The sequence below is a fragment of the Myodes glareolus genome, chromosome 22 (assembly GCF_982192425.1).
Source record: "Myodes glareolus chromosome 22, mMyoGla1.1, whole genome shotgun sequence".
NCBI classification, from domain to species: Eukaryota; Metazoa; Chordata; class Mammalia; order Rodentia; family Cricetidae; genus Myodes; species Myodes glareolus.
This window is the reverse complement of record NC_142047.1, coordinates 33553898-33694387: the sequence shown is the minus strand read 5'-3', so window position 1 is coordinate 33694387 and position 140490 is coordinate 33553898. Positions and strand designations below refer to the sequence as shown.

The window sequence follows — 140490 nt, the reverse complement described above, 5'->3', positions numbered from 1 at the left end:
GACCCTGACTGCCCTTGGGGACAAAGAGGGAGGAGAAGAGGGAGGGGGGAGTGGGAGGGCGTTGGGAGGAGGGGCGTAAATGGAAACTCTTTATAATTTAATAAAATTACTTTAAAAAAAAAAAAAAAGAAATGACTTGGCCAAGCCATGAGAGGAAAGTAACTATGACTATCTAGTCTTCAACCCCATCAAAGACCTAAGAAGGGAAATAATCTTACTTGAGTAAACAGGAAGTGCAATCGAGCAACTTTCAAAATGTGCATTAAATGACAAAGTCAACTAGCTTCCTGGGCAATCACCTAAAGTCTTATTTAAAACATTGGAGAAATCAAATTTTGCTAAGGCCTAGAGTAACTGACAAACCATTTTCAGAGGCAGAAAATTTTTCAAAACCATCTTACCCTGTCTCAGTAAAATTTCACAGACTTTTTACTTGTATCCTGCATGTTCAGTCTGAATACCGTGCGTTTTGTCAGTGGTCGAGGCATGGGCAGTTCTTGCCCAAAGGCCAGTTTTGACCAAAAGAAAACAAACTCCAAACGGATTGTCTTAAGTGCTCAAATTCTCTCAGGAACAGATCAGTGCTGCCAGAATCAATCGTGTCTCATATCAACAGAGCCCTGAGTTATTTAAATGCTATATTCAAAAGTTCTTTGAAGTGGTTGAAGATTACCTATCTATACAGAATACAATCACTATGTATCTAAAGTATCTGATTAGCCTAACTATAACAAACATGAATGACTATTGACCTATAATTCATAATGTTTATATAGCTTAAAGACTAAGATTTTATGTTAGAATATTAAACAATCTTTAAACAACTGTGCAGCAAATGAGAACAATGACCTCAAAATTTAAACAAGGTATAAGTATCTTGATCAAAGGTAAAAATGTATAGTGCAAAATGATAAATGTGACCTAAAATTGTATCAATATGCAAAATGTCTTAAAGGGAGGTAGAAGCATGCATGCATACAATATGACAAAGTAACTTTGTCTAGGTGTCCAAATATTGTAAACAGAAATAGGAGCAAATTCAATATAGTTTGAATTGCATCAATATATAAGAATCTATAACGATGCAAATTACCTATAAATAAGAGCTCATGAGTATTCTATTACTCACTATTATTATTAGTGTGAGTAAGCTTGCACTAAACTACCTATTATCCCACCCAATTTTCCTTTTTTTCCAAAGAAATCCCTGAGCCCCTAAATGATGTCCCTAACCCTGAGAACAAACTCTGTTGGGAGAGGGGAAGTAGTCTGCTAAAATTACTTCCAGCAGTCATGGGGGTGATGTTCTTTCAATGGAATCCTGATAAAGTAAAATGATGGTTAAGTTTTAAGATTACTGTCTGGTATAGACTTGCCACGAATTTGGGGAGCCTCAAGTCCTGTTGCATTTCTCTGTTATAAACTTTTTTGCCTTTTCTCGTCAATAGCATTTCCATAGTAGTTGTGGCCTATCTTCCAGTACTTCTAAAACTAACTGAAGCTAATCATGTAGGGTAGTCTTATTGCTAGACGCCCATGTCTTTAACATCTCCCTAACAAATGATGAATGAAAGCCATAAGATACTACTGCTTGCTTACTTTCTGTTAGATCACTCATACCTATGGGTATCCATCTATATTCTTTGGATCCTTTGGGGGCATTTAGAACTTGATACTTTTTCAGAGTTGTACAGTCTAGGAAGCTAAAACCCTGGGTAAGTCATCTCTGACTCTGACAGGCACTCGCGATGTTAAAGCCTGTCCTTGTACCTTCTTTCCCTGATCCTCAACTCTGATAATTTCTTCAATCATTTCAAATCTTTTTACTACTGTTCTTTGTAATGCCTGAATCTCTTACCCTGTATATTCCTGTGATTTCTTTGGTGCACCCAGCCTCTGGTCCTCATTCTGCACATGTTATTCCAAGGTATGAAGTTTTCCTTTAAAGAGAACATCTCATCCTCATCATTGGAAACCATGTAGATTGTCTTCCTGGAGAGATACTCTATTTGCTAACCTATCATAAATTTTTAGCAAATTTTGATTGTCAAATTCAATAGTATTAATTCTTTCAGATAATTTCTTAGTATCCTTTCACATGGATTGAATTTTGTCTGTCAAATTGTTATCCTTTCCAATAGTATTAATTTTTTCAGCTAACTTTTCATTTTCCATGGTATTAATCCTGTCGGCTAGCTGTTCATTATCAGTCTGTAAAGACTATCATTTCCAAAAGTGCCTGATTCTTGGATCTGTTATCAAATCATTTTCTTAAGGATATAATATGAAAAATAAAACTAAGTCCCAATATTCAATGAAAGGATGTATCAGAAAAACCATATAAGCCTTAAAGAATGCCATCCATAGCATAAACAAAAGGTTATTAAATTGCTGGATGGTAATATAGTCTGCATTATATAACTTTCAAGTTTATTATTTTATTTATTAACCAAAAAGTTAATTTTGTCATGAGATTTTGGTAAATTGTTGAAAGTGTAATAATTTTTATTGGTCATCAGCTGTTGCAGTTGCAGCCATGTAGCGGTGAGACTCGATTGGTGGTGGCACGGACAGTCCCATGTCACTTTGGTTCTGAACATTGGTGCCTGGTTAAATGCTGAAAAATATGCTTTGCTTAAGAGCAATTAAATTAAGTTCATAAATGGCAGGGAAAGCAATGGGGTGAGGTGTTTACGAGCCTGGGAAATTTCTAAGTCACCACGCACTTAGTTCCACTGTGGCAGGGGTTTTGCAAAAAAAAAAAAAAAATGCTTAGTATGTGAAATTGAACCAGAAGGGGAGGGGTGGAAGGTGGAAGACCTTCTGTGTCGTGAAACTTTTGTGCCTTTTAGGCTACCCCACCCTGTAGGAGTTGGGATCCACGGGGGAGCCAGATGAAGATGGACTCTAAAAAGAAATCTCACACTACCTCAAGGTTACTTATTAGAAGTAGACTCACAAATCACAGCCCTTTGTGTGTTCACGGTACAAGAACCAAATTCAGCAGCTGGAAGAGAGACTAAGCGTGCTCATTACACCATCATTTATAGTATAAGAGGCCGTGCCCAAGTGGTCTGGCATCTTAAAGGCTACTGGCTTAAGGAATTCCTACAGCAACTGGGTCTTGAGGTAGGTTGTTTCTTAATTTTCTGAGAAATTGCCATATTTATTTCCAAAGTGACTATACCAGTTTGCACTCCCACCAGCAATGGAGGAGTGTTCTCTTTATCCCACATCCTCTCCATCATAAACTGTCACTAGTGGTTTTGATCCTGGCAATTCTGACAGGTGTAAGATGAAATCTCAGAAATGTTTTGATTTGCATTTCTCTGTTGGCCTAGTATGTTGAGCATTTCCTTAAGTGTTTTTCAGCCATTTTAGATTCACATATTGAGAGTTCTCTGTTTAAGACTGTACCCCATTTTTATTGGATTATTTGTTCTATTGATAACCAGTTTCCTGAGTTCTTTGTACATTTTGGAGATCAGCCTTCTGTCCAACATGGAGTTGGTGAGGATGCTTTCCCATTCTGTAGGTTGCCATTTTGTCTTGCTGACCATGTCTTTTGCTTTACATAAACTTCTCCATTTCAGGAGGTCCCATTTATTAATTGTTTCTATCAGCATCTCTACTACCGGGATTATATTTAGGAAGTGGTCTCCTGTACCAATGCATTCAAGTATATTTCCCACTTTCTCTTCTATGAGGTTCAGTGTGGTTGATTTTATGTTGAGGTCTTTGATCCATTTGGACTTGAGTTTTGTAAATGGCAATACATATGGGTCTATTTTCATTCTTCTACATGTTGATATCCAGTTATGCCAGCACCAGTTGTTGAATATGCTTTCTTTTTTTATTTTATATTTTTTGCTTCTTTGTCAAAAATCAGATGTTCTTAGGTGTGTGGACTGATATCTCAGTCTTTGATTCAGATTCATTGGTCTTTCTGTCTGTTTTTATTCCAATAACAGGCTTTTTTTCAGTACTGTATCTCTGTAATAGAGTTAGAAGTCAGGGATTATGATGTCTCCAGAAGATTCTTTATTGTATAGGATTGTTTTGGCTATCCTGGGTTTTTAGCTTTTCCATATGAAATTGAGTATTGTTCTTTTGAGGTCCGTGAAGAATTTTACTGGTATTTTGATGGGAATTGCATTGAATCTGAAAATCACTTTTGGTAAGATTGTAATTTTTACTATGCTAATTCTACCTACCTAAGAGCATGGGAGCTCTTTCCATTTTCTGGTGTCTTCTTCAATTTCTTTCTTCAAAGATTTAAAGTTCTTGTCATGCAGGCCGTCCACTTGTTTGGTTAGAGCTATTCAAAGATATTTTATGTTATCTGTGGCTATTGTAAAGGGTGATGCTTCTCTAATTTTGTTTTCAGCACATTTATCATCTATATAAAGGAGGGATACTAATTTTTTTAGTTGATCTTGTTTCCTACTACATTACTCTAAGGTGTTTATAAGTTGTAGAAGTTCCTTGGCAGAATTTTTGGGGTCACTTAAGTAAACTATATAGCACCAGCAAATAGAGAGAGTTTGACTTCTTCTTTTATGATTTGTATCTCCTTGATCTCCTTTTGTTATCTTATTGCTCTAGCTAGGAGAACTTCAAGAACTATATTGAATAGGTATGGAGAGACTGGACAAGTTTTGACTTGTTCATGATTTAATTGGGATCACTTTGAGTTTCTCTCCATTTAGTTTGATGTTGGCTTGCTGTATATTGCTTCTATTATGTTTAGGCATGTTCCTTGTATCCCTACTCTTTCCGTGACTTTTATCATGAAGGGATGTTATATTTAGTCAAAGGCTTTTCAGCAACTAATGAGATGATCATGTGGTTTCTTTTTTCAGTTTGTTTATATGCTGGAATGTATTGACAAATTTTTGTATGTTTTACCATCCCTGCACCTCTGGGATGAAGCCTACTTGGTCATGGTGGATGATTTTTCTGATGTGTTCTTGGATTCAGTTTGCCAGTATTTTACTGAGTATTTTTGCATCAATATTCATGAGTGAGATTGGTCTGTATTTCTCTTTCATAGTATTGTCTTTGTGTGGTTTGGGTATCAGGGTAATTGTAGTCTTGTAAAAAGAATTTGGTAGTGTTCTGTCAGTTTCTATTGCGTGAAACAATTTGAAGAGCATTGGTATAAATTCTTCTTAGAAAATCTTGTAGAATTCTACACTGAAACCCTCTGGTCCTAGACTCTTTTTGGTTGGGAGATTTTTGATGACTGTTTTTATTTCTTTAGAAGTTATAGGTCTATTTAATTTGCTTATCTCTTCTTAATTTAATTTTGGTAAGTTATATTTATTCAGAAATTGTCTATTTCCTTTAAGTTTTCTAATTTTGTGGAGTTCGGTTTTCAAAATATGACTTGATAATTCTCTGGATTTCCTCCATGTCTTTTGTTATGTCCCCCTTTTCATTTCTGAACTTGCACAGCCTAGGTTTATTAATAACATTAGATGAAAATGGTGATTCTAGCATGTTCTACCCTGGACATCAAGGGATAGACAAGCACACAGCACAGTCTGACTTAGGTGCTGGGAGAGGGAAGAAAAATTCCTCTGAGTACAAGAGAGTGGCTGCCTGAAACTTCTGCTATAGTATGAAGGTATTATTGAGCTCCTCCTGAAAACACCTCTCCGTACACTTGGGGGCTCACAGGACACTTTAGAATTTCAATAGCTTTATTGTCTCTGAAACGATCTATTATTAAATGATCCTATATGATCAAATTCATCCATTTATCTACATGTCTTTGTTATTTTGAGCAAATGTGTGAGACATTGTTATCATGCTCACCTCAAGTGTGAGGCTGTTTCTGTGATTCTGAACAGTTCCATCTCATCCCTTTACATTGACTAGTGTCTTGAGCAGTTTCCTGACTGCTTTCTGGTGCTGAGGCTTGGAAGGAGATTATAATTTAGAAACTTAAAATCTCTGTAAATACTCAAGTGAAAATGGAATTATTTCCTGTGGCATAAGGGCGCTTGACCTAGCTCATGGACTCTTCCTTTGTGACATCAAGTAGAGCAGGGAGATTCTGAGGCCCATTCCCAGCTCCATCTTTCCTGGGATTGACTGCAGAGTGAATGCCCTTTCACCCTGTGCAGACCCGCTGACTCTCTGCTCATCTTGTGAGCTCCTGGCTCTGCCTGCAGTGTGAGAATAAGAAGGACCATAGAGGAGCTTGGGGAAGTGCCATGTTCCAGGGAACTGCTGAGGGTCTCAGTGAGAATAAGAAGGAACATGGAAGAGCCTGGAGAAGTGCCATGTTCCAGGGAATTGCTGGGACACAATCCATACCCTTCAGCCTCACACAGATGGAGTGTTCTCTTTGGTGAGCACAGTTGTACCTAAGGGGCCCCATTGTCTTTAGAATCGTGAGGAGGTGAGATGGCATGTATGGCTGTCATTTTTCAGTATGAAGAAGTAGGAACAGTTTCATACTGGCCACAATACACACAGTGTACACTATGGTATCTGCAGAGCACATGCACTTAGTTAAGAATTGTTGTTGGAGGCCACTTGTTTGTTCCCAGGTGCCCAGACTACAAAATAATCACTAAGAAACTATGTTAATTACATCACTACTTGATCTATTAGCTCTAGTTTCTAATTGGCTAACTCTTACATCTAGAATTAGCCCATCTCCATTATTTTATATTTTACAATGAGGTTCATGGTCTATCGGCAAGGTTCCAGCTGACAGCTCGCGTCTTTCCCCTCTGGTGGCTCCATGGTGTCTCCTTGACTCTGCCTTTTTTCTCCCAGCATTCAGTTTAGTTCCCCCCCCAGCTCTGTTCTACCCTGCTATAGACCCAAAGCAGCTTCTTTATTAATCAATGGTAATTACAGCATATATAGGGGAATCCCACATCGGAGGTGCTGAAATTTTTCTTCTCTTTCTGGAAGAATACACCAGCCCCCCTCCCCCGCCACCTAATTCTTGTCCAGTTGATGTCCAGTATGTCTTGATGTTGCAACTGAAAAATCTACTGCAGGGTCAGAACTCAAGCTCCTCCCACCCCAGCCTGTGCTCCCTCCTCCTGTACCCACTCCATGTGAGCACAGTAACAAGCATCCAGGCAGAAGGACATGCTTTATGTTATGTATGTATGTATGTATGTATGTATGTATGTATGTATGTATTTGTTTATTTTCTTACTTTGAGAAAGTACCATACTATATTATACTGCTTGTCTTAAAATTCACTTCACAACCAGCATGGCCTGAAACCCAATACATTCTTTCTGTCTAGGGAGCTGAGATTAAAGAAATGTACAACTACTCGCTGACCTGGGGAAAACAGGCACCCAGTCCTTTCGTTGCTGTTTTAAACCAATAATCATCAGTAATGATTCTTGCAGTACCCTCTCTAAACACCAGGGGGTAGGAGAGAAATGAGACTATTTAGCCAGGCTCTTAGCTTGGTAGAGAGAAAAGTCCTTTTAAGTAAAGGTGATATGTGACTGATACTTCCAGGAGAGCAGGAAGGCATTGCTGAGCTCCTGCTGTGAATACACCTCTGTGAGGTCCACATTTCTGAGGATGCATCGCTGGGGGGTTCTTACAAGCTTAGTAGCTCTTTTACCATTGGAAAGCTTTGTTGGAAAATGATTTCTTTGCAATCAAATTTATATTTTACCAGCACAACTTCTTAAAATTACATAAGAATATGTACATAAGCAACAACCCACACTTCAAGTATGAGAATAATTCTTTCATCGGAAAATTCAGCTCATGACCCTTTATGTCTTTGGTCTCTGCTCCCTGCAACCACTTGACTGCTTTCTGATGGAACAGTTTGGAAACTCCATAGAATTTAAAAGCATCAGGGTCCTGGCTATCCTATCATAGAAAGGGTCTGAGGCATGGGGATGAGGAGAAGATGATAGAGGGAGAAAGGAAGGAGAGAGTCTAAAAGAGTGAAGTATTAAAGATGAGCAGAGCAAGCATTCATATGGTTTTGAGACCATTTATTGATTCTACCAAAATGTATCCAGAAGGATAAATATCACACAGAGAGTTTCTCACACAAACGTGAAAGAGCAAATATTGAGGTTAGAAATGCTTGTGAGAGTTTGGAATGAATAAAAATAAATAAATGGATTTTGTAACCTCAAGATGATCACATCTGCCCTCAACCCCATGTATCTTTCCTGTGATGGGCACTAGAGCTCTCCATGCTTAACCTGAGTCCCCTTTAGCTCCTGGATCTTCTGGGGCAGAGTCTTCATCCAGAACTGCAGCTTCCTGGCCTTCAGGCCTCGTCCCACAGCAGGCTGGATGTCCAGCTTCAGGTACTGCTCATCATGAATCAACTCGGGCCAGTAGGGGAGACCCTCACTGTTGGGGTTCCTGTGGATATGATACCAGCAGGGAAGGGTGAGGTCACTCTCATCCAAGACCTGACGCCTTGATTGGGGTCAGAGCAGTGGATGAGTAGGCCAAGGGCCTAAGGGGACAGATGAGCTGGTGTGCTGATAGAGAATACAAGTGTCGCTCACTAGTGTCTGATATGAAACAAAGGAAGCTGTCTAGGTTTGTGTCTCCCTCTCAGAGGGAAAATCTAGAGAACAGTACCAGAACACTGTGACTCACACACAAGGACTCTGTGGAATTAGCAGTAACTGAAAGCTAGAAGGTGTCTGCCTAAATGTGCTCTGGGATGGAGAAGACTAGAGTGTGATTAAAGACCCATGCATGCTAATGAGGCACACCTACATTGGTGCCCTGGATGGAGACCCAACCATAAGGAGATTGAGGGAGGGGCGTGTTCTCACCCATGTCTTGCAAAGTTGGCCCAGTACTTCATCATCCTCCTGTTCAGCAGCTTCTCCTCCTCAGTGAGGTCAACTGCAGACAAAAGGAGAAAGGGGTCAAAGTCCTAGCTACCGTATGTAGGTGCCAATTCATTCTCTACTCTAGCAACCACAGCCTGGTCCTGCATCCTAGACCTCAACCGTAGCCTGACCCCGAATCCTAGACCTGGTGTATGCTCTCTTTACTCGGCATTCAGAACCCAGTATTCATCCAAATCTCTACTCAGGTTCACTCCTACCTCCGTTTGTGCTCATTCCTGCTAACACAAGCTGGACTAGGAAAGGTTCATATTCTAACCTTGCTAAAGTTTTCTTTTCTTTTCTCTTAGTTCAGAAATGGTTCTCACTCGACTACATTCTCTCCCAGAGCCTCAGTTTCCTCAACTGTCCTAAGAGCTCAGTAATTCCACAGGAAGCCATCAGGGGCTCTACTCAGCTCAAGGAAAACAAGGAAGACTCACGTCTCAAGCCCCATAAGTCAGAGCCAAAGACGAAGGCAGCGTGGTCACCATGGTCAGCCCTCACGTGGGACGGCCTGGCATGTTTAATGAAGCTGGGCTGGTGCTGGAACTCATAGAAGTAGACAGGAGCGTGGGACCCTGGGAATGAGGACACATGATGACATAATGCTTCCTCACATGGAGTTTTCCCACCTAACTTCGGTGACAAGAAACCTTGCTCTAAAGTTCCCTGGAATCACAGCTGAGTGGTGAGCTCCAGGCTGGGGCATCGGTTATGGGAAACCTTTTGTTAAACAGTAACCCTGATTCTAGCCATAATTAAAGGACATTGAGCCTATAATTCGTGATCCTAGAGGAGCTAAATAAGAAGGTGAACCCAAAGAAAATCATACAGTTATCCTCCTGGATATTGGAAATAGACAAGATTGCCAGGCAAAACTTGAGTGCTGGGGGTGGGGGGTGGATGTAAGGGGAGATGGGTAGAGAGAAGGGAGAAGGGGAGGATTCAGGAGAGCTTGGGGGAATAAGATGGGTGGGATGGAGGAAGGGTAGATATGGGAGCAGGGGAGTAAATATCTTAATTAAGGGAGCCATTTTAGGGTTTGCAAAAGACTTGATTCTAGAGGGGTTCCCAGGTCCAAAGAGAGGTCCCCAGATTGTTCCCTGGGCAGCAGAGGAGAGGGTGCCTGAACTGGCCTTGTCCCATAGCCACACTGATGAATATCTTGCATATCACCATAGAACCTTCATCTGGCGATGGATGGAGATAGAGACAGAGACCCACATTGGAGCACTGGACTGAGCTTCCAAAGTCCAAATGAGGAGCAAAAGGAGGGAGAACATGAGCAAGGAAGTCAGGATCGTGAGGGGTGCGCCTACCCACTGAGATGGTGGGACTGAACTAATGGGAGATCACCAAGGCCAGCTGGACTTGGAGTGATGGAGCTTGTGATCAAACTGGACCCTCTGATTGTGGCTGTCAATGAGCGCTGACTGAGAAGCCAAGAACAATGGCACTGGGTTTTGATTCTACTGCATGGACTGACTTTGTGGGAGCCTGGTTTGTTTAGATGCTCACCTTTATATACCTGGATGGAGTGGGGCGGACCCTGAACTTCCCACGGGGCAGGGAACCCTGACTGCTCTTAGGACTAGTGAGGGAGGGGGAGGTGTGGAGGGGGAGGGAAAAGGGAGGCGGGGAGGAGGTCGAAATTCTTAATAAATAAATAAATAAAATTTTTTTAAAAATACAAAAAAAATGAAAAAATAAAATTAAAAAAAAACAGTAACCCTGACACTTCCAGATGGGGAGTTTTTGCAAGATACTGAGTGTAACTGACATGATTCCCCCTCTAGACATGGACATGGATAAGACATGGATAAGACATTCTCCCTCTAGCCATAAGGATTTACCGAGATAAGTGTCTCCAGGTGCCTGGTATCAGAGATATGATCAACATGTATCATATGTGAACACTTCAGTGCTCACCTGGGACCCACAGCTCTGAGTTTCCTCCCTCAACCTTGTTGCAGATGTACTCACGCTGAAAATGTGCTACTTGGAGTGCAGGGATCACAAACATGAAGTCCTCCATCAATTCTCTGAACTGTGCTTGCAGGGTCTGTGGGTCCTCAACGTCCCCCATGTACTCTTCCATCAGCAGGTCACCACACTCAGGAGGCAGCAGCTACAGCAGGAGGAATCAGGGAGGATGATGTAGGGGAAGCATTTGGATAGGTAGGCAGCAACCTCTTAGTAATGAACGTTGCCAGGAGAGAGACAGGGTATAGGATGAAATGTACAAGCTTTGGGTGAGTCCACACAGAAACACACACAAAGTTGCCTTTATTTCTGGGTATGGTATCTGAGAAGAGTATATCAGAATAATTATAGTAATTTTTATTAATAATTTTTCTTAGAGTAATATTAATAGATACTAATAATTCTATCGGGACAGGAGCCAAGGTCTCTCACCATGTGTGCGGCTCTGCTCTTCAGAACAGTTGGCAGGGTCTGTCTGGTTATGTTCTTTATGACAGGATCAAGGCCCATGAACTGGGAAGCAGAGGAGAGTCTTAAGTATAGAATGGGTTGTCTCTAGATCAAAGTATCTCTGAGTTCCCACCACCCACCATTTGATTTTAGGCTTTCAGGGGCTTAGAACCAGGTCTCACCAAGGGGATTCCCCAGCCACACTCATCACTGTCAACACCAATGATACTGGGGACAGGACGAAAATCCACAGAGGCCAACAGCTCCCGAGGGTGCCTTGGTAAGAACGTCCCATCCACCACACCAGGGATCATAGTGAAGACCTATGGGGCATTAAGAGTCAGTGCTAAAGATCAATCACCTAAATCTTCTGATGCCCACTGAATACCCACCATTTCCCCCATTTCCTATCTCATTTCAGGATGATATGCTCACTCTAGAAGAAACTGGACATCAAAATTATCTTATCTTGATATTTCTTTTTTATCAATTTTTATTGAGCTCTACATTTTTCTCTGCTCCCCTCCCTGCCTCTCCCCTCCCCTCAACCCTCTCCCAAAATCCCCATGCTCCCAATTTACTCAGAAGATTTTGTCTTTTTTTCTCTTTTGATATTTCTACACACCATACTAACAGGGCAGCTAACCACGGAGACAAGTAAATTATCTGGTTTGAGTAGTAAGAACTGGCAGTCCCATATCCTGGTGACTAGCACCTCCAAGCCACACAATTCTCCCAACCTGGTTAATAGCCAAAATCTCTGCTTCACTCTTGCCTCGGAGACAGCGCACCAGGGCCTCTGAGTCCTTGGGCTCACATCCAGATAGGTTGGTCACCGTCTGTAAATGGAACAGGCAGTAGTTGGCTCATTCATCCTAGCAGGAGGTAGAGTTTTCTTGAATCCAAGTAGGTGTCATTTACCCCTAATTACCACAACCTATTGTTTGTTGTGTATGAAAAGACTTAAGTGAAATTGTTCGCATTTTCTGTTTCTCAGAGTTGTCAACTTGGAAAGGGAATTCTGTCTGCATATTCATGTTTTGTAGTTTTGTTTGTTTTGTGTGTGGTGTTCATATGTGGCAATAGGTATGACGTGTCATATTTTGCCTATGAATGTCAGAGAACACCCTCGGGTGTCACTTGTCATCTTACCCCATGTTTCCTTTCATCTACACCACTTTAGCTGGGCCAGGGCCTTCCAGGGATTCTTCTGTCTCTGTTTCCTATCTCTTCGTAGAAACACTGGTTTACTGACTCATAGTACTTCCTCTAGCCTTATGTGGGCTCTGGATATTTGCACGTGGGGACTCACTCTTGCACAGTGAGTATTTTTACCAGCTGACCCTTTCCCTCAATCCTTGTGTCCTTAGGTATTTATTTGTCACCTTGACATAAGCCAGGGTAACCTTGAAAAAGGAACTTCAACTGAGAAAATGCCTCCCTCAGGTTGGCTCATAATTGTGTCCGGGAATTTTGCTATTAAATGACTGATGCAGAAGGGCCCATCTCACTATGGGCAGTACCACCCATGGGCAAGTTTCCAGACTATATAAGAAAGTAAACTATCATTAGCTTTACAGAAGCTTCTCAGTTTCAGGTCCCATTTATTAATTGTTGCTCTTAGTGTCTGTGCTACTTGGGTTATATTTAGGAAGATGTCTCCAGTGCCAGTGCATTCAAGTGTACTTCCCACTTTCTCTTTTATGAGATTCAGTGTGGTTGGTTTTATGTTGAGATCTCTGATCCATTTGGACCTGAGTTTTGTGCAAGGTGATAGATCTATTTTGCATTCGTCTACAATCAACAAGACACAACTGCAACCTACAGAATGGGGAAAGTCTTCACCAATCCCACATCAAAAAGAGGACTGATCTCCAAAATATTCAAAGAACTCAAGAAACTTGAAATCAAAAGAACAAATAATTCGCTAAAAATGGGGTACAGACCTAAACAGAGAACTCTCAACAAACAAATATCAAATGCCTGAAAGACACTTAAGTAAATGCTCAACATCATGAACCATGGGAAAAATGCAATTCTGAACAACTCTGATATTCCATCTTACACCTGTCAGAATGTCCAAGATCACAAACACTGATGATAACTTATGCTGGAGAGAATGTGAGGTAAGAGGAACACCCATCCATTGCTGGTGGAAGTGCAAACTTGTACAGCCACTTTGAAAATGAGTATGGTGATTTCTCAAAAAATTAGGAAACAATCTACCTCAAGATCCAGCAATACCACTTTTGTGTATATAGCCAAAGGATGCTCAATCATACCAACTCAACTATGTTCATAGCAGCATTGAGTGTCATAGCTAGAACCTAGAAACAACCTAAATGCTCCGCAACCAAAGAATGGATAAGGAAAATGTGGTACATTTTCACAATGCAGTACTAGTCAGTGGTAAAAAATAATGACATCTTGAAATTTGCAGGCAAATGGATGGATCTAGAAAAAAAACATATTGAGTGAGGTAAACCAGATAAAGAAAAACAAATGTCATATATACTCACTCATAAATGGCTTTTAGACATGAAGCAAAGAAAAACCAGCCTACAGTGCACAACCCCAGGGAACCTAGACAGCAAAGAGGACCCTAAGAGAGATATATATGAGTCTACATAGGAAAGAAAAAAAGACAAGTTCTCCTGAGTAAAGAGGGTCATAGGAGAGGGTAGAAAAGAAAAGGGGATGAAGGGTGGAGAACAGAGAAAAATGTATAGCACAATAAAAAGAATAAAAAAGGAAAGCAAACTAAGGAAGCCATAGGTAACAAAGCAGTAAGCAGTGTTCCTCCTAAGCTTCATTGTGGCTCCAGGTCCCTGCCCGTATGCCCACTCTGACTTCCCTTCAAGTTGGATTATAAACCATAAGATGAAATAAACCCTTTTTTCCACAAACGGCTTTTGGCCATGGTCTTTATCACAGCAATAAGAAGAAAACTAGGAAACCATGCATAAGTGTTTTGTCAATGGTTGAAGCCACTGGGCACAGCCTTCCTTGTCATATATCACACTCAGCATACATAAAGCAGAGGGGAATATTGTAAATTTTATGCCTCTCGGAAATTACTGAAAAGAAACTATTTCCCATAATCCTAGCTTTTCCCACTTAACAGAATGCCAGAGTACCAAAGCCAAGAACTGAAGCAGCAAAGTATGGGCTAGCATTTATGAGGGCACTCACCGTGTAGACCCTCTCGTGGGTGTCAGAGATAAGGTCAGGCAGCAGGGCCACTCCACTCTCCATGATGGCTCTGTGGAAGAGTCCTTTGGACATGGGGGACAGAACAAGTGAAGACACACTTGTTCCTCCTGCTGAAACGCCAAAAATAGTGACCTGGCCAGGGTTGCCTCCAAAGTAGGCAATATTCTGCTGGACCCAGCGTAGGGCAGCCACTTGGTCCAGGTAGCCCCAGTTGCCTGTGGCGTGTTTGTCTCCAGTGCTGTGAAGTGGCAGGAACAGGAATTACAGGTCTGTCCATGTTCTATTCAGACCCCATTGTCCAGCCCAGTTCCAGGCTTACCTGAAGAAGCCGAGGATACCCAAGCGATACTGGATCGAGACAATTACTATATTCTCAGTAGCAGCCAGTATGGATCCATCATTCATGGAAGCCATTCCCAGAACAAGTGCACCACCATGAATCCATACCATCACCTGGAGACAACACAGATCTCAGGAGGACCACACCCAGTCCAAGGTCAACTGTAGTGCCTCCTATTATCAACTGCTTTGCCTCTGTGCAGGTTGACATGCATACCAATCTTTGCAGGATTTCAGGACATGACCCTCTGATTGGGTACTCTAGGCCTCGAAACATATTTCCTTCCCATGTTCCCACCAGGAAATCTCAGCATAGATTAATACCCTACAGCACAGGTCATGTCATCGTCACTCTCAGACCCATCAAAGTGGAGCAAACAGGAGTGTCTCCACATGTGTCTTTCCTGATAGCAAATCAGAAGGGACATCAGATCCCATTGGCACAACACATACTCTGCAGCTAGAAATTTTGGTGATGTCAACATGCAGCCCTCAAGTACCCTCCAGAGTGGGTCTGCCAGGTTCAAGTTGATAGAAGAATTTCTGGTTTAATTAAAGACCTAGATCCTCTTAACTCTAGAGTCCCAGAGCTCTGAGTCACACACCCAGGTTTAAGCAGCTCACCATGGCTGGGATGACCTTCTTCACCTCAATAAGGTAAGACTACTAAACAGAAACTAAACTACAGGGGAGCTCAGAATTCCTTTGTCCCTTCCAATCTTCCAGAGGAAGAAACAACCTCCCCAGCTGACCATAGCCTGGCACTCACAGGTAAGTTAGAATCTTCCTTGGCATGAACCGGTGTGTAGATGTTGAGATACAGGCAGTCCTCAGACATAGACAGGAGAGGCACGCTCATCTTCCTCTCTTTTGAAAACTGTGAAGTCATGATATCAGTCTGCAGACACCTGTTGAAAATGGAAGACAGAGAGCCCAAGATATGTGGTGGTCAAACCTAAATCATAGTGTGAATTTTTCTCTCAGTCATCTTCAGATACTACTTTCCAGGATGGCATGATAATGTTTGACCCCTCTCTAAAGTCCTTTCCTGCCAAGGTAAAGGCCACCAGCTCTATAGATATGAAAATGGATCAATACTTTTAGGGAGGCATCTGGTTGAAAAGTAACGTCCTGAATCAGGCTAGTATATGGAGGCTGTTGGCGGCCTCTGTGAAAACGATTGTCTTCCTGTGCAAGGTAATCCTGGTGTGGTGGTTAGTTTGATTGCTGACGGACACAAGGTGGAATATGCTGGGAAGGGATATGAATGAGGGAATGTCTAGATCAGCGGTTCTCAATTTTCCTAATGCTTTAACACTTTAATACAGCCCCACATGTCGTGGAGATCCCCAACCAAATAATTACTTTGTTGCTACTTCTTTACTGCAGTTTTGCTACTGTTATGAAATGTAATGCAAATATAAGATAAGCAAGATATCTGATATTCAACACCTGTGGGAATAGCAACACCCAAGTTGAGAACCACTGACCTAGATCCCGCGGGCCTCTGGGCAGACATGTAGAAAATTGTCTTAATTATGTTTATTGAGACAGGAACACTTGCCTATTTTTTTCTTGGCTTTTATATCTGTGCATTTATCTCATATAAACAATTATGTAAAAGTATTTGAGGGGTAGGGAACAGAAAGGGGGCTGGTTTGATGATTAACAATGTGTGCTGCTCTTGCAGAGGACCTACGTTCAGTTTGCACCCCCACGGGGTGCCTCACAACCTTTTATAGCTACAGCTCTCGGGGAGCCGATTTTCTCTTCTGGCCTCTTTGGGTACCTGTACACCCATGGAACACATACAGACAAGTAAGATCATATTAAATAAAAAAATAAATTTTTAAAAGTAAAATAAAAAAAAAGGAACAGCCCCAGAACACAGGGAATGGGAGGACAAATTCTTACTGTCTCCCAGCTGTGCCCAAAGCCAGCCCTGGGATCAGCTCTGTCTCAGAGGAAATCTTTTATAAACAGAGCCACATTCCGAAAGTTCATGTGCATGTTTACTTCTTGAAGTATGGAGTTCGTTTTTTCTTAAAAGATAATATTTTAATGGGTGAATTTGGTTCGCCAAGATCCTCTCACAAAAGCCCGTGTAACTGATGGGGACTTCAAAGGTGAGCGTTCATGGGGATCCTCCAATCAGGCACACCCAGTGCTTCTCATGCCATTGTTTCTCTGACCTGATAATACACAGAGAGTTTTGCATCAGGCTGGGAGAAGTGTGTCACCTGTCCAGGGAAAGATAATTATGCTTGAACAGATTCTGGAAGTGGGGACAGGGTAACAATCTAATAAATAGAAAAATAAATGAAGAGATTAGGACTGAAATTAAAAAAAATCTTAAGTTACAAATATATGTAATACAGACTACTTGTTGACCAACATAACTGAACCTCACCAACTTGAAAGGTACCCTGAACGCTGCATCAATCGTCACTAGTGCACACCACTAGTCAACACTGTACTGCATACTGCTGGCTCAAAAAAAAGAAAACCTTCAAAATTTGAAGTATGGTTTCTATTTAATGTGTACCCCTTTCAGAATACCATAAAGCCAAAGGCGGTTCCCTGAAAGTTGGGAACTGTGTGTGTGTCTGTGTGTGTGTCTGTGGGGGGGGGGGGTGAGAAAGAGGGAGAGAGAGAGAGAGAGAGAGAGACTTAGAAAAGGTTTATTTTAACTGACTCACACATTTCTGGGACTAGAAAGTCTGTGGAGCAGACCAGGATAGAGGCCCGGGGAAGGGCTGATGGTATAGATTAAATATGGAGGCAGAATTCCATCCTGCTTGGGGGAAATTTAGTTTTTCTTCTTTTGAGGCTTCTAATGAATTGGACAAGGCCCACCCAGCCATGTTACCCATTTACTCAAATTTTACTGATTTAAATATTAAGCAGAGTTTTAAAATACGTTTATAATAATATCTGTTCTAATACTTTCCCAGCTGTCAGTGCTGTGGTGGACCCAAGCTGACATACACAGCAAAGTATCACAGGGGCTGTGATATACTAGGTCACCCAGGCCGTGCCAGCAGCTAGCGGGCCCTCTGCACAGATTAGCTTACTGGATTACTAGTGTAACCATCAGTCCTAGTGAGACCTGAACATAGCAGTGAGTGGCCATGTCCAGAACACCCTCTCAACTGTCCCTCAAAGCATCTAGGGAGCAACTGAGCCACACACGGCTTATTTTATGTCAATACACAGTTTATCGACTTTTTGTTCAGACCTTGGCGTCTAGTGCTCACCCAGTCCTTATAATCCCATGAAATAGGTGGGGCCGTATTATCCCTACTGTTCTTACCTCAGAGCTGAACACTAAAGAGAACACCTCCTCTCTCCCATGGCCCTCCCAGTTGCTACCCTGTCAGCACTTGCCTATTATAGGAGGTACCGTCCCCTAGGAAGATTTTCTGAACTGTGTAAGAATGGAGAAAGTAAGTGAAGCATTAGCAGGCATGCATGTGACATTCAGGTTCTATTCCAGATTATGGGCATGATATCAACAGCTGCCTTAAACTTCTGCCCCGTGGTTTCCACCTATGGTTGATTATAACCTGGACTTGTGACCCATAGTAAAATATTTCCTCACTGCATTGTTTATGTCAGGGTCCTCTAGCACAGCATAAGGAAATAAACTAAGATACTTGGGTATTGGGGCTGTGCCCACATAGGATCTATAGGAATGAATGGACAATAACAGGGTAGTGAGACATTCTCCATCTCACTCCAAACTCTCACGGTACCTCCTTCTTCCACATTGTCTCCAGTGGAAAACATGTGCCCCTGTTCTTTAGTCAATGGCACCTGGACAGTGGATGGTCACAGTGACCGGGAAGAATGGCCTTAGTCTCTGCTCCTCACTGCAGAACCTGCAGTTAAGTCCCTGCAGGTGCCAAGCTCTGACCCAGGAGCCTGGCACCCTTGTTCCTCTCTAATCCTTAGCACATTCATTGAAAAAATGCACGAGAGAGGCCCTTGTACAGACAGAACACTGCAATAGAGCTGAGATAGAGGAAATGTGGCCTAGAGCTCAGGCCTGAAGTCCCCTGGGCCCCAAAACTTACATAGCTGGCTCAGAGGTTGCATCTCTCACACCACTCCATGGTTCAGGTGGCTCAGGGGGAGCAAAGCGCAGTTGTCCAACAGGTGGCTTGGCAAAGGGAATCCCCAGGAAGGTATGGACACCAAGTTCACCGTCTTTCACATGGACGAGGCTTCCTCTCACCTGCCCTGTGTGTGTGTTCCTGATGGGGCTGGCTGAGTCCTGGCCTGTAGGTGGAGAGAAACCATCGGTTGTCACCACACTTGGGAATTCCTACCTCGTTGTCACTGTGGTACATGGGGAAGGTAAGCTGAGTCCTCTCAGTTCAGCTGCGGCATGTGAGGATGAGGCTTTCTGAATTATCTAGGGCCAGAAACCTTGTCCATTGGCCCTCTTGAAAATTGATAGAGCACTTCTCTAGTCAGGAAGGTGACAGGTTCAGAGCCACTTGGTATTATGAAAGAATTATTATCATTATCCACACAATCACTAGGAGCTCTATGTACAACGACACACAGAGAAGGGACATGTCCCTCCCGCTCTTCTGTCCCTGCTGGCTCCTCAGTACATGGTAACCCTACACATCTCTGACCCTCCTCCACAGGGCCCATCCTGTGAACTTCAGTGGGGGCACTAAGGGGTGCACATATCCACTTTCATCTGTCATCTCTACCATCTCCTCCCTCCCTGGTGTTTCCCTCCCACAAGCTCAGCCTCTGACTCTGCAGAACTGGGCAGCTCTGACCCTGGTCCCTCTGCTCACTTAGACAGTCTCACCATGCACGTGGAGGAGAAGAAGCAGGAGCCCACAGGCCACAGCATACAGCCAGCCAGGAAGCCTATTGAGCAGCATGTTGAATGCCAGGGCTAAGTCTGTGCTGCTACAAGATGACAGTCTTACAACAACAGGAAGCAGAACAGGTAGGCTTTGCCCGGGCAGGAATTTATACCTCTCGGGGTGTGGGTGTGGAAATTTGATTGAGTGGGACAAAGTTCTTATTGCGGCACAACTGATAAGGCAGAAGCCAACAGGGAACCAATAGCCAGCAGGCAGGGCAAAAGCAACTGTGCGGTTTCTCCTCCTTCCATGGCCTCTTGGATAGACATGGCACGGCATCTGGAGTCCTTCTGGAATCAGGATCCCTGACCTCAACATGGAGTCACCATAATCCCTGGCCCTTTTACTTGCCAACCCAACGTGGTGTGGGAGTAAAAACATAGGGAGCAGAAAGCTGTAACAGGAGAAGCCACGGGGCTTCTGTGGGTAGGAACACACTCAAGATGCCACAGTTGGAGAGAAGTGAGATGGCAGGAGCTCTAAGTGTGACCTCATCCTCATGACACCTCTATGTTGTCAAGACTCATAGAGCAGTGAGTCCACCCTCAGGCTCCCTTACTCGTATGGTGATCTTAGGATCACTTCCTGATATACTTCCTGTTAGTTCATGGCAGGTTCTTTGAAAGACAATGAAATTCTGGCTCTTCTGCCTCTCTCTCTCTCTCTCTCTCTCTCTCTCTCTCTCTCTCTCTCTCTCTCTCTGTGTGTGTGTGTGTGTGTGTGTGTGTGTGTGTGTACATGCCCAGCAGAAGTTCAATACAATGGTCTCCAACATCCCAAATGCTACAACCCTTTAATACAGTTCTTCATGTTATAGGGATCCCCAAACATAAAATTGGTTTTGGTGTTACTGTGTAACTGTAATTTTGCTATTATTATGAACTGCAATGTAAGTATTTAATATGAAGAATAGCTGATATGCGACCACAAGTGGTCATGACCCCCAGGTTGAGAACCACTGCCCTAGTGGCTATTTCGGGTGTCACCCCTCTGGCACTCAAAGGAAGGGCCTTTCTCCCTGCCCAGCTCCTGAGCCCAGCTGAAGCTCATCTTCAACTCTCTCTGCTTCCTGGTGTTGAAGACTGGCATTGCAAGAATCATCATTTTGGTGATATCCTATGGTTGGCTTACAAGACAATGAATGAAACCTGAAGAAATCCTAGGATGGCACGGGTTTGTCATGTGCAGGAGTCTTGTGAGCATCGGGATCTAGAAAGTGGGGGGAAAGAGCCCTTTAATGGCAGAGAGAAAATGCTTTAGGTGAACACAGAGATAGACTGAGCACCATTTTGTCACCTTTGTACAATGTACACCTCTTATGTTATAAGAGGAAGTTTTAATATAGGGCCTAAAAAAGTTTAGGGACAACAATGAAGTCAGAATATAAATTGATAATATGGGAGCTGATGAGAATAATTGTGTCACAAGGAACCAAAGAGTTCTTAGGGATAAGTGAAAGTTAGAAATAGCCTTCCATACATGGACAGGTACTCAGGGTGACAGGGATAGGATGCTCTTTCCTGGACATTTCTGGGCCTTCTAATGCTCCCATCCCACTTCCAGGGCACATCTCATGGTCAAACATATTTACAGATGTCCTGAGTCTGTGAACATGAACCTCATAGTATCTCCAGACCCTGTAGGGGTGGGGAGAAACATAAGCTAATCCCAACAACACACAATCACACACGCGCACACACACACACACACACACACACACACACACACACACACAATGACACAGCATTGTCTGTGCAGCACTGACATGAGAGAGAAGCACAACTGTGAACTACACACAAAATTCCAGCCTGCTCTGGTGTGGATCTGAAAATAAGGGGATGACAGAAAGTCACCTAAGGACTGAAAAATTCTGCATGGGCTAAGTCGAGATATTAGGTGGAAGATAAATGTTTGGACACCATGAGTTTGCTGACTCTTCTTTACCTCAGAAAATGTCCTGCTTTGGATGCTGTGCAGTCTTAAGCAGTCCTGATCCTCTCTGCCTGGGAGTGCAGGGAGGGGTCCAGGGAGACCCTCCTCCTGCTGTGTGCCATCTCTACAGCTCCACCTCCCTGGCACCTCCCCCCACCACAGCACCACATTCAACCCTGCAGAGTCTGGCAGACCTGATGAGTTGTAACAAGAAAAGTTAAAATCCCCAAACCAGCCAAGTGAATCTTCTGCTGCAGCCCCTCCCCCATCTGACCCACAGGAATCAGCATCTTTGGTGTCACCTTTGTGGATGAGGCCAGGGCAGCAGCCACTCACAGCCACCAAAGCCACCAAACATCTTTCTCAGTCAAGTGCTCACCCTGTCCTGTGACTTGCTGCCTGCACACAATGGCTGTCCAGACAGCCTCCTTGTCCATGCATCCCACTGAGGGCTCCGAACTGTGATGACTGACAGTTATTGCAACAAACAAGACCTATGGAGACGGTCCTGCTTAGAGCCTGCCCACACCTACAGTGCTTTATCTTTAAAGAAAATCTTCATGAAACCCTGTGTAATTGACTGAAATGTCCTTCTGGCTGGAAGCTGAAAAGCCATATCCAGAGCAGGAGTCGTTGGTGAAAATCAAATTAGGTGAACAACTTCCTTTTCATATTGCTCTTTGGATTCCTTCTGATTTTTGAGACAGAATTGTATGTAGTCCATACTGATTTGCTATCTCAGCTTCTGGGTTTAAAGGTCTGTCACAAAACATGCAGCTAATACATCCCTTCCAAGTAACTCTGGGCATCGTCTGTAAGACCCTGCTATTTTAATGTTCCCATGGATGGCACGGACCAGGATGACAGAGAAGAGGACAGGCACACTCCGTCCATCTTACAGTTGTCACTGACTCTGAGACCAGCAATCCATACAAAGAAGAAGACTCCAAACAGCAGCCATGAGTGAGTCAGGCAGACATTCCTACATGGAGAACTCTGGTGACCTCCCAGAGCCTGGTGAACCACAGCAGGGGTCACAGGTGAGGTGACTTTAGTGGATCTGACTAGGGGAAGCTCAGGAAGAGATCAATAAAGTGTACACTATCAGAGTGCAGAGGCCCAGGAGGAGGTCAAAGGGTCCACCCTAGGAGAGTGTGTGGGCTGCACACATGCACCCTGGGGAACAATCCATTCTGGCTTAAGTTCTGATAAGACCCTGAAATTTGCTGATAGGCCCAGAGCACATACGCCCTATGCTCTGGAACCCAACTTGCCCTGCACCAAGGAAGGTGCACAGTGATGAAAACCCAGGGACCACTAAGGTCAACTGAGGCCTGTGGGGCACCAGGAAAGTCTCTATGCCTGATAACTCTGTTCCTTTCAAAGGTTTCCAGGCCACTGTTCTGTCCTACGGGGTGACACACTCACAGATATCCGTCAGCATAAATGTATATTATTATTACCCAGAAGTCCAGGAGCTGCTACAAAAGAACTGAGGGGAAAGACCCGTCTGCTGCATTATCCGCTGACTTGCAGGTCCAGCACAACTCAGATCCCCTACTACCGAGCTGGCTCCTCAGTATGGGTGACCTCCTCCTGTATTAGTGATGCTTACGAGGAAGAAGGCTGCTCTGTGGGCTTTGGGAGGGGCACTGGGAGTCAGTTCTCTCCTTCCACAATGTGGGCTCTGTGGTTGAACTCTGGCCCGGCTTAGATACCTTTCCCTGCTGAGTCATTTCACAGGCCCTGGTAAGGGAATTGGGAGACACATTTCCTACAAATTTTTCTGACCCATCTGAGAGTTCCTACCTCTCTGTAGTCTCAGTCTCTAACTCTGCAGAACTTACCAGTTTAAGTAAGGTTCCACTTAGGAGTCTCCCCTGAATGAGAAGAAGAAGCAGAATCCTATAGACCACAGCATTTAAGCAGTTAGGAAGTTAGTCCATTGGTGTAATGAATTTCCAGGCCCAAGTCTGTCTACAACGGTGTACACTGTGTGTCATTGACAAGAAACAGAATATGGGGACCTTGCTCAGACAGGAATTTGGATCCAAAGTGGAGTAGGTGGAGAGGTTCCTGGGACAGGGAAAGGTCATTGAACTGAACTGAGGAGAAAAAGGTTATAAGAGTCAGTAGGCAGCAGATAGGGCCAAGCCGGGTCCACCATTCCTGCTTCACCCTTAGCCTCTGTGGAAGGCACAGCAGGGCTCCCAAGGCCCTTCTAGGACACCAACACCCCTCCCTTTAACCTGGAGTCACCACATTCACAATCCTTCCAGCAACAAGGCCAGGGCAGGCGTTGGGGTGAAGGGGAGGCTGCAGAAAGCTGTAACTGGAAGTATCAGGATGACGTCCCTTGTAGACGATGCTGAGGACGTCACAGGCAGAGGATGGGATGAGGCTCTGGGAAAGGTGACAGAGGTCAAAGAGAATTGCATGAGCATGCCCGCCATCCCAAAAACTGCTCCCTGCTTCCAGGACTTACAGTTTCCCGAGTCCACATTCAGGGTCCCTCATCCCTTGCAGTCGTGATTTTAAGTTGACACATCACCCTCCCTGTTCCAACATAGCTGTTCCATTGAAACACACTGCAAACCTGGCACCACTGAAGGACCTACCCCTACCCACTCCACCTCCATACTGTATTACTCTCATGGCCAGTTCCTACAGAGATCAAGTTCATGGTCCTTTACCTGTTCAGCAAATGTTTAATGTGGAAATTCTGATTCTAATGTCTAGGACTAGGTAGGATTTCAGACCTTATAATACAGGTTTATGAGTAGGAACTTCAGAATCATTAAGAACCCTGAGTTTACATCCAATAGTAGAGGATCAGGAGCTTCTCCCACCAAACTCAGCCTGACTTTGTGGAGGGTGTGGTGTGGGGCTCAGTGTCAGACAACCTGGAGTGCAATCTGAGGATTGGTTTTGCCTCCATCTTCTCATTCCCCAATAGTCTTGGGCACCCATGGCCTGGCACAGCAGAACTTCCTCCTTGGTCCTAGCACGGCACAGCAATGGCCTCTCTTGCCCCCTACAATCAGCAAGGTTGCTGTCATTTCACTGTGGCTCCTCCAATCTGTGGCCTCAGGCCTTGCCGGTAGAAGTTCCCTTTATTTGATTTCTTTCTGCCACATATAGATATGAGAAATAGGAAACTTCCTGAGAAGTTGACAGGGAACTTTGACACACACCCACTTTTGGTGTTGTCAGTATTCTCTGAAGCTTCTGATTCGTGTGAAGAGGGTTGGGACTTGAAGGAAACAGAAAGAGGATGGGGTGAAAATGAGTTAAAGAAGGGGGCTGGAGAGATGGCTCAGAGGTTAAAAACATTGTCTGCTCTTCCAGAGGTACTGAGTTCAATTCCCAACAACCACATGGTAGCTCATAAGCATCTATAATGAAATATGATGCTCTTCTCTTCTGGTATATAGTCTCTATGTGCAGATAGAGCACCATGTGCATAAAATAAATGAGAAGCAGAAGGGGGGAAAGCGTGAGCAAGATAGGCAGGACCAGAGGGAACCTACATCCGACAATGGATGGCGATACAGACGGAGACCCACATTGGAGCACCGGACTGAGCCCCCCAAGGTCCAAATGAGGAGCAGAAGGAGGGAGAACATGAAAAAGGAAATCAGGACCGCGAGGGGTGCGTTCACCCACTGATACAAGGGGACTGATCTAATGAGAGTTCACTAAGGCCAGTTGGACTGGGACTGAATGAGCACGTGATCCAACCAGATTCTCTGAATGTGGCTGACATGAGGACTGACTGAGAAGCCATTGACAAAGCCACTGGGTCTTGTTTTGTCTGCATGTACTGGCTGTTTGGGATCCTAGTCTGTTTGGATGCTCACCTTCCTAGGCCTGGAGAGAGGGGGGAGGAACTTGAACTTCCCACAGGGCAGGAAACCATGACTGCTCTTAGGACTGGAGAGGGAGGAGGAGAGGGAGTAGGGGGGAGGAGACGGAGGGGGGAATGGGAGGGTAGGGGGAGGAGGGGAGGAGGTTGAAATTTTTATAAACAAACAAATAAAAAAAAACCTTTTTAAAAAAAATTAGGTAAAGAAGGGAGGAAGAGATGCAGGTATGGTGGGGTATGAAGGAAGCTTGGTATCTGTTGGTGCTCACATGAATACATTGTTATGAGGGAGTTCATTGAAAAGAGACAGGACCCAGACATTCTTGGGAACAAATGGCATCCATTGGTGTTGGCTAAACAGATAGATGAGGAATGGATACATGGATACATGAAAGATACAGTTGGCCTTATGTCTTCAAAACATGGGCAAATCAGGATGAACTCATTTGTGCTCATGATACTGGAAAACCTTCCCTAGCATGCTATTGACCATTTGTTTCTCCTCAGTTCTGTCCAGCTCATATCTATTCTGGGACCATCCTTCCAACCTTCAAGACATATCCCATGGCAAACTGGATATGGACCTCTTCAATCTTGGGATTCCTTTTCATGAGTTTACCCAAAGCCTTGTCTTCACTCCCATGATGGAGGTTACTCTGAAGCCTGCTGTGTACAGGCCTCTAGTAGGATTTTTCTTTGTGCCAACATCTCCCAAATAATGACAGAGAGACTTATTTCTAATTATGGAAGCTCAACCTTAGCTTTGGATTCTCACAGTAGCTCTTATAACTTAAAGAAACCCATGTATTTATTAATCTATGTCCTTCCATATGACTTTTAACTCTCTCCCATTCTGAGTGTCTGACCAATTCTCCTGCTCCATGTCATCTGTGTGTCTTGATAATCCTCTGCCTCTCTCTTCCTGGTTGTCCTGCCTATTTCTCCTGTCTAGTTATTAACCATTCAGCTTTTTATTACACCAATCACAGCAGTATGTCTTCACAGTGCACAAGGAGATTACAACACTGACAAGATCCCTGACTTAAGGCAATATGATAGAGGAAGAAGCCCAAATACCTGGAGACAAATTGGGTTGTGGAGGAAGATAAGGTCTACAAGGTCAAGAAAACACTGAGAGAAACAATTAATAAATGGGACCTCCTGAAACTGAAAAGCTTCTGTAAAGAAGGGCATGGTCAACAAGAAAAATGACAGCCTACAGAATGGGAAAAGATCTTACCATTCCCACATCAGACAGAGGTCTGATCTCTAAAATATACAAAGAACTCAAGAAATTTGTCATCAAAAGAACAAATAAGCCAATAAAAAAATGGAAGACTATTGGAGGAGAGTAACTTCTTGTTCTTCCTGGCTGCCTGGATAACTTAGACTCAAAATAATTGCACAGAAACCGTATTTATTAAATCACTGCTTGACCCATTAGCTCTATCTTCTTATTGGCTAACTCTTACATATTAATTTAACCCATTTTCTATTAATCTGTATATCACCAAGAGGCAGTGGCCTACCAGGAAAGTTTCAGCATGTCTATCTCCGGCGGTAGCTCCATGGTGTCTCTCTGACCCTGCCCTTCTTACTCCAGTATTCAGCCTAGCTTTCTCTACCTAGTTCTGTTCTTCCCTGCCAGAGGTTCAAAGCAGTTCTTTATTCATTAACCAGCAAAAAGCAATACATAGACAGAAGGACCTCCCACACCACTTCCCCTTTTCTGTTTAAATAAAGGAAGGTTTTAATTTTTAACATAGTAAAATTACATATAATGAAACAGTTATCAAGCAAGAATTACAGTTACAATATTTATATTTGCTTTATCTTTTATCATAACTAAGGAAAGCTGTAACATCTATTCTTCAACTCCATCAAAGACTCCAGAAGAATATAATATTACCTAAGTAAACAGGAAGTATATTGTAAGCAACTTCCAAAACTCTGTAAATGACAGAGACATCTCACTGCCTGGAAGTCATCCAATGTTCTTTTGTACCATTTGGGGTATCCATCTTCAGCCTACAGGCACATAGTATCTAGCAGACTTTTCAAAAAGCAGGAAATTTCAAAGACAGTTCAGCCTCTATTGGCAGGTTTTCAGTCCCTTTTTTCTTCTGTTTTCTGCAGAACGTCTAGCAGATTCTTTCATGAAGCAGGAACCCCAAAGGACCATCTCACCTTTAGGCAAGTTCAGCAGTCGTTTCTCTGTGGGTCCTGCAAATCTAGTTAAGCAGTTCAGGCAAGACCAATTTCTTGTCCAAATGGCTAACCAACTCCATAAAAAGCCTCTTCAATGCCATCATCCTCTTGGAGTAGATTGGTGCTGCCAGGAGAAAATGTATCTCACTGTCGTGAAAGTTCTAATTCCTTAAAACATTTCGCTGCCATATTCTGAAGGTCTCTGAAAGATTTGAAGAATACCTATCTATCTGAAATACATCTCTGTATATTTGGAAAGTCTATCTAACATGACTACAAGGTTGACTATTATAGGTGATTATCTATTAACCTATATTTCTTAATTATACATTATATTTTAAATGAACTGCACAAACACAATATTTTAATCAAGAGCAGAAATATATATATATAACAGAATTGACCTTAAATTTGTATCAATAAACCAAGATCCATACCAATGCAAAGTATCCATCTCTATAGCATATGCTGGAGAGGTTGTGGGGTAAAGGGAACACTCCTTCATTGCTGGTGTGAGTGCAAGCTGGTACAGCCCCTTGGGATGTCAGTGTGGTGATTTCTCAGAAAATTAGGAAACAACCTTTCTCAAGACATAGTAACACCAATTTGGGGTATATATCCAAAGAATGTTCTATTGTACCAAAAGGACATGTGCTCAACTATGTTCATAGTAGCATTGTTTGTCATCGCTAGAACCTGGAAACAACCTAAATGCCCCTCAACCAAAGGATAGATAAGGAAAATGTGGTATATTTATACAATGCAGTACTATACAGCAGAAAGAAATAAAGATATCTTGAAATTTGTGGGAAAATGGTTGTGTTTAGGAAACATCATCCTGAGTGAGGTAACTCAGACCCAGAAAGACAAATATAATATGTATTCACTCATAGTGGCTTTTAGACATAAAGCAAAAAAAAAAAACAGCCTACAGTTCACAATCCCAGAGAACCTAGACAACAATGAGGACCCTAAGATCTAATCTACATGAAAAGTAGAAAAAGATAAGATCTCCTGAAAAACTGGAAGCATGGGTACCATGGAATAGGGTAGAAGTGGAGGGGAGAGGAAGGAAGGTGAACAGAGAGAAAAATATATAACTCATTAAAAACAATTTTAAAAAAGAAATTCTTTAATGATATTGTAGTAGGATGAGCAGCGGGCTGCATTCCTGATGCCCCTCCACCCAGCTAGCTTAGCCCCCCAAATAATTACATGGAAACTGTATTCATTTAAACACTGCCTGGCCCATTAGTTCTAGCCTCTTATTGGCTAACTCTCATATCTTGATTCAACCCATTTCTAATAATCTGTATCGCCACTTGACTGTGGCTTACCAGCATGAGTCTAACTAGCATCCATCTTGGAGAAGAAAGCCATGGCGTCTTCCACACTGCCTTCTTCCTCCCAGAATTCTGTTCTGTCTTCCCCGCCTATCTAAGTTCTGCCCTATCAAAAGGCCTAGGCAGTTTCTTTATTTGACCAATGAAAGCAACACATAGAAAGAAGATCCTCCTACACCATGATATTTTGGTTCTAATGAGATATTATTAAGACTGAGGCTTAGTGAAGGTCTGGATCCTGAGAACTATTAAATATCCCATTTACTCATCAACTTTGGGTCAGAGAGCTAGTCATCACAATACAGCAAACAGATTCGTATCCTAATGTTGAACTTCATGATCTCCAAAATGAACCTAATGAGATAAGGCATGTGATTTTGACAGACCTCACCAATATGATATGGGGTCTTTGAAGAACTTACATCATTGTTTTTCAAACTTTTGTTTTATTTTAAAGAGCACTTTAGTCTTGGAGAAGATGACAGTGAAGATAACAATTTAAAGAGGAAGGATAGAAGGGGCCTAGTACCAGAGGAGTCTGAAAGGAAATGAGCCTGTCTTGGGTGGCTCACAAAATCCGCATGGTTATGGAAGCATTTATTGAGTGAATCTAACAAAGATGACCCAGCGGGATAGAGTCACCTGCAGAAAATTCGTGATAAATGTAGAAGAACAGACAAGCACAGAGGTTATGTGAGTGTTAGGATCAACCCAGGTCACTCAGTATATTTTGGGAAATTTAAGGTGACCCCACAAGTAACCAATGTTACACACCATTCCTCACACAGGGCACTATAGCTCCTTGTGCATGTTCTGAGATTTCTTTAGCTCCTGGATCTTCTGAGGCAGAGTCTGGGTCCAGAACTGCAGCCTTCTGGCCTTCAGGGCTCGGCCCACAGCAGGCTGGATGTTCAGCTGCAGGTATTGCTCTTCATGGTCCAACACAGGCCAATAGGGTAGACCCTCGCTGTTGGGGTTCCTATGGATATGACACCCAACAAAGAAGAGTGAAGTCATTATGATTCAAATCTGATCCCCTGATTTTGGTCATGGCTATGGTATAATTAGGCCAGTGGTTAATGGGGCTGATGGGACAGGTGTCCTGATAAAGAAATACATGTGTCACCCACTAGTTTCTGCTCCATGTGGGGGAAGACTACTTGACTGCATCTAAGAGGAAAGATATAAAGAACAGAACCAGAGCATCATGACTCAGGAACCAGGTCACTGTAGATGACAAGTAACTGACACCTACAAAGTATCTATATAAATGTGCTATGCAATAGAGAAGAATATATCTTGTGATGGAAGAGTCAGAAATGCTAAAGAGACCACCACCTAAAAGAGAGACCTATTTAGAGACCCACATACCCCTATAACCCATATAGGGAGGGTTGAGAGAAAGATGTGTTCTCACCCATGTCTTGCAAAGTTGGCCCAGTACTTCATCATCCTCCTGTTCAGTAGCTTCTCCTCCTCAGTGAGGTTGACTAAAGTCATGAGAAAAATAAATGTTGAAGTCCATGACACCTCACACAACTGCCAATTTATGCTTCACCCTCACAATTCCAGCTGTTGTCAGACCCTAAACTACTGATTTTATTATCTCCCTTCTTCGCTATACAATATTCAACATCCTTGCAATCCTTGAAAGGAATTCCTGCCCCAGTGTGCTGTCACCTCCATCACAGGCTAGACAGGGACAGGTTCAGATTCTAATCTTGGTATTATTTTTTAGGCTATTACACGGCACAGAGTTGATTTTATTTTCTCCCAGAGTCTAGTTTTCACCAAATGAACTGAGATCTCAGGAGTCCCTAGGGTGTCATCTGGGACCTCAGTCAGCTCAAGGAGAATAAGGAAGACTCACATTTCATGTCAAAGAATAAATATCCAAAGACAAAAGTAATCTCATCACCATGGTCAGCCTTCACATGGGATGGCCTGAAACTCTTGAAGAAGCTGGGCTGGTGCTGGAATTCATAGAAGTAGACAGGGGCATGGGGACCTGGAGGTAAGGACAAATAAGACTTAGTAATCTATCAAGTGGATTTCTTCTGATACATATTTGCTGACAAGGTACCTTGATATAAATTTACTTGGAATTATAAATGTTAAAGGGAGAGAAAATTCCAGGCTGGAGCTCTAGCTGTGGAAAAGCTCAGGGCAAAGCAGTGCTCATGGCCTTCCCAACCGGATGGTTAAGCCAAGTTAATAGATTATCAGCAGCTCATTTTCTCCTCTGTACCTGGAAGTCACTCTACTAAACTGGATATCACTGCTGGATATCACACTGCTCCACAGTGCTCACCCGTGACCCACATCTCTGAGCTGCTCCCCTAATCCTTGTTACAGATATACTCACGTTGAAAATGTGCTACTTGGAGTGCAGGGACCACAAACATGAAGTCTGCCATCATCTCTGTAAGCTGTAATTGGAGGGTTTGGGGATCCTCAGTGTCCCCCATGTACTCTTCCATTAGCAGGTCACTACACTCGAGAGGCAGCATCTACACCAAGAGATCAGGATGAATGTAGTTAGGCATGATCTCGGTTAGTTGGGCAGCAACTTTGGTATGGGGAGAGTGAGGCCTGGGCAGAGATACAGCATAGGTAAAAAGATCCGTGCTCTGAGGTCACCCCACACAGATTCACACATGTATTCTGACTTTTGTTAATAGGGATGCTGTCTGAGAGGAGATATGAGGGACGTCTCCATTTGGATAGAACCAGAGGTATCTCACCATCTGTACTGCTGTATTCTTCATAACAGCCTGCAGGTTCTCTCTTGTTATTTCCTTTATTGTCTGAGCAGAGCCTAGGATCTGGAAAATAGAAGACCTAGTTAAGTGTGGAATCTGATGAACTTGGATTAAATATGTATTTAGTTCTCACTGTTTAACATATGAGTCTCCAATCTCCCAAATGATTGGAACTGAGACTCACCATGGGGAGAATCCAGCCATACTCATCATTGGTGACACCAATGATGCTGGGGACAGGGTGAAAATCCACAGAAGTCAACAACTCTTGGGGATGTTTGGGTAGGAAAACCCCATCTACCACAGCAGGGATGACCTTGAAGACCTGAGGGGCATTAAAAGTCAATGTTGAAGGTCAATGAAATATGTATGTTGATGTCCACTGAGTTATCTTCACTGTTTTCACATTTCCTACTATCCTTGGGGTTCTCAGCTCACTCCAAAAGAGAATCTATACTTAGATTAGCCTATCTTAGTGTTCATAGTGTACACAGAACTAAAGAACACAAAGTCTGACTAAATGTCCCAAAGCACACAATTTTACTTACCTTGTTAATGACCAGAATCTCTGCTTCACTCTTGCCTCTCAGACAGTGCACCAGGGCCTCTGAGTCCATGGTCTCACATCCAGACAGGTTGGCCACTGTCTGTGAAGGGGAACCAGTGAGGAGAAAAATTTTTACAACCCCAACTTGATGATATTATCCTAAATATCACACTATAGTGTATGTTTGGTGTGGATTGTTATAAATATAACAGGACCTTTTCCTCAAAGGTGACAGGCATCAAGCAGTATCCTCTCTACCGCCACACATTTTCCCTTAGTGCAGTTTTGCTAACCGCAGCCATCATCCTTCTGTATATCATATGTGAGAGAAAGGAGTAAGTGTGCCAGTGTTTATATGTAAACGTTAGAGGACCAGGTCTCCTTTCTTCACAGATGCCCCTTATATGAGACAGGGTGTCCTCTTGTTTTCTGCTCCTACACTAGCTGAGCTGCCCTGTGAACATCCAGGGATTCCCTTGTCTTTGCCGCCCACCTCACCACAGGAACATTGGAATGACAGACACATGCTACCATCTCCAGCCTTCTGTGGGTTTTGGGGGTTTGAACGTAAGTCCCCAGGCTTACACTTCAAACACTTTTTTAAAAAAAAAAATGCACTGAGCTATCTCCCAAAGCATGTGTATTTATTTCTGTCAACGGTGGAAACTACTAGGAGAAGTTAGATGGTCCGATAGCATACTCGCCCCATATGGAGTAGAGATGAATAGAAGCCAACCCCAGAGTTTCTCAACAATTGCTGGAAAGAAACTATTTTCCATGGTCATTATTTTCCCCTCTTAACAAAAGACCAGAGTACCAGAGATGAAGGCTGAAGGGGCAGAGAAGGACTATGGTGGTTGAGGGCACTCACAGTGTAGACCTTCTCGTGGGTGTCAGAGATAAGGTCAGGCAGCAGGGCCACCCCACTCTCCATGATGGCTCTGTGGAAGAGTCCTTTGGACATTGGGGACACAACAAGTGAAGACACACTTGTGCCACCTGCTGACCCGCCAAAGATGGTGACACAGTCAGGGTTGCCTCCAAAGTAGGCAACATTTTGTCGGACCCAGCGTAGGGCGGCCACTTGGTCCAGGTAGCCCCAGTTGCCTCTGGCGTGCTGGTCTCCAGTGCTATGAAGTGGAAGGGACAAGGATCAAAGGGCTGTCTCGGTTCTTCTCAGTTACCATTGCCCCAACCAGCCCTAGTCTCACCTGAAGAAGCCCAGGACACCCAGACGGTACTGGATAGCGACCACCACCACATCCTCAATGGCTGCCAGCATGGAACCATCAGTTCCAGAAGCCATGCCTCCAACCAGACCACCACCATGGATCCACACCATCACCTGGAGGAGCAAAGAGAGATGCCAGGCGACCCCTACTCAGTCCAACCTCTGCAGGACTACTTACTAGAGTGTCAGCTTCTGGGTTTCTGTGCAGCAATACAAATACATACAGATCCTCAGGGCTTCAGGGTCTTGGTCACAATCAGGGTCCTCTAATAGCCCCCATCTGTGCAATTCTCATCCCCATACCCAGCAAGTATCTGCATTTTAGTTAATGGCTCTATGTATACAGTAATGTTAACATCACTCAGACTCTTCATAGTAGAACAAGGAGGCTGTCTCCATGGATATCTCCCCAGTTTGAAAAATGGAGTCATCAACTCTCATTTGCAAAACAGATAATTCAAAAGTAGACATAGGTAACCTCAGTGTTGAGACTTGAGAACCTAAGTGGTTCTACAGAACTGAGGTTATAGAATACATCCTTGTTTTATCAAAGAGCTAGAGTTTTTAATAACTCAGTGCTCTAGTGATAGTTTCAGATACTTAGTGTAGCTGAAAAACCCTTCTTTGACCTAAATTAGGAAGACATTTCAGCAGGGCCCACATTGCAATGGAGCTCAGGTTGCTTCTGTCCCTTCTAATCATCTTGAAAGGCATGCCCAGTCTCCAAGTTGACCATATCCTGACACTCACAGGCAGATTAGAGCCCTCACGGGCATGAGCTGGTGTGTAGATGTTGAGATGCAGGCAGTCCTCAGACATAGAGATAGGAGGCATGGTCACTTCCATATCCGTCAGGCCCTCTGGATTCATGGTTTCAAGGTTTTGTAGACACCTGATGGAAACAGAAGACAAATATTCCAAGAAATACATGGTGGTCCAAACCAAATGTGCTTCTGAATCTTTTCCTGGCCACCTCTAGCTTCTACTCCTTATGATGTCCTGTTAACACATGTTCCCCCTCTGAAGTTCTTTCCCACCAAGGTGATGGCCACAGGCTCCATGAAAGCTGGGGTGGAGTCCTCCGGTTTGGTTGGGTCTGTGTGTTGTTTTATTTTTGAGTCTGGTATACAGAGGCATCTTGGTGTCTCTATGGAAATGATTGGCTGTATGTGGTGACACTCACTGAAGTGCATAAGAATAGAAAAGTGACCTAGACCTTAGCAATGCAAGGCATGCAAGCGTTTTCTCCTCTCTGTTCCTGGTTGTGGATGTGATGTGACCAGCTCCTGTAATTTTCTTTCAGCGTAACTTCCCCAACATGATGGATTATAATTTAGAGGTTTAGTAGTATCTTTCTCCCCTAAGTTGCTTTTGTTGGTACTTTATTGCAGCAACAGAAAACAAACTTAGATGCAATGTTGGAGTGTTGTGCTCCACAGGTACTAGAGGAATCAATGAGCAGTGAGTCCATTGTCCCTAAAGGGCAGTGAGAAATCCTTCACCCATGTACAGACTCTCAGGGAACTTCTTTCTTTTTTTAGAATTCCAATAAAATTATATTTATAAAGTGAAATGACATGGGTGGGAAGTGCATGTTCACCAGTTCCTGGTCTGTGTGATTTGTTATGTAAGATCAGAAAACAATGTTTTCTGGTGATGTGGATTCCCCTCTGTATCCCACTGGTTAAGAAGTTACTTTGGGCCTCTAGCAGGGTAGAATAGAGCTAGGCAGGGAAACTAAACTGAATGCTGGGAGAAAGAAGATGGAGCAACAGAGATGCCAAGGAAACAGACACCAGAACCTTGCTGGTAAGCCACAACCTCGTAGTGATACACAGAATAATAGAAATGAATTAATTTAAGATATAAGCACTACTTAGCAATACATTTAAGTGATTGACCAAGCAGTGTTTTAATCAATACAGTTTCTGTGTGGTTGTTTGGGGTCTGGATGGCCAGGAACAAAAGAGCAGCCTTCAGCAACATTCTGGAACAACTAAAAAAGCATAATGTATAAATGCTGACAAATATCTCTTCTCCCTTTTCTTCTGGGCTTTCAGCTATGCACAGGGTGGCTGGGGAGTCATATGTATGTGTGACTTCTGAATTGGAAAGGCATCCTTCATCCCATGTACAGACTCCCAGGAAACATCTTTTTCCTATGCTGTTTTCAGAGTGAATTAGTTACTTATAGTTCCTCGGTCAATGATGCTCGGCCCTATACGCTCTCACAGTGACTGTGATGGTGGGGTTAGCCAGTATCCATCCTGCTGCACACCTCAGAACCTGACGTGTATTCTATTGGATTCAGGGGTGCTCTCTGCTTAATAGGTCACACAACTCATGCCTAGAGATCCCTCCCATTGTGACAGAGAACACTGGGGTTAATTTGAAGTTGTGATCAGTTTTATTTTTGTTCCTCTCTACAGTACCTGCAATCTAACTCCCTATGGATGCCAAAGTATGACCCAGGAGCTAGTACAATTGTTCTACTCAACCTTAGCACATGCATCAGAAAAATGCATGGTGGTCTCCTCACAATGGGAAAAAAAACTGCTATGGAGCTGAGACGGAGGAAAGACTTCAGAATGATTCAGGGCTTAGAGCAAATGTTCACCCCAGGGTCAAACATCCTCTCAGTCCAGAACTTACATGGATGGATGTGAGGTTCCATCTCTCACACCACTCCATGGTTCAGGGGCTTCAGGAGGTGCAAAGCGCAGTGGTCCTACAGGCGGTTTGGCAAAGGGAATTCCCAGGAAGCTGTGGACACCAAGTTTGGCATCAGTGACTTGAACAAGGCTGCCTCGGACCTGGCCTGCGTGTGTGTTTCTGATGGGGCTGGCGTCTGAGGAGTCCTGACCTGGGTGGAGAGATGACATCTTAGTTAGTTTCATGTAATCAGCTACAGAAGATTGTGGAAGATCCCATCTCACTTTTACCAGGGCACAAAAGAAGAGAACCCAGGGCCTCCTAGTTCAGCTGTGGGGTGTGAGTGTGGGAACTTCCCTATCCCTTAGAGCCAGGAACCTTTCCTATTGCCCTTTGAAGGGAGTCAGAACATTTCTCTGGCCAAAGAGTTCACACACTCTGAGCTATCTGGCCACATGAAATCATGATTATTGTCATTCTTATCCAAAAGTTCAGCAGTGGCTACAGTAAGAGCCATACATTGAGGAGGGAAAAATTTCTTCAGCTTGCTCTTCCTTGAATTGTCTAGATCTTTCCAGAGCTCCTTACACTGAACTATCTCCTCACTATGGAGTGATCTTAAAAACCTCTGCCCCTCTGTGTGCTAAGCTCCCACAAAATCTGTGTGCTTTGGCCAGAGGATTGGGAGACACATGTTTCCCACACTTTAGTCTTTCTTTTCCATCGCCCCAACCACACCCTCGTTCCCTGGCTTTCCCTCCCACAAACTGAGCCTCTGATTGTGCAGAATTTGGAAGCTCTGATTCTAGTCATTTCCCATTGGCAGCTATAGAGCCTCACCCTGCACATGGAGGAGGAGAAGCAGGAGCCCAAAGACCACAGCATTAAGCCAGCTATGAAGTTGATTCAGCAGCATGATCAGCTCTCAGGCCTGAGTCGGTGCTGCTATGTAGAACGACCGTGTTTGACAAACAGGAAGCAGAATGTGTGGGTCTTCCCTAGGTAAGAATTTAAATCAAAAGGATGTAGGAGGGAACTTTGTGTGGTGGGGCAAAGTTCTCATTGTTGGAGAACTGATTAGTCAGAAGCAAAAGGAGCCAATGTCCAGGAGGCAGGGCAAAGTCACCTCTGCTGTTTCCATTTTCTCTCTGATCTAGAAAGGCACAGTATGGATTCTGAAGCTCTTCTGGGACATCAGGAGCCCTGTCCTCACACATGGACAGAAAGCTGTAACAGGAGAGACAGAGGGCTTCTGTGAGTAGGGACACACTCAAGATGTCACAGGAGAGACAGGGGGCTTCTGTGGGTGAGTACACATTCAAGATGTTGCAGGAGAGACAAGCAGACACAGGAGCTCTATATGCGACCTTAATCCTCAAGACTCCTCTGTTCTTTGAAGTCTCAGTTTACTGAGCCTCGTTCCAGGGTTCCTGTTCTCTACAATATTCTTAGGGTCTACTTGGACACCCCCCCATTAGGTAATGGATGTTTAACCAAAACACAGTACAGTTCGGGTGCTTTTAAAGTCCCCAGCCCCTATTCACTCTACCCTCAAGATGTGTCTCTCCTCTAGTGGTTTGCTCCTGCCAAGATCAACCTCACAGTCATTTATCCACTTAACAAATATTTTTAAGTTACTTATTTATTTACTTATTGTGGTCATGTACATATGTGTATGTGTATGTGTGGATCCTCCCAGGCCCTGGCTCACATATGGAGGTGAAGGGACAATTTGTAGAAGTCATACTCTAATTCCACAATATGAAGCCCAAAGTGGGGCTTAGGTCATCAGGATTGGAGTGAAGTTCTCTTACTACCTCCTGATCAATATCATATGTAACCATGTGACAAGCAGTTGATTGGGCCTTGCAGGCTCCAACACTGTGGTCAATCTGAGGTCTCATGAACTATGATGAACCTGAGATAAAGGTGTATAAGTAGGAGTTTTAGAGTCACCATAAAACCCTGACATGATATATCAAAGGATGCAGGATCAGGAGCCCATACACAGTCCAGACTGAATTCCTAGAGGAAGTGGCATGGAGGTCAGGGTCAGAAAACCCTTAGTGCCACTGAGAATTGGCTTTGGCTCTAAATTATCTTCGCTATCATCTAAATAGTCTAGAGCCCCACAGCGCGGCACTGTGGGACTTCTTCCCTGGTATCTTCGTCTGTTTTCCTGTCACAGGAGGCAGGCTCAGCCCCTGCCTCCTCTAATCAACAGGGCTCCTTTGATTCAGTGTGACCCCTCCAATGCACTTCTGTCCTGATGTGATCCTAGCCTTTCTTAGCAGGTGTTCTCTCCAATCCAAATTCCCAACCTAAGGACCTGCTGTACCACGAGGACTGAGAAGTCCCGAGTTCTGCTAATCTCAGGATGAAGGAACTGGAATCCCAATGAATTTCTGGCATCCCTGCGCTTCCTAATCCCAGACAATCTTTGCCCCTCCGTTCTGGAAACTCCTGCATGTGCTGCTACTCACTGCACCATCATCAGAGGCCCCATGTGGATGATGGCCATGGCCTTAGTGAAGATGGGAAATGAAGGAGATGCTCAGGTTCTGTTTTGTGAAGGGAGGCAGAGAATGAGTAGGGAGAGGATGAGAGATGGAAGAAATGAGATAGATGGACAGACAGACAGACGGACAGACTGATAGAGAAGGAGAGAAGAATGTAGAGACTCAAGTCCATAAAATTCCTTCAACGAGATACTACTATATTCCTATTCACGATAACCCATAAAGCCAAGTGTCAGCAAAGACATGGAGCCACTGGCACTCTCCTAGACCACTGGGGGAGACACATGATGATGTAGTCATTATAGACGACAGACGGTTCCTTTAAAATTTAAACATTTTTATCCTGTGATTGAGTAATTTTCATACCAGGTCTTTAGTTCAAGGAACTGAAAACACTAATCACAAAAGCTCATACTTACAAAGTTCACAAGAGCATGTTTAAAAGTAGTCAAAATCAGGTCGTTCAGGTTGGTCAGCTAGGGATTGGGCAAAATGAGATGTTTGCACATATGGAGAGACACTGTTATCTAAAGGCAGGACACATGAATCTTTTTTCCCCTTTTCAATTTCCTTCTTTCTCTTTTTATATTTTATTTTATTTAAATAATTTCTTTCCGTTTATTTTACATACTGACTGCAGTTTCCCCTTCCTCCTCTCCTTCTGCCCCACCCTCACACACTTCACATCTGCACCCTTGCCTATCCACTCCTCCTCCATCTCTGCTCAGAAAGGGGCAGGCCTCCTGTGGACTTATACAAAGCATGGCACATCAAGTTCAGGCAGGACTGAGCTCCTCCCCTTGTGTCAAGGCTGGGCAAGGTAATCCAGCATGAGGAACAGGTACCCAAAAGCCAGTTAAATGCCAGAGATGGATCCTGATCTCACTGCTAGGAACTTTACAAAGCTGCACAACTGTCACGCACAGGCAGAGGGCCTAAGTCAGTCTCTTGGAGGCTCCCTACCTGTTGGTCCAGAGTCCTTGAGCTCCTATGAGCTCAGCTCAGCTGTCTCTGTGTCCCACCCCTGTCAGGATCTCCTGGGTACTATAATTCTTCCTCTCTTTCTTCAGCAAGACTCCCCGAGCTCAGCTCTGTACTTGGAAGTAGCACGCTTGAACATAACGGTAACGGCATTTTATTTAGTAATGGGCCCAGTCACATAGGAATCTTTTCAGAGACAGGATAACTAGGATTCTGATGTTTCTAAATCATTTGCAGTTTCCAAACTGTAGCATTAGAAAGCGGTTGCCCTGGAGCAGAGACTAGGCAATGATTGGCTGAGAGGAGCTCAGGGGGACTTCCTCCAATGAAAGAAGGAGACTCAAATTTCCCTGAATGTAATTACATAGCTCATACTTTCATGCAAAATTTACCCATCTATGCTGGTAAGTGGATAAATGTGGTTGCATAGAAACCATTTGATGTCAGATGTTTTCAAAAATGACACAGCTCCTGAAAGTCTAAAGACCATTTGGAGAGGTGTCCTGTGTCTGTCAACAGAAATGGAGTCTTCACAGATGCATGTGTGCAGCAGGAGCTCACAAACGCCTCAGGTCCCCAGTGAGAGCATCAGGCAGCAGTCTTCTTGCACTCAAAGGAAGGGATCTTCTCTGCCCAGCCACTGAGCCAAGGCTGAGACCGTCTTTGTCTCTCTTCTGCCCCCTGGTGCTTGCAATGTGGAACATAAAAATCATCCCACCCATAAATGCTATAGATTTAGTGTCTCCCTCCACACTCTGTGCTTCCAGACCCTGAATAGGCAGATGTTCTCTCTCCTCAGCTCCCTTTATGGAGACCATCTGGGCTGTGGGAGCTGAAGGGTCCACCCACCCTCCTCCATTTCTTCCAAGCTCAAAGACATGGAAGTAACATCTTTGTGTTACCTGGACAACCTGGTGGTCCTCTTATTCCTGAGCTGCTGTGTAGCATGGCGTGGGGGGAAGTTCCCATGTGCTCTGTCACCCAGTGCACCATCGTTCAGAGGTCCTTCACGGATGAGGTTGAAGACCATAGTAAACATGTAGAATGAGGAAGACTCTCAAATTCTGTGTGTATGCTGGAAGGGGTAGATCTGGAACCTTTCCTTTACAGACAAGAAGGGGACGAGGAACTGAAGTCTACAGAATCCTCTTCATGGAGAAACTACTTCATATGCACATACATACTCACTGTTGGCAAAACATGGAGCCACTGACATGCTCAGACATGCATGACTGGAGCAGATGCAAAGTGGTATAGTCATATTGAAAGGCAGGTTGGTCTTTTCTTCAAATATCAAACACACCTGTGCTGTGACTCAGCAAATCTGTACTGTTGATAAAGCCTGCTTGAATTACCAGGTGTGCCTCCAAGCCTTTCCCTGTCTCTATCTGACCTTGTCCTTTGCCGCCGTGACATCTATTATCAGGTCAACTCAAACCTGCACTATACAGTGAGGATACTGAGAGTTAGGCCACTAGGACGCTCAGGTCAGGGGCATCATTATTTGTCCTATCAGCCCAGTGTAACCAAAAAGAACAATCTTTGGTGAGAAAGCTAGTCCTCAATATATAGCACACCTGATGGTACCTTAACTTTGGAATTCATGGTCTCCAAACTTGGGAGCAAATTCCTATTGGTAATAAGCAACATAGGTTATAATATATACAAATTGATGTATGCATGTTACATGTATCAGTCTATGCATATATGCAATTGAGTTGAAGTGTGTATATATGTTACCAGTTGACCTGAAACTCTTGAGCTCATAAAATTCACCTGCCTTGGTCTTCCAAGTATCCAGGTCACTTGTGTGTCTGCCGTAGACCTGAGCTTGCTGCTTCTGGTGGGATTTTTGTTATGAACACATAAACTTTCTGATACACCAGGGCTGTGCTCAAAAGGCACATTGAGAACAATTTGGCACCACTGAAAATGACAAAATAAAGACACTTTGAAAGGGTGGGCATGCGAAGTTTAAGTACAACACTAACAAAGACAGGTCTAAGAATTGAAATTAAATAAAAACCAGTCACGTGGAACATGGAGAAGAGAGACTGTTGTTCAGCAGGATTTGTGGAAAACAGGAAGATAATTCTATACATTGAGAAACCATTGGTCATGATGCCAGGGTAAAGGAAGTCTTCTGCTTAGACAAGTCTGTGCGTTCCTACCTCTCCCACCCTTGACACACACCACAGCAAAAGATCTTTAGACTCCCTGCAGGCACTGACCTCTGACCCAGGAGACTGGCGAAGTTGTTCTCTTAGAAACCTTAGCCACGTATCTGAAAATGCATGGCAGCCTACACATCACAGACAGAAAACTTTGTTTGACTGGGATGAAGGAAGCCCCCCATTCTGGTCCAGACCTCAGAGCACATTCTCACCTCAGGACCTAAAGTCCTCTGGGCCCCAGAACTTACATGGCCAGTAAGATGGTTTGAAAGAAAATGGGCTCCAAAAGGGAGTGGCACTAATGGAAGGAGTGACCTTACTGGAGTAGTTGTGGTCTTGTTTGAGGAAGTGCTTCACTGTGAAGGCAGGCTTTGAAGTCTCATATATAGTCAAGCCATGCACAGTGAGACAGTTCCTTCCTGTTGCCCTTGGAACAAGACATAGAATTCTTCAGCACCATGTCTGCCTGCATACTACCATACTCCCAGCTACCATGCTCACCTCCATGATGATAATAGACTAAAACCTCTGAATGGTAATCAAGCCACCACAATTAAATGTTTGTCTTTATAATGGTTGCCTTTGTCATGGTGTCTCTTCACAACAATAGAAACCCTAACAAGACAACAAGATAGGAAGTCCCACGTATGACACCACGGCATAGTTCAGGGGACTCAGGGGTGCAAGACGCAGTGTGCCTACATGTGGCTGGGCAAAGGGAATTCCCAGGAAGTGTGGACACCAGCATGGTACCCTTCTCATGGAGGAGGCTTCCTCCACCTGCCCTGTGTGTGTACTCAAGATGGGGCTAACTTAGTCCAGGCCTGCAGGTAGAGAGACACCATCTGGGCTAGATCTATCACACTGTTTTCCCACTCATTTCACTAGGGTGCATGGGGCAGGGAATCTGAGGTGTTTGGGTTCAGCTGGAGGATGTGGGGGGTAGGAATTCCTTCCTTCCTTCCTTCCTTCCTTCCTTCCTTCCTTCCTTCCTTCCTCCCTTCCTTCTTTTGTTCTGATTTTCTAGGCAGAGTTTCTCTGCATAGCCTTGGCTGTCTTGGAACTTGCTCTGTAGACCAGGTTGACCTCAATCAGGGAGGTTTTCCTACCCTTGCCTCTATGGACCCTGGCTTAGCACTGCAAAACTTCCTCTTGTTGCTACCATGGCATAGTCATGCATTTCCTTGCCTCCTGCAATAATCAAAAATCCCTGCTGTGGTGGTGTAGCAGTTCCAGTGAATTGCTGCCAGTCTATGGTCCCAGCCATTACTGTCAGTTAATCTCCCTACCCTCAATTCCTTGACCAAAGGAACTAATGGGTCATTGGATTGAGAAGTTTTAGGACCCAGGATTAAGACTCTTCATGTTTCTTGATGTTCATGGTGCTTCTCCTTGTTACAGACTTTTCTCAGCTAAGCTCTGTGCTGGTTAGAATGTGAATGGCCCCTATAGACTCATACATTTGAATGTTTGGTTCCCAACTGATGGACTGTTTAAGAGGTGCAGCCCTGTTGCAGAAGGTGTGTCCCTGGAGGTGGGATTGAGGTTTCAAAAGTCCACACGAGGCTCAATTCATCTCTCTGCCTCTTGCTGGCAGATCAAGATATAAGCTCACAGCTACTCCTCCAACACTTTGTGTGCCTGCCTGCTGCCAGGCTGCCTGCAAGGATCATGGTCATGGACTCATCCTCTGAAACTGGAAGGAAGCCCCTGTTACATGAGGGCCGGCTTGTTGGGGTATCTGTCCCGCCCAGTACCCCACAGCAGGCAGACCCCAAAGAAAATCACACACAGGACTCCATAAGGTTATAAACTGATTGGCCCATTAGGTCAGGCTTCTTGTTAACTCTTATAACTTATGTTACCCCATTATCTTTTTCTACATTAGCCACATTGGCTCCGTACCTTTCTCAGCTGGGCAAGTTGCATACTGCCTCTTCGGTGGTCTGCGCAGGAGTGCTGAGGGAGCTCTGCTTCCAGAATACTCCCAGTCTCTTTGCTCCACCCCTTCTTCCTGTCTGGCTTTCCCGCCTATACTGCCTGCCTGGCCAATCAGCGTTTTATTAAAATGATTGACAGAATACAGACAATTCTCCCGTATCAAGCCCCCAACGCAATGCTTTCTGTTACAAGTTGTTGTGGTCATGGTGTCCTCCACTGCAACAGAGCAGTGACTGTGACAGCTGGGGAGGGTGGAGCCCGTGGGCTTTGTTACTCTCTGCCCCTTCATCCAGACCCTGTGTTGGTAATTGCCAAGGCCATATCTCTTCAACATAGTTTTTGAAGTTTTAACAATAGCAATAAAACAACAAAAGGAGATCAAGGAGATTCAAATTGGAAAGGAAGAAGTCAAACTTACATTATTTACAGATGATATGACAGTGTACATAAGTGACCGCAAAAACTCTACCAGAGAACTCCTATAACTGATAAATAAATACCTTCAGTGAAGTGACAGGATACAAGATCAACTCAAAAAAATCAGTAGCCCTCCTATACACAAATAATAAAGAAGCTGAGAGGGAAATCAGAGAAACATCACCTTTCACAATAATCACAAATAACATAAAATATCTTGGGGTAACACTAACCAAAGAAGTGAAGGATTTATTTGACAAGAACTTTAAGTCATTAAAGAAAGAAATTAGAGAAGATATCAGAAAATGGAAAGATCTCCCATGCTCTTGGATAGGAAGAATCAACATAGTAAAAATGTAATAGTAAAAATAGCAATCCTACCAAAGCAATCTATAGATTCAATGCAATCCCCATCAAAATTCCAACACAATTCTCCACAGATCTTGAAAGAACAAAAATCAACTTCATATGGAAAAATATAAAACCCAGGATAGTCTAAACAATCCTATACAATAAATGAACTTCTGGAGGCATCTCCATCTCTGACATTAAGCTCTATTATAGAACTACAGTAATGAAAACAGCTTGGTATCGGCATAAAAACAGACAGGAGGACCAATGAAATCAAATTGAAGATTCGGGTATTAATCCACACACTATGAACACCTGATTTTTGACAAAGAAGCTAAAACTATACAATGGAAAAAAGAAAGCATGTTCAACAAATGGTGCTGGCATAACTGGATGCCAATTATGTTTATAGCAGCATTATTTGTAATAACCAGAACCTGGAAACAACCTAGATGCCCCTCAACCAAAGAATGGATAAAGAAAATGTGGCACATTTACACATTAGAGTACTACTTAGTGGTAAAAAAAAAAATAACACCTTGAATTTTGCATGCAAATGGATGGAACTAGAAAACACTATCCTGAGTGAGGTAACCCAGACCCAAAAAGATGAATATGAAATATACTCACTCATAAGTGGATACTGGCTATAAACAAATAACATTGAGCCTATAGTTCATGATCCTTGAGAAGCTATGTAATAAGGTGAACCCAGAGAAAAACATAGATCCACCTGGAAGTTGGAAACAGACAAGATTGCCTGAAAAAATTGGGAGCATGGGGGTGGGGGGGAGAAATAAGGATAGAAGGGGAAGAGGAAGAGAGTAGGGGAGGGTTGAGGAGAGCTTGAGGGAATGGGATAATTGAGATGGAGGAAGGACAGAGATGAGAGCAAGAAAAGAGATAACTTGATTGAGGGAGCCATTATAGGGTTAGCAGAAACCTAGCTCTAGAGAAATTCCCAGGAATCCACAAGAATAACTCCACCCTAAACAGTAGAAGAGAGGGAGCCCGATCTTGACTTGCGCTATATTCAGACTGGTGATCACCTTAAATATCACCATAGAACCTTCGTCCAACAACAGGTGGAAATAGAGGCAGAGACCAACATCAGAGCACTGGACTGAGCTCCCAGTTGAAGAGTGGGAGGAATGAGAATATCAGCAAAGGGGTCAAGACCATGATGAGTTCACCCACTGAAACAGTCTGCCTGAGCTAATGGGAGCTCACCAACTCCAGCTGGACTGAGAAGGGACAAGCATAGGAACAAACTAGTCCCTCTGAATGTGGTTGACAGATGATGGATGGGGAAGACTGAGGGGCCACTGGCAGTCGCACCTGGACTTATCTCTACTGCATGTACTAGGTTTTTGGATTCCTATGCTCTATGGATGTTTACCTTACTCAGCCTAGATATAGTAGAGAGGGCCTTGGACCTTCCACAAAGCAATGTGCCTTACCTTCTCTTCGGATTAAATGGGGGTGGGGCATGTGGAGGGAATGGGAGAAGGGGAGGGAGTGGGAATTTGGTTTGATATTTTTTAAAACCTATTAAATTGAAAAAATACTTTTAGGGACCACGGAATGATGGCTTGAAGAAAAAAAAAACTCAAAGGATTTGACACTATTAGGAGGTGTGGCTGTGTTGGAGAAAGTATGCGCTTGTTGGAGGAAGTGTGTCATGGTGGAGGCAGGCTTTTAGGTTTCAAAAATGTTGAAGGCTAGCTAAGGGTCCTAGTCCACTTCTTGTTGCCTTCTGATCAAGATGTAGCCAGCACCATGTCTGCCTGCACACCACCATGCTACACACTAAGATACTAATGGACTGAACCTCTAAAATGTAGGTTTGACCTCACAATTAAATGTTTTCCTATATAAGGGTTGTCATGGTCATTGTGTCTCTTCACCACAATAGAAATCTTAATTAAAATAGACGGCCGGTCCCTGATTTTTTAAATTCTGTAGAATTTCCAAACTGTTTTACCAGAAAGCATCAACGGTTTGCAGGGAGCAGAAACCAGGCAATGATTAATATGAGCTAAATTTTTCCATTGAAAAAATTATTCTCATACTTGAAATATGTATTGTTTCTTATCTCATATTCTTCTGCCAGTTTATTACAATATGTTGGTAAAAAAAATTAATTTGATTGCATAGAAATCATTGGGCAATAAAGCTTTCCAAAGTTAAGAGAGTTACTTAGCATCTAAAAGTCACTCGGTGAACTGTTCTGTACATCAGCAGATATCATTCCTCACAGAGGTGTGTCTATAGCAGGAGCTCAGTGATGTCTTCAGGCTCCTGCGAAAGTTATCAGACACAGCTCATCTGTCCTCAGAGGAAGGGCCAGCTGTCCAGCTTCTATCTGCCCAGCTGTCTAGGCCAGAGTATTCTCGTTTCTCTCCTGCCCCCTCGTGTTCAGAGAGGGCACTGCAAGAATCATCACTAATGATGTTCAATTAGCTTGAAACAGCAAACACATAGATAATAGATATAGATAGATAGTAGATAGATAGATAGATAGATAGATAGATAGATAGATAGATAGATAGATAGAGGTATATCCCTCTACCCATATGACTGGTACTATACTCTTGGGGTGGGTACAGGAGAAGGGAGCACAGGATGGATGAATGAAGCTTTAATTCTAACCCCACAGTAGCTTTTGAGATATAAAACAATACATATATGATACCATCTTTCCTAGAGATGGTTTCCTACCTGGGCATATGTTTCTTGCAGGGCAGGGATCAGAAATGTGAAATCTGCCATCAGCTCTTGGAACTGTGGTTGGAGGGTCAGGGGGTCTCCTCTAAACTCAGAGATGACCTTGAAGACCTGAGGCCAGTCAAGATGAGCAAACAAAATCAGGTCCTAGACCTAACTTTGGATTTTTTTTAATCTACAAAAAGTTATTTCCCCACAGATTTATCAGTTCGTCCCATGATGATCAAAGGGTTTCACATTTACCGTAGCTGATTTTGGTTTCTAATTTGCTTCGATGACTCTAAGGTCTAAAGGCCATGGAGATGAGGTAATTGGTTCAGAGTAGTAAGGCCTTTGTACTCCACACTCACTGGTCACTTTTCTACATAAATCACTATTCAATAAAACACAGGATCTCCTCTTCATTCTTGCCTCCCAGGTAGTAACATGCATCACTAATGCAGACAATTACCCCAAAGCTTCTAAAGACTGGACAGAATTGGATCCAGATCTTACACATGCCCAGTAAGTACTGTGCCGCTGAACTGTGTTCCCAGATCATTGGAAATTTTTTATTCTTTGATAAATTCACGCATTAATAAAATGTGTCATATGGTGTCACACTGTGTCATATTCTTTGGTAAATTCATACATTAATAAAATGTATCATATTGTGCACCACAGCACCTTCAAGACCCCCAAAACTCCCACCGTATTCTCCTTCCAACTTCATTAATTCTTCCTCTTCTCCTCCTCTTTCTTCTCCTCCTGCTGTTCTTCCCTTTCTTTTTCTTCCTTCTCCACGTCCTTCTCCTTCTTTTCCTCTTCCCCCCCTTTAAAAACCCACTCACTGAAATTAGATTTTTACCATTTTTTGTACTTCTCATGTAGAGGGAAATCATAACTAATTCAGCCTTCCCTGGAACTTGCCATACATATAGCTCAGGCAGGTTTTAACTTGTGATTGCTGTCCTCAGACCTCTGGATATAAAGGATTGCAAGCCTATGTAATCTGTTCTGCATCTATTTTATTTTCTAGATTGCTGGGCATCACACCCAAGGCCTTGTAAATGCCGGGCAAGCTCTCTACCACTGAGCTACATCCCTAACTTTACAACTTCTTTAAATGTTTAACATATGTGTCTCATGACTAGACAATCCTGGTCTAGTTTGCAAAATCAGAACTAGAGTGCATGTGATCATATAAAATAATGTGTGAGAATATCCACACAGCCTTATTAAAACCCGTACTAGGATTGGAGACTCATCTCTATAATTTGAACACTCAGGAAGCCAAAGCAGTGATATCACAAATTCAAGGTCCGCCTGGGCTTGTCCAAAAAAAACACAAGAGGAATAAGCAACTGAAGCAATATCCTAGTGAAAAGAAGCAGTTGTCCGTAGTTAGGGCAAGTAGATAGAATGTGTCGTGCGCACAGTTGGATGGCATTCCACAATAAAAGGAGACAAAAACGTTTGTGTCCTAGCCAGTCACAAAACAGTCTACGGGAATAGTTTGGGATAGAGCATTTGCCTAATACACACAAGCCCTCAGATCAAGCCCTAGCCCCATATAAGCAATCCACAGCCAAGCATACTAAAAGTGAGATCACTATCAAAAGTCTAGTACATATTCTGACTCCCTGTTGGAAGTTTAGTGTGTATATGCAGAAATAAAAAGCAGAAACATTAATAAATGCTCTACATATAGAATGGAAACAACCTGCATGGTCAGTCTCACTAGGAAGAAAAATCTTTCCTGTCCCCAGTTCAAGTCAACCAGAACTTAATGTTGTCCTTAGAGTTGTTTATATATTTTACCAGCAGAGGGCACAAGATTTAATTCTTGAGACCTCTAGTAAGAGACCAATGTGTCACCACACAGCAAATCTGTGGGCATCAGGAACCTGCTTCTCAGTCTACAAAACCGTACATTTGATACCATTTGCAAATTACTGAGATTATGATTTTTGGTTTTGTTTCTGAGCTGTGGGCTTTGTTATCTTGCCCTGGGCTTATATAATCCTCCTGACTTGGCCTCCAAACACCTGAGGTCACAGATGCTAAGAGCCCAGTTTGTAGTTTATGATCTATTGGGAGCAGCTTTGTGAAATTATGAAGGCAATAGGGCTTTGGGAAAACAGGTTTTCTATTGGTGGATGAGAAATAGGAGAAAACATGAACTTGCTGAGAAAAGACAGTGGATTTCCTGTTGTCAGTTGTGCCCAGAGCTTGTGCTTCATTTGAAGAGGTTCTAAGGCTTAGAAAAGAGGAGAGAGAGGATGTGAAAAGATGGTGAGAGGAAGGAAGGAAGGGAGGGAGGGAAAAAGGAAGGGAGGGCAGGAGGGAGGGAGGGAGGGGCGAGCCTAATCACAGTGAAGTGTTAAGATGGGGAACATAGGGGTTCACACATCCATATAGTTATGAGAGTATTTATTGAGTCTAATAAAATTTGTCCAGAAGGATAAGGAGTAACGCCCAGAGGGATTGTCTTCCTGACGGAAAAGGCAAAAGCTGAGGTTAGAAATGCTTATGTGAGCATTGGAACAAATACATTAAATAAATGGAATTTGTAACCTCAGGATGACCCCATCCACTTTTTCGGCCTCAGGACATTAATGCTATGTGTGCCTCTCCTGAGTCCTCTTTAGCTCCTGGATCTTCTGGGGCAGAGTCTTCGTCCAGAACTGCAGCTTCCTGGCCTTCAGGGCTCGGCCCACAGCAGGCTGGATGTCCAGCTGCAGGTATTGCTCATCATGGACCAACTCGGGCCAGTAGGGGAGACCCTCACTGTTGGGGTTGCTGTGGATAAGATACCAGCAGGAAAGGGTGAGGTCACTCTCATCCAAGACCTGACGCCTTGATTGGGGTCAGAGCAGTGGATGAGTAGGCCAAGGGTCTAAGGGGACAGATGGACTGGTGTGCTGATAGAGAACACAAGTGTCGCTCACTAGTGCCTGGTCAATATGAAACAAGGGAAGTTGTCTAGCTTTATGTCTCCCTTTCAGAGGGAAAATCTAAAGAACAGTACCACAATACTGTGACTCACCAACAAGGTCTCTGTGGGATGAGCAGTAAGTGAAAGCTAGAAGGTGTCTGCCTAAGTGTGACCTGGGTTGTAGAAAACTATTGTGTAATTAAGGACCCATGCATAATAATGAGCGCACCCACAAGAAAGCCCTCAATGGAGACCCAGGCAAAAAGAGATTGAGGGAGGAGCATGTTCTCACCCATGTCTTCCAAAGTTGGCCAAGTACTTCATCATCCTCCTGTTCAGTAGCTTCTCCTCCTCAGTGAGGTCAACTGCAGACAAAAGGAGACAAGGGTCAAAGTTCTCGCTACCTCGTGCATCTGCCAACTCAGGCTCTACAATAGCAACCATAGCCTGACCCTGAACCCTGGCCTGGTGTATACTCTCTTTCCTCAGCACTCAGAACCCAGGGTCTGTCTATGCCTCTACTTGAATTCTCTCAGGTTCACTCCTACCCAGTGTGCTCTCATTCCTTCTGGCAAAGCTAGACTAGGAAAGGTTCATATTCTAAACCTGGTAGAGGTTTTGTTTGTTTGTTGTTGTTTTTTGTCTTTTTTCAGCTTATAAATGGTGAACACTTGATCCTGTTCTCCTTGAGATCCTTGGTTTCCTCAACTGGACCGAGAGCTCAGCCTTCCCTCAGGAACTCATCAGGGGCTCCACTCAGCTCAAGGAAAACAAGGAAGACTCACGTTTCAAGCCCCAGAGGTTGGAGCCAAAGACAAAAAAGATCTGATCACCATGGTCAGCCCTCACATGGGATGGTCTGACATGCTTGATGAAGCTGGGCCGGTGCTGGAAGTGATAGAAGTAGACAGGAGCGTGGGACCCTGGGAGTGAGGACAAATAATGACATAATGATTTCTCACATGGAGCGTTCCCACTTACCCTTCACTGAAAAGAAACCTTGCTCTAAAGGTATCTAGAATCCCAGCAGAGTGGTGAGCTCCAGACTGGAGCACTGAGTATGGGAATCATTTTGTTAAACTGTGACCCTGGCATTCCCACGTGAGTAGTTTTGACAAGACCCCAAGTGTAACTAAAATATTTCTTCTTATGGACATGGATAAGATGCCATTCATTTACTCTAGCCATAAGGATTTGCTGAGGTGTGCCTCACTGTCCTCTGGTACCTGATGTTAGAGACCTGATGATGACATGGGTCAGGCCTGGCTACTACAGAGTCCACCTGGGACCCACAGCTCTGAGCCCCTCCTGTCCTAGGGATTCTTACAGATGTACTCACGCTGAAAATGTGCTACTTGCAATGAAGGGACCGTAAACATGATGTCTGCCATCAACTCTCTGAACTGTGCTTGCAGGGTCTGGGCATCCTCAACACGCCCCATGTACTCTTCCATTAACAGGTCACTACACTCAGGAGGCAGCATCTACACCAGGAGGAATCAGGAAGAGAGATGTAAGGCAAGTCCTTGGATAGGTGGGCAGCAGCCTCCAAATAAGGAATGTGGCCAAGGATGAGACAGGGTATAGGCAGAAAGGTATAAGCATTGGGTGAGCCCACACAGAAACACACACACACACACACACACACACACACACACACGCACACACACGCGCGCGCCTTTATTTCATGCATGGCAACTGATAAGCACATGTGGGAACCCTCTCTATCAGGACAGGAGCCAAGGTCTCTCACCATCTGTGCTACTGTGCTCTTCAGAACAGCTGGCAGGGTCTCTCGGGTTATGTTCTTTATGACAGGATCAAGGCCCATGTACTGGAAGGTAGAGGAGAGTCTTAAGTATAGGATGGGTTGTCTCTAGATCAAAGTATCTCTGAGATCCTACCACCCCCTCCCCATTTGAGCTTAAGTTCCCAGGGGCTTAAAACAAGGTCTCACCATGGGGAGTCCCCAGCCAAGTTCGTCACTGTTCATACCAATGATGCTGGGGACAGGGTGAAAATCCCCAGAGGCCAACAGCTCCTGAGGGTGCCTTGGTAGGAACATCCCATCCACCACAATGGGGATTATAGTAAAGACCTATGAGGAATTAAGGGTCAGTACCGAAGATCAACCACATAAATATTCTGATGCCCACACTATTTTCCCATTTCCTATAGCACCTCAGGAGGCAATATTCACTCTGGAAGAAACCAGACATCAAAATTAGCCTGTTTTTCATTTTTCACACAGTACCAAAAGGACACCAAACCATGCAGGCCAGATTTAACTAGTTCCAGTAGTAAGTACTGACAATCCCAAATCTTGGTGACCAGATCTTCAAAGCCACACAATTTTCTCAACCTGGTTGATAGCCAGAATCTCTGCTTCACTCTTGTCTCGTAGGCAGAGTACCATGGCCTCTGGGTCCACGGTTTTACATCCAGATATGTTGGCTACTTTCTGCAAATGGAAGAGGTGATGGTTAGCTCATTTCTTCCATCAAAGAGCAGAGTTTCCTCGTTCCTGCCTGAGATTCCACTCTGACTTTCCTTTAAGTTGGACTATAAACTGTAAGCTAAAATTAACCCCTTTTATCCCAAAGATCATGGTCTTTGTCACAGTAATAATAACAGGCAAACTAGGAAATCATGCAAATGAGTTTTGCCAAAGGTAGAAGCCACTGGACACAGCTTTTCTGTTGAATGTCATGATCAGCATACATAAAACAGAGAGGGATGGATTGTAAATTTTATGCCTCTCAAAAATTATTGGAAAGAAGCTATTTCCCGTGATCATTGTTTTTCTCACTTAAGAGATGAACGGAGTACCACAGGCAAGGATTGAAGCAGCAAAGTAGAGACTGATATAGATGAGGGCACTCACTGTGTGGACCAACTCTGATGTGTCAGAGGTAATAAAGTCAGGCACCAGGGCCACTCCACTCTGCATGATGGCTCCGTGGAAGAGTCCTTTGGACATGGGGGACAGAACAAGTGAAGACACGCTTCTTCCTCCTGCTGAAGCGCCAAAAATGGTGACCTGGCCAGGGTTGCCTCCAAAGTAGGCGATGTTCTGCTGGACCCAGCGTAGGGCAGCTACTTGGTCCAGGTAGCCCCAGTTGCCTGTGGCGTGCTGGTCTCCAGTGCTGAGAGGTGGCAGAAACAGGAATCACAGATCTGTCCATGTTCTACTCAGACCCCACTGTCCAGCCCAGTTCCAGGATTACCTGAAGAAGCCGAGGACACCCAAACGATACTGGATAGCAACCATTATTATATCCTCAGTAGCAGCCAGTATGGATCCATCATTCATAGAAGCCGTTCCCACTACCAGTCCACCACCATGGATCCAAACCATCACCTGAAGACATCAACACAAATCTCAGGAGGCACCACCAGCCCACGGTCAACTAGACTACATACTAGACTGTCAACTGTTTTGCCTCTGTGCAAGATGACTTACACACAGATCTCCTCAGGATTTGGGGACCTGGTCCACAGATAAGTACTCTAGGCCTGTAAGCATATTACCATTCCCAATTCCTCATCAGGAAAACTTAGCATGAATTAATCACTCTCAGTCCCATCAAAGTGGAGCAAACAGGAGTGTCTCCATGTGTGACTTTCCTGGTTGCTAATCAGAAGGAACACCAGACACCATTGGCACAAAAGATAACCTGCAGCTAGGAATTTTGGTGATGTCATTATGCAGCCCTTGAGCACCCTCCTGAGTGGGTCAGCCAGGATAAAGTTGGTAGAAGAAATTCCGGTTTAATCAAAGACCTAGAGTCTCTTGTCCCTCAGAGCCCCAGAACTCTGAGTCCTACACCCAGGTTTAAGCAGCTCAGCATGGCTGGGATGACCTCCTTCTTGATCCCAATGAGGTAAGAATACTTATCAGGGTATAAACTAGAGTACAGTTCAGAATTACTGTGTCCCTTCCAATCTTCCAGAGAAAGAAACATCCTCCTCCCCAGCTGACGATACCCTGACACTCACAGGTAAGTTAGAACCTTCATGGGCATGCGCTGGTGTGTAGATGTTGAGATACAGGCAGTCCTCAGACATAGAGATGCGATCCTTAGCTCCCCCTATAGTCTGTAGACACCTGGAGAACACGGAAAACAGTTCAACACGTGTGATATCAAATCTAAATCTTCGTCTGAATTGTCTCTCAGGCACCTTCAGCCACTGCTTTCCATGATTTCCTGCGAACATCTGACCCCCCCTCTGAGTCCCTTCCTACCAAGGTAAAGGCCACCAGCTCTGTGGGAATGGGGATGGAGCAGTACTTTTAGGGAGGCCTCTGGTTGGGTAGTAACATCCTGAGGGCTACAATATGGGGACTGCTGCCATCCTCTATGAGATGGTCGCCTTCCTGTACTGACTTTCATCCCTTCTGTGCTATTTAAATCCTGGTATGGGGGTTGGTTTTGACTGATGACTAACAAAAAGTGGAATCACCTGGGAAAATAATCTTAACGAGAAATTGTCTAGATCAGCCATTCTCAACCATATTTTTGTGTGAGACTTTATTAGAGTTCCTCATTTTATGACCAACCATACAATCATCTTGTTGCTACTTCATAAATGTAATTTTGCTACTGTTATGAACATTAATGTGAATATCTGATACAAAGGATATTTGATATGCAAACCCTTGTGGGGGTTGCAACCAACAGGATGAAAACCACTTGTCTAGATCCTGTATGCCTGTGGGCAGGCCCATTGCAAATTATCTGATTACATTGATTGACAGAGAAACACCTGCCCATTGTAGGAGGCACCAGTGCCTGGGAAGGGGCTTCAGAATTGTTTAGGAGTCGGGAGAGTGAACGAAGCATTAGCAGCCATGCATGTGACCTATAGGCTCAGTTTCTGATTAGGAGTGGGATACGAGCAGTCCTCTTAAACTTCTGCCCTGTGGTTTCCATCCATGGATAATTATTTCCTGGAATTGTAGCCCATAGTAAAATCTTCCCTCACTGCATTGTTTATGTCAGGGTCCTCGATCACAGCAACACAAAACAGAGATACTCGGGTGTTGGGGCTCTGAGCCCACATAGGTTCTATAGGGAAGGACGGACAATAGCATAGGGTAGTGAGATATTCTTCATCTTATCCCAAACTCTAAAGACACCTTCTTCTTCCACATAGTCTCCGGTGAAAAGCAGGTGTACCTGTTCCTTAGCCAATGGCACCTGGACAGTGGATGGTCACAGTGACCGGGAAGAATGGCCTTAGTCTCTGCTCCTCACTGCAGTACCTGCAGCTAAGTCCCTACAGGTGCCAAGCTCTGACCCAGGAGCCTGGCACCATTGTTCCTCTCTAATCCTTAGCACATTCCTCTGAAACCTGCATGGAGATGCCCTCAGGACAGACAGAACACTGCAATAGAGCTGAGATGGAGGAAGCACAGCAGTGTGGCCCAGAGCTCAGTCCTGATGTTCCCTGGGCCCCAGAACTTACATGGCCGGATGAGAGGTCCCATCTCTCACACCACTCCATGGCTCAGGGGGCTCCGGGGGAGCAAAGCGCAGTGGTCCCACAGGTGGCTTGGCAAAGGGAATCCCCAGGAAGGTGTGGACACCAACATCGCTGTCTTTCACATGGACGAGGCTTCCTCTCACCTGCCCTGTGTGTGTGTTCCTGATGGGGCTGGCTGAGTCCTGTCCTGTAGATGAAGAGAAGCCATCGGTTGTCACCACACTTGGGAATTCCTACCTCATTGTCACAGAGTTAGACAGGAAGATAGCTTGGGTTCTCTCAGTTCAGCTGTGTCTTGTGAAGATGACGCCTTCTGGATTACCTGGTGCTGGAAACCTTATCCATTGGCCCTCTTAAAACTTGACAGGACCCTTCTCTAATCATCAAGGTGGCAGGCTCAGAGCCACTTGGCTTTATGAAGGAATTCTTGTCATTACCCACATACACTAGGAGCTCTACCACAACCACATACAGAGGAAGACATATCTCTCCTATACTTCTGTCCCCGCTGGCTCCTCAGTACATGGTAGCCTTACACATCTCTGACCCTCCTGTGCTACAGGGCCCATCCTGTGGGCTTTGGTGTGGGCATTAGAAGGCTCACAAATCCACACTGTCGTCTCCACAGCTCCTCCCTCCATGGTGTTTCCCTCCCACAAGCCACAGACTCTGACTCTGCAGAACTGGGATAGCTCTGACCCTGGTCTCTCTGCTCACTTAGACAGTCTCACCATGCACGTGGAGGAGGAGAAGCAGGAGCCCACAGGCCACAGCAAACAGCCAGTCAGAAAGTCTACCGAGTGGCATGTTGAATGCCAGGGCTAAGTCCGTGCTGCTACAAGATGACAGTCTCACAACAAGCGGGAAACAGAACAGGTAGGTCTTGAGCAAGCAGGAGTTTGTAACTTTAGGGGTGTCGATGTAAAAATTGATTGAGTGGGACAAAGTTCTTATTGCAGGAGAACTGATCAGAACCCAGAAGCCACGGGGAGCCAATAGTCAACAAGAGGACAATGCATCTAGTAGACGATGCTGAGGACGTCACCGGCGGAGGATGGGATGCGGCTCTGGGAAAGGTGACAGGGGTCAAAAAGAACTGCATGAGCATGCCCGCCACCCCGAAAACTGCTCCCTGCTCCCAGGACTTACAGTTTCCTGGGTCCACATTCAGGGTCCCTCATCCCTTGCAGTCGTGATTTTAAGTCTAACATCACCCTCCCTGCTCCAACGTAGCTGTTCCATTGAACCACACAGCAAACCTGGCACCTCTGAAGGACCTACCCCTACCCACTCCACCTCCATACTGCATTACTGTCATGACCAGCTCCTACAGCGATCAAGTTCATGGTCCTTTACCTACTCAGCAAATGTTTAATGGGGAAATTCTGGTTCTAATGTCTAGGACTAGTGTCTAAGGCTATGTATGTTTTCAGATCTTATAATACAGGTTTATGAGTAGGAACTTCAGAATCATTAAGAGCCCTGAAGTTTACATCCAGCAGTAGAGGATCAGGAGCTGCTCCCACCCAGTTCAGCCTGACTTTGTGGAGGGTGTGGTGTAGGGATCAGTGTCAGACAGTCTGGGGTACCAACTGAGGATTGGTTTTGCCTACATCTTTCAAGTTCCCGGTAGTCTTGGGCACCCACAGCCTGGCACAGCAGAACTTCCTCCTTCCTCCTAGCATGGAACAGCCATGGCTTCTCTTGCCCCCTCCAATCAGCATTTCACTGTGGCCCCTCCAATCTGTAGCACCAGGCCTTGCTGGTAGAACTTTTCTTTACTTGATTTTTTCTGACCCAGGTAATTGGTGGACTGTAGGACTGAGAGATACCCTGAGAGATGCTCCAATCCCTGAATGAAGGCACCAACTCCTGCATCTTCTGGGTATCCTGGTACTTCTTTCAAAACTGGACTCTGGCATCATGACTAACTGAAATGTCATCCACCACTCACAGAACATCATTCACTGATGATTTCCTGAGATAAAAACTTCCTTCTTGTATTTTTGTGTTTATGGAGCAGTTGTGAAATTTTCCATATACATACATGCAATAGGTAATATTTAATTTGCACATATAGCTGGTGAACACTTTTTTGGCAAACTTGATCACAAATATGGGACCTTTAGGTGCTTGTTCTGAAAACATCAATGCCTCATATTTATATTCTGAAGCCCAGTGTCCAATGTGATGATATTATGATTTGGGACCTTTAGTCAGTGGTCATGTCATGAACACCATTGCCTCTTCTGTTTAGGGACCACAGAGCAACAACATTTGAGCAATGAGTTAGCCCTCACCACATAGCAAATCTGCGGGTATCATAACCCTGAACTTCATGATCACCAAACTTGGGGAAGTTTTCTGTTTGTCAGCCACACATTATGGTCCACACTCACTGTGTTTTATTATACTCATGTGTATTTAGCTGCAGTGTCCTATGGAACAGAGTTACTCTGGAGCTCAGGAAATCTTCCTGCCTCGGTCTCCCTAGTGTTTTGGAACTACAAACACCACAGCACTGAGATTGTAGCTAATGATAACTTGCTTATGGTATTTATAATTTACTAAGTCAATGGGGCTTTCGTTAATGAGGTAGGTTTTCTTCCTGCCACATATAGATATGAGAAATAGGGGTTTGACAGGTTGACAGGGAACTTTGACCCACACACCTCTGGTGTAGGCAATATTCTCTGAAGCTTCTGATACATGTGAAGAGGTTTTGGAGTTGGAGAAAGGAGAAAGAGGATAGGGAGGAAATGAGGCAAAGAAGAGGACTGGAGTGATAATTCAGCAGTTAAAAACTTTAGCAGCTCTTCCAGGGGTCCTGAGTTCAATTTCCAGCAACCACACGCTGGCTCACAACCATCTATAATGGAATATGATGCTCTCCTCCGCTGGTATATAGTCTCTATGTGCAGATAGAGCACCATATGCATAAAATAAATAAATCTTATTTTAAAAGTGAGGTGAAGAAGGGAGGAAGAGATGCAGGTACAGTGGGGCATGAAAGAAGCCTGACATCCATTGGTGCTCACATGAATACACTGTCATGAGGGAGTTCATTGAAAAAAGACAGGACTCAGGCATTCTTGGGAACAAATGGCGTGCATCAGTGTTGGCTAAACAGATAGATGAGGAATGGATACATAGATACATGAAAGATACAGTTGGCCTTGTGTCTTCAAAGCATGGGCAAATCAGGCTGAACCCATTTGTGGTCGTGATACTGGAAAACCCTCCCTAGCATGCTATTGACCCATTTGTTTCTCCTCAGTTCTGTCCAGCTCATATCTGTTCTGAGGTCACCTTTACAAATAACATCTTCCAACCTTCAGTACATTGCTCCGGGAAAATTGGATGTGGGCCTGGCCTTTCTCGGAATTCCTTTGCGTGAAATTACCCAAAACCTTGTACACATTCCCATGATGGGGGTCACTCTGAAGCCTCCTGTGTTCAGGACTCTAGTAGGATTTTTCTTTGTGCCAACAGCTCCCAAATAATGGCACAGAGTAATCTCTGTCCTTCCACATGACTTTTAACTCTCATTCTGAGTGTCCGACCCGTTCTTCTGCTCCTTGTCATGTCCCGTGTGCTCGATTATCTCTTCCTCTCTCTGCCCAGAATTCCCGCCTATTTCTCCTGCCTAGCTACTGACCTCGGCTCTTTATTACACCAGTCACAGAAATACCTCTTCACTGTGTACAAATAACTTACAGCACTGGCCAGTTCCCTGCTTTCGGACACTATGACTGGTGAAGAAGCCCGAGGGGTTGGAGACAAATAGGGCTGTGTAGGAGGATAAGGCCTACAAGGCCAGAGATGAACCAACCTGCTAGAGTCTGCCTGAGACCCTAGCACCAGGCACTGTCAGAGGTCCTGATCGTGCCTAACCAATGAGGGACCTGAATCCAGTGTCTGTGCCGCTGATGCTGCACCTTCTCGCCTCCTCCCCGGAGGGAACTGCTAGAACCCAGTAACAGGGCTGGTGTCCTGATCTGTGCAAGGGGCAGGACTAGCTGTACTGCTTTTTGTCCTCTCAGTGTCAGGCTCGCCTACACAAAATCAGTGTGGGTATTTGCACTTTGGGAATCCCACCATCAACACTGGAAAATGCCTAGTGATTGACAGCCCAAAATAAGCACTGTGTGAATGTGATCTGGCCTTGGGGAATATGGCTTCATGTGACTATGGAGATTTTGTGTGTGTGTGTGTGTGTGTGTGTGTGTGTGTGTGTGTGTGTGTGGTGCATATGAGGCTAACACAGACCAGGGAAGCCAGGGGGAAGTTAAGGGAACAAGGAAGCACGGAGAAGTTATCCCATGTCATGTGTAGTTGACCCAGTATGTAATCACCTTCCTGCTCAGAAGTTCCTCTTGCTCGGGGAGATCAACAATAATCAGAAATAAAACAGGGTTCATGCTCAGTCCACTCTATTTGTTCCCCCTCATACTCTCCACTCACCATCCTATCGCTGTTCTGGTTCCAACTAAGCCATCTTCCAGGCTCTAGGCTCTCCCCTTGTCCGTTCTGCCTTTATCCATTCCAGTCTGTAACTGATTCTTCCCTAGGCTTCGATATTACCTGGAGGAACATTCTTCATTCCCTCTGACACAGCGAAGTAACTTAGAAAAATATAATGCCTACAAACCGACATTTTAATCTTAGGTCTTACAGCACTGCCATGGTGGGGACAGGAAAGAGGAACCCACTGTGGACTGTATTTTGGGGGGCCTTCTAGGACCTCTGTGATTTGTTTCTGGGGAGGAATCTCATACTTGGAGCTAGGAAGTATGTGCTGTAATCCACTGTTTCTGGGAGTCGCCCTCTAGACACAAAGGGCAATACCTTTCAGGACCTCTTTTCTGTTTTTATTTAAGTTACAAGACGGTGGCTTCCATATTGCTTCTTTATATTCCCTTATCCCAGCTAACCCCCTCCCTTCCCAACCTTTTATCTCTTACCTCCCTACCTGCTTTAACCTTACCACCAACAGGATCCCCTCTCTACTTTTATTTTACTTCTGTTGCTCTATCACCCTTCCCTTAAGACACTCCCTCATGTCCCCTCCTAGCTTTATGACTTCCAGATGTCTTCCATGCTAAACAATAGAACTAAGGAGTCAAAGATAGAATTAACCTTACAGATAGTAATATGGTATTTGTCTTTCTGAGCCTGGGTTACCTCATTCAGTATAATTCAGTTCACCTCCTTGGAACTTTCATAATTGCAGTCATCTTTACAGCTGAATGAAATTCCACATTGAAGGTCAGATGGGGGATTCATGCCTTTAATCCCAGCACTTAAGAGGCAGAGGAAGGTGAATCCCCGAGTTTCAGGACAGCCTGGTCTACATAGTGAGTTCTAAGACAGTCAGGGCTATAACAAGAAACTCTGAGTCAGGAGGAAAAGAAACACAGTATATAGGTATCATATTTTCATTATCCATTCATCATTTGATGGACATCTGAGCTGCTTCAATCCCTTAGTTTTTCTGGACATGAATACACAGTAATCTTTATAAAGGATATAGAGCCCACGAGTGATATATCTAGATCACACAGTAGTTTATATTTTAGTCCTTTAAAAAAACATCCAGTCTGACCTCCAGAATTGCTGTACCAGTTTGAAATCCTAATGGTACTGAGTAAGGATTCCTCTTCCCCCACATCTGCATCTCTATTTGTTGCTAATTGTATACTTGATGATAGCCATCCTGACCAGGGTAAAATGATTATCTTCCTTATGGTTTCTATTGCTGTGAAGAGACACCATGACCAAGGCAACTCTTACAGAGAAAACATTGAACTCAGTGACTTGCTTACAGTTCAGAGGTTCAGTCCATTGTCATCATGGTGGGGAGCATGATGGCATATAGACAGTCAGGTTGCTGCATACATCTTCATTGAAGACAACAAGAAGTGGATTGACCCACTAGGCATAGGTTGCCACATGAGACCTCAAAATCACACCTACTGCAACAAAGATACATCTCCCAATCGTGCCACTCAGTTTCGGAACATTTTTTTCAAAATACCACATTTCCCTCCTGGCCGCCAAAGACTTAGAACCATATCATGATGTTTTTATGCATTTAGTCCAACTTCAAAAGTCCACATAGAAAATCACAGTCTCAACAAACCTTCAAAAGTCCAAAGTTCAAAGTCTCTATTGAGATTTATGCAATCTCTTAACTGTAATTCCCTATAAAATCAAAATAAAGAAAACAGATTACATCACTGTTTCAAAACATATTGCAAAAGAGCATGGCAAGGAAATACTGAACCAAAGCAAGACCAAAAACTAGCTGGGCAGCTCCAAACTCTATATCTTCGTGTCTGATGTCAAAATGCTCTTCAGATCCCCAACTCCTTTCAGCTTTGTTGACTACAACACAATTCTCTCTGTTGGACTGGTTCTGCTCCCTGTTAGTAACTTTCCTCGGGAGGCGACACATGGGTCTATCAGCTTCAAAATCTTGTGGTCTCCACAGCAATCCAGCCTTCAACTTCAGAGCTTCACACAATGTCCTCTCTGGGTCTTTCATGAACATCCCTAACACATGCCTGGCCTCGATAGCTTTCTTTAGTCACTGAGCCAATTTTATAACATCTCTCTTTTATCCATAACTCTAGAACCACGTGGACCAAAGCTGACAAGTTGTACTGCTTACTGTGCCTGAAACATGGCCCCCTTGCTTAAGTATATCTTCACCACCTTTGTTTTCCTTCACTGACTAAGCTTGGCTGTCCTTGAATTTACACTGTAGAACAGGTTGGCGTCAAACTCAGAGATCCACCAGCCACTGCTTTCGGAGTGTTGAGATTAAAGGCGTGTCCCACAACACTTGGTTCTAAACTTTTCTTTAATTCCTCTTCACAAGTTTGAAAGTTAGCTGGGTAGAATCTTGCCCTGAGGTCATCACTCCCTTCATTCAATTTCTTAATTTGTTTATCTCCTTGTACACAGGACTTAACTCCTTTCCACTTCCTGGTGCCTGTTATTTCAACCTGTACATTTTGTGCTTTTATTTACTCAAACTACTCCTTTTCATTATAAATCTTCATTAGAGTAGCCACTAACAACCTCACAACAGAGTCTATACTAGGTTCTTTTGAGACTGTTTTTTCTAACAACAGAATTAACCCAAACCTCTTCACTTTAACCTCAGGACTCTAGAAAAGGGCATAAAGCAACTATTTTCTTCACCAAAATGTCACAAGGACAAACTCTAGGTTATGAATTAAGATTCTTCTTCTCTGAAACCTCTTGATCCAGACATCCACAGTTCAACAAATCACATTCAACACCAATGTCTTCCAATTTTCTACTAGGATGGATCATTAAGCACTGCTTAAAGCATTCAACTGCTTTGATACCCCAAAGCAGCAAAGTCCAAATTCCTCCAAACAGACACATGATCAGTCCTATTATTGGATCCTAGAGTCCAATCACCGAGGTGGAGACTCTCCCCCCCAAGAGACCATCTCTCACCACCACAGTTGACATAAAAGCATGAGGATTTTATTAATTCTGTCATGACAGAGTCTTCCAGCATTCAGGAGGCTAGAAAGATTCCGAATGGCTATTACACGCTATTTTTAAATGGAAAAACCACAGAAGGAGGGGGTGTCTGGGGGTTGTTCTTTAACTATTATGATTGGCTTATTCAAAAGGGCTATTACCAATAATTGACTGGAGAGTGGTTGCCAGATCAGATGAGGTAAGGGAAAACATCTGAGGGTCACTTTGCCTTTTTCCCAGGGCTTAAGTCAAAACATCAGTAACTGAGTCAACAGCTAAGAGTTTTCTTGTCCCTATTCAATAACTGAGTTCTATTTGAAGAACATTCTCAAGGACTCGGGGAGATGATGGAAAGTTCCCAAATTTCAGTTCATGTGTGGGCAATTGTTAGGTCCTTGCTTCCCAAGAGGAAAGTGAGGGAGCATTACTGCTGAGACTGAGAGGGCTAAGAATTGTCATAAATGGCTTCAGAATTGTCTTGAAGTTTTACACTATCACAACAATACCCCATTACTGGCTCCACCTTCTGTCTTAGTTATGGTTTCATTACTGTAAAAAGATGCCATGGCCACAGAAACTCTTAAATAGAAAACATTTAATATGGTGAATTGCTTACAGTTCAGATGCTCAGTCCATTATCATCATGGCAGGGAGCATGGCAGCATGCAGACAGACATGTCACTGGCTACATCTTCATCAGAAAACAACAGGAAGTGGACTGACTCACTGGGAATAACTTGAGCATATGTGAGAACACAAAGCCTGCCACCACAGTGACACACTTCCTGCAACAAAGCCATTAACTATTCTAACATAACCACACCTCCCAATAGTGTCACCCTCGCCACAGTTGCTTAGTGGCTTAGTTGGGGTCATCCTTGTATATTCCTGGGAATTTCTTTAGTGCCAGGTTTCTTGCTAGGTCCATAATGTCTCCCTCAATCAAGATACCTCTTCCCTTTCTCTCTGTCTCTGTTCTTCCCCCATATTGACCATCCTTTCCCTCTAGTTCTCCTCCCCTCTCTTCTTCTCCCCTCCTACTCCCAATCCACCCTTCACCCCACCCACATGCTCCCAATTTTCTGAGGTGATCTTGTCCATTTCCCCTTCCCAGTGGGATCTATATATGTTTTTCTTAGGGTTCTCCTTGTTACTTAGCTTCTCTGGGGTTGTGGACTATAGGCTCATTATCCTTTGATTTAAAGATAGTATCCATTTATCAGTGAGTACATACCATGCTCATCTTTCTGGGTCTGGATCACCTCACTTAGGATAGTTTTTTCTAATTCCATTCATTTGCATCTAAATTTTAAGATGTCAATTTTTTTTTTATTTTTACTGCTCAGAAGTTCTCCATTGTGGAAATGTACCACATTATCATTATTCATTTTTTAATTGAGGGACATCTAGATTGTTTCTAGGTTCTGGCTGTTACAAGTAATACTGCTATGAACATAAATGAACAAATGTCCTTGTAGTATGATTGAGCATCCTTTGGGCATATGCCCAAGAGTGGTACAGATCTAAACAAAGAATTCTCAACAGAAGAATCTCAAATGGCCAAAAGACACTTAAGGAAATATTCAACATCCTTAGCCATCAGAGAATGCAAATTAAAATTACTCTGACATACCATCTTAAACCTGTTACAATGGCTAAGATCAAAAGCCCCAATGATAGCTTATGCTGGAAAGGATACAGAGCAAGAGGAACACTCCTCCATTGCTGGTGGGAATGCAAACTTGCACTCTGTAAATCAGTATGGTGGTTTCTCAGAAAATTGGGAATCAACCAACCTCAAGACTCTTGATGGATGTTCAACCCATGGATGTTGAACCCAATGGATGTTCATACTGGGTTTTTTTAAAGATTTATTTGTTATGTATAGTGTTCTGTTTACATTTATGCCTTCAGGCCAGAAGAGGGTACTGAATCTCAATACAGATTGTTTGTTTCCTTGGAGTTTAGATACTTCTGCTCTTGAACGAGACCTTTGTATACTCTGTCAGGTACACAGCTGGCAAAGATTTTTTTCCATTCTGTTAACTGCATCTGTATTCAACTGACAGGCATCTTTTAGATGTACAGGAGCTTTTTAATTTAACCGTTAGTCTTATTTATTAGGACACTAGAGTCCTATTCAGAAAACCACAGCCTGTACCTGTTTGCAGATGTGTAGTCTGTACCTTTCCTCCCACATTGTAGAGTACAGGTTTTATGTTGAGGTCTATGATTCCTTTGCAGTTGAGTTTCAAATAAGGTAAGACACAGGAAACTAACTTCATTAACTTTGAATGTTAATACCCAACTGTGGGTAGCTATAGATTCCTGGACCTTGACTTTCTTTGCCTGCAGCTGTTCTGAGCACAAAACCTTGATGGCAGGCTGATGAGACCTGCAGCTGAAAGATCCTGAGAGCTGGGCATGGCTAAGGATCACTATATAAGCTGCCCTGAGCACAAAAGAGTTTGATATTGGTATTCTTGTATCAAGGATGACCTGTGTCCCTGTGTCTCTCTGCGTCTGTCTCTGTCTCTATGTTTGTCTATGTGATTTTAAGTCTCCAGGCTTAGTTTCCGGCTTGTGTATGGTCTTGTAGTGGCATGAGCGCTTCAGTACTGGTCGGGTTACACCCAGCTTTTCTAGTACGACTTATAGAAGATGCTGTCCTTCCTTCAGTTATATTTTTGGCATCTTTGTTAAAAAAAAATAAACTGGCTACAGATATCTGGCTCCCATATTATATTCCATTGACCTATGTGTCTGTTTTGTGCCATAATATACTGCTTTTACTACTATGATTCTGTAATACAACACAAAATACAGTGTGGTCATACCTCCAAACATGTTCTTTTTTGCTCAAGAATTCTTTGACTATCCATAGTCTTTGTTTCTTGAAAATTTTAAGATTTTTTTTCTCTATATGTGAAGAAATATCTTGGAATTTTCATTGTAATTATACTAAATCTGTTGATTGTTTTGGTACAATGGTCATTTTCACATTATTAATTGTTGCAAGGAGGGCCCGCTTGTTTATCCCAGCCATGAGAATCAAAATAACCACACGGAAACTGTATTATTTAAATCACTGCTTGGCTCATTAGCTCTAGCTTCTAATTGGTTAGCTCTTACATATTAATTTAACCCATCTCTATTAATCTGTGTATAACCACGAGGTCGTGGCCTACCAGAAAAGTTTCAGCTCATCTGTCTCTGGAGATGGATCCATGGCATCTCTGCCTCCACCCTTCTTTCTCCCAGCATTTAGTCCAGTCCTCCCCGCCTACCTAAGTTCTGTCCTATCAACAGGCCAAGGCATTTTTTTTATTCATTAATGGTAATCACAGCATAGAGAAAGGACTCCCACATCACTTCCCCTTTTCTGTTTAAATAAAGAGGAAGTTTTAACTTTAACATAGTAAAATTACATATAACAGGTATCAAGCAAGAATTACAATTACAATATTTATATATACTTTATCTCTTATCATAACTAAGGAAAACTATAGCTATAACTATAACTATAAATTCTTCAACTCCATCAAAGACTCCAGAAGGATATAATATTACTTAAGTTGACAGAATGTGCATTGAAAGCAACTTCCAAAGTTGAAGATGAAGATGAAAAATAGAATTGACCGAGACATCTCACTGCTTGGACAGTCACCCAAAGTTCTTCTGTACCATTGGGGCATTCATCTTCAGCCTACTGGCCCATAGTATCCAGCAGACTTTTCCATGAAGCAGAAAATTTTAAAAACAGTTTTGTCTATATTGGCAGTTTGTCAGTCGCTTTTTTTATATTTTGCAGAATGTCAGTGGAGACTTTTGTGAAGCAGGAACCCCAAAGGACCATCTCACCTACAGGCAAGTTCAGCAGTCATTTCTCTGTGGTCCTGCATATCTAGTCAAATAGTCCAGGCAAGAGCAGTTTCTTGTCCAAATGGCTAACTGACTCCATCAGGAGTCTCTTCAATGCCCATCTTCCTCTTGAAGTAATTGGTGCTGCCAGGAGCAAATGTGTCTCATGTCATGAAAAGTCTTAAGTTACTAAAACATTTAAATGCCATATTCTGAAGGTCTCTGAAAGATTTGAATAGTTATCTAATTGAAATATATCTCTATATATCTAGAAAACCTAACTAACATGACTAGAAGCTTGACTATTATAGATGATGATCTATTAATCTATATTTTAATTATATATTACATTTTTAAATGAAATGCACAATCACAATACCTTAATCAAGAGCAGAAATATACATATAACAAGATTGACCTTAAATTTACATCAATAAACCAAGATCCATGCCAATGCAAATCTCTATAGCATCTCCCCCCTTAAATATAAAGAAACATTTACAAACAATATTTAGAAATATGGGCATAGCTTTTCTCCAAACTTCTTCCTCTGTTTATTGGGTGAAGTAATTCTTTGAGGGGTGTTCAAGGCAACTCTTCAGGGGATCTTGTTCCATCAAATCACACCAGTCTGGAAGCAATCCAAAGGTTCCCATCCCTGAGAAAACAAGAGAAGAACCTCTTTTCCAAAGCAACATATCCTTACCCAAATTTGGGATATACATGCTGGTTTAGCTTAGCAGCCCAAACAATAAAATGTCTTTCTGTACTTAGCTCATTCACAGTCAAAAGATTCAAAGATAACACAATAATATCCATATTCCAAACTCTCTGTGTATATTCCATCTTTACACGGCTTATTTTATTTTTTTTTAGTTCTTTTAATCTATGACTATCTGTACTCTGTTTTGTTAAAGACTTTACCCATTTTTAAATAGCATTACCTTTATTTTATGGCTCTCTATACGCTTTTTTTTCTCTCTTTCAAGCCTATGTACATTTATCCAAGACTATGACTCATCTGGATTTGTCTTTATTGCATATCTGTAATTCTTTACTGTATAGGAGTGCTTTTTAAAAACTTAAGCTGCATCATTACTAGGGGGAAATGGAAGTTTCTTCTTGCCCACCCAGTCTAAAACTTAAGCTTCACCATTATTATGTATATACAGTACTGTCTGTTCGCTCCACACAGTCCAGCATGACAGAGCTGCTCACCTCTGAGAGACATACACCGTGCCCCATCTCTAGGCACACAGCAGGTCCATGCCATCATTAAGCAAGCTACAGCAGTCTGCTCACAAAACCCACCCAATACTCAGTCTCCTGAAAAAAAAAAACAGAGGTCACGCTACGCTGGCAGCACAGCCCAGAAAGCCGGCATTTTAAAAACAGCTACAGTTTTTTTCCTGCTATGGCTGAATGTGTGTGTGTGTGTGTGTGTGTGTGTGTGTGTGTGTGTGTGTGTGTGTTATAGATGCTTAGAGCTCTTATTTTCCTCATCTTGTTCCATGACAGCCAAACATCTTTCACAAAAGTGATATATTTGTGCAAGTGTAGAGTTCAATGTCTGCCAAAACCTGGAAACAAAAGCAAACTTCAGAAGGTGGACCACTGAGAAACACACCCAGACATGTTGGCCATCATCCTTAATTACTGACTCAACCTGATGAGCCTATGAACATGCCCAGTCTTGCTTCTCACAAAAGTGGTCCGATCCCTTTATCTCACCTGGGCAGCACAGTAGGGCTGATCCTGTTGATGGGAGCACAGATGATCAGCCAGTCCTGATAATACATGTGTAAGATATGACTGATCAACCCCTCATCTGCCAGAAGACGAGTTGGCAGTGGAGAGATGTCCTCTCTCCTCTTCTGCTGCTTGCCACCTTTGGCAGTTGGAAGAACTGGCCCTGAGGTCAGGGGAATGAGAGAGTTGGTCCTGTCCCCTACCAGGTACAGCACTAAGGAGTACACACCCTGAACCGCACTTGAGCTGACATTGCTGGTGGAGCACAGGTGACTCTGCCCTGAGGGCATGAAAGTAGGAGAATTCACACCCTTTGTATGCCATGCGGTGACATGAGTGAGGGAAAGTTGACCCACCCACCACTTTATTGGAGTAGAACCCATAAAATCCTTACCATCTGTACTGCCGTACTCTTCAAAACAATCTTTATAGCCTCTCTGTATATTTACTCCACGGTGGGATTAGAGTTGAACTGGACTATGGAACTCAGTCTTAAGTGTAGGATGGGATGGATCTGATTTCCTACCACACGCATACGAGCCTCCATCTTCCCAGAGATTGGAAGTGAGCCTCACCATGGGAATGATACAACCATACTCATCACTATTGACACAAAAGATGCTGAGGACAGGGTGAAAATACACAGAGACCAACAACTCCATATAGTTGTGGGACCATTTATTGATTCTAATAAAATGTGTCCCAAAGGATAAGGAATAACACAGAGAGGGTTTGTCATACACAGTGAAAGGGAAATGCTGAGGTTAGAAATGCTTATGTGGGTTTGGAATGAATAAAAATAAATAAATGGACTTTGTAGCCTCAGGATGACCTCATCCATCCCTAACACCACACACCTTTCCTGTAATGGGCACTATAGCTCTTCATGCTTGCCCCGAGCTCCCTTTAGTTCCTGGATCTTCTGGGGCAGAATCTTCGTCCAGAACTGCAGCTTTCTGGCCTTCAGGGCTCGGCCCACAGCAGGCTGGATGTCCAGCTGCAGGTACTGCTCATCATGGACCAACTCAGGCCAGTAGGGGAGACCCTCGCTGTTGGGGTTCCTGTGGATAAGATGCCAGCAGGGAAGGGTGAGGTCACTCTCATCCAAGAGCTGACACCTTGATTTGGGTCAGAGCAGTGGATGAGTAGGCCAAGGGCCTAAGGGGACAGATGGACTGGTATGCTGATAAAGAATACAAGTGTCGCTCACTAGTGTCTGATATGAAACAAGGGAAGCTGTCTAGGTTTGTGTCTCCCTCTCAGAGGGAAAATCTAAAGAACAGTACCAGAACACTGTGACTCACCCACCAGTAAGTGAAAGCCAGAAGGTGTCTGCCTAAGTGTGCCCTGGGATGGAGAAGACTGTAACATAATCAAGGAACTCTGCATGCGGTACACACACCTGGGAGCCCTGGATGGTCTTGAATAGGAGGTTGAGGGAGGGGCATGTTCTCACCCATGTCTTGCAAAGTTGGCCCAGTACTTCATCATCCTCCTGTTCAGTAGTTCTTCCTCCTCAGTGAAGTCAACTGCAGACAGGAGACGAGGGTCCAAGTTGGAGCTACCGCGTGCAGGTGCCAACTCATGCTCCCCTAGCTCAACCACAACCTAACTCTGAAACCTAGGCCTGGTGTATACTCTCTTCCCTCACCACTCAGAATCCAGCATCCATCCAAGTCTCTACTCAGGTTCACTCCGACTCCAATGGCCTCCCATTCCTTCCAGCACAAGCTGAACTAGGAAAGCTTTGTATTCTAACCCTGGTAGTGGTTTGTTTTGTTTTGTTTTGGTTTGTTTTGGTTTGGTTTGTTTTGGTGTACCTCAGAAATGGTTATTGCTTGACCCCATTCTCTCCCAGAGCCTCAGTTTCCCCCGACTGAACTGAGCTCAGTAATCCCTCAGGAATGCACCAAGGACTCCATTCAGCTCAACAAAGACTCACCTTTCATTCCCCAGAGGGCAGAGCCAAAGACAAAGGCAGCTTGATCACCATGGTCAGCCCTCACATGGGGTGGCCGGATGTGCTTATGCTTGATGAAGCTGGGCTGGTGCTGGAACTGATAGAAGTAGACAGGAGCGTGGGACCCTGGGGGTGAGGACACATGTGGACTTAAAGTTCTCTCTATGGAGCTTTCCCACCTGATCCTTGCTGGTAAGAAACCTTGCTCTAAAGTTATCTAGAATCACAGCTGAGTGGTGACCCCAGGATGGAGAACTGATGATGGGAAAATGTTTTTGTAAACAGATGAGTAGTTTGAACAAGACCCCCAAGTGTAACTAATGTGTTTCCTCCTCTAGACATAAGTAAGACGTCTCTCTTTTGCACTAGACATAAGGATTTACTGAAGTAAGTGGCTTAAGATGCCTGGTAACAGAGATGTGATGCGGACATGTGCCAGGTCTCAACACTACAGTGCTCACCCAGGACCCACAGTTCTGACCTCCCCCTGCCCGTGGTCTTGCTACAGATGTACTCACGCTGAAAATGTGCTACTTGGAGTGCAGGGACCACAAACGTGAAGTCCCCCATCATCTCTGTGAACTGTGCTTGAAGGGTCTGTGGGTCCTCAACGTCCCCCATGTACTCTTCCATCAGCAGGTCACTACACTCAGGAGGCAGCAGCTACAGCAGGAGGAATCAGGAAAAGAGATGCTTACTGGGCAAGCACTTGGATAGGTAGGAAGCAGCCTCCTAATAAGGAACGTGACCAGGGATGAGACAGGGGATGCAGGAAACATATGGTGCTTGAATCCACACAGAAACACACATATGCATTGCCTTTTTTTCTGGGCATGGTAGCTGAGAAGAGTATATCAAAATAATTACAATAGTTGTTACTAGTGATCTTTCTAAGAATAATCATTAACAATAATAAATAATACTAATAATAACTCTATCAGGACAGGAGCCAAGGTCTCTCACCATCTGTGCTGCTGTGCTCTTCAGAACATCTGGCAGGGTCTCTCGGGTTATGCTCTTTATGACAGGATCAAGACCCGTGTACTGGGAAGTAGAGGAGAGTCTTAAGTATAGGATGGGTTGTCTCTAGATCAAAGTATTTCTGAGTTCCCATAACCCACCATTTGAGTTTAGGCTCCCAGGGGTTTAGAACCAGGTCTTACCAAGGGGACTGACCAGCCAAAATCATCACTGTTAACACCAATGATGCTGGGGACAGGGCGAAAATCCACAGAGGCCAACAGCTCCCGAGGGTGCCTTGGTAGGAACGTCCCATCTACCACACCAGGGATCATAGTGAAGACCTATGGGGCACTAAGAGTCAGTGCTGAAGATCAATCACATAAATATTCTGATGTCCACTGAATACCCACATGATTTCCCCGTTTCCTATCTCATCTCAAGATGCTATGCTCACTCCAGAAGAAACTGGACATTAAAATTAGCCTGTCTTGTTATTTCTGCACACAGTACTAAAAGGACAGCTAACCATGGAGACAAATGAGCTGGTTCAACTAGTGAGGACTGGCTATCCCCCATGCTAGTGGTCAAGTCCTCCAAACCACACGATTATCCAGACCTGATTGATCGCCAGAATCTCTGCTTCAGTCTTCTCTCGTAGGCAGTGCACCATGGCCTCTGAGTCCTTGGCATCACATCCAGATAGGTTGGCCACCGTCTGGAAACGGAACAGGCACTGGTTGGTTCATCCTTCCAAACCAAGAGTTTTCTTGGTTTCAAGTAGATGTCATTGCCCCTAAATACCACATCCTGTTCTTTGCTGTGTATGAAAGAACTTAGGTGGACCTGTTCACATTTTCAGTTGTCCAAAAGTGACAGCTGGGAAAGGGGCCGGAACATTTGCTTTATTGTTGTTTGTTTGTTTTTATATGTATTCGTGTGTGACAATGGGTATGATGTGATGTATTTCACATGTGAAGGTCAGAGGACACCCTCAGTGTCATTTGTCACCTCACCTCTGGTTTGCATTTGTCTACACTAGGTTAACTGATCTATGACCTTCCAGGGATTCATGCTTCTCTTTCCCATCTCTGCATAGGAGCACTGGGTTTACTGACACATAGTACCACCTCTAGCCTTAGGTGGGCTCTCAGGATTTGAACTTAGGGCCTCACACTTGAACAGCAGGTATTTTTACAAGTTGGCCCCTTCCCTGAATCCATGTGTCCTGGTTAGATATTTTCTGTCACCTTGACACAAGCCAAGGTAATCTTGAAAGAGGAACTTCAACTGAGAAAATGCCTCTATCAGAGTGGCTCATAGGTGAGTCCGGGCATTTTCCTAATAAATGACTGATGCAGAAGGGCCCATCCCACTATGGGCAGCGACACCCCTGGTGTCCTGGGCTGTATAAGAAAGCAAACTGAGGAAGCCATGGGTAACAAGGCAGTAAGCAGTGTTCCTCCTTGGCCTCTACTTCAGTCCTGGCCTCCAGTGACCTGCCCATGCCCTCACTCTGACTTCCTGTCGAGTTTATCTATAAATAAACTGTAAGCTGAACCAAACTTTTTTCTTTGAAAGTAGCTTTTGGCCATGGTCTTTATCACAGCAATAAGAAGCAACTGGGAAACCATGGGTAAGAATCTTGTTAATGGTGGAAGCCACTAGGCCCAGCTTCACTGTCATATAACACACTCAGCACACATAAAGCACGGGGATGCATTCTAAATTTTATGCCGTTCAGAAATTATTGAAATTACTTGGAAGAAGTAATTTCCCATATGCTTGTTTTTGTCACTTAACAGGTTAATGGCGTACAAGAGGCAAGAACTGAGGTAGCAAAGTAAGGACTGGTATTGATGAGGGCACTCACAGTGTAGACCCTCTCGTGGGTGTCAGAGATAAGGTCAGGCAGCAGGGCCACTCCACTCTGCATGATGGCTCTGTGGAAGAGTCCTTTGGACATGGGGGACACAACAAGTGAAGACACACTTGTTCCTCCTGCTGAAGAGCCAAAAATGGTGACCCGGCCAGGGTTTCCTCCAAAGTAGGCAATATTCTGCTGGACCCAGCGTAGGGCAGCCACTTGGTCCAGGTAGCCCCAGTTGCCTGTGGCGTGTTTGTCTCCAGTGCTGTGATGTAGCAGGGACAGGAATTACAGGTCTGTCCATGTTCTATTCAGACCCCATTGTCCAGCCCAGTCCCAGGATTACCTGAAGAAGCCGAGGATACCCAAGCGATACTGGACAGGAACCATTATTATATCCTCAGTAGCAGCCAGTATGGATCCATCATTCATGGAAGCCATTCCCAGAACAAGTGAACCACCATGAATCCATACCATTACCTGGAGACATCAACACAGAACTCAGGAGGACCACACCCAGTCCAAGGTCAACTGGACTGCCTACTGGATTATCAACTTCTTAGTCTCTGTGCAAGTTGACATACACAGAGATCTCCTACTCAGGATTTTAGGACAAGGTCCACGATGGGGTACTCTAGGCCTATAAGCATGTTTCCATCCCCAATTTCCCTTCAGGAAATTTCAGCACGAATTAATGCCCCGAGACCTAAAATAATGACATCATCACTCTCTGACCCATCAAGTGGGGCAAACAGGAGTGTCTCCACATGTGTTTTTGTATGATTACTAATCAGAAGGGACATCAGATCCCATTGTCACAACAGATAACCTGCAGCTATAAATTTTGGTATTGACAATAATGAAGACCTCGTGTACCCTCCAGGGCAGTTCTGTCAGGTTCAAGATGGTAGAAGAATTCCTGGTTTAATCAAAGACCTAGAACCTCTTGCCTCTAGAATCCCAGAGCTCTGAGTTCACACCCAGGATAAAGCAGCTCACCATGGGTTTGGATGATCTCCTTAGCCCGGATAAGGTAAGACAATTAATAAGGGTCTAAACCACAGGGGATCTCAGAATTACTTTGTCCCTTCCAGTCTTCCAGAGAAAGAAACATCCTCTTCCCCAGCTGATGATATCCTGACACTCACAGGTAAGTTAGAACCTTCATGGGCATGGACCGGTGTGTAGATGTTGAGATACAGGCAGTCCTCAGACATTGAGATGTTCATCTTCCTCTCCTCTGAGATCTGTGAATTCGTCTGCAGACACCTGGTAAAAACAGAAGACAGATCACCCATGATAGGTGGTGGTCAAAATAGTCTAAATTTTCTCTCAGTCACATTCAGACATTACTTTCCATGATGCCATGATAACATCTGACCCATCTTTAAGTCCCTTCCTGCCAAGGTAAAGGCCACCAGCTCTGTAGAGAAGAAAATGAAGCAATACTTTTAGGCAGGCCTCCGGTTGGATAGTAATATCCTGAATCGGCTAGTATACAGAGACTGCTGGCATCCTCTGTGAGAATAACTGGCTTCTGCACTGGCATTCATCATTCCTGTATTATTTAATCCTGGTGTGGGGGCTAGTTTTGATTGTTGACTTTACACAGTGTGAAATTACCTGGAAAAATAACCAAAATGAGGGAGTGTCTAGATCAGTGGTTCTCAAACTTCCTAAGGCTGCGATACTTTAATACAGTTCCTCATGGTGTGGTGACCCCCAACCATAAAATTATTTCTTAACTGTAATTTTGCTACTGCTATGAATTATAATGTAAATATATAATATGCAGGATATCGAATATTCAGCCCATGAAGGGATAGCAACCCACAAGAATCGAACCGCTGGTCTAGATCATTTGCCTGTGGACGTGCCTGTGGCAAATTATCTTGGTTATATTCATTGAGATAAAAACACCTGCCTATTGTAGGAGGTACCATTCCCTGTGAAGGGGTCTCTGAACTGTGTAAGAATGGAGAGAGTAAGTGAAGCATATGCATGTGACCCATAGGCTGCGCTTCTGACTATGGATGTGATGTCATCAGCTCCCTGAAATTTCTGCCCTGTGGTTTCCACCTATGGTTGATTATTTCCTGGAATTGTGACCTGTAGTAAAATCTTTCTTCTCTTCACTTCTTTTGTCAGGGTCTTCTATCATAGCAACAGAAGACAAGCAAATATACTCGGGTACTGGGGATCTGTGCTCACATAGGATCCATAAGATGAATAAGACAATCTCACAGGGAACTGAGACATTCCCCCATCTCACTCCCAGACTCTCACGGTACCTCCTTCTTCCACATTGTCTCCAGTGGAAAGCAGGTGCACCTGTTCCTTAGCCAATGGCACCTAGACAGTGGATGGTCACAGTGACCGTGAAGAATGGCCTTAGTCTCTGCTCCTCACTGCAGTACCTGCAGCTAAGTCCCTACAGGTGCCAAGCTCTGACCCAGGACCCTGGCACCATTGTTCCTCTCTAATCCTTTGCACATTCCTCTGAAAACTGCATGGGAGATGCCCTCAGGACAGACAGAACACTGCTGTAGAGCTGAGATGGAGGAAGCACAGCAGTGTGGCCTACAGCTCATGTCTGAGGGTCCCAGAACTTACATGGCTGGCTCGGAGGTTGCATCTCTCACACCACTCCATGGCTCAGGGGGCTCAGGAGGTGCAAATCGAAGTGGTCCTACAGGTGGCTTGGCAAACGGAATTCCCCGGAAGGTAAAGACACCAAGTTCACCATCTTTCACATGGACGAGGCTTCCTCTCACCTGCCCTGTGTGTGTGTTCCTGATGGGGCTGGCTGAGTCCTGTCCTGTAGGTGGAGAGAAACCATCGGTTGTCACCACACTTGGGAATTTCTACCTCATTGTCTCCGTGGTACATGGGAAAGGTAATCTGGGCTCTCTCAGTTCAGCTACAGGATGTAGAGATGAGGACTTATGGATTACTAAGGGCTGGAAACCTTGTCCACTGGCCATTTTGAAAACTGACAGGACACTGTATGATAAAAGAACTTCTGGAGACATCACAATCCCTGACTTCAAGCTCTACTACAGAACTACACTACTGAAAATGGCCTGGTATTGGCATAAAAACAGACAGGAGGACCAATGGAACTGAATCGAAGACCCAGATATTAATCCACACATCTTCGAAAACCTGATTTTTGACAAGGAAGCAAAAAATATCAGATGGAAGAAAGAAAGCATATTTAACAAGTGGTGCTGGCACAACTGAATATCAACCTGTAGAAGAATGAAAATAGACCCATATCTATCACCATACACAAAACTCAAGTCCAAATGGATCAAAGACCTCAACATAAAGCCAGCCACACTGAAACTCATAGAAGAGAAAGTGGGAAGTACACTTGAACACATTGGCACAGGGAACCACTTCCTAAGTACAGCCCCAGTAGCACAGACACTGAGAGAAACAATTAATAAATGGGACCTCCTGAAACTGAAAAGCTTCTGTAAAGCAAAGGACACAGTCAACAAGACAAAGCAACAGCCTACAGAATGGGAAAAGATCTTCACTAACCCCACATCAGACAGAGGTCTGATCTCCAAAATATACAAAGAACTCAAGAAATTTGTCATCAACAGAACAAATAATCCAATAAAAAAAATGGAGTACAGACCTAAACAGAGAACTCTCAACAGAGGAATCTAAAATGGCTGAAAGACACTTAAGAAAATGCTCAACGTCCTTAGTCATCAGAAAAATGCAAATCAAAACAACTCTGAGATTCCATCTTACATCTGAAAGAATGGCCAAGATCAAAAACACTGATGACAACTTAAGCTGGAGAGGTTGGGGGGAAAAGTGAACACTTCTGCATTGCTGGTGGGAATGCAAGCTGGTACAACCCCTTTGGATGTCAGTGTGGTGATTTCTCAGAAAATTAGGAAACAAGCTTCCTCAAGACCCAGTAATACCACTTTTGGGTATATATTCAAAGGATGCTCAATCATGCCACAAGGACATGTGTTCAACTATGTTCATAGCAGCATTGTTTGTCATAGCCAGAATCTGGAAACAACCTAAATGCCCCTCGACTGAAGAATGGATAAGGAAAATGTGGTACGTTTACACAAACGAGTACCACACAGCAGAAAAAATAATGACATCTTAATTTTGCAGGAAAATGGATGGAGCTAGAAAACATCATTTTGAGTGAGGTAACCCAGACCCAAAAAGACAATTATCACATGTACTTCCTCATAAATGGTTTTTAAACATAAAGCAAAGAAATTCAGCCCACAAATCACAATCCCAGAGAACCTAGACAACAATGAGGACACTAAGAGAGACTTACGTTGATTTAATCTACATGGAAAACAGAAAAAGACAAGATCTCCTGAGTAAATTGGGAGCATGGGGACCTTGGGAGAGGGTTGAAGGGGAGAGGTAGGAAGGGGAGCAGAGAAAAATGAAGAACTCAATAAAAATCAATAAAATTGAAATAAAAAGGAAAGAAAATTGACAGGTCACTTCTCTAGATAACAAGGTGGCAGGTTCAGAGAAGCTTGGCATTGTGAAGGAATTCTTGTCATTATGCACATTCTCTCAGAGCTCCAGCCATAACCATGTTCTGTCCCAGCTGGCTCCTCAGTACATGGTAGCCTTACACATCTCTGACCCTCCGTGTACCATTGTGTGGGCTTTGGTGTGGGCATTAGAAGGCTCACAAATCCACACTGTCGTCTGTTGTCTCCACAGCTCCTCCCTCCATGGTGTTTCCCTCCCACAAGCTGAGACTTTGCAAAACTTGGCAGCTCTGGCCCTGGTCCCTCTGCTCACTTAGACAGTCTCACCATGCACATGGAGGAGGAGAAGCAGGAGCCCACAGGCCACAGCAAACAGCCAGCCAGGAAGTCTATCGCGTGGCATGGTTGAATCCCAGGCAGACGTCTGTGCTGCTACAAGATGATAGTCTCTCAGCGACAGGAAACAGAACAGGTTGGCCTTGCCAGGCAGAAATTGAAACCTTTCAGGACATAGGTGTGGAAACTGGTTGAGTGGGGCAAAGTTCTTATTGCAGGAGAACTGATAAGGCAGACGTCAATAGGGAATCAATAGCCAGCAGGCAGGGCAATGACACTTCTGCAGGTTCTGCTCCTTCCCTGGACTCTTGGATAGACATGGCATGGCATCTGAAGTCCTGGAATGTCAGAATTCCTGTCCTTGAATATGAAGTCACCATGACCCCTGGCCCTTTTACTCACCAACCCAATGTGGTGTGGGAGAGAAGATCAGGGAACAGAAAGCTGTAACAGGAGAAGCCACGGGACTTCTGTGGGTAGGATCACACACAAGATGTCTCAGACGGAGAGAAGTGAGAGGGCAGGAGCTCTAAGTGTGGCCTCATCCTCATGACACCTCTGTGCTGCCAAGGCTTGTAGAGTAGTGAGTCCACCCTCACAGTCCCTTGTCTCTTACAGTGATTTTAGGGTCTGTTCCTGTTAACTTTCTGTTAGTTCATGGCAGTTTCTTTGAAAGACACTGAAATTCTGGCTCTTCTGCCTGTCTCTGTCTCTGTCTCTGTCTCTCTCTGGTGTGTGTGTGTGTCTGTGTGTCTGTGTGGGGTGGGGGTGTGAGTTTGTGTGTGCGTGTGCGGACTATGAGTTCAATAACACCTTCAAGCCCTAGTGAAATGGTCCTTAATCTCCTTAATGTTATGACCTTTTAATACAGTTTCTTACGTTGTGGGGATCCCCAAACATAAAATCTGGCATGCAGAATTCCTGACATACTACCCCTGTGAAAGGCTCAATCAACTCCTAAAGTGGTCATGACCCACAAGTTGAGAACCACTGCCTTAGTGGATAGCCAAGGCGTCAGCCCATGTGCACTCAAATGAAGAGCCTTTCTCTCTGCCCAGCTCCTGAACCCAACTGAAGCTCATTCTCAACTCTCTCTGCTTCCTGGTGTTGAAGATTGGCATTACAAAATCATCATTATGGTGATGTCCTATGGCTGGCCTTCAAGACAATGTAAAAGGTAGTATCCTAGGATGGCATGGTTTGTCATATACAGGGGCCTTATAAGCATCAGGATCTAGAAGATGGGGGATAGATCCCTTTAATGACAGAGAAAATGTTTTAGGTGAACACAGACAGATTGAGCACACTTGTCACCTTTTTGCATTGAAATATATTATAAAAGAAAGTTTTTAATACAGGGACTAAAAAAGTTTAGGGACAACAATAAAGTTAGAATATAAATTGATAATACAGGATCTGATGAGAATGATTGGTCACTAGGAACCAAAGAGTTCTTGGGGAATCTGTAAAAGTTAGAGATAGCCTTCCATACATGGACAGGTACTCAGGGTGACAGTGACAGGTTGTTATTTCCTGGACATTTCTGGATCCTCTGATGCTCCCTTCCCACTTCCAGGACACAACTCACAGTCAAACAGATTCACAGATGTCCTGAGTCTGTGAACATGAACCTGATAACATCTCCGGCAGACTCAAGCAACACACACACACACACACACACACACACACACACACACACACACACTCTGACATGAGAGCTGCTGGAAGAAGCACAGCTGTGACTGCACACAAAGTCCTGGCCTGCTGTGCTGGGGACCAGGGAATGAGGGGATAATGGAGCATTCACCTAAGGACCTAAAAAACTTACGTACTCGAAGTATGAGTGAAGATAAGCATTTGGACACCATGGGTTTGTTGACTCTTCTTTACCTGCTTTGGAAAATGTCCTGCTTTGGATGCTGTGCAGTCTTAAGCAGTCCTGATCCTCTCTGCCTGGGAGTGCAGGGAGGGGTCCAGGGAGACCCTCCTCCTCCTGCTGTGTGCCATCTCTACAGCTCCACCTCCCTGGCACCTCCCCTCCCTCAGCACCATGGTCAACACTGCAGAGTCTGGCAGACCTGATGAGTTGTAACAAGAAAAGTTAAAATCCCCAAACCAGCCAAGCGAATCTTCTGCTGCAGCCCCTCCCCCATCTGACCCACAGGAATCAGCATCTTTGGTGCCACCTTTGTGGATGAGGCCAGGGCAGCAGCCACTCACAGCCACCAAAGAGTGACTTCCAAAGTCTTTCTCAGTGAAGTGCTCACCCTGTCCTGTGACTTGCTGCCTGCACACCATGGCCTTCCTGACAGCATCTTTGTCCATGCATCTCATTGAGGACTCCAGACTGTGATGACTGACAGTTATTGCAACAGACAAAACCTATGGAGACGGTTCTGCTTAGAGCCTGCCTACACCCATAATGCTTTATCTTCAAAGAAAACTTTGCCATGAAATCCTGTGTAATCTTTACTGAAATGTCCTTCTGGCTGGAAGCTAAAAAGCCATATCCAGAATAGGAGTATTTGGTGAAAATAAAATTATGTGAACATATTTTTTTCTCTTTCTGTATTGTATTTTTGTTTTGTTTTTTGAGACAGAGTATTATATGTAGTCCATACTGGCCTGCTCTCTCAGCTTTCAGGTTCTGGCTTTACAAGTGTGTCACAAAACATGCAGCTAATGCATCCCATCTAAGTAATCCTGGGCATTGTCTGTAAGCCCCTGCCACTGTAATGTTCTCATGGATGACACGGGCCAGAATGGAAGAGGACAGGCACACTCCATCCCTTTTACACTTATCTCTGACTCTGAGCCCAGGAATCCAGACAAAAAATACTCCAAACAGTAGCCATTATTGAGTCAGGTAGACCATCCTGCTTGGAGAACAGACTCTGGTAACCCGCAGCAGGGGTCACAGGCGAGTCTGAGTTCAGTGGATCTGACTGGGGAGACTCAGAAAGAGACCAAGAAAGCTTACACTATCAGAGTGCAGAGGTCCAGGAGGAGGTCAATGTGTCCACACTAGGGGAGTGACACCCTGGGCATGAAGTCCTTCTGGTTCAACTTTTGCTAAGAGCCTGAGAGTTGCTGATAGGCCCAGAGCACACATGTTCTTTGCTCTGCAAGCTTGCCTACCCTTGCACCAGGGTAGGTGTATGGTGAAGGAAACCAGGGACTACTAAAGTCAACTGAGGTATGTGAAACACCAGGAACTTTTTGTGCATCTCAATAACTTTGCCTTTTGAAGGCTGACAGGCCACAGTTCTGTCCTAGGGGGTGACACACTCACAGATACCTGGTAAAATGCTGGAGGCGGGGCAGCAGACCAAAGCCCTGACAGAGACCCGACCTTAGTGTCACTTCACTAGAATAGGACAGAGCTGAGCAAGCAGGTCTCCTGAAACCACAACTTATGGGTGACCATCTGCAAGCTTAGAAGATGCCCCCTGACTTTTGCAGGCTAAAGAGAGCTTTCTCTGTTGACTGAAGTTTTCTGTCCTGTCCAGTCCTTGTTCTGCCCAGTTTCCGGCAATCATTAAGTCCCAAAGAAAATCACACAGAGGTCTACATTAACTATAAACTTATTGGCCCATTAGCTTATGCTTCATCTTAACTCTTATAATGTATATTAGCCCATTATTCTTGTCTATGCTAGCCACATGGCTCGGTACCTTTTTTCAGCAAGGCAATCACATCTTGCTTCTTCAGTGACGGGCTCACAACTGCAGAAGAAGCTCCCTTCTTCCCGGAATACTCCTGTTCTCATTGCCCCACCTCTACTTCCTATCTGGTTATCTCGCCTATACTTCTTGCCTGGTTACTGGCCAATCAGAGTTTATTTAAAACATAATTGACAGAATACAGAATTGTCCCACACCACTTCCCTTTCTTTTTTTTTTAAACAAAGGAAAATATCCATAGTCCATATTTTGGGAATGTGGGCATAGTATTCCAGGCTACTTCCTGCTGGTTGGGGGCACTGATAATCTTATGGGGACCTAAAGAAAATTTAGAATTATGATTAAGTCCTGACTGGAGTATCCTGTGAGGATTTATCATCTCAGACAACAGTCTTGAACCTGTTCTGAATGTAGAACTCTGACTTCTGGGCCATCTGCTCCTTCCAGAGATTTCTCAGGTGGTCTTCCTTGATCAAACCTGATTATTCTTAACTCAGAATGAATCCACAGCCTGTCATTTCCTGTGAAAACAAAAGCAAAACCTCTTCTCCAAAGTAACATACCTTTGACTTCAATTTTGAAGTCAAAGTATTTTCAAAATACCTATCTTGTATTAATTCAGCAGGATTTATAAACAAATATCTTTTGGCAGCTGTTGCTCCTTCCTCAGCTTTCAAACAATTTAAAGAGAGCATAATAACATGTAGTATCCAGACTCTCTGTGTAGTTTTCATTTTTATGTGGCTTTATTTTAACCTCTATTTCTTTTATTTTTACTTTTAATTTTTGGCTTTTTGAAACAGATACTCTGTGTATCTTTAGTTGTCCTAGAACTCACTCTATACAGCAGGCTGACCTTCAATTTACAGAGATCTGCCTGCCTCTGCCTCCCAAGTGCTGGGATTAAAGGTGTGTGCCACCACACCTTGAATTCACAGAGGTCTGTCTGTTCTGTCTCCCAAGTGTTGGGGTTAAAGGTATGTAACACCACACCCAACTACTCTCCTTCTTTTTTATTTTAAGGACTTTAACCTTTTTCTTTACTCTCCCAAGCTTGCATATATTTTTTAACACATTGTAAACCATTTAGAGGTTTGCTTTGTCTCTGAATCTCTCTTTACTGTATATCTCTCACTTTTTGTGACCACATGAGTCTTTAATTTGCTAAACCATATGTCTAGGATTAAAGCTGTGGCTTTGACAGCTGGATCCAGCCCATTCTTTAGCTTTCTGAGATTCCAGCCTCATAGCAGAGGTACCGACCAGAGCCATGTTTATTGCCACAACTCTATGGTGCCTACCACCACCAAAAAGCATGCAGTCAGCTTTTCATCAACACCATTTAAGTGTTTCATGACATGACCTCTTAAAAGAGCTGCAGGGTTTTGTAGCGAATGCTGAGTCAGGAATCCTCTCTTAAATGAGACCGCTTGCCTCTAGCAAGCAGAGCCCACCTGAGAAAATGCTGCTATCAATAAGCTGTGCTTAACTTTATTTTTTTCCTGTCTAGAATAACTTCCCAAGCTCTCTCAGGCTTTATGTGGATGCAGTTGTCCACATGGGCACCATTTATAGATGTAAGTCACAAAACAATCCCACACCAGTTTGGAATTATGATTAATAAAAGAGTTATTTATTTAAGGGGAAACTTACAGATCACTGTCATAGACAACAGCCCTCTGCATGACCAGGAACAGAGTCTAGTAGCTGGAAGTGGAGCCAGAAGCAAGAAAGAGAGAGCAGGGCTTCCATTGCTTTTTAAAGCAAAAGAGACAATGCCCAAGTAGACTGGTATCTTAAAGGCTATTGGCTGAAGGAGCAGAAGGAGCTCCTGCAGCATTTCCCCATCCTGCTGCTGGAAGGTCCCTAACCACTATGACCTTCCAGCAATCAGCCCCCATACTAATCTTTCCTCCACCAATCAGTCCCAGGTTAATCCCTCCTCTTTAGAATTCCCCTAATTGTGCTTAAAAGGAGTTTGTAGGCTACTTTAGGAGTTGCTTTTTGCCACACCATGTTAGAATCAATAAAACACTCTTGCTATTGCACACACAGTTGTTGATTTTCTTTGGCAGCTTTTCTCAGACCCTAACATCTGGCACCATGAATGTATTATATTATTATTGTCCAAACTCCAGGAGCAGCTACAGCTACAAAAGCACTGAGGAAAAGATTCCTCTGCTCCTCTATCTCCTGACCTGCAGGTCCAGCAGAACCCAAATTCCCTACTACTGGGCTGACTCCTCAGTATGAGTCACCTCCTCCTACATCAGTGATGCTTTGCTTGGCAGAAGGTTACTCTGTGGACTTCAGGAGTAAATCCACCATGTACATGTATCACATTTTATTATCCATTCATCAGCTGGTGCACCTCTGAGTTGCTCTAGTTTCTTAGCTCTCCTGAACAGGTATCACTATGAAGGAGATACTGTACAAGAGTGGTATGGCTAGATCACACAGTGGCTTGCATTTTAGTCTTTTGAAGAAACTTCTGGCTGATTTCCAAAATGGCTGTACCACTTTGTAATCCCACCAAAAGTTAACCGGGATTCCTCTTCCCTTACATCTGCATCTGTATTTGTTGTTAATTTTATTCTTATGGTAGTTATCCTGACCAGGGTGAGATGGCATCTGAAAATAATTTTATTTTGCATTTTCCTGATGGCTTAGAATATTGAAACAACTGTGTGTCTCCTGATCATATGAGTTTTTCTTTTAAACTCTTTTTATTTTGTAGCCTGTTTCTTAATTAGATTGTTGTCTTGGTGTTTAGATATTCTAGGTCTTTGTATACTCTGTCAGGTGTAAAGCTGGTAAAGATTTTTTTCCATTTTGCTGGCTGCCTCTTCACTTGGTCGACTGTTGTGGGACAATGATCTTGTACTTTGTAAAGATTTGTCAGTTGTATTGCTTTAATAAAATGCTGATTAGCCAGTAGCCAGGCAGGAAGTATAAGCAGGGCGATGAGAACAGGAGAATTCTGGGAAGAGGAAAGACAATCCACAGTCATCACCCAGACAGAGGACACAAGATGAAAATGACTCTTTGAAAAAATGTACCAAGCCACATGGCTAACACAAACAAGAATTATGGATTAATGTAGGATGTAAAAGTTAATAAGAAGCCTGAGCTAATAGGCCAACCAGTTTATGATTAATGAGACCTCTGTGTGCTTCTTTGGTACTGAACAGCTGTGGGGACCAGGAGGGATAGAATCTTGGGCAACAAATGGTACCAATGTGGACAGTTAAATTCACTTAAAACCTGTGAGAGCTTGGGAAGTAATTCTAGACACAAAAGAACAGTGTTAAGCATGGCTTCTTGGTAGCAGCATTTTCTCAGGTGAGCTCTGTTTGCTAGAGGAAAGCAGTCTCATTTAAGAGAGGCCTCCACAACTCATCTTTAGTTGCAAAAACCTTGCAGCCCTTTTAAGAGGCCCCACCACAAAACACTTAAATGGCATTTATGAATATCCAACAGTATGCTTCTTGGTAGTGGCAGGGACCTTGAAATTCCATATAATTGTGGCAAAAGCATGGCTCCCACCAGTACCTCCACCATGAAGCTAGACTCTCAGAAAGCTAAGGAATGGGGTGGATCCAGCCTTCAAAGCCATGGCTTTAATCCTAATCATATCGCTTAGCAAATTAAAGACTCGTGTGGTCAGAAAAAGAAAGATATACAGTAAAGATACATTCAGATGAAGAAAACCTCTAAATGATTTACAGTGTGTTTTAAAAATATATGTAGACTTGGGAAAGAAAAGAAAAAAGAATTAAAGTCCTTAAAGAGAGAGAGAGTAGTTAGGTGTGGTTGCACACACCTTTAATCTCAGCACTTGGGAGGTAGAGGAAGGCATATTTCTGTGAGTTCAAGGACAGCATGGTCTACAGAGTAAGTTTCAGGACAGCTAAAGATACACAGAAAAAGCCTACCTCAAAAAACCAAAAATTAAAAATAAAAATAAAAGAAATAGATTTTAAAATAAAGTCATGTAAGCAGGGAAAATACACAGAGAATCTGGATATTATATATTATTGTGTTGTCTTTTAATTATCTGATGGCTGCGGAAGGAACAACAGCTGCTAAAAGATATGTGATTGCAAATGCTGCTGGATTAATGAAGCATAAATATTTTGAAAATGCTTTGACTTTAAAATTGAAGTCAAAAGATATGTTACTTTGAGAAGAGGTTTTGCTTTTGTTTTCATAGGAAATGAGAGACTATGGATTCATTCTGGGTTAAGAAAAATCAAGTATGATCAGGGAAGACTCCCTGAAGAATCTCCAATAGGAGTGGATAGCTCAGATGATCCAACATTTCAGAGGATCTCTGTTGGAGTTTTCTCTGAGTTCTACATCCAGAACAGTTTCAAGACTGCTGGCTGAGATAATCAAGCCTCACAGAATACACCCGTCAGGATTTGATCATAATTCTAAATTTTCTTTAGGTCCCTGTAAGATTATCAGTGCCCCCAATGAGCAGGAAGTAGCCTGGAAAACTATGCCCACATTCCAAAAAACATGAATTTTGGATGTTTTCGTTTCTTTAGAGTGTTGGCTACAAGTTGTAAAGGATAGAGGTCAGGAAGAAAGCTAAACAAAGAAGATTATATTCAGAGTTCTTGTTTTGAAAAAAGAGGGAAGTGGGGGACACTGGTCTTGTACTTTGTAAAGATGTGTCAATTGCATTATTTTAATAAAAAGATGATTGGCCAGGCAGGAAGTAGAGGGAGGGTGACCAGATAGGAAGTATAGGCAGGGTGATGAGAACAGAAGAATTCTGGGAAGAGGAAAGGCAGTCTGCAGTCGACACAAAGGACACAGAAGATAATGCCTCTCTGATAAAATGTACCAAGTCATATGGCTGACACAGACAAGAATTTTGGGTTAATGTAAGATTTAAGAGTTAATAAGAAGCCTGAGCTAATAGGCCAACCAGTTTATGATTAATGTATACCTCTGTGTGTTTCTTTGAGATTAAACAGCTACTGGACTGAACAAGACAGAAATCTAAGGCAACAGTCGATAGGTATTTTTTAATGTACAGAAACTTTTTTAATTTCATGAGATTTTCTTGTACGCTGTTGGTCTTATTTCCTGTGACAGTGGAGTCCTACTCAGAAAACCATGACCTGTGCCTGTGTGCTGGCATATGTACTCTGTACCTTTCTCCTGGCACCTTAGAGCACAAGTTTTATGTAGAGGTCTATGATCCCTTTGCAGTTGAGTTCCATGCAAAGGTGAGAGACAGGAATCTAACTTCATTACTCTGCATGCTGATATTCAGTTATAACTTGTATAAGATGCTGTCCTTCCCTCAGTTATAATTTTTGTATCTTTGTGAAAAAAAATTTATCTATCTCCTATATTCCATTCCATTGACCCATGTGTCTATTTTTTACCATACTGTGTTGCTTTTACTACCATGGTTCTGTAATGTAGCTTAAATACAGTGTGGGAATACATCCAGTCTTGCTGTTTTTGCTCAACAATTCTTTGGCTGTTCAGTCTTTTTGTTCCATGGAAGTTTAAAGATTGTTTATTCTCTATATGTGAAGAAATGTCTAATAATTTTTTGCTGGAATTACATTGATTCTGTGGATTGTTTTTGTAATATGGTCAGTTTTTACATTATTAACAAATTGACTTTCCTTTTTATTTCTTTAATGACATTCATCATTCGACAGTATGTTGTATAATCCTATGAGATATGTTTTCATTCTTCTTGATTTTTACAGTTTTACTCCATTGTGATCAAATAAACAGAATTATTTCAATTTGATGTATTTGTTAAATTGCTTTGAGTCCTAATATACAAACTACTTTATAGAAACCCCAGGAGTTGCTGAGAGGAATGTGTCTTCTGAAGTGTTTGTGTAAGAAGTTCTCTAGATGTATGATGTCTATTATATTGATGATATCATTTAATTCAATGCTCCTTGTTTTTTTGTGTGTGGTACTTCTTAAGTGACCATTCCCTACTCATCCCAACTCCATCTTGTACTATATTGGTAGCAAAATCTTACTGAAAACAAGTTCAGAGTCAATTATATCCACCTCACAAACATTTAATGCAGCCTTGCTGGTTTGTACACTGAAGACAATCTAGGCTCTCAGATTTTATAATAAAGTTGAAAATAGAGGCATATACATAGGAATTTCAGAAGTATAGAAATCTCTTTAAGTAAGTAGCCCTTTTATATATCCCCTCCAACACTCTTTATGGTTCAAGTCTGGGTCTGGGCAGATGTTCGTTCTATCTATCTATCTATCTATCTATCTATCTATCTATCTATCTATTTATCTATCTATCTATCTTCTTTGTGTTAGGTGGGCAGCCTAGCGTTACCTCTTAATGATTGCATTCTGTATAGCCTGACTTGGGGAAGTCCTGTACGATCTGCCACTCAATGATCATCACTCAGAGGCTCATCATGGATGATAATGGAGATGAAGACCACAGCAAACATGCAGAATGAAGATGCATCTCAAAGTTTGTGTATATGGGGGGAGGGGAGGGTGAGTAGTAATAGAAATTTCCATATGTGGCTATTCTTAGTTGTCACTTTGACTGCATCTGAAATTAACCAAAACCCAAGTGTCTGGGTGTTAATGGGGGGAGGGCCTGTTTTGCCCTGGCTGCCTGGCTAGCTAACACCTGAAATAATCACACAGAAACTGTATTAATTAAATCACTGCCTGGCCCATTATCTCTAGCCTCTTATTGGCTAACTCTCACATCTTGATTTAACCAATTCCTTATAATCTGTGTATCACCATGAGGTTGTGGCTTACCGGGAAAGATTCAGCATGTCTGACCTGGCAGCTCCATGGTGGTTCTCCCTCTGCCCTTCTTCCCAACCTTTAGTTTTGTCTACTCTGCCTACCTAAGTGCTGCCCTATCAAAAGGCCAAGGCAGTTTCTTTATTCAACCAATGAAAGCAACACATAGACAGAAGAACCTCCTACACCATCTGGGCACACTGGTGAAGGGTTGTTAATGTTTCTTTGCTTGTTTTTCTTAATTAAATTTGAAGTAGGACTATCCACTAATCTGGATCTTTTGAGGTGAGAATACATACCTTTAATCTGGGTCATACTTTCTCCTGGTGGTCTATGCAAAGAACATGGTAGAAGTAAGCTTTCTCTTTTTGTCTGCTTGCTCTCCATGGCAAGACCATCCCTTTATTGGCATTAGAGCCTAATTCTTCTGGATTCTGTTGTATACTAAAAACCAGCTGAGACATCCACCCTCATGTACTTAACAACTACTAAATTCTTGGACCTCTGTAGCTAAAGAGCCAGTGTTTGACTAAATAAATCACAACCTGTAAGACATTCTAATACATCTTTTATAGATAGATAGATCGATAGATAGATAGATAGATATTAATTCCATAAACTCTCTTTCTCTGAAAAGCCTAGACTAATACAGTAAGAAAGGTTAAAAGTTCACAGAAACATCTGCAAGGAAAACATTCATAAAGAATCATTGTTGACAAAGACAGAGTTATTAGCATACTCACATAGCTGGAAGAAAACAAAATGGTGTTGTCATTTTGAAAGGCAGGTTGACCTTTTCTTCAAAAGTTAAACATATTTGTTCTGTGACTCAGCAAATCTGTTCTCAGGTTTTAGCCCAAGGAAATGAAATTATGATATTACAGAAATTCACACTTTAAAAGTTCATAAGTGTTTGATTTTTTTTAAGTTTTCCAAGGCAGGATTTCTCTGTGTACCCCTGGTCCTGGAACTCACTTTGTAGACCAGTCTGCCCTCAGACTAACAGAGATCTTCCTGCTTCTGACTCTCTAGTGCTAAGATTAAAGGTGTGTGCTACCATGCCTGACTCAACTGTTGATTTTGAGTAGCTTAAAAAAATAAAAATTCCTCAAATGCATCATGTTGGTAATGAGCTGCACTCTGCCCTAAGTCAGTTTCTCCAAACTGTATGAAACAGTGCTTTTCTAGCCTGTGACTTGCACCAAGACACTCTTGTACAAGGAGCATTTGGCTGAATTTTGAGCATAGGGGATGACCTTCATCTTACAAACAATACCCTCTGTCCAGCACCACCCATGAGGCACAGTCTGATAAACAACTTATTGACTGAGTTTTCTGTCCTGTCTGGTTTATGCAGTCATTAAGTTCCAAAGAAATCACACAGAAGTCTACATTAGTTATAAAGTGATTAGCCTAGTAGCTCAGACTTCTTATTAACCCCTATAACTTATATCAGCCCATTATTCTTGTCTATGTTAGCCACATGGCTCAGTACTTTATTCAGCAAGGCAGTCATATCTTACTTCTTCTGTGGCTGGGTCATGACTGCAGACTAAGGCTTTCTTCTTCCCAGAATTCTCCTATTCTCATTGACCCACCTCTACTTCCTGTCTGGTTGTCCCACCTATATTTCCTGTGTGGCTACTAGCCAATGAGCTTTTATTTAAAATTTAATTGACAGAATACAGAATTGTCCCACACTACTTCCCCTCTTTAAAAAAAAAAAACAAGAACTCTGAATCTAATATCCTTTGTTTAGCCATAACAACTTGTAACCAACATTCTAAACAAAGGAAAATATCCATAGTCCATTTTGGGCGAATGTATGCACAGTTTTCCAGGCTACTTCCTGCTGGTTGGGGCACTGATAATCTTCTGGGGACCTAAAGAAAATTTGAACTTATGATAAAGTCTTGACTGGAGTATCCTGTGAGGATATATCATCTCAGACAACAGTCTTGAACCTGTTCTGAATGTAGAACTCTGACATCTGGGCCATCTGTTCCTTCCAGAGATTACTCAGGAGGTCTTCCTTGATCAAACCTGATTATTCTTAACTCAGAATGAATCCACAGCCTGTCATTTCCTGTGAAAACAAAAGCAAAACCTCTTCTCCAAAGTAACATACCTTTGACTTCAATTTTGAAGTCAAAGTATTTTCAAAATACCTATCTTGTATTAATTCAGCAGGATTTATAAACAAATATCTTTTGGCAGCTGTTGCTCCTTCCTCAGCTTTCAAACAATTTAAAGAGAGCATAATAACATGTAGTATCCAGACTCTCTGTGTATTTTCCATCTTTACGTGGTTTTACTTTAACCTCTATTTCTTTTATTTTTATTTTTGGCTTTCTGAGACAGGGTTTCTCTGTGTATCTTTAGTTGTCCTGGAACTCACTCTGTAAACTAGACTGTCCTTGAACTCACAGAGATCTACCTGCCTCTGCCTCCCAAGTGCTGGGATTAAAGGTGTATGCCACCACACCTTGAATTCATAGAGGTCTGCCTGTGGCTGTCTCCCAAGTGTTGGGATTGAAAGTGTGTACCACCACACCCAACTACTCTCTTTATTTTTTATTTTAAGGACTTTAGCCTTTTTTTAACTCTCCCAAGCTTGCATATATTTTTAAACACACTGTAAACCATTTAGAGGTTTTCTTTGTCTTTGAATCAGTCTTTACTGTTTATCTCTCCTTTTCTGACCATGTGAGTCTTTAATTTGCTAAACCATATGGAGAGGATTAAAGCTGTGACTTTGAAGGCTAGATCCAGCCCATTCTTTAGCTTTCTGAGATTCCAGCCTCATGGCAGAGGTGCCGGCTGTAGCCTTGTTTATTGCCACAATTCTATGGTCCCTGCCACCAAGCAAGCTTCAGTAGTGTGTTCACAAACTACACCCAAATGCTTCATAGCCATACCTCCTGCCTGAAAGAGTCGGAGTTTGTGCTGGCAGAATAGCCCAGAAAGTCAGCATTTTAAAATGGTACAGGTTTTTTCCTGCTATGGCTGAAAACCAAAAAGCATGCGTTCATCTTTTCATCAACACCATTTAAGTGTTTCGTGGCCGAACCTCTTAAAAGAGCTGCAAGGTTTTACAGCTAAAGCTGAGTCAGGAAGCCTCTCTTAAATGAGAACACTTGCCTCTAGCAAACAGAGCCCACTTAAGAAAGTGCTGCTATCAATAAGCTGTGCTTAACTCTATTATTTTATGTCTAGAATAACGTCCCAAGCTTTCTCAGGCTTTATGTGGATGCAGGTGTCCATGTGGGCACCATTTGTTGACTGAGTTTTCTGTCCTGCCCAGTTCCCACAGTCATTAAGTCCCAAAGAAATCACACAGAGGTCTACATTAGTTCTAAAATAATTAGCCTAGTAGCTCAGACTTCTTACTAACTCTTATAACTTATATTAGCCCATTATTCTTGTCTATGTTAGCCTAACCTCTTGGAGGATGTGGTGTAGGTATCAGTGCCAGTCTGTACCACTGTCTGAGAATTGGCCTTGGTTCTATATTTCCAGGTCTTAATAGTCTTAGGCACCTACAGCCTAGCACAAAGACTTCCTTCTTGTTTCTCTTTCCCTAGCATGGCATAGTCACAGTTTCTTGCCTCCTCTCATCATCAAGGTTAGCCTTCATTTCACAGTAGCCACTCCCCTGCATTTTCATCCAGTTAATGGTCTCCTCTCTGGAAGATGCTGCCTTTACTCTAAATTTCCTCACCCAAGGAACTGCTGGGTTGTGGGGCTGAGAAGTCTCCAGTTACGCTATTCTTGGAGTCAAGGAACTAGCTTCATCATGTTTCCTAGATATCCTGATACTTCTTCTTAATCTGAGATTTTTTTTTGCTGCTCAGCTGTGGGAAAGCCCATGTTCTCTGCCATTTGTCAGACCATCACTCAAAAACTTTGTGCCAATGGTGGTGAAGGCCCTAATACAAAGGTCAAATAAAGATGACTCTTGAATGTATATCTGTGGTGAGAGCCCAAAAGTAAGGAAGGAATGTGTGTGTGTGTGTGTGTGTGTGTGTGTGTGTGTGTGTGTGAAAGAGAGAGAGAGAGAGAGAGAGAGAGATTCCTAAACTTAATAGAAATACATGCAATGAGTTTCTGTCATACCCATTCAGATTTAAGACACATAGACCAAATGTTGGCAAGGACATGGAATCACTGACACCCTCACACAAGGGTGGAAGACATGCAAAACTGTATGATCATTTGGAAGACAGTTTAGCATTTTCTTCAAACGTTAAACACATACTTGCCCTAGCTCTGTATCCCTCTGAAATGAAAGCTCCAATCACAAAACCTATGTTTGAAAAACGTTTTAAAGAGCTTGATTAAAAGTAGTCAAAAAACGGACCACACAGATTTGCGTTAGCTAGAAAGTGGGTAAAATATGTTGTGTACCTTCGGGTAGTTGCATGCGTAGACAGTACTTACTCTAGAAGACCGGGGTTGTTAAATGAAGATCTCAGTTGTAAGCATGCCATACTTCCCTGTGAATTGTTGGTCGGAGATACCAAGAACAAACATGAACAAAGGTAGAAACCATGGAGAAGCTGCTTGCCAGCTTACTGTTCATGGTTTAGCAATCTGCTTTCTCATACAATCCAGGACCATCTGCCCAGGGGTGGCACTGCCCAAATTAGTCATTATCAAGAAAATATTTCACAGATTTGCCTACAGGCCAGTCTGATGAAGGCAATTCCGCAACTGAGAGTCCCTCTTCCCAGTGATGTCTAGGTTTGTGTCAATCTGACAAAAAGCAGCCAGCACAGTTGCCCACCAGAATTAAGGAGGCATGGGGTAAACCATAAATTAGATGGCAAGACTATCGCTGAAGACACAACAGTAACTGAAGGTTTCTCTCCTGCCTGCCAATTCCCAAAGAACCACTCTAAGCCTTAATATTAATTACAAACTGTTTGTCCTATTAGCTCAGGCTTATTATTAACTAGTTCTTACGAGTTAAATTAACACGTTTCTACTAGTCTATATTTTACCATGAAATTCGTAACTTATTAACTCACATCTTGATTCCCTGGCAGCTGCTGGCATCTCCTCGACTCTGCCCTTTTTCTCCCTATATCTCTGTTTGAATTTCCTACCTGACTCTATTCTGCCTGACTATTGGCCAAATCAGCACCACTTGAATCTCAAAGACATTGAATTTAGTAACAGAGCCAGTTACAAATGAGTTCTTTTCCATGACAGAATAGTCAGGACTCTGATGTTTCTAAATAATAAGCAATTTCCAAAGTATTCCATTAGAAAGCAGTCAAGAGGTTACCAGGGAACACTGACCAGGCAATGATTAACATAAAGGAACGTGAGAGAAATTTTTTCAAGAAATGAAACATTCTCGTATTTGAAGTAAGAATGGATATATATATATATACATATTTATCATAATTTTAGGCAAATTTACCAAGCTATGCATATAAATCATTTGATGATGAAGTTTTTCAAAAATAATGCAAAAATATTTTTCAAAAATAAATTCCTTTGGTGCAGTGTCCTGTGCATCTGCAGAGATGAAAACATCACAGAGGTATTTGTGCAACAGAATCTCAATAACGCATTCAGACCCAGTGAAACTATCAGGGATCAACCCTGTTGTGCTCTCAGGGAGATGTCCTTATGCACATTAGAGTGGACCATCCACTGAGGCATGAGCAACTGATCAGTGGCCACAGCCCCAAAGGAAAGTGACTCTCCCTCCCTCAAGAGGCATCAACTGCCAATAGCTCCTTTGCAAGACGTGGATCCCTGAGAACGTCTTACCCCTTCGTGGTAGTATTTCAACTAGCTTAATCTTGTTCAGGTTTTGTGCAAGTAATCAATGATGTAGTGAGTCCCCGTGGATAATTCCTGTGTCATGTCCAGAAGTCAGGATTTCACAGCATCTCTCCCTTTCCTTCAACTATTTTATTCATCCATCCTCCTCCTCAGTGTTCCATGAGACTAAGGTGGAAGGAAGTTGGTAGGAGATTTGGTCTATGCCTGAGTACTCAAGTCAATTCTTTTAAGCACCAATTATGAAAACTCTTTGCACTGAACAGTGGTTAATGCAAAGAATGATCACCCCTATAGGTGATCATAGCCTATAGGTGATCTCCAGTGCAGTGGAGGAAGCAAGAGGGACTTGGCCAACCTGGAAGGGCTGAAAGGTAAATTGCTCAGAGGCAAGGAGCTTTGACCCTTCTGGTATAAAGGGTCAGTTGCTTCAGGACACAGAGAAAATATTTTATGGCGATACAGAGATAGATTGAACACAGCTTGGCAATTTGTGTAATGACACAGAGAATAAAGAGTTCCTACTGGAGGGCTAAAAGCAAGATCTAGGGACCATGTTAAGTTGAGAAAGAAAATTAGTGAACTAGAGGACCAAGCAGAATATGGGTTCCAGAAGGAAACAAGAAGTAGCCAGGAACTGTGAAAAGCCAAAGGGCCCTACCTACATGCAGTGATCAGAGAGACCATTTCTTCTGATGAATGTTTCTTACCCCATCTACATAACCCACAGTCAAATATCTTCACAGATCTCTTCTGTGATCTGGCAAATAGGATCTCACCAAGTCGGTAGAACCTTTAGGATAAAAACAAACCTTAACTTAAGCAGACAGCAAGAAACTAAAAGAAGATTGTAACAGCATCAATCACAGGTGAGAATCTATGGAGACAATAGACAGCAAGGCTTTCAGTTGATAGCAACCTTGTTGACTGATGTGGGGACCTTAGATGATATATTCTGAAAGTTTTTGTGGCTCATACTTGTATGTGGCAGCCTGATGTCCAATGTCATGATAGTAAAATTGGGTCCATTTGGCAGTGGCCAGGCTATTAGCACCATTGTCTGTCTATTTTACCCAAGGAGGTCTCAGGGGGCAATCTTTTAAGGCGGAGAGTTAGCCCTCTCCACATGGCAAATCTGCTGACATCTTCACCCTGCACTTCATGACCAAATCTGGTAACCAATTTCTGTTGTTTATAAGCCATACCATTTGTGATGCATACTTAAATACATACATATTCATAGGTGTTGTTCTTATGTATATTTATATTCAGTATCCATATTTAAGACAAGTTACCCTTGCATTTCTGAGTTTATTAGATGCTTTGCCTCGGTCTTGCTAGTAGTGGAGCCGCGCATCTGTCACAACCCTTAGCTTGCAGCTGATTCTGATTTTCTCATGGCATCTTGACTATACTAAGAGTCCAGTACTGCTGTTCATCAGGTTATAATCAACTCCTAGATAATGGATAGTGTCTCGCTGAGAGTTGGACACAGGATTTTAATACCCACCCACACCTGGTATGGTCAATATTGCCCAGAGCTTCTGATTGATTTAAAGAAAATTGGTATTTGGGAAAAAGGAGAAAGAAGGTTGGGAGAAGATGCAGTAAAGAGGAGAGGAAAGGTGCTCACTTCGGCAGCACATACACTGAATTGGAATGACACAGAGATTAGCATGGCCCCTGAGCAAGGACAACATGCAGATTCATAAAGCATTCCATGGCTTTTAAGATAGATAATCATTTTATTTCTCATTTTACAGTAATACTGAAATATCATACATCAGGAAGTAGCGTCACATACACACAAAATCTATTATTCATTTATCACACTCTGTTTTGACCATTTAACACTGTAAAATGTCTTAAAGGCTGATATTGTTAAACCTTAACTTCATGTCTCTTTACTGTGACTGTGTTTCTGGAGCTTTCACTTTTACATATTAAATTTACATGTTGGATTCTAAATTTCTAAAAAAAAAAAAGAAGATGATGATGATGATGATGAGAGGAATAGAGATAGGTTCACTAGGGCACAAAGGAAGGCTGGCATCCATTGGTACTCGTAAAAACACACTGTCATGGAGGAATTTATTGAATATGTGAAGCAAGACAAGATCCAGACAAACAGGGTACCAATGACACATGTAAGTATAGCTGACCAGCTACATGAAGAGGGGGTGCATGGATACGTGGAAGATGGAGTCAGCCCTCTCTTCTGCGTGTGTGGGACCTAGATTGACTCCACTTCTACTCAAGACACCCCACTACTGGGCATAACATGCTACAGCTCTGTGCACTTATTCTCAACCTTCTTCAGCTCCTAGATCATATGGTGCAGATTCTTGGTCCAGAACTGCATCCTGTTGGCCTTTAGAGTATAGCCCACAGTAGGACGGATGTCCAGCTGCAGGCACTGTTCATCCTGGTTAAACACAGGCCCGTGGGGCAGGTCCATGCTGTTGGAGTTCCTGTGGATACACTCTTACAGCAGAGTAGGGTGAAGATCACTATGAGCTATGTTGTGCTCAGACCTGATCCCCTAGTTTGGGTCAATATGGTGGGTAAAGCAGGCCAGAAATGTAAGGAGGACAGTCTCAGAATAGAGGCAAAAAAGAAACTTCCATTAGTGTCACTCCATAAGGGTATGGCCATCTGGGATGGTTTCCCTTTCTCTCTATAGCAGGCTCAGGCATACAAAACTAAGAAGTCTGTCCACACATGCCCCAGGTCACAGGAAGATGACTACTGATGGACAATCAAGACCACTGTGTGAGAACCTGCCACTGATGAGTAACCTATCATATGATAAGTGGTCTATATATGCTCACGAGGCTACTACAGAAAGGAGGAGGGCCTGGGAGATTCAGGGGTGTGTCTTCTCTCCCATGTCTTGCAAAGTTGGACCGGTACTTCGTCATCCTTCTGCTCAGAAGCTCCATCTCATCAGGGAAGTCAACTGTAGCCACGAAGAAGACAAAGGTCCAGGTCCCAGGCACCACATGCAGCTGCCAATCCACAATTCCAGCTATAGCCTGACTCTGGTGCACATTGTCCTACCTGCCTAGATCCAGGATCTTCCATTTCCCATCCATCCCTTGCCTCTGACTGAATCCGCCACCCCCATGCACAGCTTACTCTTAGTTAAGAGGCCCTTACTTCGCTCTGGCATAATCATTTAAAGAAACATCACTATTTAAATTGGCCCTCTCTCATGCCAGGCCTGACAACACCATCAGGGTGATGGTAGGGACAGATAATATAGTCTGGACTGGGAAGGATTCAGAGTCTAATCCTAGTATAAAATTTTGAGCTACAAGGTGACCTTGAAACTCTCCAAGAGCCTCAGTTTCCTCAGTTGGACAGTGAGCCCAGTCATCCTCTGGGTATTCATCTGAATCCCCATCCTGTGCATAGAAAAAATAGAAAACTCATATTTTCTGCCCCAGAATGAGGATCCAAAGACAAAGAAAATGTCATCACCATGACCGGCCTTCACATGGGGTGGCCTGATCTTTGAAGTTGGGTGGGTGCTGGAATAGGCAAGGGCAAAGGGACCTGGAAGTGTGGGCACATGGTACAGAGTAGCCTCTCCCCTGGACCCAGCCTGCCTCATCTTTTGTATAAGATACCCTTACCTAATGTTGTCACAACGGTTGGAAGTTTATGGGAATGAGGACTCCAAGGCTGAAGCATGAGCCTCGGGAAAGTCCTTGGTTAAATCGTGGCCTTGAGTAGTTTGAAGACGTCCTGGAGCATCATTACGTCACTTTTCTCATCTGGGCATGGAAGAGGTGTCATGCTCTGTAAACAGAGACTCGGAGACTGTTCTTTTGTTTGCTGGCTACCCTTATCTGGATAATTACACAGAAACTATATGAATTACAACACTGCTTGACCAATGACTCAGGTATATTTCTAGGTAGCTTTACAACTTAGATTAACCAATTTATATTAATTTATGTATCGCCACGAGGCTGTTGTGGCTTACCGGTAAGGCTCTGGCATCTGTCTCCTTTGGCAGCTACAAGGTGTCTCTCGACTCCATCTACTCTCTCTATCTCTGTTTGGATCTCCTGTCTGACTCTATTCTGCCCTGCCATAGGTCAAAGAAACTTCTTTATTAACCAATGGTAATAAAACATATTCATAGCGTACAGAGGGGAATCCCACATCAATGCTCTTACATAATACATAAGGATTTACTGAGGTAAGAGTCCTCAGAAACCTGAGATCAGAAGACAAATAAAGACATAGATGGGGACCTGGACACCAGAGGGCTGTCCTTGGACCCACAGCTCTGAAACATCCCTGTGGAATCGGGACTCTTTTTTCTTTGTGACAGTGCTGGAGATTGAATATGTGGCACTATGCATATGAAGCAAGTATTCTACCACTATCTAGAGTCCCATCCCAGAGGAATCCTATAGATACAGTCACTCTGAGCACATGCTGTTTGCAAGGCAAGGATCACAGCCATGAAGTCTGCCATCATCTCCTGCAACTGTACTTGGAGACTCTCAGGGTCCTCAGTGTCTCCCAAGTATTCTTCCACCAGCATGTCAGCAAAGTCAGGAGGCAATATCTAGTCCAGAGAGATCCAGAAAAGATGTGTTAGAAAAGCTTCAGCACCAGGAAGCAGCTTCCTAAGGTGAAGAGAGGGGAATATAAGATGGGAGAAGCAAAAAACAAGCTGGAGGGTGACCCCATTGTTGGGGAATATAATTTTCAGCTGTGTGACTTTTGCTTATGCTGCATTTGTTTAACTCTGTGAGCTGTGTTACTGTGCCTGTCTACAACACCTGATGGCCTAATAAAGAGATGAATGGCCAATAGCGAGGCAGGAGTAAGGATAGGCGGGGCTAGCAGGCAGAGAGTATAAATAGGAGAAATCTGGGAGGGGAGAGAACGAGGAGCAAGAGAACAAGGAAAGGAGGACATGAAGGAGCCAGCCACCCTCCCACACAGCAAGCCACGGAGAAAGAAGTAAACAGAAATAGAGAAAGATAAAAGTTCAGAAGCAAAAGGTAGATGGAATAACTTTTTAAAAACTGGCCAGGAAAAAAAGCCAAACCAAGGCCAGGCATTCATAACGAATAACCTTCTTGTGTGGTTTATTTCGGAGCTGGGTAGTGGGCCCCTTAAAAAGTCAAAAGAGTAAAACAGCACTCTACATCACTGGTGCAGCGCTCAGAACACTAGCCCACTCCAGAGCCTGAAGTCTCCTGGGACCTGGAAATGTTTACAGGGCCAGATGAGAAGCTCCACCCCTCACACCACTCCATGGTTCTGGGGGCTCAGGGGGAGCAAACCTCAGAGACCCGACAGGTGACTTGGCAAAGGGAATTCCCAGGGAGGTGTGGACTCCCATGTTGATGCCCTCCAAGTGGTCAAGGCTACCCTGCCCCTGTCCAGTGTGTGTGTTCCTGATGGGGCTGGATGAGTCCTGCTCTAGAAATAAAGAGGTGACAGCTGGGTGAGTCTGCTCAATCAGCCACTTTTGTTGCTTATTCTTCCTACTCTCAGCCTCATCAAAAGACCCCAGACTGAAAACACAGGCTTTACATATGTCCTGCCTGTTACACTGTCTTTACTGAGGTACCTCCAGGTCTAGTTCACCGACCAGACTTATTTAAGAATCAAGGGACCCGAGGCTATCATTCAGTCCAATGACTGCTGTGTCCAGATAACGACCCTCAGAGAAACCACCAGGAACCAGAGAAGACCCAGACTGCAAAAGCAAGGTTACTCTTTTATTGCAAGTTGCAAGTCCTGGCTAGCCAGGAACTTCCGTCTCTGATACCCTGTAACAACAAGGTAGAGAGAGAAGTTAAAAAGTTCCTTTGCGGGGTTAGTTTTTAAAGGTAAAACTACAAGCAAGCCTTTCAGAGCCGTTTTGGCAGGGATGCAAGGTCTTCTGCTCTTTCCCATCCTGCTATGTCGGCTTGGTCTTTATTTTCAGAGCAAGGTTACTCCGCAGTCTTTATCACCTCTTGACTCAGCTCTGTAAGGACCTGAAAATAGTTGACACACCCAAAGCACATGCTAAAGCCCTGGAAACCAAACCCCAGGTGAGGAGCATAGGGAAGGGAACCCAGAGTTTCTCAGTTCAACTGTGGGTTATAGGACTGGGACCTTCTGCGTACCTTAGTGGCAGCCAATGCCTAATACAGGGCCTTTTGAGGAGCGCCGTGGCTCTTCTCTATTCCGAGGGTGGCACATCAGTACTCTTAAGCAGCATGAAGTTTTGTTGTTCTTATCCAAGTCAGAACAGCTACGTTTCAACCATGCAGAAAGGAAATGGCCCCTCTGTTCCTCTGTCCCTGACCTTTAGATCCAACACAACTGAGAACCCATCATACTGGGGCAGCTCCTCAGTACTGGAGGTCCTCTGAGGTCACAGACCCCTTCTTTGGTAGAGGGGCTAGCTTGTGGGCATTTGCAGGGCATTAGGGGACACACATTTCCAATACTACCATTTCCACCGGCTCCTTCCTCCCTGGCACTTCTTCTCCTGCAGTCTCAGGCAATAACTCTTCATCGGCTTTTGACAGCTTGGACTTGGGTCCCATTCCTCCCTTACTAGTCTCTCTGTGCACATAAAGGAGAAGCAGAAATCCACAGGTCACAGAATTCAGACATTCAGGAAGTCTGTCTGATAGATAGCATGATTACTCCCCCTCCCCCCCGCCCCAGTCCTGAGTCTGGGAAGTTGTGGGATTGTCCTCATGTTAATGACACAAAGCAGAATATATGGATCTTGCCCAGGCAGGAACTTGGAACCAAAGGAGAGTAGGCACTGTGGGGGCAGGAGCGCAGGATGTGCCAAGATCCTTGAACTCTACTGGCTGGGCTGTGTAGTGGGAACCAATGAGCGCAAGCTAGGCAAAGCTGGCTCCCATTCCCACTCTTCCTTTAAGCCCCCTGGGAGACACAACAGGGATTCTGACGTCTCTCCAAACCCGGAGTCACCATTTTCAGGCTTATTGCAGACACACACCTGATGAAGGTATTGGGGTGAAGAGGAAGGAGAAGTCTATAATGGAGAAGTCGGAGGGCGTTTCTGAGTAGGTGCACACTCAGGATGCCACAGATGGAGAATGGAATGGAGCTTGAGGAAATGCGACCTGGGTAAAGGGGAATCGCATGTACATGCCCACCACCGTGAAAACACCTCCCTGCTCTCGGGACTTACTGTTTCCTGAGTTCACATTCAGAGTCCCTCGTCTCTTACGCTGGTTGCAGGGTCTGCATGTGCCCACCCCCGCGCCCCGCTATGCCTTGACTGTTCAGTGAGATATGCCGCAACTCTGCCACCACAGCATACTCCCTTGAGCTCTTTACCGTAGCTACCCTGGAGGCCAGCTTCTATGAAATCCACAGTTACCCTCACGCACTGAGGCCTGCTGGCTCTAGTGCTGAGGACAGGCTAGGCTCTCGGGCCTGAACTGAGGTTGGAACGCGGGCCCTTGCGCTGGAGTTTCAGAAACGTGGTGAACCTCGGCGGACTACAACTGAGTGTACAAGATCAGGAGCACCCACCCAGATCCTCCGTATTTCCCGAAGGTAGTGTCATGGGGCTCAATCTCAGAAAGACTTTAGAGCCACCTAAGAACCGGCCTTGGTTCCACTCTCCAGTCCCCAGAGGTCTACAGAACCCACAGAATAACACAGAAAGACTTGTTCCGTGGCTGGGTTTTGGTCATTTCCCTAGTATAGTACAATCAGGACTTGTCCTGTCTCCCTGCTCTCAATTGGCTGTCTTAGCTTCTGCATACTCTGTTCCCCAGGCAGGCCCCAGTTCCTGCCTAGGCAAATCCTGTGTCCTCAGTTCCCTGATTGAAGCAACAGCTGAGGTGTGGTGGAGGCTGAAGGTGTGTGTCCGTCCCATCCCGCCCCCGCCCCCACCGCCATCCTCCAAGCTCAGAGTCGGAGAACCAGTTTCTCTAGTTAACTGGATAGTATGGTCATCTTCCGAATCCTGGGCTTCTACAGCAAGCTGGAGGAGGGTCACCATACACTCTGCTACCTAGTGCACTGTCGTTCAGAGGCCAAGACCATAGAGAATGTGGAATGGAGAGTCTCACTAGTCATTGTCTGTATATGAGGAGAGTCTCACTAGACATTGTATACGAGGAAATTGTGAAAGTGGGGTGTGTGTGTGTGTGTGTGTGTGTGTGTGTGTGTGGCGGGAAGGGAATAAAGCTAAAGGGAGCTGCTGAAATGAGACAACCACTTCACACCCATTTAATATAATCAGATTTAAGATCCATAAGCCAAAGTCTTGGCAAAGACATGGAGCAAGTGATTCAACAAACACGGCTAGAGGGGAAGTAAAATGATTAGATGGTGATTTGAGAAGGCAATTTCACCTTTTCTCTGGATGTTAAACACATTTGTTCTATGACTCAACAATTCTGCTTTCAGGACTTTAGCCTGAAGAAACAAGTGAATGTCTTCACACCAAGCCACAAGTTTTGTTTGTTTGCTTGCATTTTGTTGTTTTGACACAAGAGCTCTCTACATAGCCCTGGCTGTCTGAGAACTCACACTGTAGACCAGGCTAGCTCAGACTCACAGATTCACTTGCCTTTGCCTCCTGAGCGCTTGGATTAAAGTCGTGTGCCACCGTGCCCAGCTCAAAGTCATGTTTGAAGATGTGCAGGATAGCTTGATTAAAATAGCCCAAACCAGAAGTCACTCACATGTGCACCAACAGGTGAGTGGGTACAAGGCATTCACTCGCAGTCAAAGGAAAGTGCCATTTGAATCTCAGAGACATAATAGTCAAAGACAGAATCTTTCACACATGATTCTTCTCCGTGATAGGATAGACAAGACTCTGATGGTTCTGAATTGTACTCTATTGCCAAACATCAACTCCAGGAAGCAGTCAGTTGGTTGCCAGGAAACAGGGCTCAAGTCAATGGTTAATGAAAAGAAGCATAGAGAAACATTTGTTGTTAGTCAGAAAACAAGTCTCAAACCTGAAGTGGATGTGGTTACGTGCCTCATATTTTATCCCACTACACTAAGCTGTGGGAGTAAATGAATTTGAGTGCATACTTATCATTTGACAATAAAGCTCCACAAAATAAGACAAGTTCTGAAATCTACAAAGTCCACTGCTAACACTCCGTTCATCTGAAATATGCTTGCAATGAGACTCAGGCTCCAGCAGAACCAGCCTGCAGTTGTGGAACTTTATCTTTGTCTGCCCTCTGGTGTCCAAGGTGAGCAATGCAAGAGTCGTCACTTCGTGATGTCCTGTGGTTGGTTTTCAATGCAGTTTACGGAAAAAAGACAGACTCGGAGCACCTGGAAAACTAGAACTCTGAAAAGGTAGTTTCCCGGAGGCAAAAAGCTATGGCTATCTCAGGTCTATAGGCAGAAGGATCCAGCTGTGTGGTGACAGAGATGAAATGTCTTAGGAAAACACTTGCAGACAACACAATTTGGCACCCTTATAGAAAGACAAAGTAGAAGGGAGGGGTTTCGTTTTTCTTTGCTTAGAGGACAAATAAAAAAAACTTATGGATGAAAATAAGTTAAGAATGGAAATTAATGACGTGGGGGACCAAGGATAATAGGGGTGTCATAAGAGCCATAGGTGTGTAGGGAATTTTAAAAAGCATAAGGATACATGGATAGGTACTCAAGGAGACAGGGGACAGCAGTCTCTTCTGATGGGCATGCCTGGGCTTTCTGACACCCCCATTCTCATTTTGGAAACCCACAGTCAACCATCTTTACGGTATAGATGGGATCTCTGTCCACGAAACTTATGAAACACCAATTATGCTTGGCATTTGTCACAACAAGAGACAACTTGCTGAGATGGTCGTTTAGAGAATCTCCTCAATAATGCTTCATCCTCTATGATATGAGAAAGTTGTGACATGCTGTGCGGTGAAGTGAGCTGTCCTGAGTGAAGTCCAGCTCTAGAAAGTTTGTGACCATACTGTGGAAAATAAACATAAGTGCTCGCTTATCCTGGACATTCACAGAAGACTCTACCAACAAGATGGTCCCTGTGAAACCAAGCCTGAATGGGGCGGAGAGGATGGGACCCAACTCTGCCCTCTAGTGGCTGTAAATGATTCTGACCACAGCAGTCACAGTCAAAGATTTTTCTAAGCAGGGAACAGGATTGGGTCAGGCTGCCGTTTCTGCCTCCCAAGGCACTGGTGACCTCCATAGCCTGGTTGACAGTGGGCAAAAGAGAAAGTCTGGTAGGGAGAGGCTAAGGGATAAAGTAAGAGCTGCCTCCTTAGGGTAGGTCAGATTCAAGTGGCCTAGCCGGGGTCACCAGGGTACACATTAGGATGCCCTGTACACACACCCTGGACATAGAGCCATCCATGCTCAGCTATTGCCCTGGAAGTCAAGCCATTCTTTTGCCCCAGGTCCAAGTCGAGTACATGGGGAACCTAGTGCAGGTGTGGAGTGTGGGGCCAGGAGTCTCTGTACCTTCCTGGACAAGGAACCTTGCTGGGAGCCCTTTTCATCAGTCAGTCAATGCCAGAGAGCACATTCAGAACCAAATGCCAGAGGGAAGGCATTATTACCATCATTATCCCATGGTGAATAACAGCTCCAACCACTTCCACAGCCACTCACAGAGAATGAAAATGTCCCAACCCTCACCCACCCACCCTCACCCAGAGGTGTCTAACCGCCAAGTTCAGCACTCCTCAGAGCTCCTTGTGCTTGACTGGATCCTGTGTTGGATGTCCTCAGAAATATCCAACCCTCCTAATGCTACAAGAGACCCTGAATCTGTAAACATTTTTGGCAGTTTTTTGGGGTGGGAATAAACACTATACCCTAGCGCTCTCTCTCTCTCTCTCTCTCTCTCTCTCTCTCACTCTCTCTCTCCCTCTCTCCATGGTGAATCTTTCTGTCTCTCATCTGCCATGGTCTCCCACCCGCAAGGGAACCTGCCAAGGCCTTTGGTGGCCCACCGCTGCCCCTCGTGGGACTGGCCTCAGGTCACCTGCGTTATGTTTATAAATGATAACATGCACTATCCCCAATCATCTACCCTCTACACGCTCCTCCCGGGGTGCATCCTCACCCTCAGGCTCAGCCTTTGATTCTACACAATTGTGTAATTCTTATTCAAGTCCCTGTGCTCTGCAAAGGTCTCCTCCTGCACTGGGAAGAGGAGAATCAAAGGCCCACATACCACAGCATTTAAACAGGCAGAAAGTCTGTCTGGCCACATTGCATTAACATCAGCATCTTGGTCTGTGTCTGTACTGTCGTTAGGCATGCTGTGTCTCACAGCATATCAAGGCCTCCTCCAGAAGTTTGACCCAGACACTGTAGGCTGAGCACACGGTGTGCCTGGCAAGAACATTGTGCCTGCAGGAGAGTTCCTGAATAGGCTAAGGTCACAGGCTGCAGTGCACCTCTGACCAGCAAGCAGGGGAGAGCCTCCTTCATTAGGTCCTTTAAGACATCAGGAACCTTTTTCCTAAGTCTTGAGTCCTTGTTTTAACTTCCCCTGTAATCACATTCCCACTGTGGGGTTTTGACTGGAAAGAAGAGTGCAGGAAGCTGTAAGTAGTACATTCTCGGGCCCCAGATGGAGAATAGAGCAGACCTTCGGGGAATTTGATCTGGGTAAGGAGAACTGCACGTGCACACACAGCGAGAGCTCAGTGGAGGGGGGGGGGGGGGAGCTCTTCCCTCAAAAAATCCTTTTTGCTTTCAGGACTCATAGTTTTCGGGCTCCACCTTCAAGTATACACCATCTTTTCTATTTTAGTTCCTAGTCTGAGAGACTATATCGGCCCTCCCCAACTCATACGTAAATATGACGTTTTCAAGTTCATGATTGCTCGTCTACTTTAAAAGCATGTAATTAGTGCCTGTCGATCCCTGTTCGGGGAAACCAGCGTGACTTTTGTGGATCTACGGTTCCGAGATAGCCGGAGAGCGAATTTGAGCGTACGAAAGCCCTTTCGTCCTATCCTCCTGAAGGGGGTGGTATGGGTTCAGTCTCAAGGAGCTTTTAGTGCCCTTGTCAAACGGTATTGGCTTCTGCGTTCCAGCTCCAAACAGGATCGCACGGCCAAGAGCCGCGGGAGTCTCTTCTGATACCCTGGCGAGAGCTACCAGCACTTTCCCGGCTCCGCGCAGGCGGCACGGCAATATTTTGCAAACTACCGGTCGAATCCCGGGAGCATGGCAGGTCCCTTGCGCGACCCCGTAGTCACACCACGCCCTCGCCTCATTCCCAGGAAGTGCGCCCGTAGGAGCGGAAGTACACACCACCAGGGGGTTGTGGGAACCGCAGTTCCGGGATGGTGGGCGGCGGTGGCGGAGGTGGCGGCGGTGGGCGCGGCGGGCTTCTCGAGAACGCCAACCCCCTCATCTATGAGCGCTCCGGGGAGCGGCCAGTGACGGCGGGCGAGGAAGACGAACAGGTGCCCGACAGCATCGATGCCCGCGAGATCTTCGATATCCGCCGCTGCTGGGCGCTGGCGGGACGGTGGGGGCTTGGGGTACCGGGAAGAAGTGATGTGCACCACACGCTGGTGGAGGGGTGTCCCGGTTAGGCATGCCTGCGGAGGTTCTGAGTGGGCCAAAACTTAGAGTCCCTTTTCCTTCACTTGGCACATCTCATTCGGTCCATTAATGACCCCGAGCATCCGCTGACACTAGAGGAATTGAACGTAGTAGAGCAAGTTCGGATTCAGGTGAGTCACCGGCAGCATCAGAGTGTGGGAGCTTGTTCAGATAGTTAAAAAAAGGTTCCGTTATACATTAGAGGCTGGCGTTCTCCATTCACAAACGGCGAAGAGGTTGTTTTTCCACTTTATGGCTGTTATTAAAACTGAAGCCCATAAAAGTTAGGTGACTTGGCCAAATCAATAAACTAAAGAGAGGGTCTCTGTGCTAGGGGCGGTCGTGTGATTTTTCCAATCTCCCTTGTCAACCCAGGTTAGCGACCCCGAGAGCACAGTGGCCGTGGCTTTCACACCCACCATTCCACACTGCAGCATGGCCACGCTTATTGGCCTGTCTATCAAAGTCAAGCTTCTGCGGTCCCTTCCCCAGCGTTTCAAGGTCAGTTGGAGTCGAGCCTAAGGGTGAAACAGCTACTCAGGAGAGGGGACGTCAGAGTGGAGACTGGAAGGATCCCAACTCGCAGAGATGAACTGCGAGGAAACGCCAAGCTGATGTGACAAGAAATACTCCAGAAAATAGTGAGGAGTGTGGCAGAAAGGGAAGCCATAGATGGGCCTTGCTGGAGGCACTGGCAGACCTTTAAGTCAATAGCAGCTGACAGGGTCCCTGGGTAGAAGTGGATGGATGGCAGGTGGGCTTGGGGTGGGACAGAAGGGCCAGGATAGAAGAGTGATTAGAAGGAAGGTAGGGAAATGGTGTCCAGAGGGAAGGGACCCGCCCCCTCTTGAAAAAGGACAAACGCATAAGTGCTCAGGCCCAGGTTGTCTTTCTCCCAGATGGATGTGCACATTACACCCGGGACCCACGCCTCGGAGCATGCAGGTTAGTGTGAGCTGCTGGGGAAGTTGATTCCCCCCGCCCCCGGGCCCCAGCTGTGTGAGACTTGTCCTTTGCAACGGCAGTTTATAAGGAAGGTTAGGACTAGGGGGTCTAAGTGAATAAAATTGCCAGACTCCAGCCTAGACCAAACTGGCCTGACTTAAATCTCCCGCTTCCCATCAACTTCCCTCCCATGGTCCCCAAGGACATTGGGTCAGGCTTCAGGGAATACTGGAGACCGACTGAGCAGTCCCTGGAGGTATGGGGTATTCCGGACAAGAGAGTGTGGGCACAGGTGATAAGGATATCCTGATCAAGGCTTGGAGTCCTGCGAAGGTGATAAAGGACCTTCATTGGTAGAGATAGAATCTGTACCGAGGCTAGCAGCCTGGCTAGAGTTGCTTTAACCCTGTTTTTCCACCCCTCTTTCCTACCTAGTGAACAAACAGCTTGCAGATAAGGAGCGAGTGGCAGCCGCCCTGGAGAATACCCACCTACTAGAGGTCGTTAATCAGTGTCTATCTGCCCGCTCGTGAGCCAGGCTTTTGACCACCAGCCTGCACACAGGTGTCCTGGCCTCAGCTCCACCAAGAGCTTGTGGCTTTGTTTTCTTGAATCACTGACGATGAGAAACTAACATTTTTCATTTTGTAATAAACCCTTAATTTATATTCATTTCCCAGCATGCCTCAGCATCTTTCATGATGGAGTCATTTGTGGTCGTAGAGGTAGTGGGTGCCTTTGAAGGGTGAGTCCGTGAGGTGCCCCCATTATTTCGTATTTCTCCCAGTGGGGCTGGAAAGATAGCTCAGCAGTTAAAAACGCTTAACTGCTCTTAAAGAGGGCCTGGGTTAGGTTCCAAGCACCCACATGGAGGCTTAAGAACAATTTGTAGCTTCAGTTCCAGGGGATCCAACGTCCATAGGAACCAAGCTCACATATGGTACACATACATGCATACATTCAGGCAAATACTCTTACACATAAAATAAATCAGTAAGCTAGGTATGGTGGTGCACACTTTAGTTCCAGCACTCAGGGAACTGAGGCAGGCAGATCTCTGCTTTCTGAGGCCAGCCTGGTCTGCATAAAGAATTTCAGGATAACTAAGGCTGATAGAGAGAGACCCTATCACAAACAAATGAAAATAAATCTTTTTTTTTAATTTTTTTTAGCTCTTCCAATGTTTCAGTTAGCAAAAGTTGCAAACGTAAAAAAAAATTTTTTTTTAAAAATTTCTTGAAATATTTAAATATACCTGAATAGCCAAGCCACCAATGGGTTGGCTCAGTAGATTCAGTTGACTTGTTGTGACACTGGCCTTACTTGTGTGTGTTTATAGAACTATTTCTACAGAAACATAAAGAACCATGTCCTAAATTGATAGACGTCTGTTGTCTCAGTTTCTTTCCTGGTTGCTGTTGTAAGACATCATCACTATGGCAACTTATAAAAGAAATATTTATTTTAGGGCTTACAGTTTGAGAGGGCTAGAGCCCATGATGGCAGAGCAATGACATGGCAGCAGGAACAGCTGAGAGCTCACATCTTTATCCACAAGTTGGAGTAAGAGAGAGGGGGACACTGGAATAGTGAGTCTTTTGAAACCTCAAGGCCTACCCCCAGTAAGACACCTCCTGCAACAAGTCCACCCCTCCTAATTATTCCTAGTTCTACCAACTGGAAACCAAATGTTTATATATATTCATATATATATATATATATATATATATATATATATGCATCTATCGGGGTCCTTATTCAAACTACTACCACAACTATATAACACAGTTCTTTACCTGGCCAAAAATTGAGCCATTCTGATCTGAGAATGGAAGTGCATGCCTGTAATTTCACTTGGGAGGTGGAGACAGAAGGATCAGAAGTTCAAGGCCAGCCTTAGCTGCGTAGGGAGTTTAATGTTAGTTTGGGCTATTACATGAGACTGTCTCAAAACAAAAAATTAATCTCCAATATCTAGTCCTGTGTGAATTTTCCAGAAGCAGCACTTAGATCTTTACTATGTGTCTATATGTTGTGTTTGGTTCTCTTTATCTTCTAAGATTTTCTCTCCTTCCCACTGGGAGTCGGTTTTCCATAACTACATACATAAAGTAATTTATGAAGAAAGCAAGTTTGGGGGCTGGAGAGACGTTCTTCCAGATCTGAGTTTGGTTCCCAGCACCCATATCAAATACTCAGACACACCTGTAACTCCAGCTCCAGAGGACCCAGCACCCTCTTCTTGCCTCCGCAGGCACTCAGCACACAATGTGGCATATGCACACACATACATATAAATAAAAAACAAGTTAGGTTTTGTTTTGATTTCCTTTTTTTAGAAGTAAAGAGGACTGGAGAGATAACTCAGCCGTTCACAGTACTTGTTCCTCTTGCAGAGGACCCAGGTTCAATTACTGGCACCTACATGGTGGCTCACAAGCATCCATAACTCCAGTTCCAGAGAATCTGATGCCCCCTTTCTGACCTCTGCAGACACCAGGCATGCCTGTGATGCATAGACATACATGCTGGCCAAATTCATAACTCTTTAAAAAAAAAAACCTTAAAAAGTAGATTTATTTTGTCTCATTGCTGTGGAGGTTGTAGTTCATTGTAATCGGTGCTGTTGTTTTAGGGCCTGTGGTGTAGCAGCGCATTGCTGCAGAGAATGTGGCAGAGAAAAAAGGTTGCAGTCAAGTGCATGTTCCTGAAGAGCTCCCGCTGAGCACGACCTCCACCTCCTCCCCGTAGCTCCATTTGAAAGAATGAGCCTTTGACACCTGGACCTTAGGAATGTTTTCAGAGCCAGGCTATAGCCTCCACCCTATACATCTTAACTCTTGACCTAAAAAGAAAGAGAGGAAAAAAATCCAAGAGAGTTATTTTAGGCAAGTCCCACCATGTAGTGTGTGTCTTTGTCCCCTGGAGGTTAAGCTGAAGGCCCAAATGAGCTCAGGCTTGAGGGTTTGGCCAGGAGTGGTGTGTGTGCTGTGACATTAACCTGTACATAGGATACCTTTGCCCACTGGTAGTGATGCTTAGCCTAGTGCCCAGGTTAAAATAGCAATACTCATTTTCTCTCCTGAAAGGGTCCTGGGGAATCCTCACCATCCATCCTTCAGGTGTTTGTGTTACCCCAGGTGCTGGGTAAGAGAAGCTCAGCTCTATAAAATGATAAAATGTCAGGTGCTTCTGCCTCCTGTTGGCCCTGTGCACTGATTGCACTTTGTCATCTCGAGAGAGACCATTGATCTCAGATCTTAGCCATTTGGAAGCTCTTTCCCAGGACTGCCTCGGGATTTCCTGTTTCAGTCTCCTCTCTGATGGGACTTCCCACCGCTATGGGAGCCCAGACATGGCTATGAGCGATGGCCTCATTATCAGAGAGCCTAGGCCCTTTAAGATCTGTCGAATTATTTGCTTGTTTATTTGTTTGTTTTAGTGTCTTGAGTCAAGGTCTCTGTGAGTGGCCCAGGCTGCCTCAGACTCAAAGTCCTGAGTGCTGGGATTATTCGTCCATCCTTTCCTTGCCCAGAAAATCACCTTGCTCCACATGCTGGTTGCTTTTCTTCCTTATCTACACTTTGCAGGTGAGGAGTGATCTAGGAAAATATAAGATTTCCAGCTACAGATAAAATACTGCTCCCTTGGCGGAGTCGCTGTTGCCTCCCTAGAAAGACCTGGGCCCATCCCAAACCACAGCTCCTACGTCCTCAGTTCATTCTTAGCAAGAGCCAGATGTGACCACCCAAGACCAAGAAGATGAAGCCATTGGCCCATGTACTCAGTTTCTCATCTCTTGACATGGGGTTAGTCATGGCATCTCTTTGGGCCTGCTCTGTGCACATGTAAACTTTCCCTTGGCCTATCTCAAATGATCTTCCAGACACTTTGGTCCTCCATTTTCACAAGTGAAGGAACTGAATGTTTCAGAGAGATGGGGTGACCCACCAGGGTGACTAGGCCCAAAGATCTTTTCCAAGTTGTGGGTCTCACCATATGTGAACCTCAGTGTGACAAGCCCCATCTGTCGGAGATGGCCACGGTATCTGTATTCAGCCATGTTCAGAGTAGGCAGGTGCTTTTGAATCATTCTGATTGATTTTCCTGGTTTCCAGGCCACTAGAGTGAAAGACATCAAGCATTAGGATTTCAGTCCCTTTGACAGTTCTTAATTTTTTTTAATTTTATTTATTTATTTATATGTGTGTTGGTGTTTTGTCTGCATGTATGTGTGAGGGTGTAGGATCCCCTAGAACTGGAGTTAAACACAGTTGTGAGCTGCCATGTAGGCACTGGGAATTGAACCCGGGTCTTTTGGAAGAACAGTCAGTGTTCTTAACCACTGCACCATCTCGCCAGCCCCACTTTGACATTCTTGGCACATCTGTGCCTGGCCACTGGCTGTCCGCAAGACACCACCTGTGAATACTGAACCAGCACCCAGAGAACTTTCTGGAACCCCAGCTGTGCTGTGAAGGCATAGCAGCGGTTGGAGGAGGATGAAGTTTAAGATCTCTGAGGCCTTCCACCACAGCTGTGCTATTTCTGGACTGTGATCCCTCCAGCCTCGGTTACTATGTCTACACAATGGGAATAACACATCATAGCTAAATGAGACTGCCTCAGAGGTTGGATGACACAAATGAACACACTCGGCTACACTTATTTTCTCCCATCATCCTGCCCTTGACAAAAGGGTCTGGAACACAGTATGGCTCTGCTCAGTGAAATGAATGAAGTCACAGAAGAGGACTGTTGTGTGGGGGGTAGGGATGCAAAAGTTCAGCTGTATTCGTTATTTTTCTCATTGCTGTGACAAAATCCATGACGAGAGACAACTGAGGGAAGGAAGGGTTTGTCTTGGCTCTCAGTTTGAGGATATACATGGTATACATTATGGTAAGGAAGGCATGACGTCACACATGTGAGGCCGCTGGGCATGTTGCACCAACAAGTGGGAAGTCAAGTGAGATGAATGCTGGTGCTTGGGTCACTTTCTCCTTTTTATAACCTTTGGATCCCAGTCCATGGGATGATGCTACCTGAATTCAAGATGGATCCTCTCTTCAGTAAAACCTTTCTGAAAACCCCTATAGACACACCCAGAAGCCCATGATAATTCTAAGTACAGTCAAGCTGGCAATGGAGATTAACCCTCAGAGCATCTAAGCGCTGTTCTCAACATTTAGTCATCTGAGGGAGTGGGAAGGGTCCCACGGAGAAGAGGCAGGGTTGGGTAACGGAGGAGAGTTGTTTGCATTGTTCCTGGGGTCCCTGACCTTTATCAGGACAGAACATCATCCTGAAGCAGAAGCAAGAGACAGTCCATGGATTCACTCAACCTCCCCCATCCAAGGATGAGGAGAATATAAAAGTGTCTGCTAAGATATACCATTCTTGAGGCTTTCCACCTTTCGTGTTATTTATGTCTCAAAACTAGGGAGACATTATCCTTGGTCTACATGGAAGGAAACAGGCTTCTCTGGGACAAATGAACAAAGGTGAACTGCTAACATGGTACAAAGCTGGTTCCAACTTCAGTCTGCTCCTTCTGGGCAGCTGAGAGCGCTGAGAGGACCAGGTGGCAGGAGTATCGCAGGAAATGATCTAAAGGTCATGTCCTGATATTGGATCGTGGAGCTCCTGGCTATACCTAGGCCTGTGATGTTCATCTCTGGCCTGTTGGCATAGCCACAGGAATGCCTGGGGTCTGAGTGGCTCTGTGTGGATGCCGTTGCCTTGGCAAAGAAGATACACTGTTGAGGTCAAAAGCTCAGATTACCAGAGGGGAAAGTCAGCCCTCTTTCCCTGTATGGCCCCTTCTGGGAAGGTCTACAGCTCTCCTCCAACCATCCTCTGCCAGACACTCTCCTGGACACCTCAGGGTTCTTTCCAGCCACACTGTATGTGCATGCCATGGGGGGAAGGGGGCATGTATGTGTCACAAACAGCCAGCCAGGGTTCCTGATGAGAAGTGACCACTGACTCTAGAGACTTCTGTGTCCTGTAAGGAGAGGCTGGAGCCCCTGACTCCCTCTTCCCACTGAGCCTTATTCAAGAAACAAAAACCAGCCTGGGCTTGAGTTTCCTGGGCCTCCAAGGTTCCTCCTTCATAGAAAGGACACATAAGCAGGTGCCTCGGCTCAGCTTTTGTTTACCTTGAGGGCCTTAAGAACAAAAGGACTGTGTATCATAAACTCCCTAACCTTACCCCCAGCCAGTTTCCTCAATTCAAGGCCTTCCTAGGTGTTGCCAAGGAGACTAATGCAGCAGCAGCAAAGCTGGCTCAAGTTTCCATGGCAACCTGAAACAGCCCACTAAGGTCCACCTATGTATGATGTCACCTGAGTCAAATGGGTGCCCTCCCACCCCCATCACAGTCATCACAAACGTCTAACAGCAAGTTCCTGTCTCGAAGTACGTCACAGCTGGTACGCAGAAACGGAGACAGCAAGCACGGGCACACAGCCTTCACTCTAGAGACAAGGAAGGAAGGAACAGGTCATGATGTCCAATTCAGGACTGGGGTCCTCGAGCCGGGAGAGGCAGACCCAGCACTAGGCACTCAGCCCACCCTATATCCTCTCCTTCCCTCTGAGATTATCCCAGTTTTTACTCAACGTCTAAAGTAAACTCTGAGGCAGTGGTAGCACTACATCTACTTTTGCCGTTGATAAAAGGGTCTGGCCCACTGTATGGATCAGCACGAGTTGAGTGAGTCTTAAACAGAGCAGAGGCCCTGGGGCATAGTGCCTGAAACTTCCCTACCCCTTGCCCATACCCTGCGTTTATGCCCCTCTCTGAGTGGGATGTTTACTAGCAAAAGGCCCAGCATGGGACTCCGGAGCAGGAAGAACTTGGAGACTGTAAAGAGGCTGCTCCTTCTGGAGTTCCCCACAATCAGCCTAGATCCCCACCCCCACCCCCGCCCAGCCCCCCAGTCTGGGCAACCTCATGCCCAGAAACAAAATGGCTAGGGCCAGGGTTAGATATTTTTAGCAGAGTTACTGGCAGCTGCTTGGCATGCTTAGAGATAGGGTGGGGACCTGGGTTTGTGTTTTCCTTTCTCTGGCTCTGTAGCTTCTCTCCAGGAGACAAGTATACACCTCCACCTAGTAGGCTTAACAGAAGAGTCCACTGATGCGCCCTCTGCGCCCTCCCTTCTAACCCTCTAAGGGACCCCAGGGAGTCGTGGATGACACCCACCTTCAACATAAAGAACAGTTTCATTGGGGAGACTCTTTAAGGACTTATTGTCGAAGATAGAAATCCCAGTTTAGGACCCTCTAAATTCGAGCTAGGGTCCATACCTGGAGGAATGGGTGTCATGGGCTATGAGGGTGTCCAGTCCATAACTAGTCTACTGACTTGGGTAACAGTTATGATTTGAGCACAAGAAGGGAGATTTCATTCTTAAAGGGACAGACTAAATTTTTCTCCAGAGGGAGTTGTACTTCACTGGTCCAGTTACCCACTACTGGCAGCCTCTGCATCATCCACCTCCCGCCTGTGCACCCGCCTCAACCCACACTCCTCCCTCCCAACTTCACCCCCTCATCCCCCCTCACCCCCGCCTCTTCCCATCTACCTGCCCCGCCCTGGCGAGTCTGAGGTCCTAGAAGGGAGGTGGGGGATTCCCGGGGGCGGATGATGCGTCAGCCTCCCCCGCAGCAGCACCGTGGACCCGGGATGGGGACTGGGGCGGGGGCGGAGGCGGAGGCGGGGGCGGGAGCGGGAGCGGGGGTAGGAGTGAGGGCGGGGAGCCGGGCTGGTGGAGGTTTAAATAGGCGGCCCTAGAGCTGCGACCCAGCACCAGCTGAGGGGCTAAGGTAGCAGAGGAGAAAAAAGCTGCAGTTTTGGCAGCGACAAGGGTCCGAGTCTCTTTGAACAGAGGTCTGCGAGTGGATTCTATCTGATCCCTCAGTGGGCTGTGCTGGAGCGCTGATCAGATCCTGATAGTCTGTGAGACTTGGTGAGTGTCCTAACGAAGCGGGGTGGATCACACCATCAGGGCTTGGGATGGATGGAGATCCATTTGGGTTACTGGTTAAGGCGTGGAGACCTCGGGACTCGCAATAGGTTCTGGCAGGCCCTTGGTCCTGAGCATCTTTCTTGACTCCAGGGTCCCGCCTGCTTCCGCTGTAGAGCTACCATCCCGATTCCTGGTTCCTTAGACGGCGTCCGACAAGATGACCCTGAATGGCGGCAGCGGAGGGAGCCGAGGCGCGGGCAGGGAGCGCGACCGCCGTCGAGGCAGCACCCCCTGGGGCCCGGCACCCCCGATGCACCGCAGGAGCATGCCTGTGGACGAGCGAGACCTTCAGGCGGCGCTAGCCCCAGGTTCCCTAGCAGCGACTACAGCGGGAACTCGAACACAGGGGCAGAGGCTGGACTGGCCCGAAGGCTCCTCCGACTCGCTTAGTTCTGGAGGCAGCGGCTCAGTGGAGGGCGTTTACAAGGTGCTGCTGCTTGGGGCGCCTGGTGTGGGCAAGAGCGCTCTGGCGCGCATCTTTGGTGGTATAGAAGACGGCCCTGACGCAGAAGCCGCAGGTGAGAGAATTGAGTTGTTTAGAGAAAGATAGTTAGGAGGAAGGGGACATGGACTACAAGTGGCAAACACTATGGAATTTCAAGGCATTTTCAGAATCATGTTACTTCAGCGTCCAAGATGGAGAAACTGCAGAGCCTCCACAAATCCCTACTTACTCCCCACAACCTCTCCCTACCCATGTGCCAGTCCTTGATAAGGAAGAAGTGCCCCGAGTAGTTGAGTGCTGGGTATGACTTCTTTGTGACTTGGGGCAGGACAGTCCTGCCTGCCAGAGTTGGCAGGAACAAAATCAGAAGTTTCTAGGAGAGGAAAGTTAAGTAGCCAAGGTCTCTGGGGAGAGACAGCCACTGTGCTACCTCTGGCCAGTGGTCACATTCACAATGGAGCCGGGCAGCAGGAGGTCAGGGAGCCCTGGACACCCAGTACTTTGCTAGTTTGGGGACACAGAGAGGGAGGTGGGGCATTCCATGCCTCCAACCCCCACCCAGCTACCAGGCTTGTCATTCGTTTGATCATAGCAACCATCTGCTGGTGGAGGAGAGTTATCAGGAGACTCTGAGAAGTGGGAGGTGTGGTCAGAAGAGGAACTGGACACTAGGAACTTTTGACAGCCAACTGATAACTTGGCTATTGGCTCCTTTCCTAGGGCACACATATGATCGCTCTATCACTGTGGATGGAGAAGAGGCATCACTCATGGTCTATGACATTTGGGAACAGGTAGGTTGCAGGCTGGGTCACAAGGAAAGGGGGGAAGCAACGCTGGGGAAGGGCCTTGCTGGGAATTACAGGGTTGTGTGTGTATTTGTCTCCCCTCCAGGATGGGGGCTGCTGGCTACCTGGCCACTGCATGGCCATGGGAGATGCATACGTCATTGTGTACTCAATAACAGACAAGGGCAGCTTTGAGAAAGCCTCAGAACTTCGGGTCCAGCTGCGGCGGGCGAGGCAGACAGACAACGTGCCCATCATCCTTGTGGGCAACAAAAGTGACCTGGTGCGCTCTCGTGAGGTCTCCGTGGACGGTAAGCAGACATTGGGTCAGGAAAGGGAGGGAGATCCTAGCTGGGCTGCGGGCCAGTTAGTCTTGGCTCAGCCTGAGTCCCTGGGGATCATCAGTGGCTAAAAATGTTCAGGAAGAAAACTTGGTGTTGGAGGGTGGAGGAGATGCATCTGGTCCATCGGGCTCCCAAAGGCCTAAAGCAAAGGGGAAGGGAAGAACCAGATCTGCTAGGGGAAACTGAGGCACACAAGCACCCTCCTCAACTGCTCCTTGGGTTCATGCCTGACAGGAGACAAGAGTGAGGCTGAGGAAATGGAAAAACATACAAAGGATTAGGGGGTCAGAGCATGATTTCATGCCCTGCCATTCTCGGAGTAAGCCTGGTATTCATCGGGCTTCAGCTTCCTCCTTTGTGGCACGCAGTACCAAGTACTTCAAACTTGGTGACCTTGCCCCCACCACAGGCCATTGGGCCATTTGTATACATTATAAAATTCTCAGCTGTCAAATCATTTTCATTTGCCTTAGTCCACTACTACAGAATACATTTTAAACACTCGGCTTTAAATCATGAATTCCTTTTTGTGGGCCACCATAAACTTTGGAGGCACATTGTGCCTCTCAAGTGACCGAGCAACTGGGATCTCTGTGTCTTTAAAAAGGATCTAAGGCGCCGTCTTCCATTGTTAGAGAATTCTTGAGTTGTAGCTGCCAGATATGGCGAGGGTTTGAGATGGCATCCTCTGCTCCTTGTTGACTGGCACCTGTCTGTCCCCACCACACAGAGGGCCGGGCCTGCGCCGTGGTCTTCGACTGCAAGTTCATCGAGACATCAGCAGCCCTGCACCACAATGTCCAGGCACTCTTTGAGGGTGTCGTGCGCCAGATACGCCTCCGCAGAGACAGCAAAGAGGATAATGCCCGGCGGCAAGCTGGCACTCGGCGAAGGGAGAGCCTTGGCAAGAAGGCCAAACGCTTTCTGGGCCGCATCGTAGCTCGCAACAGCCGCAAGATGGCCTTCCGTGCGAAGTCCAAGTCCTGCCATGACCTCTCTGTCCTCTAAGGCCCGATGGGCCTCGGGCATACTGGGCCAGTGGATGGGTGGAGGGGCTGGCCCAGCCAACTGCTCTAGAGGCCTCAGTGCCGGTCCACGCTCTGTGAGACTGAGAACTGTCAGCTGTGAACGTCTCTTGGTCATGGACAGACAGACAGTGCCCAGGGAGGCGACTCCCAAGAGGCCAATGAGGCCAATGCCAGGGAGATGCATGTGCAGGCCCACATGCATACCAAGCAGCCTGAACCTGGCTCGTGGACAGGACTCTGCCTTTCTCCGTGTGGGTGTATGTGCCCAGGAGTCAGGCTGTTCAGTATGGTTGCTGTTTGTTTACATGCAGACTTTTGTAATAAAGACTATTTCCTGACAAGCCGGGGCTGTTGAGTAATTTTCTTTCATGGTGGTTTCGAGAGCAGAAAGAGATGCTGAAATTGAGAGATAAGGGCTCCTTGCCCACATGACCTAGTGTGTGGTCTTGATGGTCCTGTTTGGCCTAGATTTAGTCAGCACAATGGAGGGAACAAATGGGAAACCTATGGAGGTTAGGAGGAACGTTCAAGAAGCGGGAGACAAAACCTCCTCCCAGCCTGTTATCTAGACCCTTCCACACTGGGGCCTGGAATTGTCTAGCTGACTGAAGATCCTGTTGCCTCTCCATACATAAAGGGAAACTGAGGTTGCCCCAGAAAGCACACTTTGCTTTGGATCTCTCAGCCTGACATGATTGTGGGCTCAGGCACTGCCCTGGCCTTCCTAAGGGGTGGAAATCAGTTAATGTCGGGACATGGAAGGGAAGACTTAAGAGTTGGGAGGTAAAGTGGCTGATGTTCAAGGGTAGGTGTTGAGGGAGGCACCCGCAGGCACTGATGGCTTCCCCACTTCCTGCCTGAAGTTATCCTGCAGGGGCTCAGCATTATTTACTCTATGAGGACCCATGCTAATAATTGACTAATTCATCTTTTGCAAAGACCACTCCCTAGAGCTCTCCCCATCTGGAGTGCAGATTTCACATCTGTGTAGGAAGTGTCCCTGTGTGCCATCACTGCCTGTCTACCCATCCAGGCCCTCCTAGTAGTGGAGCAGATGGCTCTCCCTATATTGTTTTTTTAAGAGAACCTGGAGCCTCATATGTTATAGGCAAGTTCTCTACCACTTAACTACATCCTCAGCCAATGCATTTTAAGACAAGGTCTCTCTAAATTGCCCAGGCTGGCATAGAACTTAACAATTCTTGTGTCTTGGCCTCCTGCATAGCTGGGATCACCAGGCAAGCTCTCCTTCCAGGTTCTTTCTCTTTCCCTCCTTCCCTTCCTCTGGGTGTGAGAGACTCTGTGTGGCCATGGCTGTGTATGCATGCGCACGGGCTAGTGTGTATTTGGAGGTAAAGGCTTCCCCCAATCACTCTCACCTTATTCTTTTTAAACAGGGTTTCTCTTAGCAGTGGAATAGATTGGCTAATCAGCAAGCCCCATAGATTTCCCCTGTCTCCACTTTCCCAGTGCTGAGATTGTATGAACTTCACCTGGCTTTTTACATGGGCGCTGGGAATCTGAACTTAGCTCCTTATTCTTTACTAACTTCACCGTCTTCTTGGCCCCTCCTTCATTCTTCTTGACATGGGTGACAGCATAGGAGTTTACCTGTAGGAGTCTCCACTTACCTACTGCTTCTTTTGTGTGTGTGGGTTCGGTTGCCCTTGGCTGGCTACCGTCTGAAAACGTGAGAAGGAAACTACCAGGCACCAACAATTCATACATTTTAAACTAGATGATGATTGAAGCAATATGATTAAAGCCATCGGAAGCCATCTAGTTCTGCCTCACTCAGGATGTGAGTCAGCCTCTGTCAGGAGGATCCATGCTGCATATGCTCCCCACCTGTTAGTCACCTAGAAGCTACCTCAGTCATCAGAACAGCTTTCTAATGTCACAGTGCTAGTCACCAGATAACGCTCATAAAGCAGTGACAGTGACAGCTTGTGTAGGCCGAAGAGAGGCCATGCAGCGCCTCAGAAAGCAAAAAGGCAAGCATTGGAAGAAATAAAATAGACGGTGGTTTGGTATCATGCATGGACCGGGCATCCACTGGAGGTCTTGGAATGTGTCCCCCATGGAGAAGGAGGACGCCTGCACATATTTTCAGGAGCTGGCATTGCCGGTTGGTGATGGGTAGGAAGTGACTGAGGGGGGGACTGCTACATAGGTCTGCTCATTCCCAAAGCCTGGAGGCAGCTTGGGACAAGCGCCCACTTTTCTTTATTCCACAAACTCTTGGGAGCCCTTGAGGCCTGGTTAGAACCCTGGTTGCAGATCACTCAGTATCAAAATGAAGTCTGAAGGCAGCTGCTCAGTGTGTAAAGGGGGAACCTGTACGACTCCCCACACCCTCATCCAGGCAAAGCTTCTGTTGCTTACACACACACACACACACACTCCAGGCACTGAGCAAACTGCTTGGCCTCTCTGTGCCCCAGTATATGACAAGAGGACAGTTCCCTTTTCATAATGGAGTGGGTGAGATAACAATGTGTGGGTGTGTGTGTGTGTGTGTGTGTGTGTGTGTGTGTGTGTGTGGTGTGTACAATGTGTATATGTTCAGAGAAGTTCTGGGAGCTGGTTAACATGCACCTGATAAGCATAAGACCCCCCTTCAACAATCCCACATATAGCATTAATCCAGACTGGGTGCCTCAGTAACCCCAAAGTAGATACCCTGTCCAGTTTCCATCCCGAGAAGTCAACCAGATGCACTGAGAGAAGTTCTCAGGGGAGATCAGGATATTCTTACCCTCTCCCCTCATCCAAGACTTCCAGAAAACAAATCTGTTGGATCTCCTTCGTGGGTCTTTTTGAAGAGGTGTGGGGGCCCTGGTCAGCCCTGGAGCCCCCTCAAAGACACCTGAGCTGGCTCAGTCTTCTCTTTTCTGCTTGGAGACAGGAGAGAGTGAAGTGCCCTGCCCTTGTCAGTGTCCAGGAGCCAATGTGAGGCTTGGGAAGCTTCAGGGGACCTCACAGGCTTCTGTTTCCATCCACCGGTCTACCTGAAGCATGGTCTGGAACTCCTAACACCCACATGGGGTCATCTGCCCTTTGGGTTACACTTCCAGCCCTTTTCTTAATGCCACAAGTCACTTAAGAGTACTTGGGAGAAGGACAAGGTCAGATGTCCTTCCCAGAGGGACTTCCAGGCTAATAAATGGGAGACAAGTTGGTGTCTTCTGTGCATAGTAGAGGCAGTTAGTTCATGGTGTGGAATGTGGAGGTGGTTCTAATCCAGCCTATTAGCCTAAGACAGTGGTTCTCAACCTGCGTAGTGACTCCTTTGTGGGTCAAATGACCCTTTCACAGGGGTTGCATATGAGATATCTTGCATATCAGATATTTATTATGATTCATAACAGCAAAATTGCAGTTTTAAAGTAGCAACAAAAATAATTTTATGGTGAGGGGGTCACAACAACATGAGGAACTGTGTAAGTGTCGCAGAATTAGGAAGGTTGAGGCTTTCTTGGAGAAGGGGTTATTTGTACTTTTTGCTAAAGTTTGAGTAGGTACTTACTACCCTGATGAAGGGTGGGAAGAGCATTCCAGGCACAGGGAACAGTATCTGCGGAGATCTAGCTACAGATGCACTGCACAGAGGAGAAATGGGGGCCAGGTCTAAAGTCACACACACACACACACACAAAAAGTTGTGTCCAAGCCCAGAGGGCCAAGAAGTACTCATTGAGCTGTGTCAAGGTGGGCGTGGCAGACAAAGATCTGCCCACCTCCTAGGGCTGGCAGTCACGGATACTGAGCAGTCCTAGCTTTCCAAAGTCAATAAGTAACTCGGGGTGGGGGGGACTAGGCGGGGCCAGGCCTGCTGCTGTGGGCCCAGTGGCATTTTCCACTCCTGAGCAAGAGCGACTGGACCGCCTACCTGCCCAAGTGTCCACTTGGCCGGGCCCCACCTAGCCCAACCTGCCAGAGCTCCCTGAAGAAGGATCTCTCTCCCCTGGCAGCTGGACCAAGGAAGAGGTTTTGGGCATCAGTAGGTGAGGGGCTGGGAGCTCTCGGGTGGGCAGAGTTGAACTTGGGAGTAGGGCTGCCCTATCCTTCAGATATCTAGGTAAGAATTCCCAGGGATCCATCTTGGGGAGGAGAGTTGACAATGTTACACATTCTTAGCCACATGCCGAGGTCTGCAAAATGTAAAATGAGGACAGAGTTCTTGCCCTAAGGGCATTCTGTGTCTGGAGGGTGGCGGTGGGAAACAGGATAATCTCCAAGGCCTGAGCCAGAAGTCCTCTGCTCCAGAATGAATCCTCTTGTGGTCAAGTCCTCCATGACCTTGACCAGGATCTGCCATTCAGGCCCTACCTGAAACGTGGAAGTGACAGTCGGCCCAGCTTCTGATTGCTGTGATTTGGTGGGCTGCTAAAGAATTGCACTTTGGAAGCTGTTGTGTGTGGGGGGTGGGGGGGGTGCTATTGCAAGAAGGAGAAGGGGATTTGGAGATGAAAACTTCTATGGTCCTCTTTATGACAGCAAGATCCAAGAGGCAGGATGGTTGGGCCTGGGGGCCTCATTTGGTCTGACCAAGAAGCTGAATATTTGCAACAGGCCGCTGAGGGGTGGGAAGAGGAGACTAGGTTATAGTGAGATCCCTCTGGCCATGTATACAGAATAGAACCCTTCTTCTTGACCGTGTGGGCTGGATTCTCACTTCCAGGTCCTTCGGGCCCACCTGGACCATGATCTCTGCCTGCCTGTGCCTGCTTTGCCTCGCTGTTATTCAGGTGAGCTGGGCCCAGCCTCGTCCTTCAGAATTCAACCTTGGGGGTTAGCACCCTTGTCCCAATCCCACCCGAACTCATCACCCTAGCCACAAAAGTAGTGTGGGAGTCAGGAGTTCAGAGTCAGAGCTGTGGGCTTGCTCTGGAAGCAGGAAGCATAAGACCAGAGGGCGGATGGACTAAGATCTAGTAGACTGGGGGGTGGGGGGGGGGGGGCAGCAATTCACTCTTCCTACCAGAGCCCATGGAACAAGGAGAGAATTTCCCATATAGGCTTTCACCACCGAGGCCCAGCCTGCAGAGCTGCATGTGGAAGTCCCTGAAAACTATGGTGGGAACTTCCCTTTCTACATAATCAAGGTGAGCCTGAGCGCACAGTAGTGTCCCATTACCCCAAAATCGTGTTTCTCCCACCTCTAGGGTCTGTTCTCTTGGCTGTTTTGGTTCTCCTTTGAGTCCAGCTTTTTAGGCAATGAGTGGGTTGATGTCAGCTTAGGTCACTTCATGAAACCTTGTCTAAAAAGGAAAAGAAATACTGGTGAAGAGGTCCTGCTTTAGACAGAGGGTGTCAGGGAACACGAGGAGCATCGGGTACTAAAGGGAAAGCTCTCGACTGAAGCTTTGGTTACTGGATATGAGATTCCAGGCCATCACCAGCTCCTTCTGAGACTCAGTTTCCCCATATTTAAAATGGGGCCTGTAGGTAAAGGTGTTAGCCTCTAAGCCAGTGGTTCTCAACCTTCCTAATGCTGTTATGCATGTTGTGGTGACCCCAACCATAAAATTATTTCATTGCTACTTCATATCTGGGATTTTGCTACTGTTTTGAGTTGTTATGTAGATGTGCAGGATTTCTAATATGCGGCCCCTAAGGGAGTCGCTACCCACAGGTTGAGAACCCCTGAGAGTCTAGCTCATACCCCTACTTCTTTTGACTCTGTTCTATCCCACCAGCTACCACTACCCCTCGGGAGGGATAAAGGCCAGATTGTCCTATCAGGCGACTCAAGCACAGATGCTCAAGACCCCTTTGCTGTGGATCCAGAGTCTGGCTTTCTGGTGGCAACAAAGGCCCTGGACAGGGAGGAAAAGGCAGAGTACCGACTACAGGTATCACAGAGTGAGGTATAGGGGCAAGCAGGCAAGACAGGGCTAGGGACTAACTACCCTTTCTTGCCAGGTGACCTTGGAGTCTGAGGATGGACAAGTCTTGTGGGGTCCACAGCCTGTGACTGTGCATGTGAAAGATGAGAATGACCAGGTACCCCAATTCTCCCAGGCCATCTACAGAGCTCGGCTAAGCCAGGGCACCAGGCCTGGTGAGTGACAAGGACAACCAACGTGTGGTGACGTCAGATAGACACTGATAGAACATCAGACGGTAAAGAGACAGTTACTGTTGGCACATCAGCAGGGTGCAAACCCTCCTCCAAGTTTGTCCCATTCTGTACTCTCCAACCCCATTAATAGTCCCATCTGCCTTGGGTCTCAGTTGGTTCATTTGGGAAATGGGATAGCAACGGGTTTGCCTCCAGAACCCTGATACGATGATGAACATAGGAGAAAGCTCTGAGAAGACAGAGGGGAGGTGCAGGAGACTCCCTGTCCCTGCCATCCCTTACAGTACATCCCTGTCCCCAGGGATCCCCTTTCTCTTCCTTGAGGCTTCTGATGGGGATGCACCGGGCACAGCCAACTCAGACCTTCGATTCCACATCCTGAGTCAATCCCCAGCTCAGCCTTTCCCAGATATGTTCCAGCTGGACCCTCAACTAGGCTCTCTGGCCCTCAGTCCCAGGGGTAAGAATAACCTGGGTTTGATGGGGGAGAGAGTCATGGAATGCTGGAGAAGTTGCCTCTAAGCCATAAGTGATGGATGGGTTGGAGCTGAGATGAAAGGAAAAGGCCATTCTAGGCAGAGGCTAAGGCTGGACTGTGCATGGGGTGTTTAGACATGTGGTGTAGGGAGAGCAGGTCCTTTTGTTTTGTCCCGGCCACCCAGCTAGCTTACATCCAAAATAATCACACAGAAATTGTATTAATTAAATTACTGTCTGGCCCATTAGCTCTAGCCTCTTATTGGCTAACTCTCACATCTCCATTAACCCATTTCTATTAAATCTGTGTATCACCACGTGACTGTGGCTTACCGGCAAGATTCTAACCTACATCCGTCTCAGGCCAGAGATTCAAGGCGTCTTGCCACACTGCCTTCTTCCTCCCAGAATTCTGTTCTGTTTTCCCGCCTATCTAAGTTCCGCGCTATCAACTAGGCCAAGGCAGTTTCTTTAATAACCAATGAAAGCAACACAAATACAGAAGGACCTCCTACACCAGACGTGGAATAGATGGAGACCAGATAGGAATGGGTGAAGGAGCTGTACCAAGATACCTCAGGGATGACAGCAAGATAGATCTACTTCTGCAAGTTAGATCAGAGGTTTAAGTTAGATAGATGGATAAGTGACTCACACCTTAACCCAGCCAGCCACCTTTTCTCTCGTCCAGCCCCTGAATGACCTGTGTAGCCCATTTGTCTAACACTTGCTCATCCATATACTCTCATACCCAAATTCCCACACAGTCAACCATCTATTCCCTCTTCCTATCATCCATCTATCTGGCCTCCTCCCCATCAGCTACCTCCCCAGTCCACCAACCTTTCACTGTGGTCTGTCAGGTACTAGTTGGATGCTCATGCTGGTGATAAGAGAGATGCCTCTGCCTTTAAGAGCACTGGCTGCTCTTGCAGAGGTCCTGAGATAAACTCTCGGCACCCGTGTGCCATTTCACAACCTTCTATAACTCCAGCTCTTGGAAATTGGATGCCCTCTTCTGGCCTTTGCTGGTACTTGTATTCACACAGATACACAGATACACAGATACACATAAATAAATAATAAAATAAATCTTTTTTTTTTAAGGACTAGCTCATCCCTTAACATTTTTCTTTCTTTTTATCTTTTGAGTCTTTTAACAAAGTTAGTTGTGTGGTGTCAGGTAGTGGAGGCACACACCTTTAATCCCAGCACTTGAGAGGTAGAGGCAGCCTGACCTCTGTGAGTTTGAGGCCAGCCTGATCTACAGAGCGAGTTCTAGGACAGAATTCAAAACTACAAAAAAAAATTGTGTGCACACACATACACACACATGGGCATGCACATGTCATGTATGTGGGTGTTTTGCCTGCATATATGTCTATGAACCACATACAGCCTGGTACCTGTAGGAGAGGGCATCAGGTCTCTGGGAACTGTAGTTACAGACAGCTGTTAGTGGCCATGTAGTGTTGGAAATCTAGCCTGGGTCCTCTGGAAGGGCAGCCAGTGCTCTTAACCACTGAACCCTCTCTCCAATCCCACAATATAATTGAACTCCTGTGATATACTTGGCTTTCTTTTTGGTACTGGCTGAAGATGCTTTGGGCCTTGCTCCCTGGGTCCATGCTCAGCTGACCTTCTATCCCTTCTAGGAAGCACCAGCCTAGACCTTGAAGGGCCTTACCAGCTGTTGGTACAGGTCAAGGACATGGGTGACCAGGCCTCAGGCCACCAGGCCATCACCACTGTGGAGATCTCCATAGTACAGAGCACCTGGGTACCTCTCGAACCTGTTCACCTAGCAGAGAATCTACAGGCTGCATACCCACACAGCATTGCCCAGGTGAGAAGTGGCTATCCGTGGCTAAAGTAACCCCATAGCTAATGTAGCTAGGCCTGAGCCACACAGACACTTGGGGGGGGAGTGCCCATGACTCAGCTTGACCCCCATTCCTTCCTGAGATATATACTTCCCTCTAGAAAGTGGGTAGGAAGGCCTGGGACCAAGCAAACAGCCCATCATGTGCTGTCCTCTAGCATCTGTGCTTCTGTGTTCTGACATCCCCAACTTGCCTAAGGCTTCCTCAGAGAAAACAGCTGCCAACTCTCACTGCCACGGGGATTGTCACCCAAGCCAGGAATGTCTCCGGCCTTTTCTAGGAATGCTTTGGGGTCAGGCCCAGACTGAGAAAGCAGAAAATAAAATAAGCTGGTCATTTGGGCACTTTGGAAAAGGTTCAGGCTTGTAGCAGGGTAAGGTTGTCCCAAGTAGCTAACCACATGCTCTTAGGGTCCGGGCTCCTTGACTGGGAATCAGTTGGGAGTAAGGACTGGAGTAGATGCTTCCTGAAGTGCTTTCACTTTGTGTCCTCCTCACAGGTCCACTGGAGTGGAGGAGACGTACATTATCAACTGCAGAGTCAGCCTGCAGGACCCTTTGACGTGGATGCAGAGGGGGGAATCCATGTAACCGCGGAGCTGGACCGAGAGGCCCAGGCTGAGGTGAGGTGAGAGGGAAACATGGGGCAAACTGGAGGGTGCTCTATCACATCCCCCCACAGATGCCGAGGCAATGAAGACAACCCAGACGAGCTGGGACTAGCCACCAGAAGGGACTTCAATCCACTCCAGTCCGGAGCTACCCTTGGCCCTGATCTGAAGCTCTCCACTGCCCACTACAGTACCTGCTCCAAGTCCGAGCTCAGAATTCCCGTGGTGAGGACTTTGCGGAACCCCTGGAGTTGCAGGTGGTGGTGATGGATGAGAATGACAACGCCCCTGTCTGCTCCCCGCATGACCCAGCAATCAGCATCCCTGAGCTCAGCCCTCCAGGTGTGTGTTGCGGGCCTTATCAGGAGGGAGGGAAGGGTAGAGCTCCTAGAAACCATTTTGCTTCTTTGCGGTGAGTCTAGCTTTAGAGTTCTATATCAAAGACACACACACACACACACACACACACACAAGCTCAGGAAGTGGATGGGGGTGTTGTCTTGCAGGAACTGAAGTGATTACGCTGTCAGCAGAGGACATGGATGCCCCTGGATCACCCAATTCCCACGTTGTATATCGGTTGTTGAGCCCTGAGCCTGAGGAGGGGGCTGAAGAAAAAGCCTTCAAGTTAGATTCTGCCACAGGCCATGTAACACTGGGAACTGCCCCACTCCACCCAGGCCAGGCCATCCTGCTTCAGGTGCTGGCTGTTGACTTAGCAGGATCAGAGGGTGGTGAGTACCCTGGGGATGATGATCCCGGCCCCTTCCCCTCTCTGCTCCTACTGGGACCTCACCAACAGCCCCTTCCCTGCATCAGGACTCAGCAGCACATGTGAGGTGGTGGTCACGATCACAGACATCAACAACCATGCCCCTGAGTTCATCACTTCCCAGGTAAGCTGACATAGAGCTATGGAGAGCATTAGGAGGGTGCTGGTGGTGTTTACCAGACATCTCCATCTCTCCAGATTGGACCTGTAAGTCTTCCTGAAGATGTGAAGCCAGGGGTTCTGGTGGCCACACTTATGGCCACTGATGCTGACCTTGAGCCTGCCTTCCGCCTTATGGACTTTGCCATTGAAGAAGGAGACCCGAAAGGGATCTTTGACCTGGCCCGGGAGCCAGACTCTGATCATGTCCAGCTTAGACTCCTAAAGGTTAGGATGTAGAGAGTGGGGAAGGGTCACAAGTGTGCCATGGCCTGACCCACACAGTGACCCAGAACTCATTGGTTCCAGAACCTCAGCTATGAGGCAGCTCCTCATCACAAGGTGGTAGTGGTAGTGCGGAACGTGGAGGAACTGGTGGGCCCAGACCCAGGCCCTGGAGCCACGGCCACAGTGACTATATTGGTGGAAAGGGTGATGCCACCCCTCAAGCTGGACCAGGAGAGCTATGAGACCAGCATCCCAGTGAGCACCCCAGCTGGCTCCCTCCTGCTGACCATTCAGCTCTCAGAGCCCCCTAGCAGAGCCCTCAGGTGAGCCTCTTACCTGGCCCAGACTCCCCCTGCTCCCCAAGAATGGCTTCAACACCCCTGAGAAACTCATTTTGTGTATGGCCTAGAATATTCCTCCAACTATGACTAATTCCAAGGTTCTGACTCCTGGAGGGTCAGGGCTGGATGAAGTAAGCAGGCGTGGAGGAAGTGTTTAGGCCCCAGGGGAGCTCTAATTACTCCTCCTTAAGGGAGCAGCAGCAGACTGAAGCTGTGCCTGGGTCTAAGCCCTCCAGACTCCTTGGCAGAATGCTCTGGAACAAACAGGACTCTGTCCTGTTCCCCGGGTTCTAATAATCCTTCCCTTACCCATACCTTAAACTCCCCATCACCAACAAATTCTGAAACTGGCCAATTGGGTTCAGAGCACTGCTGTTGCCCCTGCATCCCAGAAAGGATACAGGATTTGAGTAGGCCACATCATCCCGGGAGTTCCTGGGCAGGAACCTGTATGCTGTTCCAGCGCCTCCCCAAACACACATCTTCTTTGGGTTCCAGGTTCTCCCTGGTCAATGACTCAGAGGGCTGGCTCTGCATCAAGGAGGGCTCTGGGGAGGTGCACACAGCCCGGTCCCTGAGGGGTGCCAAGCCTGGGGACACCTACACAGTGCTCGTGGAGGCCCAAGACACAGGTATGATCCAGCAGCAGTGGCATGTCCTCAGAGGAGCTCGACTCCACATGGAAACTTTATAGAAAAACCACCACCCTTCAAGTCTGCCATTCAGAATTTCCCTTGGGCTTCTGAGGGTGTCAACTCCAGGGCCAGACAAGACAATGAGTGCTAGATGAGCGAGGTGAAGGAGGGCCGGGGCTGTGTCTGAGGCAGGAATGCTAGGAGATGGGGCAGGTGTGGGAAACTGTGGACGGCACTCCAATAGGATAAAGAGCCGGTCCTGGGAGGGCTTGTCAGGAAGGGTACTTCAGGAGTTCCATGGAAGTCAGAAGAGATGCTCTCCCCCAGGTCAGGTCGTGTCTGGGTGGTAGCATCAACACTGAGACAGATTTGGCATCAAGAAAGAGGCTGGTGGGCTAACAGTTGTTTGAGTAGTGAAAGGATGAAGGACATAATGAAGAAGAAACTGATATAGGGGTGGGAAGAAGGGGATGGGGGCAGGAGTATGGAGGGAAGCAGCAGAGAGACTAGCCCAAGTTCTCTATGGCTTACCCTCACCCCTAACAATGCAGGTGAACCAGGGCTGAGCACTTCTGCCACCATTGTGGTCCATTTCCTGAAGGCCTCTCCTGTCCCAGGATTGACTGTAGCCCCTGGGCCCAGCAGACACCTCTGTACACCCCGCCAAGACTATGGTGTGGTTGTCAGTGGGGCCAGTGAGGGTTCTGGCCTGGCCAATGGACATGGTCCCTACAGCTTTGCTCTTGGTCCCAACCCCACCGTGCAACGGGATTGGCGCCTCCAGCCTTTCAATGGTATGTGGCAAGGGAAGGGAATGAGGCTGTGGAGGGTAGACTCACTTGGAAGTGAGATGGGTGGGAGGGAGTTGTAGGGGAGCAGTTCTGATGGAGACTACCCAGGCTAGTAACCCTAATCATTTTCTGCAACCCAACAGATTCCCATGCCTACCTAACCTTGGCCTTGCATTGGGTAGAGCCAGGTGAATACATGGTACCTGTGGTTGTCCACCATGATGCCAAGATGTGGCAACTCCAGGTCCAAGGTGAGGCTGGGACTTGAATGCAGCCAAGATTGGCATCTTTAATTTCTGAGAGAGCCATCAGGGTACAGGGGGAAAGAGCCTGGGTACACATCATACAATCATACATGCTCACAGAGACAGCACAGGCCCACATACTTGCGTATCTGTAGCTGGGAGGCTATATCTGCATATATCCTGCCACATATACAGAGGAGTATGCCCCTTCACTCGCACATACCTGCAGAGGTGTGCACACAAAAACATCTCTCGGGCAGTTTTCCAGACAGGAGGTTCCAAGCACCTGGGAGGCCTCTAACACTCTCATCTTCGCTGCCCATCCCAGTGTTCGTGTGTCGCTGCAATCTGGACGGCCAATGCATGCGCAAGGTGGGCCGCATGAAGGGAATGCCTACGAAGCTATCAGCAGTAGGTGTCCTCTTGGGTACCCTGGCAGCCATAGGTAATGGAAGCTGGGCTCTTTCACGGGTGAGGGTGATGAATGGTTGGAGCCACAGCCTCCAACATTGTCCCTTGTCCCCACAGTGTCCACAGATCTGGAAAAGGAATTCCCTAAGTCCCCTAGTCATTACGCACCGCTCTTGGTATCAGTCACCCTGGTCACCCAGGGAAAAGCATTTACAAGCACATTGTCCTTCATTGCCTATGCGTGGGTCCTATTGCGCACACATGATGGAATCCTTTCCACAGCCTGGGAGTTTGATCCTGCTGTCTCCCAGCTTTGTTGATGAGGTCACGATGACTCAGAAAGGCTAGGTGACTTGTCCAAGATTACACAGCCTGTGCAGAAGGGTCCAACTTAGTCCTTTCAAGTCGCCCTCTCCATCCCCTTTGTTGTTTGATGGGTTTCTTCGCTGGTTCTCGTAGAAAGCTGTGAGGTGTGAATAGCTCCCTGGCTTTCCCATGAACCCCATCTGATCTGACTCCAGAGAAAATGTGTGTGTGTGTGTGTGTGTGTGTGTGTGTGTGTGTGTGAGAGAGAGAGAGAGAGAGAGAGAGAGAGATGTTTTATCTTCAAAGCGTGTCTCACTAAGTTGTTGCCAGCTGGCCTGGAACTCACTGTAGCCTAGACAGGCCTTGACCATATCATCTTCCTGGCTCAGCCTTCTGAGAAGGCAGCTAGGGGGCTGGGATATACTTTAACCTTGGTGAGATAAGAGCAGAGCAGACCAACCACTGGGATTCCATCAGACACTAGGACTCGTACCCAGCGTGGAGACACTGTCTAGAAAATGTTATGTAGAGAATCAATACCAATGACAGGGAGTTTAGAGGGGTACCCTTCTCAACCCTGCTACGGGCTTACCCATTCTTCTTGGGCCCCTCAGGCTTCATCCTCATCCTTGTCTTCACCCACCTGGCCCTGGCACGGAAGAAGGACCTGGATCAGCCAGCAGACAGTGTTCCCCTGAAGGCAGCAGTGTGAGTGATCCCAGCAGCCCCAACTGGGAGGCTGGCTCCTCCTCCATCTGAGCTCACTGAGAAAGGGCCCAGTGCCCAAGATACACTGGAGACCAAGACAGAGGAAAAGCTCTCCGTCTTCCTGGAGTGGAGGCACTGTCACCAGGCATGTCCCCAAAGCCTGGACACTGACTTTACAGGATGGCCATGGGAACACTCCAAATGGCAGCTCTTTGTCCAATAATAAAGGCTCAGAGAGCCAGGCTGGACCCTGTAAAGGATGATTATACTGCACGTCTGTGTATGCATGTGTGGATGAGCATACTCGCCCCTCCGTGCCTGCCCCCTCTCCTGCTATACAAAATAAGTCTGGAGGCTTGGTAGGGTCACTTGTGAAGAAGGACACAAGGGCATCATCTGGGCTGTTGGTAAGAACTTGAGGGTCAATGCAAGTTGGGTCTCCAAGAGCCTACCAGCCACAAGCCCTAGGGTGACTGTGAAGGTAAGGTGAAGGAATGTCTTTCCAGGAGTTGTTCCTGTGTGTTTAGGACATCGCTATGCTATGAGGGTATAGCCTGGTGAATCCATGTCTTCCATCCATGTGTGAGCACACTCGGGGTCCTGTGCATGAGCCACCTATGCTCAGGATGGGCAGAGATCCCTCAGCCTCTAGAGGAGTATTGAGGACCCTTTGAGGCGGGGACAGGAGATTGGGAATTGTTCCTTCTGTCCCAGTGCAGGCTCCACACCACTCTGGATCTCACCCACAGGAGAACGTGGGTCCTAGGCACCAAGAGTTGATGGTGACAAATCATGGGGAAGAGAAAGAACAGGATCGGTGGGGAGCAGCCCTATTTTTAGGAGATAATCTCTCTGCTGCTGGGCAGTGCTATGGAAGAGGGGCCAAGTCCAGGCAAGAAAGGCAGGGCAGGAATCCTGGCTAACCTGGAGGGGAGCCTGAAGATGGACTCTGAGGCCATACCCAGTCACCCTGGACTCAGGAACCAACACCTCGCAAACCTACACGGGTTATTACACTGACCACCCCAATGCAAGCAGGGCCTTCCCCACCCTACTACCACATTCCATTCTCTGCCTCCGCTCAGAAGTCTTCGGCACGCAAAGCGCCCTTTTGGAGGTAGCATCTCCATAAGCCTGCTAGGGCTGGGTGAATTACTGGCTCCCATATTCAGGTAGATGATCTTGAAGGTCAGAGAGGTTACGAAACATATCTGGCAGTCTGGAGCCAGAGTACAAGAACCACCTTTGTGTCTGAGGTCTATGTGATCTCTATGGAAGTGTACTCAACCTTCAGCTGGTCTCTGCTCCCTCAAGATCCCCCAGCAATACCTTAGAGATCGCCCAACCAGCTCTTTCTGGTAAAACTGAGAAAGTGGGCTAAAAAGAGGAGGGTGGGTTCACGCAGCACCCAAGTTGGAATCTTCATGCTCTCTGGCTCCTTGTTACGGATGGATAGGAGCAGCTGCGTGGGTGAGTGAGCAGATGGGTGGACAGGTGAATGAGTAGTTGGATGGATTAGTAGATAGATGAATGATGGATGATAGTAATTAGGTAGATGAGAAACCAACGAAGGAAAGGATGAATGATGGGAACCCAGAGCAGATGGAGGTGTCTGTCCCAATTGGACAGCTTCTGCCTTGAATTTCCAGCATCAGGTAGAGGATGACCACTAATATCAAAAGGCTCAGACGCCCTGAGCACCTGTAGACACAAACTGTCCCGTTATGCATCGCTCCGTTCTAGAGACGGTGAGGATCACATAGGATCCCAGCGTGCCTGACTCACAGAAGGAGAAAAACACATAGAGAGCGAGTTGGTGTGCACCTGGAAGGATTCATGTTCGTGAGGTCCTACACCATTCCTGCACCATAGTAAGACAAGGTGTGGAGGTGGAGGTGGGCGGAGGGGTAAGGGTCATGGGGTCAGTGGTCCAGCATGAGCAGAGGGCACCACCATGCCTGCTTCATCCTTGCTGTGTGTTTCTGAAGATCACCTCATCTCTCTGAGCCTCTGTTTACTGGTTTATAAAATGAGGTTTCAGGGAGAACTACATTACATAATTGCAAAATACGTGTAGCACATAGCCAGGCACATTGTAGTAGTGGCTTTCCCCAGACCAGCATCTGCAGCCCCACAATCACAGTCCCTGGAGGCATCTGAGGCCCAAGCTTTGGGGAAGTATGGAGAAGAGCCCGGATCCAGCACCCACTGGCACTGCTGGGGCCCTGCTGTGGGCTCACTCTGGTTCTGTGATGTGAGGGGTGCCACAGAATTCCCACCAGGCTGGGGAGGCAAGGGGTCTGCACAGCAGGGGGCCATTCTCCCAGCTCTCCCAGGCCCCTTCAGAGGCACAGGGCCAGATCAAAGGGACCCAGCTCCAAAGCTCAGGAGGCGGGCTTGAAAAGAATGTAAACATGGAGATATTTTTAAACTTTTTCCAGGCTCAGCGATAGAGCTTTTGAAGCTGGAGGCCCCAAGGTCAGTCCAGATCTCACCCCCAAAGAATGAAACAATCTTAGGACCCCAGAGACCCACACACATCTCCACAGACCCCAGGGCTCTAGCTTAGGCCCCAGGGAAGAAGGTCCTTCCCGTGGTTTCACTTCTAAACCATCCTGCTACTGCAGGAAGACGTTAGTTTGTACCTTGAAGACCTTAGAGGGATGGCAGAACCCCAAGAATACAGCTGTGGTGAAGAAGCCACTTGCAAGGCTAGTGTTGGGAAACTGAGCATGGGACCCTTCGGTGGCCCTGCCACTCTATCAGGCACATGCTTGTGTGAGTCTGTGTGTGTGTAAGTGCGGTGTGGTCTTCTCTGTGTGGTGTGAGAATGTGTATAAGTACCCAAGGAGCCCGTACACCATCCCTTCTCTTCCCTTAGCATCCTTGACTGCCTCCCTGTAAGTTAGTGGGTTACTTAGAAGGACAGAAGGCAGGCTGGAGGGTAAAGGGGCGGGGTCATGAAAATGAGGTGATGAAGACAGCAAGACACTGATGTGGGACCAGGTTGTTGGTTTCCATGGTGAGTCAGGCTGAGAGAGTTATAGAGGCTACTGATGAGAGGGGGCTTGGAGACTCAGACGCCTTAATTACAATCAGGTGTCACAGTGATTCAGAAATGTGGAAACAAGGCTTCCTGAATCTGACCCCTACCCATGTCACAGCCACACTGACCATGGGGTTCGTGACTACAGACTCTTCCCTCAGAGTAATTGGGCCTTACATCCTTGCAGGAGGGCTGAAAGGAGACTCATGCAGAGGTAATAACACGGCATTGATCTTTACCCTATAACCATACCCCAGGAACAGCTTCGCGTAGGACACAGGGACCCTACCCCATCTGAATCCCCACTGGCTAGAGTCAGAGTTCTCAAGGGCATTCGTAACCCAGGCAAAGCTTCTATTATCAGGGACCATAGCCTGGGAGAGAGGATCCAGCTAACTGTCACTCAGACTTCGTAGAATGCTGTGCCACTTTGTCCCGAGAGAGAGAGCGTCCAGCTCCAGATCACACTGCTCCACTGTGGAGACTTGAAGCCCACAAGCCATGCGGCTTCCTTCTGGTCCTCCTCTAGAGCTACAGGAGCTGAGGTTGAAGCTGGCACTTCACCATATGTGGTAGACCTTGGGCACAGGGGAACAGGCAGATGAGCGGGGTTGGCACTGATGGCGAGGGGACCGAAGACTTCTCTAAGCTGCGATGCCCCTGTGGGTGCCCCTCACCAGGCTGAGCTATTCTTACTCACTTGGTGGTGGCAGTAGGGACAGAGATAGGGACCAGTGGGAGAAAGTCATGAGCACAGGCCCCTTATCTGACACGTTCCCTGGAAACTTGGCAGGGGCAGCTGCTCTCTGGAGGCCCAGGCAGAGGGGGAGCAGGTGGTCACAGGATGCACCGGTGGGGGTTGGGCTGTCTGCAGGCACCGTCTCTTCTACAGCAAGGCAAGGTCCTCTCAGAGGTGGCCTGGGCTTTCCAGTGGGATTTCTTTCCCTCTGTCTTTACCATACTCACTTAACACACACAGAACACACATCCGTTGTCCTCGTGGCAGAGCTTTGGCCGCTTCAGAGGGCGGTAGGTTTGCTAGCTCAGTGCGGAGGCTGCCTCTCAAGCACAGAGCCAGCCTGGGCGCCATAGCCCCAGCAGCTTCTCCCTGCGAGACCTTCCTTAGGAATGTCGCTTGATTTTAGGGTGGGGGCAAGCATTGTTTATTTGTTGAGACAGGGTCTCATTTATTCCAGGCTAGCCTCAGGTACTCAATGTGGCAGAGAATGATAACCTTGAATTTCTAATCTTCCTGACTCTGTCTCGAGTGATGGGGTTACAGGTGTGTGTTACCATGCCCGATTTACCCAGGGCCGGATCTAGAGCCCAGGACTGCCTATATGTTGGGCAAACACTCTACCAACAGAGATACATCTTTGAACTACACCTTGCTCATCCCTTTTCTGGATTACTATATGGATGACAAGGTCAAACAGATGGGAAGGAAAGCTAAATATGCAACTTGTCTGGGTGTGTGTATGTGATCACGGGTGTGTGTGTGTGTGTGTGTGTGTGTGTGTGTTCATGTGCGCGTGTGTATGTACACGTGCATATGTGCTCATGTGGAGCGGCTAGGATGGAGGGAGGAAGTCATACGGGGCCCCCACCTTTGGAAACTCCCACCCATGGATTTTCCATTGGCACGTCGGCACCCTCTCCCCCAAAATAGGCCCTGCAAGCCGAGTGCGACAGTGCCCAGGCTGAGGGACCTTTTTTTAGCTGCCCTCCGACTGTCAGCACTTGAACAGCTGCTATTTCCAGCCCCAACGCCTAGAGGAGCAGGGCCAAGTGGACTGCGGCTCACTCAGTTGGCCTGGCTGGCTCCCTGATGGTATCCCCAAGCGGTCAGTCCTGCTGTTGATACCCTGCACTGCAGCAAGGCACTTGTGGGTAGAGGCCTCAGCATCCCCCCCACCTCCAGAGAGCTGCAGATATTGAAAAAAAAAAAAAAGCCAATCACATTTATGGAGTTCATCCCGAGGACCACCACCCATTCTCCACCCAGATAAGCATGCCCGTGGGGCTCCCTGAGATAGTATAAAGGGAACCCTGACTCGACACGGGCCGACACCTTGTTGGCCTTAGAGGTGATGGGGGCAGCTACTACTATTGTTGTCACCATAGCTGCAGTCATTCTAGCGTTTGTTGTTATGGTAACTCTCTAAGAATCAAGCTTTCTTTCAGTAATTTGTTTGTGTTTGTTTGTGAGATAGGATAGGCTTGTTTTCTCAAGGATTTTGAACTTTTAACAGACCCACCTCGGCCTCCTAGCCATGTGATTCCAGCCACTGACCAGCAGGCCCAGCTTCTTTCCAGTCTTTTTGTTTGAGCATCTTTCCTTGATGGACTCAGGACATAGTTCCTCCTCTTCTGTAGCCACACACACACACCTTTTTGAGCACTAAGGAGTCCCATGGGGTGCCCCATTGTATGTATGGATCCCCTTCTTTATAGTTTTGGGGTCCCATAATTCCATTGGTTATGAATCACTTGACCTTTTGGAGTTCATGGGAGTGTGTTCACAACCTCCGTCACCTCCTCAAATACCATCAGTTACTGTCCCCAAAGCATCCCGACACCCTAAATTCTGGAAGATAAGTTCTAGATACTAAATATCTAAATGGCCCCTTACCTGGATTCTAGAACCCTCTAAAGAAAGAAAGAATTTCTGGCTGTTCAAGTGCACAAGACTTTGGACAGTAATGCCCTGGGACCTTTGGCCATGACATGCACAGACATGGAAGTATAACGTGTTGGGATGACAGGCTGTAAGGATTCTGGGAAGAGGTTAGGGCAGGGAAAGAAAGGGAGTGTGGCTGAGCCTGGCCTTCCCCTTCCAGTCGGGGTTATTTCCCAGTAGGGCAGCAAGATCACTTGAGGCTGAGGCCACATAATCCAGCCTTGTCCCAAGTGGTTAGTGCACAAGGTGAGACTTCCTCATTACCCGAAGGATTAAAAATAGGTCCCAAGTGATGGTCTGCAATCCATGCCCAGAACCACCAGGGTTATTCTGAGAGTGACAGGCACCAGGCCAGGTTAGGCCTTGGGCAGGAGGTACTAAGCTGGAAGTGGCATCCTCAGCTTGTGGGCACACTGCCCTGTGGGGACTTCTAAGTAGGAATGGGAGAGTGGCACCATGTGCCATCAGTAGGTGGGGGCTACCGTCCTGATGCAGTTATGTGACCTTGGCCAAGCCATATGGCATCTTAGATTTTCAACTTCCTTCTCAAAGTATAGGAACACAGACCTCTGCTTTTATTTTATTTTTATTTTTTTAAAGATTTATTTATTTATTTATTTATCATATATACAACATTCTACCTCCATGTATGCCCGCGCATCAGACGAGGGCACCAGATCTCATTACAGATGGCTGTGAGCCACCATGTGGTCACTGGGAATTGAACGCAGGACCTCAGGAAGAACAGCCTGTGCTCTTAACCACTGAGCCATCTCTCCAGCCCCAGACCTCTGCTTTTAGAATGGCTGAGTGAATTGGTGAGGTCAATAGACAGCACTCACAGATGTGCCAGTCCAGAGCCCAGGACTTGGAGGCAGAGAGGGCAAGGGCATTGCCTGAGGGGCCCACCAGCAGAAAGGGCCCTGTTCCTTCACTTCTGAAGGAAGGCCAGGCACAAAGCACACTGCTGAAAAGGCTTGTGGGGATTTTCCAGGAACAGCTCCATCCAACCGGAGAATTCTGTTCCCAGCCCTGCTGCCCAAAAACCAGGCTAAAGAAATAATCCAGCCCATTCTGGTTCTGCCCAGCTTCTGGTCCTTGCCTGCTAAGCCCAGCGAAGGTGCCTCATACCATATTCTCTCACCTTGGATGACGGGGCCTGAGATGCCCGAGGCTGCTGGCTGCCCCTGGAGGTCCTGGCACAGAGTAACACTGAGCAGGGCACAGAACAGCATCGAGCACGCACAGTTGGTCCTCTCCTGATCCGCATCCCTTCAAGGCCTTCCCACTTTCCTTCATGCAACACATACTAGAATTCCCCCTAGACACAAGCCCTGGCTTCAGATGAACAAGGGAAACCTGGCATGCTGGACACCGACTTGGGGACAGTTGGTACTTGACTCCACTCGGGATTAGGGAGGTGATGAAGGCAGGTAAAGAGGGAAGAGTAGGTGAACTGCCTAGGAAAAGACTCAGATGTGATCAAGCTCAAAGACCAAGGCTACTGTTTCCTCAGGGCTGGAACTTGGGTCTTAGGAGGCCTGACTGTTACCATGACAGAGGCATAGGGCCAGGCGAACTGAACCCAGTCGTGTGCTGACCTAGACTTGGGCCTTGATCCCTTCCTATCCCAGGCCTCTTCCCTCCACATCTACCCCTTGCAGGGTAGGATCCTTTAGGGGGGCCAGGCTGGCCAATTGGAATCCCCAAATACAGGTATGAGAGGAACTGCCAGGGACACAGCTCTGCTCCTTGCATGGTGACTTTCACCCACAAAACGCATCATCTACCCACATTGGTTCCTAGAGAGTTTCTGGGTACCTGGACCCAGTAAAGCAAAGTACTTGTCTGGTCCTAGCTGAACCATGCCCCTCCTCCCCTCCTCCCCCCACCCCTGCCACTCTGATTCAACTTAAGCCCTATCCCCAGCCCCATCCAATTTTGGCCACCATCTCCACAGTGAGGAGGGGCCTCGTGGCCGATCCCCAAAGCTGGCGCCAAGGTTTATGAGCCAGTGCAGAAGTCTCTGAGAGCCATATGGGTGGAAAAAGTTACCCAGTTCTAAATCAGCCAGTCTTAGAATGATCTCATCCCCTTCCCAAGATAGTCTCCCTCCCCTCCCCCACTGTTTGC

At 45.6% G+C, this 140490-nt stretch overlaps 7 protein-coding genes, 2 long non-coding RNA genes and 1 other non-coding gene across 22 annotated transcripts; 5 read left to right on the top strand and 5 right to left on the bottom strand.

The window, feature by feature from the left end:
- Window positions 1–7980: 7980 nt before the first annotated feature.
- LOC125398351 (liver carboxylesterase-like) lies at window positions 7981–19835 on the bottom strand. The gene is made up of 12 exons (XM_087900672.1): window positions 19681–19835; window positions 18926–19130; window positions 15619–15757; window positions 14830–14963; window positions 14490–14748; window positions 12038–12136; window positions 11480–11620; window positions 11280–11360; window positions 10848–10992; window positions 9305–9442; window positions 8805–8877; window positions 7981–8379 (listed from the first exon to the last, which is right to left on the bottom strand). Exons 1-12 carry the CDS (start codon window positions 19754–19756, stop codon window positions 8193–8195), a joined length of 1677 nt encoding a protein of 558 aa, XP_087756798.1. The 5' UTR covers window positions 19757–19835; the 3' UTR covers window positions 7981–8192.
- A 7538-nt stretch (window positions 19836–27373) lies between these two features.
- On the bottom strand, window positions 27374–37275 carry LOC146890134 (acylcarnitine hydrolase-like). Of its 3 annotated transcripts, none has more exons than XM_085681597.2 (13): window positions 37122–37275; window positions 36282–36492; window positions 34380–34521; window positions 33610–33743; window positions 33270–33528; window positions 32400–32498; window positions 32036–32176; window positions 31834–31914; window positions 31455–31599; window positions 30960–31097; window positions 30507–30579; window positions 29864–30068; window positions 27374–27870 (listed from the first exon to the last, which is right to left on the bottom strand). In XM_085681597.2, the coding sequence occupies exons 1-12, from the start codon at window positions 37195–37197 to the stop codon at window positions 29882–29884; spliced, it is 1686 nt and encodes a 561-aa protein (XP_085537723.2). In that variant the 5' UTR covers window positions 37198–37275; the 3' UTR covers window positions 27374–27870; window positions 29864–29881. The 3 variants fall into 3 exon arrangements, with proteins under 3 accessions (XP_085537723.2, XP_085537725.2, XP_085537722.2); XM_085681599.2 differs by lacking the exon at window positions 27374–27870 and adding an exon at window positions 27930–27948; XM_085681596.2 differs by lacking the exon at window positions 27374–27870 and having other exon boundaries at window positions 29516–30068.
- A 12511-nt stretch (window positions 37276–49786) lies between these two features.
- Window positions 49787–56660, bottom strand: LOC146890310 (liver carboxylesterase-like). 2 transcript variants are annotated; one of them, XM_087900675.1, is made up of 12 exons: window positions 56527–56660; window positions 55778–55982; window positions 54308–54416; window positions 53536–53669; window positions 53193–53454; window positions 52671–52769; window positions 52266–52406; window positions 52062–52142; window positions 51648–51792; window positions 51094–51231; window positions 50601–50673; window positions 49787–50172 (listed from the first exon to the last, which is right to left on the bottom strand). In XM_087900675.1, the coding sequence occupies exons 1-12, from the start codon at window positions 56600–56602 to the stop codon at window positions 49992–49994; spliced, it is 1644 nt and encodes a 547-aa protein (XP_087756801.1). In that variant the 5' UTR covers window positions 56603–56660; the 3' UTR covers window positions 49787–49991. The 2 variants fall into 2 exon arrangements, with proteins under 2 accessions (XP_087756801.1, XP_087756800.1); XM_087900674.1 differs by lacking the exon at window positions 56527–56660 and adding an exon at window positions 56118–56270.
- LOC148118502 (uncharacterized) lies at window positions 56531–57798 on the top strand. Of its 2 annotated transcripts, none has more exons than XR_015736056.1 (3): window positions 56531–56671; window positions 56743–56871; window positions 57597–57798. It is a non-coding gene; the product is annotated as an uncharacterized LOC148118502 (long non-coding RNA). The 2 variants fall into 2 exon arrangements; XR_015736055.1 differs by having other exon boundaries at window positions 56533–56671; window positions 56755–56871.
- An 11792-nt stretch (window positions 57799–69590) lies between these two features.
- LOC125398276 (liver carboxylesterase-like) lies at window positions 69591–89109 on the bottom strand. Of its 5 annotated transcripts, none has more exons than XM_085682096.2 (14): window positions 89033–89094; window positions 78954–79021; window positions 78543–78647; window positions 76330–76534; window positions 74865–74985; window positions 74063–74196; window positions 73723–73981; window positions 72469–72567; window positions 72053–72193; window positions 71853–71933; window positions 71408–71552; window positions 70872–71015; window positions 70386–70458; window positions 69591–69990 (listed from the first exon to the last, which is right to left on the bottom strand). In XM_085682096.2, exons 1-14 carry the CDS (start codon window positions 89047–89049, stop codon window positions 69804–69806), a joined length of 1779 nt encoding a protein of 592 aa, XP_085538222.1. In that variant the 5' UTR covers window positions 89050–89094; the 3' UTR covers window positions 69591–69803. The 5 variants fall into 5 exon arrangements, with proteins under 5 accessions (XP_085538222.1, XP_085538224.1, XP_085538225.1 ...); XM_085682098.2 differs by having other exon boundaries at window positions 78543–78715; window positions 89033–89091; XM_085682099.2 differs by having other exon boundaries at window positions 78543–78693; window positions 89033–89085.
- A 7332-nt stretch (window positions 89110–96441) lies between these two features.
- LOC125399386 (U6 spliceosomal RNA) lies at window positions 96442–96544 on the top strand. The gene has a single exon (XR_007231672.1). It is a non-coding gene; the product is annotated as a U6 spliceosomal RNA (small nuclear RNA).
- Window positions 96545–107112: 10568 nt separating this feature from the next.
- Ciao2b (cytosolic iron-sulfur assembly component 2B) lies at window positions 107113–109009 on the top strand. The gene is made up of 5 exons (XM_085682095.1): window positions 107113–107286; window positions 107446–107523; window positions 107768–107893; window positions 108292–108337; window positions 108773–109009. Exons 1-5 carry the CDS (start codon window positions 107128–107130, stop codon window positions 108868–108870), a joined length of 507 nt encoding a protein of 168 aa, XP_085538221.1. The 5' UTR covers window positions 107113–107127; the 3' UTR covers window positions 108871–109009.
- Window positions 109010–109795: 786 nt separating this feature from the next.
- LOC125398438 (uncharacterized) lies at window positions 109796–116091 on the bottom strand. Its single transcript, XR_007231398.3, has 4 exons — window positions 115929–116091; window positions 114739–114816; window positions 112334–112459; window positions 109796–111182 (listed from the first exon to the last, which is right to left on the bottom strand). It is a non-coding gene; the product is annotated as an uncharacterized LOC125398438 (long non-coding RNA).
- Window positions 116092–116112: 21 nt separating this feature from the next.
- On the top strand, window positions 116113–119318 carry Rrad (RRAD, Ras related glycolysis inhibitor and calcium channel regulator). Of its 3 annotated transcripts, none has more exons than XM_048431224.3 (5): window positions 116113–116312; window positions 116515–116890; window positions 117538–117611; window positions 117712–117916; window positions 118680–119318. In XM_048431224.3, the coding sequence occupies exons 2-5, from the start codon at window positions 116530–116532 to the stop codon at window positions 118955–118957; spliced, it is 918 nt and encodes a 305-aa protein (XP_048287181.1). In that variant the 5' UTR covers window positions 116113–116312; window positions 116515–116529; the 3' UTR covers window positions 118958–119318. The 3 variants fall into 3 exon arrangements, with proteins under 3 accessions (XP_048287181.1, XP_048287174.1, XP_048287167.1); XM_048431217.3 differs by having other exon boundaries at window positions 116486–116890; XM_048431210.3 differs by having other exon boundaries at window positions 116116–116312; window positions 116463–116890.
- A 3509-nt stretch (window positions 119319–122827) lies between these two features.
- Cdh16 (cadherin 16) lies at window positions 122828–132888 on the top strand. Of its 3 annotated transcripts, none has more exons than XM_087900249.1 (18): window positions 122828–122984; window positions 123662–123728; window positions 123999–124085; window positions 124680–124835; window positions 124906–125044; window positions 125367–125525; window positions 127198–127388; window positions 127925–128047; window positions 128227–128377; window positions 128542–128769; window positions 128855–128931; window positions 129006–129194; window positions 129276–129517; window positions 130034–130167; window positions 130722–130964; window positions 131105–131212; window positions 131535–131651; window positions 132538–132888. In XM_087900249.1, the coding sequence occupies exons 2-18, from the start codon at window positions 123684–123686 to the stop codon at window positions 132633–132635; spliced, it is 2487 nt and encodes an 828-aa protein (XP_087756375.1). In that variant the 5' UTR covers window positions 122828–122984; window positions 123662–123683; the 3' UTR covers window positions 132636–132888. The 3 variants fall into 3 exon arrangements, with proteins under 3 accessions (XP_087756375.1, XP_087756376.1, XP_087756377.1); XM_087900250.1 differs by having other exon boundaries at window positions 122832–122980; XM_087900251.1 differs by lacking the exon at window positions 122828–122984 and adding an exon at window positions 123286–123358.
- Window positions 132889–140490: the final 7602 nt, after the last annotated feature.

Coding starts and splice junctions, on each gene's coding strand:
- LOC146890310 (XM_087900675.1), bottom strand. CDS start 56,602: ATGCCACTCGGTAGACTTTCTGACTGGCTGTTTGCTGTGGCCTGTGGG. Junction 54,417..55,777: donor GGGACCTCTCATCCGGCCAT/GTAAGTTCTGGG, acceptor CGTGTTCTCCAG/GTGTCTACAGACTATAGGGG. Junction 52,407..52,670: donor AGATTCTGGCTATCAACCAG/GTTGAGAAAATT, acceptor AATTCCTCATAG/GTCTTTACTATAATCCCCAT.
- LOC125398276 (XM_048431055.3), bottom strand. Junction 71,934..72,052: donor TTGGCTGGTCAGTCCCCTTG/GTAAGACCTGGT, acceptor TCTACTTCCCAG/TACACGGGTCTTGATCCTGT. Junction 71,016..71,407: donor CCAAGTAGCACATTTTCAGC/GTGAGTACATCT, acceptor CCTCACCCCCAG/GGTCCCACGCTCCTGTCTAC.
- Rrad (XM_048431224.3), top strand. CDS start 116,530: ATGACCCTGAATGGCGGCAGCGGAGGGAGCCGAGGCGCGGGCAGGGAG. Junction 117,612..117,711: donor TCTATGACATTTGGGAACAG/GTAGGTTGCAGG, acceptor TCTCCCCTCCAG/GATGGGGGCTGCTGGCTACC. Junction 117,917..118,679: donor TCGTGAGGTCTCCGTGGACG/GTAAGCAGACAT, acceptor CCCACCACACAG/AGGGCCGGGCCTGCGCCGTG.
- Cdh16 (XM_087900249.1), top strand. CDS start 123,684: ATGATCTCTGCCTGCCTGTGCCTGCTTTGCCTCGCTGTTATTCAG. Junction 125,526..127,197: donor TCTGGCCCTCAGTCCCAGGG/GTAAGAATAACC, acceptor TATCCCTTCTAG/GAAGCACCAGCCTAGACCTT. Junction 131,213..131,534: donor GTGGCAACTCCAGGTCCAAG/GTGAGGCTGGGA, acceptor TGCCCATCCCAG/TGTTCGTGTGTCGCTGCAAT.
- Ciao2b (XM_085682095.1), top strand. CDS start 107,128: ATGGTGGGCGGCGGTGGCGGAGGTGGCGGCGGTGGGCGCGGCGGGCTT. Junction 107,287..107,445: donor ATGCCCGCGAGATCTTCGAT/ATCCGCCGCTGC, acceptor CACTTGGCACAT/CTCATTCGGTCCATTAATGA. Junction 107,894..108,291: donor CCCTTCCCCAGCGTTTCAAG/GTCAGTTGGAGT, acceptor TCTTTCTCCCAG/ATGGATGTGCACATTACACC.
- LOC125398351 (XM_087900672.1), bottom strand. CDS start 19,756: ATGCTGCTCAATAGGCTTCCTGGCTGGCTGTATGCTGTGGCCTGTGGG. Junction 19,131..19,680: donor TCTTCTCCTCCACGTGCATG/GTGAGACTGTCT, acceptor CTCCACCTACAG/GCCAGGACTCAGCCAGCCCC. Junction 11,361..11,479: donor GTGGCTGGGGAATCCCCTTG/GTGAGACCTGGT, acceptor TCTGCTTCCCAG/TTCATGGGCCTTGATCCTGT.
- LOC146890134 (XM_085681597.2), bottom strand. CDS start 37,197: ATGCTGCTGAATCAACTTCATAGCTGGCTTAATGCTGTGGTCTTTGGG. Junction 32,499..33,269: donor CCCACGAGAAGGTCTACACT/GTGAGTGCCCTC, acceptor TCCCCTTCACAG/ACAGTGGCCAACCTGTCTGG. Junction 31,600..31,833: donor AGAATACAGCAGTACAGATG/GTGAGATACCTC, acceptor CTCTTGGTGTAG/ATGCTGCCTCTCGAGTGTAG.